A 111265-nucleotide genomic window follows, 5' to 3' on the forward strand; every position below is an offset into this window, starting at 1 on the left:
GCAAGCACTATAGTTGAATTCTAAGTCTCTAAGAAAGAGGCTGAATAGGTAAACACACAATCAAGTGTTCAGAGAGATTCCCTGGGGGAAACTACTCCATGGAGAGGAAGCCCAGACCCCGACAGGAGACCTGCCCAGAACCTCCCTCTGCACCTGCTCCTGGGCCTTCAAGACAGAAGTGGTGAGGAGTGTGCACCCCCTGGTGGTCCTGATCCCCTTCCACACGGATGTTTGTGTCTGGGCTCACACTGAGGTCCCTTCATTGTGTATGCACAGTAATACACGGCCGTGTGCTCAGCTCTCAGGCTGTTCATCTGAAGATACAGCGTGTTCTTGGCATTGTCTCTGGAGATGGTGAATCGGCCTTTACAGCGTCTGTGCAACCTGTGCTACTTCCATCATAGCTAATATATGCGACACACTGCAGCCCTTTCCTGGAGCCTAATGGACCCAGCTCATGTCATAGCTACTGAAGGTGAATCCAGGGGCCACACAGGAGACTCTCAGGGACCCCCAAGGCTTCACCAGCTCTTCCTCAGACTCCATCAGCTGCTCCTCACCCTGGACACCTGCCGACACAAGACATCCTGGTCAATAAACTCCCACATCCCCTGTTTCTCTCACTCACCTCCACTCACAGACTCAAGGTCTCTTTTTCTCTATGAATTACTTTTTAAAATAGCGACAAGGAAATCCCAGCTGAGCACAGACTCCATGGTGAGTTGTCTCTGTTCTGTCCTGATCCCTGAAGGGGATCACCTGGGGATCCTGGTTCTGGAGCTCCTCTCCCAGCTGCAGGGTAGGGGCTGGGCTGGTTTAATCACTAGGGGGAGGGCTCTTTTTGTATGTCCTCTGATAATATAGTCACCTCCAGACCTCATTTCAATTCTATATAAGTTATATACTTATAAGTTATACTTAATCAGTTATATACAATTATTTATAAGTTATATTACTTCACAACTGTAGATCACTTTCTTTCTTTTTTTTTAATTTATTTTTTATTGGTGTTCAATTTACTAACATTTTTTTTTGTTGATACAGTCGACTTATGATGTTCTAATCCATCAACGTATTTATATTTGCCTTTGTGCCTTTTTAAAACTCTGTCATTAATATAGGTCATTTTCTAAAAAGTATTTCCTTCCGTAATGAAGTTTAATAATAAATATGAATTTTTGATACCAGTGTAAAAGAGATTGTTTTTTATATTTAATACAGATAATTTGTTGTTAGTGTGTAGAAATCAGCTTTATTGTATATGATTGTTTATTTAATAATAAATTTATTTTTTATTGGTGTTCAATTTGCCAACATACAGAATAACACCCAGTGTTCATCCCGTCAAGTGCCCCCCTCAGTGCCCGTCACCCATTCACCCTCAACCCCCACCCTGCTCCCCTTCCACCACCCCTACTTTGTTTCCCAGAGTTAGGAGTCTTCATGTTCTGTCTCCCTTTCTGATATTTCCAACCCATTTCTTCTCCGTTCCCTTTATTCCCTTTCACTATTATTTATATTCCCCCCAATGAATGAGAACATATAATGTTTGTCCTTCTCCGACTGACTCATTTCATTCAGCATAATACTCTCCAGTTCCTTGCACGTTTAAGCAAATGGTGAGTATTTGTAATTTCTAATTGCTGAGTGATATTCCATTGTACACATAAACCACATCTTCTTTATCCATTCATCTTTCAACAGACACCGAGGCTGCTTCCACAGTTTGGCTATTGTAGAAATTGCTGCTACAAACATCAGGGTTCAGGTGTCCGGTAATTTCACTGCATCTGCATCTTTGAGGTAAATACCCAGCAGTGCAATTGTTCGGTCATAGGGCAAATCTATTGTTAACACTTTGAGGAAACTCAACACAGTTTTCCAGAGTGGTTGCACCATTTTACATTCCCACCAACAGTGCAAGAGGGTTTCCTTTTCTCCGCATCCTCTCCAAAATTTGTGGCTTCCTGCCTTTTTGATTTTCCCCATTCTCACTGGTGTGATGTGATATCTCATTGTGGTTTTGATTTATATTTTCCTGATGGCAAGGGATGCGGAGCATTTTCTCATATGCATGTTGGCCATGTCTATGTCTTCCTCTGTGAGATTTCTCTTCATGTCTTTTGCCCATTTCATGATTGGATTGTTTGTGTCTTTGGTGTTGAGTTAATAAGTTCTTTACAGATCTTGGAAACTAGTCCTTAATGTGATACGTCATTTGCAAATATCTTCTCCCATTCTGAAGGTTGTATTTAGTTTTGTTGACTGTATCTCTTGTTGTGCAAAAGCTTCTTATCTTGATGAAGTCCCAATAGTTCATTTTTGCTTTTGTTTCTTTTGCCTTTGTGGATGTATCTTATGAGAAGTTACTGTGGCCGAGTTCAAAAAGGGTGTTGCCCGTGTTCTCCTCTAAGATTTTGATGGAATCTTGTCTCACATTTAGATCTTTCATCTATTTTGAGTTTTTCTTTCTGTATGGTGCAAGAGAGTGGTCTAGTTTCATTCTTATGCATGTGGATGTCCAATTTTCCCAGCACCATTTATTGAAGAGACTGTCTTTCTTCCAGTGGATACTCTTTCCTCCTTTGTCAAATATTAGTTGACCATAAAGTTGAGGGTCCACTTCTGGATTCTCTATTCTGTTGTATTGATCTATGTGTCTCTTTTTGGGCCAGTACGACACTGTCTTGATGACCACAGCTTTGTAGTAAAACCTGAAATATGGCATTGTGATGCCCCCAGCTATGGTTTTCTTTTTTAAAATTCTCTGGCTATTCACGGTCTTTTCTGATTCCACACATATCTTAAAATAATTTGTTCTAAGACTCTGAAGAAAGTCCATGGTATTTTGATAGGGATTGCATTAAACTTGTAAATTGCCCTGGGTAACATTGACATTTTCACAATATTAATTCTGCCAATCTATGAGCATGGACTATTTTTCCATCTCTTTGTGTCTTCCTCAATATCTTTCAGAAGTGTTCTTTAGTTTTTAGGGTATACAACCTTTACCTCTTTGGTTAGGTTTATTCCTGGGTATCTTATGATTTTGGGTGCAATTATGAATGGGATTGACTGCTTAATTTCTCTTTCTTCAGTCTCATTGTTAGTGTATAGAAATGCCACTGACTTCTGGGCATTGATTTTGTATCCTGCCCCAATGCAAAAAAATCATTTTTGCCTTTGTTGGCCTTGCTTTTTAGATATGCCTTGGAAAAAATTGCTGTTGCTAAGTTCCAAAAAGTTGTTCCCTCTCCTCTCCTGACAGAGATTTAGACGGATTGTTGTCTCACATTTTTTTCCTGTTGTCTCACATTTTAATTACTTTGATTTTATATTTTTGTTTGGTATAAGAGAATGGTCCAGTTTAATTATTCTACAGAGGTTGTTCAATTTTATTCATGTCAATTATTTTTGAGACTGCTTTATTTTCCCAGGGAATATTCCTTCCTACTTTCTCGAAGATTTTTACCATATATTTGGAGGTCCATTTCCTGGTTCTCTATGCTGTTGTATTCATCTATGTGTCTGTTTTTGTGCCAGGACCACACCGTATTAATGATCATAGCTATGGTGTATAGCTTGAAATCATGCATTCTGATGCCCCAGGTTTGGTTTTCTTTTGATGTTCTTTATAGATCTTGGAAACTAGCCCTTTATCTGATATGTCATTTGCAAATATCTTCCAGCCAGCACTGGCCTTGATGCTCCCAGCCTAGCCTTTTACTCCCATTAATGTAGGTAATTTTTATTGTACAATATTTTATACTTCCTGAAGTTGAATCCTAAATACTTTATTTTTAATGCTGGTGTCAACAGAATTATTATGTTAATTGTCTTTTAGGTAATTTGTTGTTAGTGTGTTGAAACATAAATTTATTTTCTATGTTGATTCTGTATCCTATAGATTCTCTGAACACACTCATTAGTTCTAAGGGTTTGTGAGTGGATTTGTAGGATTTGACCCTGTAGCAGTTCATGTCATATGGACTCAAATAAGAGGAAGTGTGGCAAGATGGGTGAGAACCTCTGGGACAGGAAAGCCCACCCCAGAGAAGTGGGAACTTTAAAAAATCTACACTGTATTCTTCCTTAACTGAAAAGTGCTTAGCAGGGAAATTGGACAGAATTGCAGGAGGGGCAGTGAAGCCTCCAGTTTCCCAGAGTCACTAAGAGAGGAAGTGCACCATGGGGGAAAGCGCACCAAAACTTGTGGATAGGTCCCAGTAAAGAGCTGGAGTGCAGCCTGCAGGGCATTTGGGAGAAGCCAGGGAGGCAGGGGCTCCGGACAGTGGGGTCTGTATATTGCGGCCGTTGGGAGGTTCGGGCCATGGGAACGCAATTCCAGAAACGCATGGCCCTGGATCCCAGGGCACCCATCAGACAAAACCCAGGATCCTGCATTGCCCCAGGGACAGCCAGGACTCTCCTGCTGCCTGAGTCACCAAGCTTGCAGGTCAGTGCCCCCCACTACCCCGGGAGCATCTAAGCCAGTGGGGGGGGGACTGGGAAACTGGGTTAGCTACTGCAGGGAGCTGACTCCAGGGCTGGAGACCTTGCTGTTGCCATTGTTGTCGTTCCTCCATCAGAAAGAATCAATACCCACCAATTGCTTTGTCATGGATGCAACTGGAGGACGTTATGCTGAGTGAAATAAGTCAGTGAGAGAAAGAAAGCAAACATATGTTCTCACTCATATGTGGAATATAAGAAATATTGCAAGGGATGATAAGGGAAAGCAGAGGAACAGAGTTGGGAAAATTAGAGAGGAAGACAAACCATGAGAGACACTTAATTCTGGAAACAAAGTAATGGTCTCTGGAAGGGAGGTGGGCAGGTGGATGGAGCGACTCATTGATTGTGGAGGTCAAGAAAAATTAAGGCCATTCCACCAGAAGTTTGGCATTAGCACAAGTACAGCTATCTTAGGCCCCTGTGAATAAGAAATGAACTTTAGAGAAAAAAACTGCAGAATGTCCTTGGCAGGGAATCCCATATCAGAAAGACAACAGAGCTCAGAATTGCCCAGGGAGAGAATCCTATACCAGAAAGACTACAGCCCAAGCCAGTGACAGAAAGCCCCATATTAGAATGAGAAGAAAGCTCCATGCCCCTGAAAGCCACATCTCAGAATGTAAACAAAACTTGAGAAATTGCCCCACCCCTTCTGAAAATCCCCAAGACCAGCCCATATAAAATCCAGCTGTAACCCACTTTGGGTTCCAAGTCCCTGCTCAGCTGTGTTTGGGTATACTTGGACCCAAGCTCGGGCTTGCTAATAAACACTCAGGTGCTTGCAATGGTGTTGGCTCCATGATGGTTTCTCGGATTTGCAATCTTGGGCACAATATTTGGGGGTTTGTCCAGGATCCAGAAATCCCCAGGACCCCATTGGGATGGTTTCATGCCTGGTGAGGGCTCTCAACTTTTTCCACCTATTGTGCAAATATTCTCTGAGAGCTCTAAACTGTACTTTTACCTGTAGGAATTCCAATCTGTATTGGGTCAACATCAGCTTAGGCAGATGCACTGGCAGGCTGTTGACTGGTGGTCTTGAGGAGACGTCCCTTTCCCCTGCCTGGAGGACAAGGTCTTCATCTGTAAGGAGGATGGGGTCCTCGTGTAAGGAGGACAGAGGTCCTCATCTTTAAGGAGGACAGAGGTCCCCATCTGTAAGCATGACAGAGGTCCTTATCTGTAAGGAGGATGGAGGTCCCCATCTGTAAAGATGACAGGGTCCTCATCTCTAAGGAGGATGTTAGTTCTCATCTGTAAGGAGGACAGTGTCCTCATGTAAGGAGGATGGGGTTCTCATCTGTAAGGAGGATGAAGGTCCTTAACTGTAAGGAGGACGGAGGTCCCCATCTGTAAGGAGAAGGGGGTCCTCATCTGTAAGGATGACAGAGGTCCTCATCTGCAAGGAGGACGGGGTCCTCATCTGTAAGGAGGATGGAAGTCCTCAGCTGTAAGGAGGATGGGAATCCTCATTTATAAGGAGGATGGATGTCCTCATCTGTAAGGAGGGCCGGATGCCAAGCCTTCGGATTACTTTCTGTTTTGTCTCTGTAGCCACACTGGAAAGTTTGTCTGTGTTACTATGTCCTTATTAACTGTTTGTGCATTTGTCTGTGTCACTGTGTCTTTGTTAACTGTCATAACTGTTTACATAAGGAGAGGGGGATTTCAAACTTACTGCATTTCAGAATGGCCAAACTTTGACGTGGGATGGCCCCCCAAGAAGGAACTTTTCACCTACCTATTATCATTCAGGTTAAGGCCGTGATCTTCAGGGACAAACTGGATGGCCACGCTGACCAGGTGCCCTCCATCCTGGCCTGGCAGGACATGATCGAGAATCCCCCTCCTTGGCTAAAACCATTTTTACCCCCCAAAGCAGAACCTACCGAGATTCTAGCCCTGTGGAAAGCTGAGAAGGAGACCGACTGTACGGCCCAAGCGCCCCTTAATCTGGTCTTTCAGGATTCCTCCCCGGAGGACCTGATTCTCCCGCTGCCCTTTTGGCACCCACTCCCCATTCCCCCCCTCCTTTGGAGGCGCTGGGGGATGCAGAAGGGTCACCACCCCTCCCTGACGAGGGAGTCCCTGTGTGCGGGTCAGCAGCAGAGACACACGGAAGGACCACCTGCAAATGCGGGGCTGGCCAACTCCATAGCCCTTCCTCTCTGCGCCATGGGGCCCCTAATGAGACTGGCAATATATTTAATGCTATATTGGCCGTTCTCCACCGGTGATTTATATAATTGGAAAATCCAAATTGCATAGTTCTCTGATAATTCGAGAGATCTTTTTATTTCAATTTTTAAATTAAAAAAATATTTTGTTAATTTGAGAGATCCAATCAGGCTTCTATTTTTTTATTTTTTTAATAAAATAATTTTTATTGGTGTTCAATTTATCAACATACAGAATAACACCCAGTGTTCATCCCATCAAGTGTCCCTGTCAGTGCCCGTCACTCACTCACCCCCACCCCCCGCCCTCCTCCTCTTCCACCACCCCTAGTTGGTTTCCCAGAGTTTCAAGTCTTTATGTTCTGTCTCCCTTTCTGATATTTCCTATGTATGTTCTCATTCATTTGGGGAATATAAATAATAGTGAAAGGGAATACAAGGGAAGGGAGAAGAAACGTGTGGGAAATAATAGGGCTTTTAGATACTGATCTCTTTATCCACCAGCCTAATTGGGATGACTGCCAACAGCTCCTGCAGGTTCTCTTCACCACCGAAGAGAGAGAAAGAATTCAGGTGGAAGCCTGGAAGTCTGTCCTGGGAGAGGACAGACAGCCGACTCAAAACCCAGACCTCATAAATGCTGCCTTCTGTTTATCCCGCCCCACCTGGGACTACAACTTGGCTGAATGGTAAGGAGAGACCCCGGGTCTGCCGCCAAACTCTAATGGCACATATCCAGGCTTCCGCTTGCAAGCCTACCAATCTGGCCATGGTATGTGATGTGGGAGAGGGTAAGGATGAGAGTCCAGCAGCCTTATTAGATAGAATCATGGAGGCTTTTAGGCAGTACACCCCTATGAACCCAGAAGCCCCAGAAACAAAGGCTGCAATTATCATGGCTTTTGTTAACCAGGCCACTCTGGATATTAAAAAGAAATTGCAAAGAGTGGAGAGACTAGGAGAGAAGAACTTGCAGGACTTAGTAATAGTAGCAGAAAGAGTGTATAATAATAGAGAAAGTCTGGAAGAGCGACAAGCAGACCCGAAACCTGGCCAAGATCCGCTGGCCACAACCACGGAGGACCCACGGGAAAGACTGAGGCACTTCAAGAAGCTGGCTTCAGGGACATGTAAGGAGGATGGCCCTGGTCCCCGTCAGGAGTGCCCTAAGCTGAACAAAAACCAATGTGATTATTGTAAAGAAGAGGGCCACTGGGTAAAAAACTGTCTTAACAAAAGATCTAAGGCCCCTGCCAAGATCTTGGAGATGGAGGACCTGGACGACTAGGGGAGTTGGGGTTTGGCACCTCTCCCCAAGCCCAGGATTACTCTCAGATTGGAGGGGAAACCCATTGAATTCTTAGTGGACACTGGTGCACAGCATTCGGTTTTATTACAACCCCAAGGGAAATTGGCAAACAAGACTTCATGGGTGCAAGAGGTCACGGGCACCAGACAGTAGTCATGGGCTACCCGAAGAACTGTGAATCTCGGCATGGGCTGGGTATCCCATTCCTTCATGGTCATCCCTGAGTGCCCCTACCCATTGTTAGGTCAGGATTTGCTCACCAAGATGGGGGCACAAATTCACTTCCATCCTGAAAGGGCAAAAATTCTAAAAAAAAGAAGGGTGCCTGATTCAGGGGCTTGTCCTGAGTTTAGAAGTCGAATATCTTCTCCACCAAACACCATCAGCCCCAATGACTGACATTGACCATTGGCTGCAGGAGGAAGTAGGATGGCGATTCCTATCAAAAATGCACTGGAGTACTCACATGGGAATAAGGAAGATGGAAGACCTCATACGACATGCAAAGATCACTAGTAAAAACTCGAGCAAAGATGGAACAGATTGTGGCAAGCTGCCACACATGCCAGTTCACTAATGCCACCACCCATGGATCTAACCTGGGCACTCGGCTCTGAGGGGACCGCCCAGGAGCCTACTGAGAAGTGGACTTCACTGAGGTAAAACCTGAAAAATATGGATACAGGTATTTACTAGTGTTTGTAGATAATTTTTCTGGATGAACAGAGGCATTTCCTACTAAACATGAAACAATACAGACCGTGACCAAGAAACTGTTAGAAGACATTTTACTGAGGTATGGTATTCCTCTTAAGATTGGATCAGACAGGATCCCTGGGTGGCGCAGCGGTTTGGCGCCTGCCTTTACCCAGGGTGCGATCCTGGACACCCAGGATCGAATCCCACATCGGGCTCCCGGTGCATGGAGCCTGCTTCTCCCTCTGCCTGTGTCTCGGCCTCTCTCTCTCTCTCTCTCTCTCTGTGACTATCATAAATAAATAAAAATTAAAAAAAAGATTGGATTAGACAACAGCCCAGGAATCCTCTCAGGAAACACAGGGAGTGGCACTAGCACTTGGGGCAGACTGGAAATTACATTGTGCATATAGGCCCCAAAGCTCAGGACAGCTAGAGAGGATAAACAGAATATTAAAGGATACTTTAACTAAATTAGCCCTGGAGACTGGCAGGGACTGGGTGACTCTCCTCCCCTTTGTCCTATATAGGGTGAGGAACTTCCCATATAGGATTGGACTGACTCCCTACGAGATCATGTTCAGTATTCCTCCACCTATTATCTCCAATTTAAAACCTGAAGTGCTTGCTGAATTTGATAAACACCAACTCCTTTTCTCCCTCCAAATGTTACAACGAATCCATGGGCAGTTGTGACCATAGCTGAGGGCCCTCTAAGAGACTGGGCGAGTTCTGGGTCCCCATGGATACCAGCCAGGTGACTGGGTGTAGGTAAGGAGATACCAACACCAGACACTTCAACCTCATTAGAAGGGACACTACATTGTGATGTGACCACACCAAATGCTCTCAAGGTCGATGGGATTACTCCCTGGTTCCACTACACCCACATCTGGCCAGCTGACCCACACGCCATTCTCATGGACTTTGTTCCAGAATGGAAAGGCCACAATCCCTTAAAGCAAAGACTGCTCCATTCTCACTTACCCCACTAATGTTGCTTATGCTCTGTCCTCTTCGTGCCACAACCAATCTCCATTAGCCATTTAACAATGTGCACCCAATTCAGCCTTGTTTTTAAAGTCTTTTAAGTTTTAAAAAGATGGGAGCATCTTAAGTGTAGAGAGGCTGTTGCAAGCAAGGAGGGGTGTTATGTGCTGCCCCAAAAGAGGAGTGTTGCTTCTTTACTGGCCACTCAGGAAATGTCCGGGAATCTGTGGCAAAAGTCAGAAAAGGTTTGGCTAGATGTAAATGGGAGCGAGAACAGCGACAAGGTTGGTTTGAATCATGGTTTACCCATTCCCACTGGCTCACTCAGAGACCAACGGGGACCCACGACTGGATCCTTCCTTAGGTTTCTCTGAGAGGGGGAAATGTGGAGGCTGAGAAAAATTAAGGCCATTCCACCTCAAGTTTAGCATTATCACAAGTACAGCCATCTTAGGCCCCTGTAAAGAAGAGCTGAACTTTACAGAAAAAACTGCAGAATGTCCTCAGCAGGGAATCCAATATCAGAAGACAACAGCTCAAGCCAGGGGCAGAAAACCCTATATTAGAATTAGAACAGAGCTCCATGCCCTTGAAAGCCCCATATCAGAATGTAAACAGAACTTGAGAAATTCCTCCACCCCTTCTGAAAATCCCCTAGACCAGCCCATAAAAAACCCAGCTGTAACCCACTTCGGGGTCAGAGTGCCTGCTCCACTGTGTTGGGTATACTGGGATCCAAGCTCAAACTTGCTAATAAACCCTATTGAATGTGCATCGGAGTCGGCTCCTTGGGGGTTTCTCAGATTTGCAATGTTGGGCACAACAGATCAGCATTAAGGAGGGCATGTGATGTGAAGAGGACTGTGTGTTATACAATATGCTGGCAATTTGCATTTAAATAAAGACAATATAAATGACCTTATCCTTGTTCCCCTGCTGGAACATCCTACATGGACTTGATGAATCAAACAACAGACACTCATTCCCATAGACTTGGAGCCTGGAAACCCTGAGGTCCAAGAGTAGGCATATGTGGTGTCTGGCGACCACCCACATCTTAGCCTGTCCATTCCCTGTCACCTCACATTGGTCCAGCGTGCAGGGAGCTTTCCCAGTCCTGGTGTATAAGGGACCTGATCCCATCATGAAGCTGCACACCTTCTGACCTAAGTGCTCCGCTAAGGCTCCATCTCTGCCTCACATCACATAAGCGATAGGTTTCAGCATGCAGATGGTAGAGGTCACACCCAGGGAACTGATATCATCATCTGAAGGATCAAGGAGTTGTTCCATGCAGGTGGGAGGTCCTCCAATCCAGATCCTAACCATGAGGATCCTCATGGGTCCAGTACAAGCTTGTGGTCTCTGCATGTGCACAGTGTACACCTGATCTTCAGAACCAGCTGGTGACCTTGGGGAGAGGACAGCTTCCACCTGAGGCTCCACATAGGACCTTGGTGTATTTGTACTATAATTTTGTATTATGTGCTTCTTCCATATATCATTCATCTCCTTTCCCAGAGAATCAGATATTTGTCTACTTAGAATGACCATTTCTCTCTTTTGTCTTCCCAAATTCCATACTTGTTTAATGTAATTAATCTTCACACCATTGTTTTGTTCTTAAATTTTCTCTTTAATGTTTATATTATATGTATATTGTATACTTATTTTTTCTAATTTCATTTTATTTATTTTAAGAAAATTTTATGATATGTATTCCTACAAGAGGTATACATATATGATATGTATTCCTACAAGAGGTAAACCCACCATTTGCTTCGACATGGATGGAACTGAAGGGTATTATGCTGAGTGAAATAAGTCAATCGGAGAAGGACAAACATTATATGGTCTCATTCATTTGGGGAATATAAATAATAGTGAAAGGGAATAGAGGGGAAGGGGGAAGAAATAGTAGGAAATATCAGAAAGGGAGACAGAACATGGAAGACTCCTAACTCTGGGAAATGATCTAGGAGTGGTGGAAGGGGAGGAGGGCGGTGGGTGGGGGTGACTGGGTGGCAGACACTGAGGGGGGCACTTGACGGCATGAGCACTGGGTGTTATTCTGTATGTTGGCAAATTGAACACCAATAAAAATAATTTATTATTAAAAAAAAGCAAAATGATCCACATGAATTTTTATCAGGGTAATACAAATGAAAATCACAAGGAGATAACACTTCTACAACTCAGAATGGATACACTAACACGGCTGGAAATAACAAATATTGCAGAGCATGTGGAGAAAGGGAGAACACTTCCACTGTTGGTAGGAATGAAAGCTGGTGCAGGCTCCTCAGAAAATGGAATCAAATTTATTCAAAAACTGAGAATAGAGCCACCCTATGAACAAGCCATTGTTATACTGGGTATTAGTTTCAGAGACACAGATATAGTAAATGAAGTGTCACCTGCACCCCAATGTTCACAGCAGCGATGTTCACAATAATTAAACTGGGAGGAACTACGGTGTTCCTTGACAGGAAAAAGGATAAAGAAGATGTGGTTTATATATAAATTGAAGTATAATTAAGTCGCTAGAAATTATGTATAACATGAAGGAACATTCATGTCAACATGGTTGGAACTTGAGGTATTATATTGAAGAAAATAAACCAATCACTGATAGGCAATGATATGGTCTCAGTCATATGTGGAGTATAAGAAATATTGAAAGAGACCAAAAGGGAAGGAGTGGAACTGACCGGGGTAATACTAGAGAGGAATGTAAACCATGAGAGTCACTTAACTCTGGTAATTAAACTGAGGGTCACTGGAAGGGAGGTTATTGTGGGGATGGGGTAACTGGGTGATGGGCATTAAGGAGGGTACGTGATGTAATTAGCACTGGGTGTATAGTAAATTTTGGAAAATTGTATTTAATTAAATAATAATAATAATTGAAGAAGAAGAAGAAGAAGAAGAAGAAGAAGAAGAAGAAGAAGAAGAAGAAAGAAGAAGAAGAAGAAGAAGAAGAAGAAGAAGAAGAAGAAGAAGAAGAAGAAGAAAGAAGAAGAAGAAGAAGAAAGAAGAAGAAGAAGAAGAAGAAGAAGAAGAAGAAGAAGAAGAAGAAGAAGAAGGAGAAAACTTTAGCCTGTGCTGGCTGCTGTAACATCTAAATGGATTTGGCAAATCAAAAGAACGACCTTCATTTCCCATAGTTCTGGAGTCTGCGACATCTGACGTCCAGGTGCATGCAGATGTGGTGTCTGGAGAGCACCCACGTCCTATTATGTCCTTTCACTGTCATCTCACATGGAGCAGGAGGCATGTAGATTTCCAAGTCCTGGTGAATAAGGTTCCTGATCCCATCATGGGGATCCATCTGCTGACTTAAGTGCTCCCGAAGGCCCCACCTCCTCCTCCCATTACATGGGCCTTAGGTTTCAACAAGGGGATGGTAGAGGTCACACACAATGAGCTGATATCTACACCTGAAGGATCAATGAAAGGACCTCCTCCAACTTTCTTCCCTTATTTTTATAATTGTTTAGTGGCATTTTTCACTACACCATGTTTTTGGATGTTACCTGATAACTTCTGGATCTCGAATCCTACCTGTTCTTCTCTTGCCCTACCTTTCAAACTGTTGTGATTGCCTTAGTGTGCTCATAATGACTGCTTTGAGAAACTATGTTTTTATTAAGTAATATTCCAGACTTCAGACTTTGTGTCCACGTGGTTCTTTGTAATGCTTTTAGCATGTCAATCTTGGCTTTTAGGTGTCAAGTGTCCCCATAGAGTGATTTTATCCTACCCCTTAAATTTTAGAGGTCTTGTTCATATGTCCTTGTGCACTTTTCAGTGAGTCAGAATCTTGGCCTGTGCTCCTCTCCACAGGACTTACTGGCCTTCTTGAAACACCTGATGGACAGACTGATAGGGTTCCTGAGATATGTGGACCCCTGCTGATTCAAGGATCACATGATTCTGCTAAATTTAGAATATAGCTGAATTTCAGTGTTTCAGGTAATGTATTTGGATTTGTAACTCTCTATCAACTCAGTCACTGTGTGTCACTTTAGTCAAATCTGTGATTTTCTGCAATGGCTTTGATAAGCTTACCTGATGCCGAATGAGCTGCATTCATGCAGAGTTTGGGATATAATAAACTGATGTCAGGATGAGCATTTTCCATTGTATAGCTTATATGTCTATTTTTCTTATCCCTCCTAAATGAACAGTGTAATGCTTCCTTCCCACTCTAAGTTTTTGATGAATTCCTTTTACATTGAAACAGTCTATTCCATCTAAGAGAAGAAAAATATCTACCCTTGAACCCTTCGACAGATTTATTGGGTATTTTTGATAATAAATGTGGCAGAAAACTGTTGAAGGAGCCTCGGTGTCCATTGAAAGATGAATGGATAAAGAAGATGTGATTTATATATATAATGGAATATTACTCAGCCCTTAGAAATGACAAATACCCACCATTTGATTCAATGTGGATAGAACTGGAGGGTATTATGCTGAGTGAAATAAGTCAATCAGAGATGGACAAACATTATATGGTCTCATTCATTTGGGGAATATAAATAATAGTGAAAGGGAATAGAGGGGAAGGGAGAATAAATGGGTAGGAAATATCAGAGAGACAGAACATGGAAGACTCCTATCTCTGAGAAAAAGAAGTAAGGGTGGTGGAACGGGAGGAGGGTGGTGGTGGTGGTGACTGGGTGGTGGGCACTGAAGGGGCACTTGACAGGATGAGCACTGGGTGTTTTTCTGTATGTTGCCAAATTGAACACCAATAAAAAATAAATTTATTAAAAAATAATAAAATAAAAGGAAAAAAACCAAATGTGTCAGGAAAATTCAGTTTCAACTCAATTTCAATCTGTGCCTCTAATCAACCTTAAATTTGGTTTTCTCAGATCAGTCCCCCTGACCCTGTGGCTGTGCACACGACTTCTGTTCTGTCTCCAAATCTAACACATTCCAACTTTGAATGGATCATATGCATCAGGAAAACTGCCAGAAGAGCCCACCAACCAAAAGGTGCCTGTGTCCACTTCACAAAGACATGGAGTCTTGCCTATAATATGCCTGAAATTCTAGTCTGTGGGAAAACTACCTGCCCTCCTAGAAGCCCCATCTCACTGCTAGGAGGTGCATTGCTCTTTATGTCACTTGATGGATGACCTTAGGTGTATGAACCCCATAGGTCAGCATGTAAGTCTTGCAACATAATATAATGATTGTACAATATTGAATAGGCTTGTACAAACAAAAATAATTCCATAGGATCCAGAATGAGAGTCAGGGGTGAAAGAAGTTTAGGACAGTCTGAAACAAAATACCAGAGTTCAAGGTGGACCACCAACATATAAATCAGAAAGAATTCACCACACCATCTTTAGTATAAAAAAAAATGGGAAGAAGGAGTTAAGATGTCAGAGGATTAGGGGGACTCAGGGCTTGTCACATCCCTGGAATAGCTGAATGCTTATTGAATCATTTCGAACATCGAAGAAATTGATCAGAGATGAAAGAATATAAACTGCAATACTCATAAAAAATACTGAGTATCTGTGTGTGTGTGTGTGTGTGTTTGTGTGTGTTTCTTGTGAATAAGCAAATAGAATCTTAAAAAATAATACTGAGCAGGTTTTGGAGTGTTGGAGCTGTGGAGTGTTGACTTAGGGGAGAGTCAACTATTGGAACGACAGTAAGAATGAGGTTGCTTGCAGAAGCTACTGTCAAGGATTTTAAGGACAAGAGAGGAACATGTGAACCTTTAGAATTCTGATCCTGCACTGAACCCCGAATTTATAGCAGCAATGTCCACAATACCCAAACTGTGGAAGGTGTCTCAGTGTCCATCGAAAGATGAATGGATAAAGAAGATGTCTATGTATACAATGGAATATTACTCAGCCATTAGAAACGACAAATACCCACCAATTGCTTCGATGTGAATGGAACTGGAGGGTACTATGCTGAGTGAAATAAGTCAATCGGAGAAGGACAAACATTATATGGTCTCATTCATTTGGGGAATATAAAAATAGTGAAAGGGAATAAAGGGGAAGGGAGAAAAAATGAGTGGGAAATATCAGAAAGGGAGAGAGAGCATGAGAGACTCCTAACTCTGGGAAACGAACAAGTGGTGGTAGAAAAGGAGGTGGGTGGGGTGGGGATGACTGGGTGATGGGCACGGATGTGGGCGTTGGTGGGATGAGCACTGGGTGTTATTCTGTATGTTGGCAGATTGAACACCAATTAAAAAAAAAAGAATTCTGGTCCTGCATGGAGCGAACCTGGCATGATGGTGCTCAAGTGGCAAAGTGGGGAAATTTCCAGGATCTGTGGTCCCCCTGAGTCCTGCAAAGAAAAAGTGGCACCATCTGATGGATGATTAAGAAGAACAGGATTCTGGAGATGGGTAAACATTATGTCTGAGTGCAGGCGTTGTGATTTGTGTTTCCATAAACTGAACCCTGTTTGGTCCTGTGACTTCTACCTGACACCAGCAAGCAGAAAGTAAGAGACCATGAGACCCTTGCTCGGAGGACCATCCCAGGTCCACACGACAGGAATCCCTCTTATTGACGTTTAGAGACTCATTCATGTGCCAGAGATAAACCAGCTTAGACACAAGCAGGGTCAACATGGGTTCAGGTGTAAACTGAGGACAGAAAGGGCTTGATGGCTCTCCTGTGAGGGCTCCCTGAAGACTGGAAGTGCAAACATTCAATTCCAGGATAGAGGTAGGAGGCCATGTTCAGAACAGCTCTCTGATGCAGCCAGGAAGAGAGTCATAAAATCCCCAAAACAGGCCTCAACAAGATAGGGTGTGAGCATCTAAAGAGGAAACTAAACCAATAGCAAATGATAACAATCCATTGCCAACTGCACTGTGAATTTACAGATTCATCCAAGCCCATCTCAGGTCCAGGTCTGCATACTGTCAGAGGAAATGTGTGCTCCATCCCTTGCTCCATCCTCTCACATTATGTTCTGAGTGTGCGTGTTTGGAGACAGCTGGTATCTGTATAAATATTAGTGAAATTGGCAAAACCAACTACTGCCTTGCTTCTGGGCATTTGGAGCTGCTCCACTGCCTTGCTGACCATGAGTGGACTAACCTTCCCTGAAACAGCTTCACCGTCATGTAAGTTCACATGTAGACTACGGATTAGGATGGTAGGGCTGTTAGATATTGACATGACCAGGCCATGTTACCTGGTTTTTGCATATCCCATGACAAAAATGATTGCATTTAAATACAGTGATAAAGAGTAAATAAGTCATGTAGGTCCCTTGAGGGGTTTCATTGAGGAAATCCTAAAGGGAATCTGAACTCATGCCCAGATGAAGAGTCACTGATGCAGGTGGTTTTGAAATGAGGACACAGGGCACCACATGTTCGCAAGTGACAAGGTACATATGTCACAACCATCACTACAACACAACCCTGTAAGGTGATGGAGAGACACAAATCCCACTGGGTCATCACATTCTCATCTTCTGGAAACGTTCTAAAAGAACATCCTTATACTGAAGATCCAAAGTGTCTGAGTATCTCTGACTCTCTTGTATCATTATTCTCCTTCTGTGTGGCAAAAACAACACATGGATCAATGGAAAAGAGCAGAGAACGCAGAAATGGACCCTCAACTCTATGGGCAACTACTCTTCAAGAAGCAAGAAAAAATATTTAATGAAAAAATGCCTCATCAATAAATGGATCTGAAAAAAATTGGACAGCCACCTGCATAAGAATGAATGTGGACCATTCAGCTACACCAAACACAAACATAATCTCAAAATGGATGAAGTACCAAAATCTGAGACACAAAAGCTTCAAAATCATAGAGGAGAATTCAGGTAGCAACTTTTTGTCCTCAGCTGCAGTGACTGCTACCACGGCACCTTTCAAAAGGCATAGGAAACAACAGGGAAACATAGGGAAAGCCAACTATTAGGACTTCATCATGGTAGAATCTGTACAACAGTGCAACAAGCGACGAAATGAAAGGCAACATACAGAATAGGAAAAGATATTTCCTTAACAACATCAGCACCCAACAAAACAAACAATCCAGTGAAGAAATGGAGAGAAGGCACAAACAGCCATTTCTCCAAAGAAGACCTACACATAGCCAACAGGTAGATGAGAAAAATGATCCACATGACTTGTCATCAGGGAAATACAAATGAAAACCACACTAAGATCCCACTTATACAACTCAGAATGGATAAAGTAACAAGGCTAGGAAACAATAAATATAAGCGAGGATATTGAGGAAGTGGAACTGTCTCTTTCACCTTTGGTGGGAATGCAGGCTTGTTCAGCCACTCCAGAAAATAGAAAGGAATGTCCTGAAACAGTGAGAATAGAGCCGCCCTATGATGCAGCCACTAAACTACAGGGTATTTACCACAAATATGAAAATTTAATGAAATGAAGGGACCCCTGCACCCCAATGTTCACAGCAGCAACGTCCACAATAGTCAAACCATGGGAGGAATCATGAAGCCCCTCTACAGAAAAGTGGATAAAGAAACGGTGGAAGGAGCTTCAATGTCCATCGACAGATGAATGGATAATGGAGATACGGTCTATATATACACTGGGACATTACTCAGCCATTAGAAACAACGAATACCCATCATTTGCTTCAACGTGAATGGACGTGAAGGATATTACGCTGAGTGAAGTAAGTGATTCAGAGAAGGACAAACATTTTATGATTTCACTCATAAAAAGAACATAAGAAATAGTGCAAGGGAATAAAGGGGAAAGGAGATAGAATGAGTTGGAATGATCAGAGACAGTGACGGTACATGAGAAACTCCTAAGTATGGGGGAAAAAACAATGAGAGTGGAAGGGGAGATGGTCGGGGGGTTGGGGATCCTGGATGACAGGATCTGAGGGGAGTAATTGTCAGAATGAGTACTGTCTATATGTTGGCAAACGGACTCCAATAAAAAAATATACTCAAAATGTGGTTTATATATACAATGGGATATTACACAGCTGTCAGAAATGATGAATAACATGAAATAACATTTCCTTCAACATAGGTGGCCCTGGAGGTATTATGTTGAGAGAAATTAATCACAGAAAGGCAATGATATGGTGTCATTCATATGTGTAATATAGGAAATATTGAAAGAGACCATAAAGGAAGGAATGAAAATTAGTGGGGTAATATTACAGAGGAAGACAAATCATGAGAGACCCTTAACTCTGGGGAAAAAACACTGAGGGTCGCTGGAAGGGAGGGGGTGGGCAATGGGAAACTGGGTGATTGGAGTTAAGGAGGGCACGTGAGGTGATGAGCACTGAATGTGTAGTAAATATTAGTAAATTCAATTTAAACAAAGAAAAAATTACTTTAGGCTGTTCCAAGTCCTGGAATATTGTACATGGACTGGATTGAGCAAACCACAGACACTCATTCTCACAGATCTGGAATCTGAGACATCTGATGTCCAGGTGCAGACACATCTGGTGTCTGGAGAGCACCCAGGTCCTAGACCGTCCTTTCCCCATCACCTCACATGGGGCCCGAATACAGGGAGATTTCCCAGTCCTGGTGTATAAGGGCCCTGGACCTATCATGAGGCTGCACTTCCTGACCTCAGTGCACCCCTAGGGCCCCACCTCCTCTCCAAATCCCATGGAACAGGATCCTGTCCCCACCACTGACCTACAACACACACCCAAAGCTAGTGGCCTCCCTGGCACCATCCAGGCATTTATGACGTGATGAGAGGCTTGCCTGGCTCTCATCAGATATGAAGGTGAAGGTATTTAAAGCTTGTTCTCTCATGATTGTGTGTGTGTGTGAGTGACCTCAGAGTCCACCTACCTACCATGTCATGCTGGGAATTTTTCTCGCTCCCAGGCCATTTTTAACATTTTTGTAGAATGTGTCTTTTCACTTATGTTGAATGGAGATTACTGAATACCATGATGTGCAAGAGAACAGTTATCTTGGGGTCCTGTGATCCAAAGGGAGTGCCAGTACGACTCATCAAAATGTTCAGATGACATGAATGGAGTAATTTGTAATTGATTAATATTTCAGGTCAGGAAAAGTTAAGTACAAGTAAGTGCAAGTGCTATAGTTAAATTCGAAGTCTCCAGGAGAGAGATTGAAGAGGTAAACACACAATCAAATGTTCAGAGAGACTCCCTGGGGGAAACTGTTTCTGAGAGGAAGCCCAGACCCAGACAGGAAACCTACCCAGAACCTCCATCTCCACCTGCTCATGGGCATTCAAGACAAAAGTGGTGAGGAGTGTGCACCCCCTGGTGGTCCTGATCCCCTTCTACAGGGAGGTTTGTGTCTGGACTCACACTGAGGTCCCCTCACTTTGTCACCTGCACAGTAATACACCGCTGTGTCCTCACTCTCAGGCTGTTCATCTGCAGATACAGCGTGTTCTTGGCATTGTCTCTGGAGGTGGTGAATCAGCCCTTCACAGCGTCTGTGTACCTAGTGCTACTTCCACCACTGTTACTGTATGCGACTCACTGCAGACCCTTCCCTGGAGCCTGGCAGACCCATCACATGCAGTAGATACTGAAGGTCAATCCAGAGGACACAGAGGAGAGTCTCAGGACACTCCAGGCTTCACCAGGTATCCCCCAGACTCCACCAGCTGCACCTCACCCTGGACACCTGTAGACACAAGACATCCTCGTCAGGAAACTGTCCCACATCCCCTATTTCTCTCACTCAGCTCCACTCACAGACTCAAGTTCCCTTGTTCTCCATGAATTACCTTATAAAAGGTAATTTACTTTCTACAAGGAAAACCCAGCTGAGCACAGACTCCATGGTGGTTTGTCTGTGTTGTGTCATGAGCACTGAATGGTGTCAACTCTTGATCCAGGGCCTGGGGCTCCTCTCCAGCTTTAGGGTCAGGGCTGGGCTGGTTTAATCAGTGTAGTGACATCCTTATATGTGTGTCCTCTGACTAGGTAGTCAGCTCCAGTCTTAGATTCATTTCTTTACAAGCTATATACAAGCATGACTTCACAATGGTAGATCACATTCTTTTGGTGGCACAGTGGATTTATGATATACTTCAATCAACGTATTTATCTTTGCATTTCTGTGCCTTTTGAATGTCTCTCATTAATATAGTCCATTTTTAAGAGAATTTTTTTCTTCTTAAGTAAGTGTGATCATAAATATTTTTTAATACCAGTGTAAAGGGGAATGTTTTGTATATTTTATACAAAAAATTTGTTGTTAGTGTGTAGAAATTAACTTTATAGTCTATTTTGATTTGATATCCTGAATTTTCTCTGAGTTCATTACTTACATTTAAGGTTTTTTTTTTTTGTTTTGGAATGATTTTCCTCGTTGACTATGTATATGTAAACAAATTATTTTATTCCTGTTGAATGAATTTAAAATCTTTTATTTTATTATTGCCTCCTTTCTACGGTAATGTTTGAATTGGGGGCATTGATGTTTTCCTTCTCTTCTGTCAGACATTTTCTTCTAATATTTTGTTTAATATATGGCAAATCTACGAGAGCAAGTGAATTTGTTTTGCATGAGGATGAGTTCCCTAATATATGGTGTGATGTGGGATTTCAGGACAGGACAGGAAGTCTGCTCACAACTTCTGCCCAATTCTCATTGGAGATACTGGTGGCTGTTGAGCTTGATACATTCATTTTATTTGATATATTCATTTGAGATATGAATTCGAGCCTTTAATCTGATAAGACACTTCCAAATATCTTCTCCCATTCTGTAGGCTGCCTTTTAATTACACTGATTCCTTTGCTGTGAAAATGCTCTTTCTTGATGAAGTCCCCATACTTCATTTTTCATTTCTTTCCCTTGCCTCATGGAGACACGTCTAGAAGTGGTTGCAGCTGAGGTAGAAAAGGTGCTGCCTATGTTCTCCTGAGGATTCTGATGGTTTTCCGACTCATTGAGATACTTCATCAGCTTTCAGTCCATTGTTGTGAATGATGTAAGAAAAGCGTCCCCTTTCATTCTTCTGCATGTGGGTCTCCAATATTCTCAGTGCCATTTGTTGAAGAGACTTTCTTTTTATCCATTGGATATGCTTTCCTGTTTTGTCAGGATTTATGACCACAGACTTCAGGTTCCATTTCTGGGATCTCAAACTTTTCTATTTATCTATACTTCTGTATTTGTGCCAGTGCCATAGTGTCCTGATGATCACAACGTTGTAATTTACCTCAACAACCAGAATCGGGATATCTACAGCCTTGCTTTACTTTTTCAGGATTGCTTTGGCTATTTGAGGTCTTTGTGGTTCCCTAAAAATTATGTGATTGTTTTCTCTAGCTCTTTGAAAAATTTTGTCAATATTTTAATATGGATGGTTTTCAATGTGTCACTTGCTTTTGGTAGCATAGATATTTTATCAATATTCATTCTACTAATATATGAGAATAAATATGTTCTATCTACTTGTATATTCCTTACTGTCTTTCATACGTTTTCTGGAATGTTTAGACCATACACCCATTGCTCTTTGGTTACGGTTTTTCCTCATCACTTGATGATTTCTAGTGCACTTATAAATTGCATCCAGTCCTTGATTTTCTTTTTGCTGCAGAGCAGATTTCTTTCATAGAAATCATAGGTTTATTTTTCTTTTTTTTCTACAGTTTCACTGACCCTTCTGAGCCTACTCGGATTATGTTGTTCTTTGCTGTTGAGTTTAATAAGTTCTTTATAGATCTTGGATACTAGCCTTTTATCTGATAGATCATTTGCAATTATCTGCTACCATCCCGTAGGTTGTCTTTTCATTTTGTTGACTGTTTCTTTTGATGTGCAGAAGCTTTTTATCTTGATGGAGTCCCAATAATTCAATTTTGCTTTTGTTTCTCTTGCCTTCATAGATGAATCATGCAAGAAGTTGCTGCAGCCAAGTTCAAAAAGGGTGTGAAAAATAAAAATATATGCTATTTTTTAATTTATAAGATAATTTAATTAATTAATTGACTAATGTATACTTTTTATTGGAGTTCGATTTGCTATCAATCCTCATCAGTGTCCTGCCTCATGCGATAGGACATAACGTCCAGCAGCATGGGTATTGAATCTGTGTAGGAGGAACAGTGAGCCTTTTTGTGGGACGTCATGTCCATGTTCTAGAGGTATGTGCACGATGTTTACACTCTGTTAACACTCGTCCATGGATATCTTGATGTGCACAGATTTGAGACACAGGTGTCCACATGTCTACCCATCCATCTTCACCAGCCCATGACTGAGCAGGGAGCCCATGCAGGTGGAGTGGGGGGAAACATGGGGAGCAGTAGCCTGGCAATATGTTTTACCCTAATCTTCACTCTGCTAATGCACTGGATATGCTCCCATTTTAATCAGGTCCTGGAGAAGACCTGTGTTGCTCTGTTGTTCCCTTTTGGATGGCTTTTGATGTGTCCCAGAGCTTTACCAGGAAACAAGGGTTTTGAGAGACATACTGGATTGTATGATTGTGATTTAATGTTCATTGATTGAAATTTTGCTTAAATTCTTTAATTTCTTCATTGATTCATTTCTTCTTCAATAAGATGTCCTTTTATGTACGTTTATTTATTTGTTATATATTTTTTAATTGAAGGTTGATTTCCAACATATAGCATAGCACCCCAGACTCATCTGGTCAAGTGTTCCCCTCAATGCCCTTCACCCAGTCACCCCATGCCCCCATCCACTTCTCTTCCCACTACCTCTTATTCGTTTCCCAGATTTAGAATTCCCTCATATTTTGTCACCCTCTCTAATTTTTTCCACTTATTTTCCCTCATTTCCTCTATAATTCTTTACACCATTTTTTATATTACCTGAATGAATGAGACCATATAATGTTTGTCCTCCAATTGACCTACATCACTCAGCATAATACCCTCCAGTTCCACTCACGGTGAACCAATTGGTCGGTATTCCTCCGCTGTGGTGGCTGAGTAATATGCCATTGTAAATATAGAATACATGTTCCTTATCCATTTATCTTTCGATGAACACCAGGGCTCCTTCCACAGTTTGGTTATTCTGGACATTGCTGCTATAGGTATGGGAGACCAGGTGTCCTGGCATTTCACGGCATCTATATCTTTCAGGTAAATCCCCAGCAGTGCAATTTCTGGGTCGTAAGACAGTTCTGTTTTTAACTATTTGAGGAACCTCCACACAGTTTTCCAGAGTGATTGCAACAGTTCACATTCCCACCAACAATGCAAGAGGGTTCCCCTTCTCCACATCCACTTCAGCATTTGTTCTTTCATATCTTCTTAATTTTCCCTATTCTCACTGGTGTGAGGTAGTATCACATTGTCATTTAGGGGCCTTCCATGTTTTTATTGGTTTTGACTTGTTTCATAGCATATTGGTCTGAACCTATTCATGGAGTGAATTCAACCATTCTGTACCACTTGACACATGAGTTGTGACCATGTGTATGATCAATTCTGGAGTATTTTCCATGTACAATAAAGAAGAACGTGTACTCTCCTTTGGGAAAAATGCCCTGATATATTTGTGAAGTATGTCTGATCCAGTATGTCTCTCAAATCCCTTGTTTCTTGTTGAGCCTCTGCTTAGATGATTCTCACTGATATCAGGGGACATTGAAGTCCCCACTGTAAAGGTAATAGTAGCCATGAGTGTCATTAAGTTTAGGGTTAATTGGTTTGTGCACTTGTCTTCTCCGAAGTTAGCAGTGTGAATATTTTGAAAAGGTAGATCTTCTGTTGGATAAACAATTTTTATGATATAGTATCCTTATTCATCCTTTATTATAGGCTTTGTTTTAAATTCTAGATCAGCTCCTATAAGCATTGCTCCTCTTCCTTCCTCTTGATGTTCATTGACATGATTAGTGGGAGTTTTCTCCCTCACTTTCAACCTGGATGTGTCTTTTTATTGAAAAAGAGAGAGTCTGCTGGAACTCCTGGGTGGCTCAGCTGTTCAGCACCTGCCTTTGACCCAGGGTATGATCCTGTAGACACAGTATCAAGTCCCTCATCAGGCTCCCTGCATGGAGCCTGCTCCTTTCTCTGCCTTTGTCTTTGCCTCTCTATGTCTCTCATGAATACATAAATTAAATCTTTAAAAAGGAAAGAAAAAGAGTCTTTGCTATGATTTTCTCAAATATACATTCTGTCCTCTCTCTTCCTTCCCTTCATGGGCCCTAAATATTTTAATTTAGTTTGAACTAATGGCACTAGTGATTTTTCAAGCCTTTCATGGTCCATTATTTGTGTGTCTCTACTTTCCACACCTTCATTCCTTTCTATCACCTTGTCTTCGATGTCACCTATGCTCCATTCGACCTCATTTACCATGGCTGTTACAGCATCTAGTTTAGACTCTATCTCACATTGATCGCTTTTAATTTACAACTGAATTGGTTCATTTCTACATTAAGTTATAATGTAGTGTGTTTTAGCTTTCCTGAAATGCAACTAGTAACTTTAAAATTAATATCCTGTATTTGAGCTCTTATTTTTTACTTTATCCTTCTTAATTAGATCTATGGCAGAGAGTATTACCTCTGGTTCTTTCCTTTGTCGTGAATGGCATATGCTCCAGGAATTGTATTACTGGGTATTTACCCCAAGCACACAGATGTAGTGATGCAAAGGGCACTGGAACCCCAGTGTTCATAGCAGCAAAGTACACAATAGCCAAACTGTGGAGGGAGACATGATGTCCACCACAGAAGAATGGATAAATATAATGTGTAGTATACACAATGGGATATTACTCTGCCATCAGAAATATCAAATACCTACCATTTACATTGACATTGATGGAACTGGATGGTATTTTGCTGAATAAAATAAGTCAATCAGAGGACAATTATCATATCATTTCTGTCTAACGTGGAATATACATAACCTTTCAAAGTAACATTGGCTAATGCTGGCAAGCCTGGTAATCATTAGAGAGGGGGACAGAACATGAGAAACCATTAACTATAGGAAACAGAATGAGGTATAATACTGGGGAGGTTAGTGGGTCTATTGGGTCATTGTATGATGTGCATTAAAGAGGGTAAATGATGTCATCAGTACTGTTATAAGCACCTGATGGATTATTGAACATCAGAAAAGAAGTATGTAGTATAAGTTGGCTAATTCAATGTAACAAAAAACAAAACTATTTTATTTAAAAATATTATTGTAGCAAATGGTAGGTATTTGTCATTTCTAATGGCTGAGTAATATTCCATTGTATACATAAACCGCATCTTCTTTATCCATTTATCTTTCGATGGACATCGAGGCTCCTTCCAGAGTTGGCTATCGTGGACATTGCTGCTAGAAATCAACGTGGATGGAACTGGAGGGTATTATGCTGAGTGAAGTAAGTCAATCGGAGGACAAACATTATATGTTCTCATTCATTTGGGGAATATAAATAATAGTGAAAGGGAATATAAGGGAAGGGAGAAGAAATGTGTGGGAAATATCAGAAAGGGAGACAGAACATAAAGACTCCTGACTCTGGGAAATGAACTAGAGGTGGTGGAAGGGGAGGGGGGCAGGGGCTGGTGGTGAATGGGTGACGGGCAGTGAGGGGGGCACTCGATGGGATGAGCACTGGGTGTTATTCTGTATGTTGGCAAATTGAACACCAATAAAAATAAATGTATTATAAAAAATAAATAAAATAAATAAAAACATTATTGTATCAAAGAAGATGTGGTCTATGTATACAATGGAATATTACTCAGCCATTAGAAATGACAAATACCCACATTTTGCTTTGATGTGGATGGACCTGGAGGGTACTATGCTGATTAAAAACGTCAATTGGAAATGGATAAACATTATATGGTCTCATTCATTTGAGGAATATAAAAATTAGTGAAAGGGAATAAAGGGAAAGGAGAGAAGATGAGTGAAAATTTCTGTGAGGGTGACACAACATGAGAGAAACCTAACTCTGGGAAATGAACAAGGGGTAGTGGAAGGGGAGGTGGGCGGAGTGCTGGGGTGACTGGGTAATGGGCACGGAGGGGAGCACTTGGTGGGATGAGCACTGTGTGTTATTCTGTATGTTGGCAAATTGAGCATCAATAAAAAATAAATTTATTATTAAAAAATGATGTACTTTTATAAAAGGTATTTTTGATAACAAATGTGGCAGAAAAATTCAGTTTCAATTCTTTTCAATCTATGCCTTTAATCAAACTTAATTTTGAATTTCTCAGATCATTCCCCCTGACCCTAAGGGCTATGTGCAGGACTTGTCTTCTGCCTCCAAATCTAACACATTGCAACTTTGAATGGATCACATGCATCAGGAAGACTGCCAGCAGAGCCAACCGACAAAAAGACGCCTGTGTCCACTTCACAAAGACACGGAGTCTTGCCTATAATATTCCTGCAATTCTAAATTTAGAATTTAGCTGAATTTCAGAGGGTTTCAGGTAATTCAGTTCTATTTGTAAGTCTCTAACAACTCAGTCACTGTGTTCCACTGCAGTTAACTCTGTGATCTTCTAAATCACTTTGATGAGCTTACCTGATGCAGAATGAGCTCATTCAAGCAGAGATTGGGATATAATAAACTTGTGTCAGAACGAACATTTTCCATTGTATACCCTATATTTCTATTTTTCTTATCCCTCCTAAACTAACAGTATGGTGCTGCTTTGCAACTGTAAGTTTTTCATGAATTCTTTTTACATTCAAATACTATATTCCATCTAAGAGAAGAAAACTATCTACCATGAACCTCTTCTATGGATTTATCAGGTATTTTTGATAACAAATGCAGCAGGAATTTTCCGTTTCAAACCAATTTCAATTTGTGCCTCTGATCAACCATAATTTTGGTTTTCTTAGATCAGTCCCCCTGACCCTGTGGGGTGCATACAGGACTTTTGTTCTGTTTCCAAATCTAGCCCATTCCATCTTTGTTTTTTTAATGTTTTATTTATTCATGAGAGACACACACAGAGAGAGATGCAGAGACACAGGCAGTGTGAGAAGTAGGCTCCATGCACGGAGCCTGATGTGGGACTCGATCCCTGATCTCCAGGATCAGGCCCTGGGCTGAAGGCAGCACAAAACTGCTGTGCACCCAGGTACCCCCATTTCCATCTTTGAATGGATCATATGCATCAAGAAGACTGCAAGCAGAGCCCAGCATCCAAATGGCACCTGTGTCACCTGCACAGGGACCTGGAGTCCTGCCAATAATATTCCTGCAATTCTGGTCCTTTGGGAACATCTTTGCCCTCCTTGAATCCCCAGTCTCACTGCTAGGTTGTGCATTGCTCTTTATGTCACCTGTTGGATGACCTTATGTTCATGGACCACATATGTCTATAATTACTTCCTGAAACATAATATAATATTAGTACAATACTCAGTAGGCTTGTACAAACAAAAATGTGTCCTTAGGATCCAGAATCAGAGTAGGGGTGAAAATAAGATTACGATACTCTGAAACAAAACACCAGGGTCCAAAGTTCACCTCCAACATATAAATCAGAAAAAATTAACCACACCATCTTTAGTATAAGATAATATAGGAGAGAGAAGTTAACATGTCAGAAGGTTTAGGGGACTCAGGGTTTGTCATATATCTGAAACAGCTGGATGGTTATTGAATCATTTCAAACATCCATGAAATCGATCAGAGTTGAAAAAGCAACAACAGAAGGACTCCTAATAGAATACTGAGCAGGTTTTGGAGTGCTGGAGCTGTGCGGTGTTGACATTGGGGAGATACAATTGTAGGGATGACAGCAGGAGGGAGGTTGCTTGCAGAAGCTACTGTCAAGAATTTTAAGGACTAGAGAGGATTGTATGAACTTGTACAATTCTACTCCTGTGGGGGACGGACCTGGCATAATGGTGCTCAAATTGAAAAATAGGGAAATTTCTGGATCTAAGGACCCCCTGAGTGCCAAGAAGAAAAAGTGGCACAATGTGATGCATGGTTAAGAAGGACTGGAACCTATAGACGTGTGAACATTGGGTCTGAGTGCAGGCGTTGTGCTTTGTTTCCATAAACTGAACGCTGTGTGGTCCTGTGACATCTATTCTGAAACCAGCAGGCAGAAACTAGACCCTCATTCGTGACAAGCCCTCAGAGGACGAGCCCAGGTCCACACTGCAGAGCCTTTATATTGTCGTTTAGAGATCCATTCATGTGTCTGAGATACACCAGCCCAGACACAGGTATGGTGAACACATGATTCAGATGTCAACTGAGGACAGAAAGGGCTTTATGGCTCTCCTATGAGGGCTCCCTGAAGACTTCGGGGTGCAAACATTCAATCCCAGGCTAGAGGTAGGTGGCCCTGTTCATAACGGCTCTCCAATGCAACCAGGAAGAGTCACAATACCCCAAGACAGGCTTCAACAAGGTGGGATGTGAGCATCTATAGAGGAAACAACACCAACAGCAAATGATAACAATCCATTGCCAATTGCACTGTGCATTTAGACATCCATGTAAGCCCAGTAGGTCCAGGGCTGCACACTGCAAGAGGAACTGTGTGCTCCATCCCTTGCTCTATCATCTCACATCTATTTTCTGAGTGTTCATGTCTGGGGACAGCTGCTATTTGTATAAATGTTGATGAAATCATCAGAACCAACCAGTGCCCTGCTTTTGAGCATTCAGAGCTGCTCCCCTGCCTTGCTGATTATGAGTGGACTTACCCTCCCTGAAATAGATTCACTATCATATAAGTTCACACGAAGACTATGGAATAGGATGGTAGAGCTGTTAGATATTGACATAACCAGGTCATGTTACCTGGTTGTTGCAAATTCCATGACAAAAATGATTGCATTTAAATAAAATGATAAAGGCCAAATAAGTCGTGTAGGAACCTTGAGGGGTTCCATTGAGGAAATCCTAAAAGGAAACTGATCTCATGGCCAAAGGGAGAGTCACAGATGCAGGTGGGTTGAAACGAGGACACGGGACACCAAATGTTCATCCAGTGACAAGGGACACACCTAAAGGCCATCAGTACAACACAACCCTGTAAGGTGATGGTGAGACACAAATCCCACTGTGTCATCACATCCTCATCTGGAAACGTTATAACAGAACATCCTAAACTGAAGTTCCAAAGTGTCTGAGTATCTCTGACTCTCTTGTATCATTGTTCTCCTGTTTAGTGTGTCCACAGTGACTTTTTGACAGATACCTATGGTTTGCAAAAGACTAGTCCTAGTTCCAGTTGAGAAATGCACCCTTCACTGGATGAGGGTGGTTACATGATACTTCTCACAACAAATACAGCAGAGTCATGACAATGCATCCATGTGTCCCGAATGTCTCTATGTGTGCCATAAAAATCTTAGGATTATATGTTCATACTCTGAAAACTGTCCAGAATGCTTTCACAAGGATTGCTTTGAATATATAGAAGGTTCTGGGCAACCAGAGATTTTCACAGGATTTATTTTTGTTTTTTTTAAAGATTTTATTTATTCATTAATGATAGAGAGAGAGAGAGAGAGAGGCAGAGACACAGTCTGAGTGAGAAGGAGGACCATGCCCGGAGCCCGACGTGGGACACAATCCTGGGATGCCAAGATGGCACCCTGGGTCAAAGGGAGGCGCCAAACCGCTGAGCCACCCAGGGATCCAAAATAATTTTGTTTTTATTTTAAAGATTTATTTATTTATTCAGGAGAGTTACAGAGGCAGAGGGAGAAACAGGCTCCCTTCCAAAAGCCTGATGCAGGACACCATCTCAGGACCCCAGGATCACAACCACAGCCAATTGCAGACACTCAACCTCTGAGCAACACAGGTGCCCTGACAATATTCGTTGTTCTAATCTGTAAGCACAGAATGTTTTCCATCTCTTTGTGTCTTCTTCAATTTCTATCCTAAGTTGCCAAACAGGTAGAATCATTTTGGAAAAAAAAAAAACAACAACAGACAAAACAACAACAACAACAACAGAAACAAAACTACAGCTGGAGGGCATAACAAGGTTTTCAGACAAGCTCTATTATAAAGCTTTTATCATCAAGATAGCGTGGAACTGGCAAAAACAACACATATATCAATTCAATTGAACAGAGCAGAGAGCGCAGAAAGGGACCCTCAGCTCTATGGACAACTACTCCTCAAAAAGCAAGAAAAAAAATATCTAATCAAAGAAAGACACATCAACAAATGGATCTGAAAAAAATTGGACAGCCACCTGCATAAGAATGAAAGTGGACCATTCTGCTACACAAAGCACAAAGATAATCTCAAAATAATGAAATACTGAAATCTGAGACAGGAATTCATCCAAATCCTAGAGGTGAATTCAGGTAGCATCTTTTTGTCCTCAGTTTCAGTGACTCCTAACAAGGCTCCTCTCAAAAGGCATAGGAAACAAAGGGAAAAATAAACTGTTATGACTTTATCAAGATAGAATCTGTACAACAATACAACAGGTGACAAAACAAAAGGCAGCCTACAGAATAGGACAAGATATTTCATTAACAAATTCAGCACCCAACATAACAATCAATCCAGTCAAGAAATGGGGAGAATACATGAAAAGGCTTTTCTCCAAAGAAGACCGACAAATGGCCAACAGGCAGAGGACAAAAAATGATCCACATGACTTGTCATCAGGGAAATACAAATGAAAACCACACTAAGATACCACTTATACAACTCAGAATGGATAAAGTAAAAAGTCCAGAAACAACAAATATAAGGGAGGATATTGAGAAAGTGGAACCCTCTTTCATTCCTGGTGGGAATTAGGCTTGTTGAGCCGGTACAGAAAACAGAATGGAATGTCCTGAAAACGTGAGAATAGAGCCACCCCAGGAGCCAGCCACTGCACTACAGGCTATTTACCACAAAGACACAGATTTATTGAAATGAAGGGACACTTGCATATCAATGTTCAAAGCAGCAAAGTCCACAACAGCCAAACAGTGGAAGGAGCCTCAGTGTCTATTGACAGATGAATGGATAAAGAAGCTGTGGTCTATGTATACAATGGGATGTTTCTCAGCCATTAGAAATGACGAATACCCACCAATTGCTTTGACGTGGATGGAACTGGAGGATATTATGCTGAGTGAAATAAGTCAATTGGAGAAGGAAAAACATTATATGGTCTCATTCTTGGGGAATATAAAAACAGTGAAAGGGATCATAGGAGAATGGAAAGAAAATGAGTGGAAATATCAGAGATGGTGACAGAAGTTGAGAGACTCCTAATTCTGGGAAAAAAACAAGGGGTAGTGGATGGGGAAGTGGGCGTGTGATGGGGCTGACTGGGTGACAGGCACTGAGGGGGGCACTTGATGGGATGAGCACTGGGTATTATGCTATATGTTGGCAAATCGCACTCCAATAAACAATATACAAAAAAAGATGTGCTTTATATATACAATGGGATATTACATAGCCGTCAGACATAATGAATAACATGAAATAATATTTCTGTCAACATGCATGGAACTGGAGTCATTATTGTGAGAAAAATAAATCAATCACAGAAAGGCAATGATATGGTCTCATTGATTTTGAAAGAGACCATAAGGGAAGGAGTGAAACTTAGTGGGGTAAGACTAGAGAGGAAGACAAATCATGAAAGACACTTAACACTGGGGAAAAAATGAGGGTCACTGGAAGGGAGGAGGAGGGGAATGGTGTAACTGGGTGATGGGGGTTGAGTTTACGTGATGTGATGAACACTGAGGGTATAGTGCATGTTGGTAAATTCAAATTAATTAAAGAAAAAAATTACTTAAGCCCATGTCCCCTGTTGGAACATCATACATGAGCTGGACAGATCAAACAACAGACACTCATTCTCACAGATCTGGTGTCTGGGTTGTCTAAGGTCTAGGTGCAGGAAGCTGTGGTGTCTGGAGAGCACCCATATCCTACCCCATCCTTTCCCAGGCACTTCAAAACGGGCCAGGGTGCAAAGAGCTTTCCCAGTCCTGGTGTATAAGTGCCCTGATCCCATCATAAGGCTGCATCTCCTAAACTAATTGGACCTTAAGGCTCCACCTCCTCCTCCCATCACATGGACATTAGGTTTCACCACAGGGATGGTAAAGGTCACAACCAGTTAGCTGACATAAGCACCTGAAGGATCCATGAGTTTTACCCTGAAGGTCGAAGGTCCTTCAATCCAGCTCCTCACCCTGAGTATCCTCATGGTCCAGTAGAAGCTTCTGGTCGCTGAGCACACCAAGTACAGATGACCTTCAGAACCAGATGGTTCCTTGGGAAGAGGACAGCTTCCATCTGAGACCTGGGTAGGATCTTGGCCTATTTGTATTATTATTTAAAGTTTCGTGCTGCTTCCATATATTATTCATCTCCTTTCCATATGATTCAGACACTTGTCTACTGAGAATGACCATGTTTCTCTTTTGTCCTTCCAGGTTTACCCTGGTTTAGTGAAATTCCTCACACCATATCCAGTCTTTATTAACTGAGAGCTCCCTGAAATTCCCTCCTCATTCTTCTCCTCCACACAAAGGAAAGAAATCAAACAATAACCCAGGAGTTCCCTCTTTTGATGAAGTTGGGACACTGACTCCACACAAGCTCTTCTTGGAGCAGAACGCCATCCCCACCACTGGCCCACAACACACACCCAGAGCCAGTGTCATTCCCTGGCACCATACAGGCATTGTGACATGATGAGAGGCTGGCCTGGCTCTCGTCAGACATGCAGGTGAAGGTGATGAAAGGTTATACTCTCATTATTGTGTGTGTGTGTGAATGACCTCTGAGTCCACTTCCCTACCATGTCATGCTGGGAATCTCTCTCCCTCCCAGGCTTTTATTCACATTATTGTATTATGTTTCTTTTCTCTTGTGTTGATTGGGGATTCCTCTATACCGAGATGTGCAAGACAGCATGTTACCTTGGGGTCCTGTGATCCACAGTGAGTGCCACTACGACTCATGAAAAGGTTCAGATGATGTGAATGGAGTTATTTGTAATTGATTAATATTTCGGGTCAGGAAAAGTTAAGTACAAGTAAGTGCAGGTGCTATGGTTGAATTCTAAGTCTCTTAGAAAGAGACTGAATAGGTAAACACATGATCAAGTGTTCAGAGGGGCTCCCTGGGGGAAACTTCTCCTTGGAGAGGAAGCCCAGACCCTGACAAGAAACCTGCCCAGAACCAGCCTCTGCACCTGCTCCTGGGACTTCAAGATAGAAGTGGTGAGGAGTGCGCACCCCTTGGTGGTCCTGATCTCCTTCTGCAGGGAGGTTTGTGTCTGGGCTCACAATGAGGTCCCCTCACTGTGTCTGCACAGTAATACACAGCCGTGTCCTCGGCTCTCAGGCTGTTCATCTGTAGATACAGCGTGTTCTTGGCGTTGTCTCTGGAGATGGTGAATCGGCCCTTCACAGCGTCTGCGTAGTATGTGCTACTTCCACTACTGCTAATAGCTGCGACCCACTGCAGCCCCTTCCCTGGAGCCTGGCGGACCCAGTTCATTTCATTGATACTGAAAGTGAAACCAGAGGTCACACAGGAGAGTCTCAGGGACCCCCCATGCTTCACCAGGTCTCCCCCAGACTCCACCAGCTGCACTTCACCCTGGACACCTGCAGAAACAAGACATCCTGGTCAGGAAACTGTCCCACATCCCCAGTTTCTCTCACATATCTCCACTCACAGACTCAATGTCTTTGGTTCTCTATGAATTATCTTTTAAAATAGCGACAAGGAAAACCCAACCAAGCACAGACTCCATGGTGGTTTGTCTGCGTTGTGTCCTGATCACTGAATAGGGTCACCTGGGGATCCTGAGGCTGGGACTGCTCTCCCGGCCACAGGGTCAGGACTGGGCTGGTTTAATCAGTGGAGGGAGGTCCTTATTTGCATATCCTCCAACTATATAACCAGCTCCAGACTTACATTCATGTATTTAAAAGCCAGCACAAGTGTGGCACCACAATTCTATAGCAATTTGTGTAGATAGCCTTCTGACTATATGAAGTTCTAAGCACAGTTCTTTTTGAGTTTCTGCATGTATTTCCAAAGACACGCATCAATATAGGTCATTTTCTGGAGAAATTTCAATTTATTAGTAAAATTTAATCCTAAATATTTATTTTTCGTGCCAGTGTAAATCGGATTATTTTGTTATTTTGTATATGTAATTTGTTGTTATTTTGTAGGAATATATCTTTATTTTATTTGCTGATTTTATATACTGATTTTTTTCTGAGCTCATGAGTTATTTCTTCCAGTTTTTATGTAAGGTTTTTACTCGTTGACTCTATTAAGATATTGTCATAGAAAAACTCTTTATTTTCTTTCCAGGTTACCAAGTTTTCTTTTTTTTTTTTTAAGTAGTTTTCTTGCTACGTTTTCTGGCAGGTCCTCCAGTCTGGGGCAGAAAGTATTTTCCTCTTGTCTTCAGGATGCATTGCCTGTTCTAATCATGCAGTTGATATAAGGCAGACCTAGAGGAGACAATAAATTTCATTTTACATGTGGATGACCTACCTAATATAAAGTGAGAGTCGACAACTCAATCAGGACAGGGTGTCTCTTCATGTCTTCCGCCCATTTCACTTTGTGGTTGTTTAGTTTGGCAATTTATTTTTCGATTTTGGAAACCTGCCATAATCTGGAGATAGATTTGCAAATCTCTTCTCCCATTGTTTTCATTCTTTTGGAAGATGTTATTTGTTCATTCATGAGAGACAGAGAGAGAGATGCAGAGATGGGCAGAGGGAGAAGTGGGCTCCCCACAAGGAGCCTGATGCTGGTCTCAATCCTAGAGCTCTAGGACTCCCTGTGCCAAAGACAGATGCTGAAGCTACACAGGCATCCCTATCTTTCCAATTTGTTAGGTTGCCTTTTAATTATGTTGAGTGTTTCCACAGCTGTAAGACAGCTCCTTCCTTGGTGTAGTCCATAGAGTTCATTTTTACTTTTGTTTCCCTTCCCTTTGGAGATTCGAGTACCAAGAACCTGTTTGTGGCTGAGGTCACAAATCTCCTTGATTTTGATGGTTTCTTGCCTCACATTTAGGTCTTTCATCTACTCTGAGTTTATGTTTGTGTGGAGTGTAAGAATGGCCCAGGTTCATTCTTCTACTTGCAGCTGTCCAATGTTTCCAACACCACTTGTTGAAGAGATTGTCTCTTTTCCAGTTGATAGTCTTTTGTACTTTGTAGAGGATAAGTTGTCCATAGAGCTTTGTGTCCATTTATGGGTTCTTTATTCTATTCCATTGACCATGTGCGTGTTTTACTGCCACTATTTTACTGTTTTGATTATCACATCTTTGAAATCCGGAATTGTATGGCTTTTGCTTTTTTTTAGTTTTTATTTATTAACTCATAAGAGACACAGAGAAACAGAATGGCAGAGACACAGGTAGAGGGAGCAGCAGGGACCATGTAGGGAGCCTGATATGGGACTCGTCCCCTGTCTGCAGGATCATGCTCTGGACAAAAGGCAGTGCTAAAACGCTGAGCCACCCGGGCTGCCTTGATTTGTTTTTTGTTTGAACATTCTTTTGCTTACTCAGAATCTTTTCTGTTTATTTACAAATTTTAGGCTTGTTCCATTCCCTAGAAAAATGGTGGTGGTGTTTTGATAGGGTTCATATTGAATGCATAGATTGCTGTTGGTGGCATAAACATCATATGAATATTTATTTTTCCAATCCATGAGAATAGACTTTTTTCCATACATTTCTTCTTTCTTTAATGTCTTTCATACATACTTTAGAATTTTTTTTTTAGAGTATAGGTACTTTCCTCTTTGGTTAGGATTATTCTTAATTATCTGAAGGTTCATTTGTTTTTTAAATTTTATTTTATTTCTTAATTATTTTTTATTGGAGTTTGCTTTGCCAACATATAGTATAACACCCAGTGCTCATCCCGTCAAGTGACCCCTCATTGCCCGTCACCCAGTCACCTCAACACCTGCCGACCTCCCCATCCACTACCCCTTGTTCTTTTCCCAGAGTTCTTGATTTTTAATGGCTGAGTAATATTCCATTGTATATATAGACCACATCTTCCTTATCCATCTTTCGATGGACACCGAGGCTTCTTCTACAGTTTGGCTACTCTGGACTTTGTTGCTATAAACATCGGGGTGCAGGTGTTGTGGTCTTTCACTGTATTTGTATCTTTGTAGTAAATCCCAGTAGTTCAATTGCTGGATTGTAGGAAAGCTCCAGGGGAAGTTGAGAGATTCATAGTATATAGAACTAGACATTAAATTAAAAATATTTAATTAGAAAAAGGAATCCATTTTTTGTGTCAGGTGGTGAAATCAGGGGAACAGCACAGAGTTAACATAAATCGTTGAGCTCTGACCTATTCCCTGTAGAGGAATAGTAGCTTCAGATGAATATCAGTAGACACTTGTTCATGCTTTCTGAGTATCCAGCAGCACCCTGTAATAACAGGCCTTTTCCATTAGTGCAGGAAGTCCTCAAACAGGGATGTCATGGGATGATGGGTGTCTGGACAGAATGAAAGTGAGGTGTGGGCATGGGTGAATTAGGAAAGGCTGGTGTGGTTTCAATTTCAACCCACATGTTACCACAGTGGGTCATGATGATTTTGGTTAATTAATATCTGCTCCCAGTTGGGGATAAAATGTGTAAATCAAACATATTCAATCCTATTACCCTATATCCAAATGTTTTTGACCTTTTGAGGTATAATTTCTCTCTTTCTAACAAAATTAGATAAAAATATCAAAATCATAGAGACATTTTAAAAAAGATTTAACATATATTTTATGATAGCTTTTCTGTCAGTTCTTAAAAATGCCCATTCTTCTGTTCATGTGATGAATACTGGGTTATATGCTTTATGTTGGCAAATTGACTCAAAGAGAAAATAAATAAATATATATTTAAAAATAGTGTCAAGGAAAACCCAGCTGAGCACAGACTCCATGGTGAGTTGTTTTGTCCTGATCAATGAATTGGTCACCTATTGTTCCTGGGGCTAGGGCTTCACTCCTGGATGCAGGATCAGGTCTAGGATGTTTTATTCAATAGAGAGAGACCCCTATATACATGTCATCTCAGTATATACTCAGCTGGGGATCATTCTGTGAAACTGTTGTGATCAGACATGTGACTGCCTTTGTATGTTCATATTTACTTATTTGAAAAACTATGGATCTTATTATGTAATATTCCAGACTTCAGACTTTGTGTCCACGTGGTACTTTGTAATTGTATTTGCATATATCTCTTGGTTTGTAGGTGTCATGTTTCCCCCCACAGTGATGTGAACCTACCCCTTAAATTGTAGAGGGTTTCTAATGTGTCCTTGTGCACATTCTCAGGTGAGTCTAACCCCAGATTCTTGGACTGTGCTCCTCTTCACAGGATTTACTGCCCCTCTGAAACCCCTGAATGACAAAGTGGCAGGGTTATGTAGAATAATGTATCCCGCATGTATTGGGGACTGCATGATTTTGCTAAATTTAGAATTAGCTGAATTTCAGAGGGTTTCAAGTAATGCATTTCTATTTGTAGGTCTCTAACAACTCAGTTAAGGTGTTCCACTGCAGTTAAATCTGTGATCTTCTGTAATCGCTTTGATGAGCTTACCTGATGCAGAATGAGCTCCTTCAGGTAGAGTTTGGGATATAATAAACTGGCATCAGAATGAACATTTTCCATTGTATAGCCTATATTTCTATTTTTCTTATCCCTCCTAAACTAACAGTATAATCCTGCCTGAGATAAAGCAGCTCAGAGACAGGTACGGTGAACACAGGATTCAGATGTCGATTGAGGACAGAAAGGGCTTGATGGCTCCTGGGAGGGCTCCCTGAAGACTCAAGGGTGCGAACATTCAATCCCTGGCTAGATGCAGGAGGCCATGTTCAGAAAGGCTCTCCAATGCAGCCAGGAAGAGAGTCACAAAACCCAAAAACAGGCCTCAACAAGGTGGGGTGAGAGCATCTACAGAGGAAATAAAACCAATAGCAAATGATAACAATCTATTGCCAACTACACTGTGCATTTAGACATCCATGTTATCCGGCTCAGGTCCAGGGGCTGCATACTACAAAATGAACTGTGTGCTCCATCCCTTGCTCCATCCTGTCACACTTATTTTCTGAGTGTTCATGTCTGGGGAAGCTGCTATTTGTACAAATGTTGATGAAATCGTCAAAGCCAGCCAATGCCCTGCTTCTGGGCTTTCAGTGCTGCTCCCCTGCCTTGCTGACTATGAGTGGACTTACCTTGCATGAAATAGCTTCACTGTCATGTAAGTTCACATGTAGACTATGAAATAGGATGGTAGAGTTTTGTTGACTGTATCCTTTGCTGTGCAAAAGCTTCTTATCTTGATGAAGTCCCAATAGTTCATTTTTGCTTTTGTTTCTTTTGCCTTCGTGGATGTATCTTGCAAGAAGTTACTGTGGCCGAGTTCAAAAAGGGTGTTGCCTGTGTTCTTCTCTAGGATTTTGATGGAATCTTGTCTCACATTTAGATCTTTCATCCATTTTGAGTTTATCTCTGTGTATGGTGAAAGAGAGTGGTCTAGTTTCATTCTTCTGCATGTGGATGTCCAATTTTCCCAGCACCATTTATTGAAGAGACTGTCTTTCTTCCAATGGATAGTCTTTCCTCCTTTATCGAATATTAGTTGACCATAAAGTTCAGGGTCCACTTCTGGATTCTCTATTCTGTTCCACTGATCTATGTGTCTGTATTTGTGCCAGTTCCACACTGTCTTGATGACCACAGCTTTGTAGTACAACCTGAAATCTGGCATTGTGATGCCCCCAGATATGGTTTTCCTTTTTAAAATTCTCCTGGCTATTCGGGGTCTTTTCTGATTCCACACAAATCTTAAAATAATTTGTTCTAACTCTCTGAAGAAAGTCCATGGTATTTTGATAGGGATTGCATTAAACGTGTATATTGCCCTGGGTAACATTGATATTTTCACAATATTAATTCTCTCAATGAATGAGCATGGAATATTTTTCCATGTCTTTGTGTCCTCCTCAATTTCTTTCAGAAGTGTTCTATAGTTTTGAGGGTATAGATCCTTTACCTCTTTGGTTAGGTTTATTCCTAGGTATCTTATGCTTTTGGGTGCAATTGTAAATGGGATTGACTCCTTAATTTCTCTTTCTTCAGTCTCATTGTTAGTGTATAGAAATGCCACTGATTTCTGGGCATTGATTTTGTATCCTGCCACGCTACCGAATTGCTGTATGAGTTCTAGCAATCTTGGGGTGGAGGCTTTTGGGTTTTCTATGTAGAGTATCATGTCATCAGCGAAGAGGGAGAGTTTGACTTCTTCTTTGCCAATTTGAATGTGTTTAATATCTTTTTGTTGTCTGATTGCTGAGGCTAGGACTTCCAGTATTATGTTGAATAGCAGTGGTGAGAGTGGACATCCCTGTCTTGTTCCTGATGTTAGGGGAAAGGCTCCCAGTGCTTGCCCATTGAGAATGATATTTTCTGTGGGCTTTTCGTAGATGGATTTTAAGATGTTGAGGAATGTTCCCTCTATCCCTACAATCTGAAGAGTTTTGATCAGAAATGGATGCTGTATTTTGTCAAATGCTTTCTCTGCATCTAATGAGAGGATCATATGGTTCTTGGTTTTTCTATTGCTGATATGATGAATCACATTGATTGTTTTACGGGTGTTGAACAAGCCGTGTGTCCCAGGGATAAATCCTACTTGGTCATGGTGAATAATTTTCTTAATGTACTGTTGGATCCTATTGGCCAGTATCTTGTTGAGAATTTTTGCATTCATGTTCATCAGGGATATCGGTCTGTAATTCTCCTTTTTGATGGGGTCTTTGTCTGGTTTTGGAATTAAGGTGATGCTGGCCTCATAGAACGAATTTGGAAGTACTCCATCTCTTTCTATCTTTCCAAACAGCTTTAGGAGAATAGGTATGGTTTCTTCTTTAAACATTTGATAAAATTCCCCTGGGAAGCCATCTGGCCCTGGACTCTTGTGTCTTGGGAGGTTTTTGATGACTACTTCAATTTCCTCCCTGGTTATTGGCATGTTAAGGTTTTCTATTTCTTCCTGTTCCAGTTTTGGTAGTTTGTGGCTTTCCAGGAATGTGTCCATTTCTTCTAGATTGCCTAATTTATTGGCGTATAGCTGTTCAAAATATGTTTTTAAAATCGTTTGTATTTCCTTGGTGTTGGTAGTTATCTCTCCTTTCTCATCATGATTTTATTAATTTGAGTCTTCTCTCTCTTCTTTTTAATAAGGCTGGCTAATGGTTTATCTATCTTATTAATTCTTTCAAAGAACCAACTCCTGGTTCTGTTGATCTGTTTCACAGTTCTTCTGGTCTCGATTTCGTTGAGTTCTGCTCGAATCTTTATTAACTCCCTTCTTCTCTTGGGTGTAGGATCTATTTGCTGTTTTTTCTCTAGCTCCTTTATGTGTAAGGTTAGCTTTTGTATTTGATGTCTTTCCAGTTTTTGAATGGATGCTTGTATTGAGATGTATTTCCCCCTTAGGACTGCTTTTGCTGCATCCCAAAGATTTTGAAAGGTTGTATCTTCATTCTCATTAGTTTCCATGAATCTTTTTAATTCTTCCTTAATTTCCTGGTTGACCCTTTCATCTTTTAGCAGGATGGTCCTTAACCTCCACGTGTTTGAGGTCCTTCCAAACTTCTTGTTGTGATTTAGTTCTAATTTCAAGGCATTATGGTCTGAGAATATGCAGCGGATGGTCCCAATCTTTTGGTATCGGTTCAGATCCGATTTGTGACCCAATATGTGGTCTATTCTGGAGAAAGTTCCATGTGCACTTGAGAAGAATGTGTATTCAGTTGAGTTTGGATGTAAAGTTCTGTAGATATCTGTGAAATCCATCTGGTCCAGTGTATCATTTAAAGCTCTCGTTTCTTTGGAGATGTTGTGCTTAGAAGACCTATCGAGTATAGAAGGAGCTAGATTGAAGTCACCAAGTATAAGTGTATTATTATCTAAGTATTTCTTCACTTTGGTTAATAATTGAATGATATATTTGGCAGCTCCCACATTCGGGGCATATATTTAGAGGATTGTTAAGTCGTCTTGTGGAATAGATCCTTTAAGTATGATATAGTGTCGCTCTTCATCTCTCACTACAGTCTTCAGGGTAAATTTTAGTTTATCTGATATAAGGATGGCTACCCCTGCTTTCTTTTGAGGATCATTTAATGGTAAATGGATCTCCAACCTTTTATTTTCAGGCTGTAGGTGTCCTTCTGTCTAAAATGAGTTTCTTGTAGACAGCAAATAGATGGGTCCTGCTTTTTTATCCAGTGTGAAACCCTGCACCTTTTGATGGAGTCATTAAGCCCATTCACATTCAGAGTTACTATTGAGAGATATGAGTTTAGTGTCATCATGATATCTATTCAGTCTTTGTTTTTGTGGATTGTTCCACTGAACTTCTTCTTAAAGGGGAATTTTAAGAGTCCCCCTTAAAATTTCTTGCAGAGCTGGTTTGTAGGTCACATATTCTTTTAGGTGCTACCTGTCTTGGAAGCTCTTTATCTCTCCTTCCATTTTGAATGAGAGCCTTGCTGGATATAGTATTCTTGGTTGCAAGTTCTTCTCATTTAGGATCCTTAATATATCCTGCCAGCCCTTTCTGGCCTGCCAGGTCTCTGTGGAGATGTCTGCTGTTACCCTAATACTCCTCCACATAAAAGTCAGGGATTTCTTGTCTCTTGCTGCTTTAAGGATTTTCTCTTTATCTTTGGAATTTGCAAGCTTCACTATTAAATATCGAGGTGTTGAACGGTTTTTATTGATTTTAGGGGGGGGGGATCTCTCTATTTCCTGGATCTGAATGCCTGTTTCCCTTCCCAGATTAGGAAAGTTTTCTGCTAGAATTTGTTCAAATTCATATTCTGGCCCTCTGGTCCTTTCGGCACCCTTGGGAACACCAGTTAAACGTAAGCTTTTCTTCCTCAGGCTGTCGTTTATTTACCTTAATCTATCTTCATTGTCTTTTAATTGTCTCTTTTTTCCTCAGTTTCCCTCTTTGCTATCAACTTGTCTTCCATGTCACTCACTCGTTCTTCCACCTGGTTAACCCTCGTCGTTAGGACTTCTAGTTTGGATTGTATCTCATTCATTTGATTTTTAATTTCTGCCTCATTAGCTCTAAATTTCAGTCATGAAGTCTCTTGAGTCCTTTATGCTTTTTTCTAGAGCCACCAGTAGCTGTATAATAGTGCTTCTGAATTGGCTTTCTGACATTGAATTGTAATCCAGATTTTGTAACTCTGTGGGAGAGAGGACTGTTTCTGATTCTTTCTTTTGAGGTGAGGTTTTCCTTGTAGTCATTTTGCTCAGTGCTGAGTGGCCAAAAGCAAGTTGTATTGGGAAAAGGAGAAAAAGAGAGGAGAGAAAGAAGGAAAGAAAAGAGAAAGAGAAAAAAAAGGAAGAAAAAAAAGAAAAAAGAAGAAAAAGAGAAAGAGAAAGAAAAAGAAAAAGAAAGAAAGGAGAAAAAAAGGGGGTGGGGGAAGGAAACAAATCAAAAAGCAAAAAATAAAAAAAAAGAACCACGGGGGAGTATCTTCTGATTCTGTATACTTTAAGTCCCTTGGCTTCTCCTGGAAGTTGTCCGTCTAGCTGTTCTTCTGGGGGAGGGGCCTGTTGTGCAGATTTTCAGGTGTTAGCAGTTGGGGGAACTGCTGTGCCCCTGCCTGGTGCAGGGCTCAGTGAGGGTTGTTTACCCCGTGAGGCCCCAGGAGCAACAGCCCTAGTGGCAGGGCCAGCTCTGCAGCCCTGGAATCAGCTCCAGCAGGAACTCCGGAGGTCTCTGTCTGCAGGGCCTGGAGGCTCCGGGGCGGGCAGCTGATCTGCTCAGCTCGGGGCAGGAGCATCTTCGCTGTCCTGGGCCCTCCTGGCCTCTGCCTGTCCCGGGGGGGGCCGGATCCTGGGCTGTGTCCCGGCGCCCTGTGCTCCGGGGCCTGTGCTGTTGGATTCAGGCTCCAGGGCAGTGCAGCCCCCGCAGCGGAGCCGCCGCCGGAGCCCCCCCGAGCTGCTCCTGGAACCGCGCATCTCCCTCCGCATGGAGCCTCTTCCTCTGCCCGAGGCCCTCTGAGCTGCTCCCGGGGCCACGCAGCCCCCTCCGCGGAGCCGCCGCCTGAGCCCCTCAGAGCTGCTCTGGGTCCCGCTGGGTCCCGCTGTGCATGCTGCAGCCCTTCGGGAGCTCGGCGCATTCTCCTGGGTGCACAGTTGCTCTGTTACTGTCCCAGGGAACCCAAGGGCATCCTCGCCCTTCTGGGTCCTGCTCCAACTCCTTGCGAGCCCCTTTCCGCCAGGGAAGGTTGGTGCAGCTCCTGCTCCTCCGGGACGGGGCTCTCCTGTCCTGTGGACACTCGCCCCAGCCTTAGCCCAGCTCCTCGCGGGGCCCCTCTCCCTTGGAGGCCTTTTGTTTATTTCTTTTTTTCCCCCGTCTTCCTACCTTGATAAAAGCGCGAAGTCTTCTCACTGTAGTATTCCAGGTGTTCTCTCTTTAATTCTCAGGCTGAATTCATAGATTTTCAGTATAACTTGAAGGTTTTCTAGGTAATTTGGTGGAGACAGGTGATTTGGAGACCCTACTCTTCGGCCATCTTGCCCCTCCTCCGCATTAATCATTTTTAAATGCTTGTGCATTCCCATGGGCAGCCATCTGTCCCAACTTTTGATTGTTAGAAGAATATAAATACGTTTGATTTTCATTTCTTGGTTTTGGGTCTGTACTTTTCTATTCATTCCTGTTTCAGATTTGGTTGTTTCTTCTTTTATAGGAAGGCATCCATTTCTTTCAGATTGCTGAATTGGTTGGCATGTTATTGCTCATAATGTTCTCTCTTTAATAATTTATTTTTCATTTATTTATTCAATATTTCAATTAAGTTCAATCTGCCAGCATTTAGTAACACCAAGTGCACATCTCATCACGTGCATTCCTTAGTGTCTGTCACCCAGGAACCACGTCCCACCACACAGCTCTCCTTCTTCAACCCTTTGTCTCAGTCCCAGAGGTAGGAGTCTCTCATGGTTTGTCTTCCTCTCTGATTTATCCCCACACAGTTTCCTTCCTTCCATTATGATCCCATTCAATATTTCTTATATTCCACATAGGAGTGAAACTATGATGATTGTCCTTTGATTGACTTACTTCTTTGGCATAATACCCTGTAGTTCCATACACGTTGATGGAAATGGTAGACAGATGGCCTCACATGGAGCCAAAGGGCAGGAGGCATTCCCAGTCCTGGTGTATAAGGGCCCTGATCTCATAATGAGGCTGCACCTTCTGACCTAAGTGGTCCCCTGAGGCCCCACCTCCTCCTCCCATCACATGGATGTTAGGTTCCAACATGTGGCTGTTAGAGGACTCACACAGTGAGCTGATATGAGTACCTGAAGGATCCATGAGTTATTCCCTGCAGGTGGAAGGTCCTCCTCCACTTTTGTTCTCTCAGTTTTCAAAATTGTTTAGTGGAATTTGTCATCACACCCTATTTTTGAGTATTGCCTGCTGTCTCCTTGATCTCCAATCCTCCCTCTTCCCCTCCTTCCCCACCATGGGAAATCCAGCAAGGGCCCTTGAGTTCTGTCCCCAGATACTGGTGGGAAACTGACTCCATATAATCCCCTCCTGGATCAGGACCTCATCATCACTACTTTCCCTCAACACACACCCTGAGCCACTGTCTATCCCTGGCTCCATCCAAAAATATCTGACTTGCTGAGAGGCCTGCCTGCTTTTAACAGAAACAATGATGAAGCTGAAAACGTTTTCATACTCTTGTGTGTGTGTGCATGTGCGTGTGCGTGTGTGTGTGTGTGTGTGTTTTGATGCTCAGACTCCACATTCACAGAACATCCTGGTGTGAATCCTGCTTCCTTCCCAGGCTGTCACTGACATGGATGCTGTGTGCATGGATCAAGATATTGACCCCATTAGGGGTATGTCTTCTTTTGCTTTAGATATTTGATGCATTTGCAACCTCATGTCCAACATGGAGTTTATGCTGCTTCTACCAAATTTCTCTTTGAGCTGGGTGGTCGTGTGATGCACAATGATTGCAGGTGCGGATCGGGGAAATGCTTAGTTAATGTACATGGAAATATTTGCAATTACCTGGTATTTAGGGAAAATAGTAAGCAACTGTAAGAATCTCTGTCTTGGCAATATCACAGAAGTGACGTTGTGTTCTTGACAATGTATCATATCAGGGGATACACGGTATATTTTTTCTCTCAGGATATTCTTGATCAAGGTAATGTGTGTTGGGTATTTCCACTGTAGATTTACTATTATTCCCTTTGTAAATAATAACTATATTTGGAGAGATGCTCTGAGATTACATAAATATTCTGGTTCACCCAATTATTTTATTATTTTATTTTATTTTACTTTATGTTATTTTATTTATATATATATTGTTAGTTATGATTCTTTTTTGAAAATAATAAATTAAAAAAAAAGAAAATAATAAATTTATTTTTTATGGTGTTCAATTTGCCAACATACAGAATAACACCCAGTGCTCATCCCATCAAGTGCCCCCTCAGTGCCCGTCACCCATTCACCCCCATCCCCCACACTCCTCCCCTTCCACCATGCCTTGTTCGTTTCCTGGAGCTAGGAGTCTCTCATGTTCTGTCTCCATCTCTGATATTTCCCACTCATTTTCTCTCCTTTCCCCTTTATTCCATTTCAGTATTTTTTATATCCCCCAAATGAATGAGACCATATAATGTTTGTCCTTCTCCAAATTGACTTATTTTACTCAGCATAATACCCTCCAGTTCCATCCACGTTGAAGCAAATGGTGGGTATTTGTCGCTTTTTAAAAATTTTCTTTAAAAACTTATTTATTTATTTATGATAGAGAGGCAGAACACAGGAGGAGAGAGAAGCAGGCTCCATGCGAGGAGCCCGACGTGGGACTCATCCCAGGAATCCAGGGTGGTGCCCTGGGCCAAAGATAGGCACCAAACTGCTGAGCCACCCAGGGATCCCCATATTTGTCATTTCTAATGGCTGAGTAATATTCCCTTGTATACATATACCATATCTTCCTTATCCATTCATCTTTTGATGGACACCGAAGCTCCTTCCACATTTTGGCTGTGATATCGCCAAGAAATGCAAAACCTTAATCTAATCATCCAAAAGGGTCAAATAAACCCAAAGTGAGAAGCGTTCTTCAGAACAGCTGAACAGTACTCATCAAATGTTTCAAGGCCATGAAGGACAAAGAAAGACTTAAATAGCTGCCATAGGTTAGCATAAACAAAGAAAACAGCAACCAAATGCAATTTAGGATCATAGTTTGGATTCTGGGGCAGTAAAAAAAAACTATTTGGAAAACTGGTGAAATTTCAATAAGGGCTATAGATTACTCAATATTATAGTACCAGTGCAAATCATACAACTGTATACTAAATTTTATTATAGCTGGCAAATTAATACAATGTCACCATTCTGCTAAATTATACAGTTATTCCCTATCCTAGCTTTTTTATTCTAAATAAATAGAGCATGTATTACTCCTTCTTATGAAACCAGTTGCATAAGACTATATTTTCTAGAATCATTACGTTTACCTATCGCCCAAATTATCTTTTCTATTATACTATCTCATCAAATTCACATGTTTATTGATTGCCACAGTGTGCAATGTACTCAAGATATAAATTAATATGTCTTATATATGTCTTATATACAATGTATAAGTATAACGTATATATCTTATACACATACTTTATATATATATAAAGTATACAATGTATATGTGTAACGTATATATCTTATATATGTATCTTATATTACAACGTTTCTACCTGCATTAACAAATCTAGAAAAATAGTTTTTGTAATTTATGTTTTACATGCCTACTATAACCTATTATCATGTAAATTAAAATTACTGTGAAATCTAATGTGAAATGGTGCAGCCACTCTGGAAAACTGTGTGCAGGTTCCTCAAGAGTTTTAGGTATCCTAGGAAAGAATCGTGTACATCCAATCCTTGAGTCTGTTAATACGGGGGCCCATTGATGATCTGGGTGTGTTGAAGCATCCTTGCATCCCAGGGATGATTCCCTCTAGGTCATCCTGTGCCATCTGTCCATGGGCTGTTGGATTCAAGATGCCAGGATTTTTGCATTTATGTGCATCTGAGATATTGTCCATGAGACCCTTCCTGTGGGGTCCTTGGCATGGGTTCGCTGTCAGACTCATCCTGGCCTCCTTAAATCAATTTGGTCACATTCCATTCTAAATACGTTTTGGAAGAGATTGAAACATTTTGGCCTTATTTCTTAAAATATTTGAATATTTGTAGATAAAGCTATCTGATTTTGCCCTTTTCATTACATTATTCTTTTTAAATTTTCATTGTCTTTTTTGAGGCAGAATTTTTAAAAAAGATTTTATTTATTCATGGGAGAGACACACACACACACACACACACAGAGGCAGAGACACAGGCAGAGGGAGAAGCAGGTTCCATGCCACAGCCCGATGTGGGACTGGATCCTGAGTCTCCAGGATCAGGTTCTGGGCCATAGGTGGTGCTTAACTCCTGAGCGACCTGTCCTGCCTTAGGCAGGATTTTTAGATAATGGTTTCAGGCTTCCTATTTGTTCTGTTTTGCTCATTTTTCTAAATTTCTTCATGAAACAGTTTTATTTTCTTGATAATACTAGTAATTTTGTAATTTGCCTTGGTTATCCATTATTTGCATTGTTAAAATATTAGAATTTTTTTCATGGTCCTTTCTATTTTTTTGTGTCAGTTATTTCTTCTATTTGAAATCTGATTATATTTATTAAGGCTTAACTCTTTTCAAAGAGTGTCTATGAGTTAAATTTCATTTTTCTTTTCCATATACTTATTAAATCTCCCTGAGAATTTTTAGTTGTCTATACAAATAGACAAATAATTTCTGTTCTAATGATTTTAATGTTGATTAAATTAATCAAAATATCAATTGTTTTCTTACATAATAGGAAAACTCCACATTCATATGGAAAACAAAATCACATGAGAGTGACCATACAAGTTTAAGAAATTAGAACAATAGCCAGACATCACACATCCCTCTACAGAAATGTATTTTAGTCGCACATTAAGCATTTCAGAGTGTGACTGCCTAACGTCAGCAATGTAGATGGTGGACCATATTACAGAGCCCAGAAGTTAACGTGTGCATATACAGTCAGAAATCCTTCAACCATAGGATATGTAAGAATATACAGTGGGGAAATGATAGTCTCTATAGCAAATGGTGTTGAACAGTCTCATACAAATAATGACACTTGGTCCTTATCAAACATCACACAGATTCAAGGACACAGAAAATCTCAAAAGTGATTAAGAGTTAAGTGGAAGTCTCAACCCTAGAACTTAAACATGTAAACTAAGGGGAAAACATCATGATCTTTGCTTGGCTGTGATTTATTTATTTTTTAAAGATTTATTTATTCATGAGAGACACAGAGAGAGAGAGGCAGAGACACAGGCAGGAGAGAAGCAGGCTCCATGCAGGGAGGCCCACTGGAGACTTGATCCCAGAATCCAGGATCATGTCCTGAGCCAAAGGCAGTTGCTCAACTGCTGAGCCACCCAGGCGTTTCATGATTTATTTGATATAACATTAAAATCACAGTAAAAAAAATGACTGATAAGTGAGGCTACCTCATGCACAAAGTGTGCAGGACAAATATTATTGGAGCAAAAAGATAGCCTATGAAATGGGAGACAGTGTGTTCAACTATATACTGAGACGGACTTAGTCTCCAAAATACAGAAAGGAATCTTAACCTCAATAGAAAGTCTGACAAAACACAATAATAACAAACACAAATCTCTCTTTAAACAGTTGCTCAAAGATGGGTCGCCTGGTCGACTCACATGGGTAAGCATCTAACTCTTGATCTAACTCTTGGTTGTGAGTCACGGCGTGATCTCAGGATCCTGGAATTGAGCCCGAAGTCAGGCTCTGGTCATGGGGAATCCGCTTGAGATTTTCTTTCTCTCTCTGACTCCTATCCTTCTCTTTCTCTCTAAATAAATATATAATATATGATTTTTTAATCTGGACAAGTTCTTCTATATTTATTCCTCTATAGAAAACAAACAGTAGTGGGATCCTCTGCGGACAGCTGATTAAAACTGTGACCTCACTCTGTTCTCAAACACTTGACCTCATTTCCACCTGAGTGAGAGGAAGGACTAGACCTCAGGTTGTGGGGAGAAACAGTAGCAGGAGACAGATGGACTCAGTGGAGGTGTCTTAACCTAGTCCTGCTCAGCTGTAGGAGAGAGCCAGAGCCAGAGATGCTGGAGGGGACAGTTCTTATCACAGCACACGTCAGACTCTCAGGAACTCCCCATCAGAGGACAAGAGGTGGTTTGTTTCAGTGTGTGGACATTCCATACCTGAGGACATTGTGCACAGGAGGGGAGCATGCAGCCTGATGCAGAGGAGCTCATCATTTGGGTTTGGGGAAGAGAGAGGGACAGAAAGCCCAACCAAACAATTGTGACCCTGGCCTGGCTGTACAAATGCCCCAGGCTGCACGGCCTGTCATCTGCGAGACTGCTGAGCTTCATGGAACAGCATGTCCTTGAGGTTCCCCTGGGGTCCTGTGTGTGCATCAATAGTGTGGCTTCTTATCGCAGAATCCCGTCCCATTGGTGGATGTTTTCTACTGGCATTATTCTTTAAATCATGCAGGCTTTTGGGGGGGTTTCTGGCTTCTAACAGAAAGGAAAACACTATAATTCATCACATGCCATTTTTACAAGAACATTGGGTTTCCTTATTCTGGAGCAAGCACTTAGGAGTGGGATTTCCAGGTCCCCTGGTAGGTTATCCATCTTTAATTTCAGGAGGAACAGAAAAATGATTTTCCAGGGCTTCTGTTTCATTTTTCATTTCTACTTGCAGGGTTGAGGCCCAGGTGTCCTGCATGCTTCCCAGGATGTTCTGGTCAGTGCTTCTTTCATAACTGAGCCCTCATGATTAGTGTGTAGGGCAACTCATTGTGGTTGATGTGAATTACCCTGAAAGTTCCTGGTGGGATGTGTCCTCTCCTGTGCTTACTTCATGTATCTGTACCCTCCTGTATAACATGTCCACACAAAGATCTGCCTGTTTTACACATGAATTCTGTTGTTTTTTTCCACTGAGTTTTGAGGGTGATTATGATATGCAGGTGAAAGTTCTTTGGTGGTTATGAAATTTGTGCAAGTTTTCTCTTGGTCCATATCTTGTATTTTATTACCTTGAAAAATACATGGGTAGAAAAATGTAGCTGATTTTCACTAAGTGTATTCTTAATATTTGGTGTTATGCATAATGATTTTTACCTATAACATTCTGATTTCATGATTAATGATTGCTTATGAATAGTTTCTCCATTGACAATATATTGAAAAGTCTTGTTTTCTTTTTCCTGGTCTCCTCAGTGTTGACTTGCCCCCTAACTGGTCTCTACTATATCAGTGTTATTTTTTTATATGAATATAGAATTTGGCAATTGATTTTCATGTTGCTCTTTTTGTAAGCTGTACGAATTTTTTCTCATATTCAAACGTGAACTTGTGATTTAATGTAAGATGCTCTGTTGTATCTGATCAGTCTGGTTGTTCAACAGGTTCATCTAGTTGATTTTTCACAAAGTGTATTCTTAATATTTGGTATTATGCATATTGATATTTTATCTATAACATTCCTATTTCATGATTAGTGATTGCCTATGAATAGTTTCTCCGTTGACAATATATTGCAAAGTCTTGTTTTTTTTTTCCTGGTCTCCTCAGTGTTGACCTGTTCCGTACTTGGTCTCTAGTAACTCAGTGTTTACATATTATATAAATATAGATTATTGGAATTGATTTTCAGGGTGTTGTTTTCATAAACTATAGCAATTCTGTTCCCATGCTCAAACATGAACTTGTGATTTCATGGCAGATGCTCTGCTGTATCTCATCAGCTGGTTGTTCGTCACGTTGAATAGATGTGCTTCTGGTGTGAAACATTATCATTTATCTTTCCAGGTGTTGGACTTTCTATGCCTCTTGCTGCTGTTCATAGACAGGTTGTGGTACTCAGCCTTTTCCTCCAGACTTTGGCATTCACTCCAGGGCGTTCCCCTGGAGGCTGATGGACCCATGTGACACCCTCACTGACATGCACAGTGAGAACTCAGAGAAGGGGCAGGTGAGTGTAAGGGTCTGCCTGGGTTTCCCCAGCCCAGATCCAGACTCCTGCAGGGGAACCTGGCCAGATCTCCTGTGGAGAAGGACAACACAGGATGGGGGCAGGACTTGCCTTCCAATAAAAAATAATTTAAAAACAGATTTCTGGTCCTGCATGGAATGAACCTGGTATGATGGTGCTCAAGTGGCAAAGTGGGGAAATTTCCAGGATCCGTGGTTCCCCTGAGTCCTACAAACAAAAAGCGGCATGATGTGATGGATGGTTAAGAAGGACAGCATTCTGGAGATAGGTAAACATTATGTCTGTGCAGGCATTGTGATTTGTGTTTCCATAAACTGAACCCTGTTTGGTCCTGTGCCTCTATCCTGAGACCAGCAGGAAGAAAGTAAGAGACCATGAGACCCTTGCTCGGAGGACCATCCCAGGTCCACACCACTGGAATACCTCATATTGACATTTAGAGACTCATTCATGTGTCTGAGATAAACCAGCTTAGACACAGGCACGGTAAAGACTGGGTTCAGTTGTAAACTGAGGACAGGATGGCTTGATGGCTCTCCTGTGAGGGCTCCCTGAAGAGTGGGGGTGCAAGCATTCAACTCCAGGCCAGAGGTAGGAGGCCATGTTCAGAACAGCTCTCTGATGCAGCCAGGAAGAGAGTCACAAAACCACCAAAACAGGCCTCAATAGGGTAGGGTGTGAGAATCTCCAGAGGAAACAAAACCAATAGCAAATGATAACAATCCATTATCAACTGCACTGTGATTTACAGATTCATCCAAGCCCATCTAAGGTCCAGGGGCTGCACATTGCCAGAGGAACTGTGTGCTCCATCCCATGATCCATCCTCTCACGTTATGTTCTGAGTGTGTGTGTTTCGGGACAGCTGCTATGTGTATAAATATTAATGAAATCAGCAAAGCCAACTACTGCCATGCTTCCGGGCATTTGGAGCTGCTCCCCTGCCTTGCTGACCATGAGTGGACTAACCTTCTCTGAAACAGCTTCAGCGCCAAAATACGCAATGTAATGAAATATAGAGACCCCTTCACCCCACTGTTCACTGCAGCGATGTCCACAATAATCAAATGTGGGAGGAATCATGATGCCCTTCTACAGAAGAGTCAATAAAGAAACTGCGGAAGGAGCTTCAATGTCCATCAACAGATGAATAGATAAAGGACATATGGTCTATATATACACTGGGACATTACTCGGCCATTAGAAAAAGACGAATACCCACCATTTGCTTCGACGTGGATGGACGTGGAGTGTATTATGCTGACTGAAGTAAGTGATTCAGAGAAGGACAAACATTGTATGGTTTCACTCATACAAAGAATATAAGAAATAGTGGAAGGGAATAAAGGGGAAAGGGGATAGAATGAGTGGGAATTATCAGAGACAGTGACAGTACATGAGAAACTCCTAACTATGGGGAAAATAAAAAGAAAACAAGGAGAGTGGTAGGGGAGATGGTCTGGGAGTTGGGGTCCCTGGATGACAGGAGCTAAGGGGGGCAATTTAAAGAATGAGTACTGGCTGTTATAATATATGTTGGCAAATCAAACTCTAATAAAAGTATACCCAAAATGTGGTTTATATATATAATGGGATATTACACAGCTGTCAGAAATGATGAATAAGGGGATCCCTGGGTGGCGCAGCGGTTTGGCGCCTGCCTTTGGCCCAGGGCACGATCCTGGAGACCCGGGATCGAATCCCACGTCGGGCTCCCGGTGCATGGTGTCCGCTTCTCCCTCTGCCTGTGTCTCTGCATCTCTCTCTCTCTCTCTCTGTGACTATCATAAAAAAAAAAGAAATGATGAATAATAATTGGGATCCCTGGGTGGCGCAGCGGTTTGGCGCCTGCCTTTGGCCCAGGGCGCGATCCTGGAGACCCGGGATCAAATCCCACGTCGGGCTCTCGGTGCATGGAGCCTGCTTCTCCCTCTGCCTGTGTCTCTGCCTCTCTCTCTCTCTGTGTGTGTGACTATCATAAATAATAAATAAAAATTTAAAAAAAAGTTAAAAAAAAGAAATGATGAATAACATGAAATAACATTTCCTTCAACATGGGTGGAACTGGAGGTATTATGTTGAGAGAAATTAATCACAGAAAGGCAATGATATGGTTTCATTCATATGTGGAATATAGGAAATATTGAAAGAGACCATAAAGGAAGGAGTGAAACTTAGTTGGGTAATACTACAGAAGAAGAAAAATCATGAGAGACCCTTAACTCTGAGGAAAGACACTGAGGGCCGCTGGAAGGGAGGGGGTGGGGGATGGGGGAACTTGGTGATTGTAGTTAAGGAGGGCACTTGATGTGATGAGCACTGAGTGTGTAGTAAATTTTGGTAAATTCAATTTAAACAAAGAAAAAAATGACTTTAGCCTGTCCCAACTCCTGGAACATCGTACATGGACTGGATGGATCAAACAACAGACACTCATTCTCACAGATCTGGAATCTGGGACGTCTGAGGTCCAGGTGCAGACCGATGTGGTGTCTGGAGAGCACCCACGTCCTAGCCCGTCCTTTCCCCATCACCTCACATGCGGCCAGGTTGCAAGGAGTTTTCCCAGGCCTGGTGTATTAGGGCCCTGATCGAATCATGAGGCTACACCTTCTGACCTTAGTGCTCCCCTGGGGCACTTCCGCCTCTCCAAATCCCATGGAGCAAGATCCTGTCCCCAACACTGACCCACAACACACACCTAAGCTAGTGACCTCCCTGGCATCATCCAGGCATTTATGACGTGATGAGAGGCCTGCCTTGCTCTCATCGGATATAAAGGTGAAGGTATTTAATTAAAGCTTACACTCTCGTGATTGTGTGTCTGTGGGTGACCTCAGAGTCCACCTCCCTACCATGTCATGCTGGGAATTTTTCTCACTCCCAGGCCATTATTAACATTTTTGTAGAATGTTTCTTTTCTCTTGTGTTGAATGGAGATTACTGAATACCGTGATGTGCAAGACAACAGTTATCATGAAGTCCTGTGATCCAAAGAGAGTGCCAAAATGACTCATGAAAAGGTTCAGATGACATGAATGGAGTTATTTGTAATTGATTAATACTTTGGGTCAGGAATAGTTAAGTACAAGGAAGTGCAAGTGCTATATTTGAATTCTAAGCCTCTAAGAAAGAGACTAAATCGGTAAACACACAATCAAGTGTTCAGAGAGACTCCTTGGGGGAAAAAGTGGTGAGGAGTGCGCACCCCCTGGTGGTACTGATCCCCTTCTACAGGGAAGTGTGTGTCTGGACACATACTGAGGTCCCCTCACTGTGTACCTTGCACAGTAATATACGGCCATGTCCTCGGCTCTAAGGCTGTTCATCTGCAGATACAGCGTGTTCTTGGCATTGTGTCTGGAGATGGTGAATTGGCCCTTCACAGTGTCTGCGTAGCTTGTGCTACTTCCACTACTGCTAATTTCTGAGAGCCATTGTAGCCCCTTCCCTGGAGCCTGGCAGAACCAGCTCATGCAGAAGCTACTGAAGGTGAATCCAGAGGCCACACAGGAGAGTCTCAGGGACCCCTCAGGCTTCACAAGGTCTCCCCCAGACTCCACCAGCTGCACCTCACCCTGGACACCTGCAGACATAAGACATCCTGGTCAGGAAATGGTCCCACATCCCCTGTTTCTTTCACTCACCTGCACTCACATACTCAAGGTCCCTTGTTCTCCATGAATTACCTTTTAAAATAGTGACAAGGAAAACCCAGCTGAGCACAGACTCCATGGTGGTATGTCTGTGTTGTGCCCTGAGCACGGAATGGTGTCACCTGGGGATCCTGGGGCTGGGGCTCCTCTGCAGATTGAGGGTCAGGGCTGGGCTGGTTTAATCAGTATATGGAGCGCCCGATTTGCATGTCCTCTGACTATATAGTCAGCTCTAGTCTTAGATTCAATTCTTTACAAGTTATATGCAAGCATTACTTCACAACCGTACATCACTTTCTTTTGTTGGCACAGTGGATTTATGATGTTCTAAACCATCAACGTATTTATCTTCACATTTCTGTGCTTTTTTTAAATTTATTTTTTATTGGTGTTCAATTTACTAACATACAGAATAACCCCCAGTGCCCGTCACCCATTCACTCCCACCCCCCGCCCTCCTCCCCTTCTACCACCCCAAGTTCGTTTCCCAGAGTTAGCAGTCTTTATGTTCTGTCCCCTTTCTGATATTTCCCACACATTTCTTCTCCCTTCCCTTATATTCCCTTTTACTATTATTTATATTCCCCAAATGAATGAGAACATATAATGTTTGTCCTTCTCCGACTGAGTTACTTCACTCAGCATAATACCCTCCAGTTCCATCCACGTTGAAGCAAATGGTGGGCATTTGTCATTTCTAATAGCTGAGTAATATTCCATGGTATACATAAACCACATCTTCTTTATCCATTCATCTTTCTTTGGACACTGAGGCTCCTTCCACAGTTAGGCTATCGTGGCCATTGCTGCTATAAACATCGGGCTGCAGATGTCCCGGTGTTTCATTGCATTTGTATCTTTGGGGTAAATCCCCAACAGTGCAATTGCTGGGTCGTAGGGCAGGTATATTTTTAACTGTTTGAGGAACCTCCACACAGTTTTCCAGAGTGACTGCACCAGTTCACATTCCCACCAACAGTGTAAGAGGGTTCCCTTTTCTCCGCATCCTCTCCAACATTTGTTGTTTCCTGCCTTGTTAATTTGCCCCTTTCCCACTGGTGTGAGGTGGTATTTCATTGTGGTTTTGATTTGTATTTCCCTGATGGCAAGTGATGCAGAGCATTTTCTCATATGCATGTTGGCCATGTCTATGTCTTCCTCTGTGAGATTTCTGTTCATGTCTTTTGCCCATTTCATGATTGGATTGTTTGTTTCTTTGGTGTTCAGTTTAAGAAGTTCTTTATAGATCTTGGAAACTAGCCCTTTATCTGATATGTCATTTGCAAATATCTTCTCCCATTCTGTAGGTTGTCTTTTAGTTTTTTGACTGTGGCCTTTGCTGTGCAAAAGCTTCTTATCTTGATGAAGTCCCAATAGTTCATTTTTGCTTTTGTTTCTTTTGCCTTCGTGGATGTATCTTGCAAGAAGTTACTGTGGCCGAGTTCAAAAAGGGTGTTGCCTGTGTTCTTCTCTAGGATTTTGATGGAATCTTGTCTCACATTTAGATCTCTCATCCATTTTGAGTTTGTCTTTGTGTACGGTGAAAGAGAGTGGTCTAGTTTCATTCTTCTGCATGTGGATGTCCAATTTTCCCAGCACCATTTATTGAAGACACTGTCTTTCTTCCAATGGATAGTCTTTCCTCCTTTATCGAATATTAGTTGCCCATAAAGTTCAGGGTCCACTTCTGGATTCTCTATTCTGTTCCACTGATCTATGTGTCTGTTTTTGTGCCAGTACCACACAGTCTTGATGACCACAGCTTTGTAGTACAATCTGAAATCTGGCATTGTGATGCCCCCAGATATGGTTTTCTTTTTTAAAATTCCCCTGGCTATTCGGGGTCTTTTCTGATTCCACACAAATCTTAAAATAATTTGTTCTAACTCTCTGAAGAAAGTCCATGGTATTTTGATAGCGATTGCATTAAACGTGTATATTGCCCTGGGTAACATTGACATTTTCACAATATTAATTCTGCCAATCCATGAGCATGGAAAATACAGCATCCATTCCTGATCAAAACTCTTCAGAGTGTAGGGATAGAGGGAACATTCCTCGACATCTTAAAAGCCATCTATGAAAAGCCCACAGCAAATATCATTCTCAATGGGGAAGCACTGGGAGCCTTTCCCCTAACGTCAGGAACAAGACAGGGATGTCCACTCTCACCTCAGCTGTTCAACATAGTGCTGGAAATCCTAGCCTCAACAATCAGACAACAAAAAGACATTAAAGGCATTCAAATTGGCAAAGAAGAAGTCAAACTCTCCCTCTTCGCCGATGACATGATACTCTACCTAGAAAACCCAAAAGTCTCCACCCCAAGATTGCTAGAACTCATACAGCAATTCGGTAGCGTGGCAGGATACAAAATCAATGCCCAGAAATCAGTGGCATTTCTATACACTAACAATGAGACTGAAGAAAGAGAAATTAAGGAGTCAATCCCATTTACAATTGCACCGAAAAGCATAAGATACCTAGAAATAAACCTAACCAAAGATGTAAGGGATCTATACCCTCAAAATTATAGAACACTTCTGAAAGAAATTGAGGAAGACACAAAGAGATGGAAAAATATTCCAATCCACATTTCTATCTGTTGTCATGCCATCCAATCCCCACCCTTTATATAGATGTAAGTCCTTTCTACTTTGCTCACATTTCTGTGTCTTTATATTTTACAAGCTGCTATACATGCAAGATTAATACTATTTTTCTCCTGTTTGTCTTATGTCCAAGTAATTTTTAACCTATCGTAAAAACCTAAAAGGGAATGAGGGAAATCTTTCTGCCCCCAAAATGCTGTGTTGTGCCTTCAGAGAGTTCCTCCCATGATACCATGTGCTCAGATAACATGTCCTGCAATAGTGATCTGGGTTCCTTGCTATGCACACTCTGCAGGGAGACCCCAAGCAAGGCACCTCTGAAATTCTGGTGGAGACACTTCCCTGTAGCCCCAGATGCACTCACAGTCGACACTCACCATGAGGCCAGGAACTGTCAGGGCTTTTGGAGAACCCCTTATATCCTTTAGGTTACTAAAGGTCACATCTATCTTCTCATGAAGACATATGCATCTCACAGGGCACTGCAACTCCATTGTCCAATAAGATACACACACACACACACACACACACACACACTGTAGCTGATATTTGGAGTCAGGATCCCATTGTGCCCTTTTCCCTGCATCCAGCTCATGGGCATTGTCCTCCACCTGGACCCTGGGCCTGGGTGTGTGGCTTGTTTCAAGTCAACACAACTAAAGAAAATATGATTCAAGCAGAGATAGGAAAGTGTGTGCATGTTGGGTTTGTCTGTCCTCCCAATGCCTGGGGTCCTGCAAGTCTGTGGATATGAGGGCCCAGCCCTGCCCCTCAGATGATAATTCCCAGGCTGACACACCATGTCATTGCTTCCAGAACTGTGCCTCATACCCACAGGGAGGTCTCAGTAAACATCAATGCTGTGGACATCCCCTTTGCCAGAAGGAACAGCCAGGGCTGCGATTTGAGGTCATGGACATCACTGGACAGGGAAGGCTCCTCAGATGCAAATAAATGGTATCATGCAGAAATAGGGTTCCTGAACTGCTGAATGTTGGATCAGTGTCCCCTACCTGAGTGACAGGGGAGGATCTCTGAAGTGGGGGTTTCCCTCTTGGAGATCAGTTCCTGTCTCACCTGTGCAGAGGGGCTCATGTGTATGTCAGGTTTCAAGAAGAGAAGAGCTGCACATAAAAACCAGAGTGGAGGAGATGAATCTGCTTCTGGTTTGGATGCAATACCTCCACACTAGAGCTTGATATTGTGTGTTTATGGTCCCCTTGTGCCTTCTTCATGGTGAGCAGTGCTTTGGGACCTGGGAGAACTCTGGTCACTGCTACAGTGTATGATTGTCCAGGTTGTTCTCACAGTTCTGTTCAATTGGGCTGTGCAAATAGCATATTAATGTGTTCAGGTGTGTGTCCCCTCCGACCTGGGTCAGACACTGGTTTCATTCCCATCATACAGGAGACACGGTCAGTGCAAGGACTCTGGGCTTTGCTGACTGCTGTGCTTTAGGGTGGACACCACCGAGTGTAAACATAGTCCTGGAGGAGAGGAGGGGCAGGAGCCATCATGCATTGACCATCCCTGGCCTACAGCTGAGGGCGTGGTGACCACATGATTGTGGAAGTGGTGACTCTGATAATTGGAGGAGCATAACTAGCTGCACCGTGTCAGGTGACTCAGGAGATGCTCCAGGTTGCCTGGTGGGTGGGACAGAAGAAGGGCAGGTGAATTGGGTCAGCTCTCTGAGAGTCGCCACAGCTTCTTAATGACAACTCTTTGCCCAAAAGCTCTGGTTCTGTACATTCATGGGACTCCTTCCTGCTGATTGCCCCTCTTCCTGACACCTGCTCCTTGCACCTCAGGCAGCAGGTCCTCCTGGATTCTGTGCTTCTGCCAGAACCCTCATAGACATTCCTGTTAAGCCAGCAGACCACGACCAGATAGAAGTATTGGCCAAGACCCCTATGAAAAGGAAGGAATGTCCAAGGTCCATGACATAGGGACCTGGGGTTGGTATGAATCTTGAGAGACCTGTCCTCAGGGGGTGTCACTTTTTCCCTGAACCCTTTCATTCTCCTCCTCAGACAGATGGGCATTCTGTAGCCCCTCAACTCTAATCCCTTTTGAGACACTGGTGTGTTGGTCCTGTGTACAGAGGGGCATCAAATATTCTCATGAGTAAATGCCTGTGATTTAGAGGGACTGGGTCTCAGCTGGAACCTACACAGGGGACTCCAGAGGGCCGGTATCATTCCTTGAACACAAGACATACAGTGAGAAAGCTGTGTTCTGTAACTGGTGCAGAGCTGGGTGCAGGATCGAGGGCTTTCTTGCCTTCCAAGTGGAGCTGGAACATGAGAGAAATGGTCACCACTGAGGGACTGTGGTCCATACATGAGGACAAGAGGAAATGATCAGCTCTGCCAGCAGAAATCTGTGGGTGTTCAGAGAAACAGGAATGTAACCTGTTTCCTTAGGCTGAGTCCCTCACCTCAGTGCAAAGTTTAAATGGGTAGCCCATCATTGCTAATTATGTGTGGACCTGCTAATATTAGAGTACAAAAAATGTCCAGATAAGGATCAATGAATACAGAATTGATACATCAACAATAAAACTCTAAATCATATCAGGATTTCTCTGAGACATAGAAAGTCAAACAACATGAGCTTGCTAGTTTTAATGCTTTGAGACTCTTTCCTCTACTAACGTATGTGCTCAAGTCTTGGAGGTGAGGGGCATAAGCAGAGGAGGGAGAGAGAATGATAAAATATACAACAGGGATGAATGACTTCCTTGTAAAAGATTTATAATTCATGAAATCATCAGAGCACATGCCGGGACCTGTCCATGAGGAGCACAGAGGATGGAGAACAAAAAGTGAAGAACCAGGATGGTTAGATGGAGCACATAAGCACATGTCCAGATACCCCCTTATCCTCGTACTTCCCATGTGGAATTAGGGACTGCAAGGTGATGGGGGCTCATCTTGGAGCTAGTAACCATGGAAATGCCTGCGTTGTTGGGGCTCCGTGTCTCCTGTCATGTGGGAAGGGGCCAATGGCCCTACCCTTTCCACCTAAGTTGAGAGTGTTCCTTCCAAGAACCATATGTGCCCCGGGTGAGTAAATGATCCTTTCAGCTTGACCGTAGGTGTTATTATGATTGTAAATGTTGCTCTAGTTTCCATGGTACCTGGCTCTCAGGACAGCTGGGACCTCAGTGCAGAATGTTGAGTCCATGACGTCATGTATCCATGGAAGTGATGTAAGAAAATGTAAGAAATGAAGAAAATTGGTAAGTCCTAGGTGAGGAGGACCAAAAGGCATATACATGAGGGCTGGGCACCATCTATTTCCAAGCTGAGGTCGTGCACATATGACGCGACTTTTTATGAAATTGGGAAAGGGGAAGCTGAATCCTAGTTCCTGGGGATTTCCTGAGAGCAGGGTCTGAAGTGACCTTTCAGATGTCTATGTTCTCTCTGGGATCTCATTCAAAAATCCCTGGCTCCTCTTGCTCCCATGAGGAAAATGTCTTCAAAGGGCTGACCAGGGTCCTGGACACAGTCAGGAGGGAGGGTTGTGTTGCAGGTAGAACAACCTTCTGCCCCAAAGTCTGCTTACACATTCATCAAACCTCCACCTAGGTCCTGGGCCTCCACTGTGTTATGGAACCTCTGTGCTCCTCCCTCTCCTTCATCGTCTCATGATTAAAGTCCTGGATGTGCAAGTATGGGAAAAGGAGATAAATGCACAAATCATGCTGATTTTGGACAAAGCTGGGCCACTCCTCATGTTAAGTTCATTTGGGGCTGGCACACTGGCTGAGTTATAATGGGTGGACTTAACTTTCTGACACAACTGCACTCTCAGCTGCATTAATGTGTAAACTATGGGATAGGATGGCAGAGCTGTTAGATATTGTCGTCACCAGGTCCTGTTACCTGGATGGTGCAAGGACCCTTTACAAAAGGGATTGTATATAAAGTTAAAAGTCAAATGCTAAAAGTAGCTGAGGCACACAACTCACAGTAGTCAGTATGATACAACTCCATAAGGAGATGATGGCACTCAAATCCCTCAGGGTCATCACAGTCATCACTCCTGGAAACACCAAAGCATCAGTGTTTGGGTTCATGTGCCACTAATATCTTAGCCTGTGCCCCCGGCTGGAAGAACTTCATAGACAGAGTGGATTAAACAATAGACACTCATCCCCACAGTTCTTGAGTCTAGGGATCTGAGGTCCAGCTGCAGGAAGATATGATGCCTGGAGAATGCCCATGTCCTAAGCCTCAATTCCCTGTCACTTCACATGGGCCCTGGGTGAGGGAGCTTTCCCAGTACTGGTGTATAAAGGACTAGGTCTCACAATGGGACTAAACCTCCTGACCTAAGTGCTCCTCGAAGGCCCCACCTCCTCCTCCCATCACCTGGACATTAGGTTTCACCACAGGGATGGTAGAAGACACACCCATTGAGATGACGCCAGCAGCTGAAGGATCCATGAGTTATACCCTGCAGGTGGAATGTCCACCAATCCAGCTTCTCGCCCTGAGGAACCTCATGGATCCAGTAGAAGCTTCTGGTCTCTGAGTACACAGTGTACACTTGACCTTCTGAACCAGCTGGTGACCTTGGTAAAAGGACAGCTTGCACTTGAGAGTCTGGGCAATTCCTTCATCCAAGTTTATTATCACTTCATAAATTTTTCTGCTTCTCTTTAATCATTGTTCTCATTTATCCAGAAGTCAGATTTATTTTTTAGTGCTTGGGTTGTTTTTTTATGTATATTTTTTATTGGAGTTAGATTTGCCAAAATATAGTATAACACCCAGTGCTCCACACTTCAGGTGCCCCCCTTAGTTCCTGTCACCATGTCACCCATCCCACTGTCCACCTCTCTTGCATTGCTGATCTGACAAGAAAATGAGGTACATGGAGTTATTTGTATATTATTCATATTTAGGCAAAATATTAAATAGATATAAGCAACTCTGTCTCTTGTGCATATAAAGTAGTTGTTTTCCTATATAAACTAAGTTTCTGAATAAGTCCTTGCATAGTTAAGCACAAATTCCTTTGTTCAGAGAGGCTACCAGGGGGAAACTGCTCCTTGGAGAGGAAGCCCAAGACCCTGACAGGAAGCCTGCCCAGAACCTCCATCTGCACCTGCTCCTGGGCCTTCAAGACATAAGTGGTGAGGAGTGTGCACCCCCTGGTGGTCCTGATCCTCTTCTACAGGGATGTTTGTATCTGGGCTCACACTGAGGTCCCCTCACTGTGTCCTTCACACAGTAATACACGGCCGTGTCCTCGGATCTCAGGCTGTTCATCTGCAGATACAGCGTGTTCTTGACGTTGTCTCTGGAGATGGTGAATTCACCCTTCACAGCATCTGTGTAGCTTGTGCTACTTCCACCGCTGTTAAAACCTGCGACCCACTGCATCCCCTTCCCTGGAGCCTGGTGAGCCCAGCCCATGTTGTAGCTACTGAAGGTGAATCCAGGGACCACACAGGAGAGTCTCAGGGACGCCCCAGGCTTCACCAGTTCTCCCCCAGGCTCCACCAGCTGCACCTCATGTGGACACCTGCAGACACAAGACATCCTGGTCAGAATACTGTCCCACATCCCCTGTTTCTCTCACTCGCCTGCACTCACATACTCAAGGTCTCTTGTTCTCCATGAATTACCTTTTAAAATTGCCAGAAGTTAAACCCACGTGAGCAAAGACTCCATGGTGAGTTGTCTGTGTTCTGCCCTGATCCCCGAATGGGGTCACCTGGGGATCCTGGGGCTGGGGCTTCTCTCCCAGCTGCAGGGTTGGGAATGAATTGGTTTAATCAGTGGAGAGAGGGCCCTGTTTGCATATCATCTGAGTATACAATGAGAACTAGAATTAGATATGATCCTTTAAGTGTTATTAACAAGGATTGCTTTATATCTGCAGGCAACAGTATGTAATGTTTTGTGACTATATGAAGTGTGCTAATCTGTGAACAGATTTTCCTTTTCATCTCTTTATGTCTTTTGAAAAGCCTCTCATTAAGAAAATAATAAATAAAAAATAAAAATCTCCCATCAATGTAGGTAATTTTTGTATTCAGTGTTTTGCCTTCATCCTTTTTTTTTAATAAATTAATTTTTTATTGGTGTTCAATTTACCAACATACAGAATAACCTGTTTGTCTTCATCCTGATGTTTAATCCTAAATACTTTATTTTTAATGCCAGTGTCAGTGGGATTATTTTTAATTTCCTTTTATATGATAGCACATTAGTGTGTGGAAACATGGCTTTATTTTCCATGTTTCTTGTATTTCTTGATTCCCTAAAATAATTCATTTGTCTAAGAATTTCTTTGTAGAGTTTGACCTTATAGAAATAATGTCATATGGAAAAAAATAATTTTTCCTCTATTTTGATGTAAGTACCCTTCTATCATTCCCTAAATTTCCTGTCTAGATCTTCCCATTGTTGTGGCAGAAAGATTTTCATTCTCTTCTCCTGGGTTTTTTGTCTGGTCTACCAACTCAGTAGAAATAAGACAGATCTAGGGGGAAATGTACTTCATTTTGCAAGTGTATGGGATACCTAGGATACTACATCCAGAAAACGACCAAAGTAGGCAGTTGTTGTGGCTCTTAGACAAGAAGACATTGGTTTTGGTGATATTTAAAGAGATGATTTGGGTTTAGGTCAGTAAGTTAGTGAGGGAAATGACAAGGGATGTTGGTCCAGCCTTCTGGGCCCTAAGTTCCCTATTCTGGTGCTGAGGATGATTCTCACCTCCTGGTACAGAGACAAGAACATCCAATGTGTGATTTATTTCCTGCCATCACGGAGATATAGGAGGCTCAGTGTGCCTCCTCTGGGTGTTACCAGGTGACTCTTATTCAAAATAACCTAGGGGACCAGCTGACATGTTTGTGGTGTCCAGTTTATTGTCCTTCATGATACCATGTTGAATACTCATGATGGGAATCAGCATCCTTGCCTGGCTATTGATTTGACTGGCAGGCTTCAGTTTTTCACTGTCAGATATTATGTTGGTGTGGCTTTTTTGGAAATCACCACTATTTTGTTGACAAAAATCTTCTTCTGCCTTGAGTGTTAAGATGTTTTGAAGATAAAAGTCTATTGGATTTTGTTAAATGGTTGTAGGCATCAAAGGAAAGGATGATGTACATCCAATTGTTCACTCTGTTACTATAGTGGGCCCCATTTATGATCTGGGCATATTGAAGGATCCTTGCATGCCAGGGCTGGTTTTCTCTAGGTCATCTTGTATGATCCATTCCATGTGCTGTTGCATTCAGGATGCCAGGATTTTTGTGTTTATGTGTATCTGAGATATTGTGCATGAGTCCCTTCCTGTAGGGTCCTTGACTTGCTTTGGCGTCAGAGTCATCCTGGCCTCCTTAAATGAATTTGATCATGAACCATTTTAATTGATTGGAAGGTTTGGAGATGTTTTGGCCTTAATTCTTCTTAAGATATTTGGTAGAATTCATAGATAAAGTAATCTGATCTTGGATTTTTTATGCTTGTTATTTTTGTATATTTTTATTGGAGTTTGATTTGCTAACATATAGTAAAACACCAAGTGCTCATCCCATCAATTGCCCCTCTCAATGCCTGTCTTCCAGTCACATCATCCTCCCACCCACTTCCCCTTCCACTACCCATTGTTCATATCCCAGAGTTAGGACACTCTCGTGTTCTGTCTCTCTCTCTGATATTTCCCACTCATTTTCCCTCCATTCCCTTATAATCCCTTTCACTATTTCTTATATTCCCCATATTAGTGAAACCATATGATGATTGTCCATCTCTGATTGACTTACTTCACTCAGCATAATGCCCTCCAATTCCAACTACATTGAAGCAAATGGTGTATTCGACATTTCTAATGGCTGAGTAATATTCCATTACATACATAGACCACATATCCTTTATCCATCATCTTTCAATGGACACCAAGCCTCCTTCCACAGTTTGGCTATTGTGGACATAGTTGCTATGAACATTGGGGTGCAGCTGTTCTGCCATTTCACAAAAATCCATATATTTGGGGTAAATCCCCAGCAGTGCAATTTCTGGGTCATAGGGCAGATCTATTTTTAACCTTTTGAGGAACCTCCACAGTTTTCCAGAGTGGCTGCACCAATTCACATCCCCAACAGTGCAAGATGGTTCCCCTTTCTCCACATCCTCTCCAACATGTGTTGTTTCCTGTCTTGTTAATGTTCACCATTCTCACTGGTGTGAGGTGGGATCTCATTGTGGTTTTGTAATTCCCTGATGGCAAGGGATGTGGAGCATTTTCTCATGTGCTGGTTGGCCATGTGTATGTATTCCTCTGTTAAATTTCTGTTCATGTCCTTTTTAAAAATGATTATTTATTTACTTATTCATTAGAAACACAGAGAGGTGAGAGAGAGAGGCAGAGACACAGGCAGAGGGAGAAGCAGGTTCCATGCAGGGTGTCTGATGTGGGACTTTTTCCTGGGTCTCCAGGATCACGCCCTGTGGTGAAAGTGTCACTAAACCACTGAGCCACCTGGACTGCCCTGTTCATGTCTTTTGCTCATTTCATGATTGGATTGTTTGTTTCTTTTCTGTTGGGTTTAATTAGTTTTTATAGATCTTGGATACTAGTCATTTATCTGAAATGTCATTTGCAAATATAGTATCCCATTCCGTAGGTTGTCTTTGAGTTTTGTTGACTGTTTCTCTTGCTTCAGAAGCATTTTATCCTGGTTAAGTCCCAATAGTTCATTTATGCTTTTATTTTCCTTGCCTTCATAGATGTATCTTGCAAGAAGTTGCTGTGGCCAAATTCAAAAAGGGTGTTGCCTGCGTTCTCCTCTAGGATTTTGTTTGTACATGGAAGTAAAAATTCTCAACAAATTATTAGCCAATAGCCTTCAACAGTATATTAAGTGGATTTTTCTCCATGACGAAATGGGATTTATCCCCGTGATGCAACATTGGTTCAATATTTGTAAAACAATCAACATGATCGATAACATAAACAAGAGAAAAAAACAAGAACCGTATGATCTTCTTCATAGATGCAGAGAAATCATTTGACACAATACATCATCCATTCCTGAGAAAACAACAAATGTTTGAGTGGATATGAAGACAGGGGAACGCTCTTGCACTGTTGGTGGGAATGTGAACTGGAGCAGCCACTCTGGAAAACTGTGTGGAGGTTCCTCAAAGAGTTAAAAATAGAGCTACCCTACCCTCCAGCATTTGCATTACTGGGGACTTATCCCAAAGATACAGATGAAGTGGGAGATAGAGACACCTGCACCCCAATGTTTATAGCAGCAATGTCCACAATAGCCAAACTGTGGAAGGAGCTTCGGTGTCCATCAAAAGATGAATGGATAAAGAAGATGTGGTATCTGTATACAATGGGATATTACTCAGCCATTATAAACGAAGAATACCCACTATTTGCTTCAACGTAGATGGACCTGAGGGTATTATGCTGAGTGAAGTATGTCAATCAGAAAAGGAGAAATATTATTTGGTTTCATTCATTTGGGGAATATAAAAAATAGTGAAAGGGATTAGAGGGGAAAGGAGAGAAAATGAGTGGGAAATAACAGTGAGGGTGACAGACCATGAGAGACTCCTAATTCTGGGAAACTTACAAGGGATGGTGGAAAGGGAGGTGGTCAGGGGGGGTGGAGATGACTGAGCGACAGGCACTGAGGGGCTCTTGACGGGATGAGTACCAAGTGTTATGCTATATGTTGGCAAATTGAACTGCAATAAAATATACAAAAATAAGAAAAATATCTTCAGAGTGTAGGGATAGAGGGAATATTCCTCAGCATCTTAAAAGTCATCTACCCAAAGCACACAGCAAATATCATTCTCAATGGGGAAACACTAGGAGACTTTTCTCTAAGATCAGGAACACGACAGTGATGTCCACTCTCACCACACTGCTATTCAACATAGTACTAGAAGTCCTAGGCACAGCCATCAGGCAACAAAAAGTTATTAAAGGAATTCAAACTGGCAAAGAAGAAGTCAAACTGTCTCTCCTTGCATACTCCACCCCAAGATTTCTAGAACTCCTACAACAATTCGGCAGTGTGGCAGGATACAAACTCAATGCCCAGAAATCAGTGACATTTCTATACACTATCAATGAGACTGAAGAAAGAGAAATAATGAATCAATCCCATTTACAATTGCACCCAAAAGCATAAGGTACCTAGGAATAAACCTAACAAAAAAGGTAATGGATCTATACCCTAAAAACAATAGAACACTTCTGAAGAAAGTTGAGGAAGACACACAGAGATGGAAAATTATTCCATGCTCAAGGATTGGAAGAATTAATATTGTGAAAATCTCAATGCTACCTAGGGCAATATACACGTTCAATGCAATCACTATCAAAATACCGTGGACTTTCTTCAGAAGTTGGAACCAATAATATTAAGATTTGTATGGACTCAAAAAGACCCTTGACAGCACTTGACAGGATGAGCACTGGGTGTTATCGTATATGTTGGCAAATTGAAGTCCAATAAAAATACACAAAAAATAAACATAAAAACACAAATCATTGTGTTATTTGAATAATTAAGCCATAATATTTGTCATGCACAGTGATACTCTTTCATCGAAGGAGAGAAGAGATGGGGTCTGAGGAGATCCTGAAGACACAGCATGTCACATGATGTAGTTTCCAAATGCCCATGGTCCCCAGTCGTGCTCCCCTATATTTTCTCTCTCAACCTGCACCTGTGGTCTCATGAGGATAGTCCTACAGTTAGTTCTCTGAGCAAGAATGAAGGTGAGCCTGGTTCATAGAGGGTTATGCATGATATTCATTCAATACTTAAATGTGGTACTTACGAATCTCACCACATTCTCCACCACCCAGAAACACCTGGATATATGGAACAGAATTTCATCTACCCATATATGAGTAAGTTAAGATGATTGGGGATTAAGCGTTTAGTAATCCTGTCAGGAAATGTATGGGACAAACTCTAGGGCAAACTGACAGAAGAGAATATATATTTGGCAGTTGAACAAGGTAGGTGCACACAGCAGCTTTTATTCTCATGATGTTACAGAATGAGGACTGTAGTTATGCATATTTCCTTATTTTTTCTGTGAATATGTTTTTTTTGTTTTCTTCCCTCTATTTTTTCTTTGTCATTTAACATATGATATATAGACTTTATTTTATTTTATTTTTATAATAAATTCATTTTTATTGGTGTTCAATTTACAAACATACAGAATAACACCAAGTGCTCATCCCGTCAAGCGCCCCCCTCAGTGCCCGTCACCCATTCACCCCAAACTCCCGCCCTCCTCCCCTTTCACTACCCCTAGTTCGTTTCGCAGAGTTAGAAGTCTTTATATTCTGTCTCCCTTTCTGATATTTCCCACACATTTCTTCTCCCTTCCCTTATATTCCCTTTTACTATTATATTCCCCAAATGAATGAGAACATATAATGTTTGTCCTTCTCTGATTGACTTACTTCACTCAGCAAAATACCCTCCAGTTTCATCCACGTTGAAGCAAATGGTGGGTATTTGTCATTTCTAATGGCTGAGTAATATTCCATTGTATACATAAACCACATCTTCTTTATCCATTCATCTTTCGATGGTCACTGAGGCTCCTTCCACATTTGGGATATTGTGGACATTGCTGCTAGAAACATCGGGGTGCAGGTGTCCCGGTGTTTCATTGCATCTGAATCTTTAGGGTAAATCCCCAAAAGTGCAATTGCTGGGTCATAAGACATGTCTATTTTTAACTATTTGAGGAACTTCCACACAGTTTTCCAGAGTGGCTGCACCAGTTCACATTCCCACCAACAGTGTAAGAGGGTTCCCTTTTCTCTGCATCCTCTCCAACATTTGTGGCTTCCTACCTTGTTAATTTTCCCCATTCTCACTGGTGTGAGGTGGTTCTCATTGTGGTTTTGATTTGTATTTCCCTGATGGCAAGTGATGCAGAGCATTTTCTCATGTGCATGTTGGCCATGTCTATGTCTTCCTCTGTGAGATTTCTCTTCATGTCTTTTGCCCATTTCATGATTCGATTGTTTGTTTCTTTGGTGTTGAGTTTAATAAGTTCTTTATAAATCTTGATCCAGATAAGAAGCTTTTGCACAGCAAAGGATACAGTCAACAAAACTAAAAGACAACCTACAGAATGGGAGAAGATATTTGCAAATGACATATCAGATAGACTTTATTTCATTTAACAATTCTAATTCTTACACCATAATATTTCATCTAGGGAACTTCAAGGAGGCAAATAAAAATCAATCAGGAGCCTCACCTCCTCAACTGGAGAAGGGGTTGGTGTAGTTGGATTTTGTACAGAACGCTCTCACATATAAGGTGACATTATGACCATGTTATTTTCTTCCTTTACACATGAGTATGATTTATGGAGGTACACGTGGACATACATATTTAGAGGAGCTTGACCTGTGATGGTTAACTTTACGTGTTTGAGGCTAGACCATGGGTGCCCAGAGTAGTGGTTGTTTCTGTGGACATCTGGGATGAACAGATCAGTATGTACATTCCTTGTCTCCATGTGACTTGACATCATCCAACCCATTAGGATTCTGAATAGAATACAAGGCAGAGGGAGGAACAATTCCATCATTGTTCCTTCCTGCATTCACATTTGTGTTGTATTATTTGTCTCGTCCTGCCCCAGGACTGAGAGTTACACCATCAGGTCCCCAGGTTCACAGACTAGACAGCCATGTAGAATCAGATGAGAATTAGTCTACTGGCTTTCCAGGGCCTCTACCTTGTGATCATAGATCCTGGGCCTTGTCTGTTTATTCAGTCACGTAAGCCAATGGGTTATGGGCTCTGTTTCTCTGGAGAAACATGACTTGTACATGGAGAAACTGGGTTCCCCTATAGTTTAAAGTAATTGAAACAAGACGTAACACATGAAAAGGCCTGAGACACAAGTTAGGCTCTGAATTATAATATTTTATGTTTGGGACAAGAGACAGGTGACAATAATGAGGAACTATGGGATCCTGAAGACATCACCAGATTCATGAAGAAATAGATCTCTAGTCCTTGAACAGGTATGAGGGAAGCCTGGTTCTACTGACCTTGGAAAAATTACTATAGTCAAGCAGAAGCAGGAGGGCAGATGAGAATCTCAGGATACTACAATCATGAAGCACGTATAGAAATGATTTGACTTAGGAATGGTCTAATAAAATGAGTACATATTTCATGAAAAATTAAAAGTTTATCTAATGTTGAAATATTCAAGTCAACAATGATTATTCAAAAGATTGATATACTGTCTATTGTTAAATTAGAGTATTTAGGAATTATTTAAAGAACAATTTATTAAAATATTTAATACACGGGCTATATATTTACCCATGGATATATTGCCAAAATATATATTTATGCTTCTATATTTAAATTAAATATATATTTTCCAAATTTTAAAATTGTTAAATACCAACATTTTGGATTATGATTTCTCAAAATATATGTATTTAATTCTTTATTTCCAGACATCTAAAAATATTTACTATAAGGGGCAGGAGGCAAGATTGTGGAAATGTAGGGGAGCTCATTTCAACTGATCCATTGAATTCAGCTATTCTGCTATTAAATCATCTAACTTCCTTGAATTCACCCTGATATGTAAGAAAAGAGTTGCCAAAATTCTACAAGTAGAAAAGTTTCCACTTTCCTCAAGGTAGGAGGTGCACAGCAGTGAATCCCAAACAATTATTGAAAGTTAAGAGGAAGGGCAAGATGGTGGAAGAGTAGGGTCCCCAAATCACCTGTCCCCACCAAATTACCTAGATAACCTTCAAATTATCCTGAAAATCTATGAATTTGGCCTGAGATTTAAAGAGAGAACAGCTGGAACGCTACAGTGAGAAGAGTTCACGCTTCTATCAAGGTAGGAAGACGGGGAAAAAGAAATAAAGAAACAAACGGTGTCCAGGGGGGAGGAGCCCCACGAGGAGCAAGGCTAAGGCCGAGGCGAGTGTGCACAGGACAGGAGAGCCCCCTCCCGGAGAAGCAGGAGCTGCACCAATCTTCCTGGGCAGAAAGGCGCCCGCAGGTAGTTAGAGCAGGATGCAGGAGGGAGGGGTGCTCTCAGGCTCCCTGGGACACTAACAGACACATTCATGCCCAGGAGAGTGCGCCGAGCTCCCTAAATGGCTGCAGCGTGCACGGCGGGACCCGGAGCAGCACGGAGGGGCTTGGGCGGCGGCTCTGCGGAAGGGGGTGCACAGCCCGGGGAGCAGCTCGGAGATGGCTCTGGCAGAAGAAGAGGCTCCCCGTGGAGAGGGCTGCGTGGCTCTGGCAGAGGAAGAGGCTCCACACGGAGGGGGCTGTGTGGCTCCAGGAACAGCTCCAAGGGTCTCAGGCGCCGGATCCATAGAGGGAGCTACACGCCTGGGAGCGCTAATCCAACAGCACAGGCCTGGGAGCACTGGGCGCCGGGACAAAGCCCAGGATCCGACCTCCCCCCAGGACAGTCAGAGGCCTGGATGGCATAGGACCACAAGGATGCTCCTGCCCCGAGATGAGCAGAACAGTGGCCCCGCCCCTGGAGCATCCAGGCCCTACAGACGGAGAGTTCCATAGTTACTGCAGGGGCTGAATCCAGAGCTCCAGAGCTGGATGCCACCAATGAGGCTGTTCCTCCTGGGACCTCACGGGGTAAACAACCCCCAATGAGCACTGCACCAGGCAAGGGGCAGAGCAGCTCCCCCAAGTGCTAACACCTGAAAATCAGCACAACAGGCCCCTCCCCCAGAAGACCAGCTAGACGGACAAGTTCCTGGGGAAGTCAAGGGACTTAAAGTATTCAGAATCAGAAGATACTCCTCCGTGTTTGTTTGTTTGTTTGTTTTTTTGCTTTTTGATTTGTTTGCTTCCCCCACCCTTTTTTCCTTTCTTTCTTTTTCTTTCTCTTTCTCTTCTCTTTTATTCTTCCTTTTTTCTTTTTTCTTTTTCACTTTTCTCTTCTTCTTTCTCTCCTGTCTTTTTCTCCTTTTCCCAATACAACTTGTTTTTGGCCACTCTGCACTGAGCAAAATGACTACAAGGAAAACCTGACCTCAAAAGAAAGAATCAGAAACAGTCCTCTCTCCCACAGAGTTACAAAATCTGGATTACAATTCAATGTCAGAAAGCCTATTAAGAAAAAAAAATAAAGCCTATTAAGAAGCACTATTATACTGCTACTGGTGGCTCTAGAAAAAAGCATAAAGGACACAAGAGACTTCATGATGGCAGAATTTAGATCTAATCAGGCAGAAATTAATTAAAATCAATTGAATGAGATGCAATGCAAACTAGAAGTCCTGACGACAAGGGTTAACGACGTGGAAGAAAGAGTGAGTGACATAGAAGACAAGTTGATGGCAAAGAGGGAAACTGAGGACAAAAGAGACACACAATTAAAAGACCATGAAGATAGATTAAGGGAAATAAACGACAGCCTGAGGAAGAAAAACCTACGTATAACTGGGGTTTCTGAGAGCGCCGAAAGGGAAAGAAGGCCAGAATATGTATTTGAACAAATCATAGCTGAAAACTTTCCTAATCTGGGAAGGGAAACAGGCATTCAGATCCAGGAAAGAGAGAGATCCCCCCTAAAATCAATAAAAACCATTCAACACCTCGACATTTAATAGTGAAGCTTGCAAATTCCAAAGATAAAGAGAAGATCCTTAAAGCAACAATAGACAAGAAATCCCTGACTTTTATGGAGAGGAATATTATGGTAACAGCAGACCTCTCCACAGAGACCTGGCAGGCCAGAAAGGGCTGGCAGGATATATTCAGGGTCCTAAATGAGAAGAACATGCAACCAAGAATACTTTATCCAGCAAGGCTCTCATTCAAAATGGAAGAAGAGATAAAGAGCTTCCAAGACACGCAAGAACTGAAAGAATATGAACTGACCTCCAAACCAGCTCTGCAAGAAATTTTAAGGGGGACTATTAAAATTCCCCTTTGAGAAGGAGTTCAGTGCAACAATCCACAAAAAGAAGGACTGAATACATATCATGATGACACTAAACTCATATCTTTCAATAGTAACTCTGAACGTGAACAGGCTTAATGACACCATCAAAAGGCGCAGGGTTTCAGACTGGATAAAAAAGCAGGACCCATCTATTTTCTGTCTATAAGAGACTCATTTTAGACAGAAGGACACCTACAGCCTGAAAATAAAAGGTTGGAGAACTATTTACAATTCAAATGGTGCTCAAAGAAAGCAGGGGTAGCCATCCTTATATCAGATAAACTAAAATTTACCCCGAAGACTGTAGTGAGAGATGAAGAGGGACATTATATCATACTTAATGGATCTATCCAACAAGAGGACTTAACAATCCTCAATATATATGCCCCGAATGTGGGAGCTGCCAAATATATCAATCAATTAATAACCAAAGTTAAGGCAAACTTAGATAATAATACACTTATACTTGGTGACTTCAATCTAGCTCTTTCTACTCTCGATAGGTCTTCTAAGCACAACATCTCCAAAGAAACGAGAACATTAAATGATACACTGGACCAGATGGATTTCACAGATATCTACAGAACTTTACATCCAAACTCAACTGAATACACATTCTTCTCAAGTGCACATGGAACTTTCTCCAGAATAGACCACATACTGGGTTATATATCGGGTCTGAACAGATACCAAAAGATTGGGATCGCCCCCTGCATATTCTCAGACCATAATGCCTTGAAATTAGAACTAAATCACAACAAGAAGTTTGGAAGGACCTAAAACACGTGGCGGTTAAGGACCATCGTGCTAAAAGATGAAAGGGTCAACCAGGAAATTAAGGAAGAATTAAAAAGTTTCATGGAAAAAAAAAATAAATGAAAACAAAAAAAATAAAAAGTTTCATGGAAACTAATGAAAATGAATATACAACCGATCAAAAACTTTGGGATGCAGCAAAAGCAGTCCTAGGGTGAAATACATCGCAATAGAAGCATCCATTCAAAAACTGGAAAGAACTCAAATACAAAAGCTAATCTTACACATAAAGGAGTTAGAGAAAAAACAGCAAATAGATCCTACACCTAGCAGAACAAGAGAGTTAATTAAGATTCGAGAAGAACTCAACGAAATCGAGACCAGAAGAACTGTGGAACAGATCAACAGAACCAGGAGTTGGTTCTTTGAACGAATTAATAAGATAGATAAACCATTAGCCAGCCTTTTTAAAAAGAAGAGAGAGAAGACTTAAATAAGTAAAATCATGAATAAGAAAGGAGAGATCACTACCAACACAAAGGAAATAAACTATTTAAAAAACATATTATGAACAGCTATATGCCAATAAATTAGGCAATATAGAAGAAATGGACGCATTCCTGGAAAGCCACAAACTACCAAAACTGGAACAGGAAGAAATAGAAAACCTGAGCAGGCCAATAACCAGGGAGGAAATTGAAGCAGTCATCAAAAACCTCCCAAGACACAAGAGTCCAGGGCCAGATGGCTTCCTAGGAGAATTCTATCAAACGTTTAAAGATGAAACCATACCTATTCTACTAAAGCTGTTCGGAACGATAGAAAGAGATGGAGTATTTCCAAATTCGTTCTATGAAGCCAGCATCACCTTAATTCCAAAACCAGACAAAGACCCCACCAAAAAGGAGAATTACAGACCAATATCCCTGATGAACATGGATGCAAAAATTCTCAACAAGATACTAGCCAATAGGATCCAATTGTACATTAAGAAAATTATTCACCATGGCCATGTAGGATTTATCCCAGGGACACAGGGCTGGTTCAACACTGGTAAAACAATCAATGTGATTCATCATATCAGCAAGAGAAAAACCAAGAACAATATGATCCTGTCATTAGATGCAGAGAAAGCATTTGACAAAATACAGCATCCATTCCTGATCAAAACTCTCCAGATTGTAGGGATAGAGTGAACATTCCTCAGCATCTTAAAAGCCATGTATGAAAAGCCCACAGCAAATATCATTCTCAAAGGGGAAGCACTCGGAGCCTTTCCCCTAAGATCAGGAAGAAGACAGGGATGTCCACTCTCACCACTGCTATTCAACATAGTACTGGATGTCCTAGTCTCAGCAATGACAACAAAAAAGACATTAAAGTCATTCAAATTGGCAAAGAAGAAGTCAAACTCACCCTCTTCGCCAATGACATGATACTCTACATAGAAATCCCAAAAGCCTCCACCCCAAGATTGCTAGAACTGATACAGCAATTTGTTAGTGTGGCAAGATACAAAATCAATGCCCAGAAATCAGTGGCATTTCTATACACTAACAATGAGACTGAAGAAAGAGAAATTGAGGAGTCAATCCCAATTACAATTGCACCCAAATGCATAAGATACCTAGGAATAAACCAAACCAAAGAGGTAAAGGATCTTTACCCTAAAAGCTATAGAACACTTCTGAAAGAAATTGAGGAAGACACAAAGAGATGGAAAAATATTCCATGCTCATGGATTGGCAGAATTAATATTGTGAAAATGTCAATGTTACCCAGGGAAATTTACATGTTTAATGCAATCCCTATCAAAATACCATGGACTTTCTTCAGAGAGTTGGAAAAAATTATTTTGAGATTTGTGTGGAATAAGAAAAGAGCCCGAATAGCCAGGGAAAGTTTACAAAAGGAAACCATCGATGGGGGCATCACAATGCCAGATTTCAGGTTGTACTACAAATCTGTGGTCATCAAGACAGTGTGGTACTGGCACAAAAACAGACACATAGATCAATGGAACAGAATAGAGAACCCAGAAGTGGATCTTGAACTTTATGGTCAACTAATATTCGATAAAGGAGGAAGGAATATCCATTGGAAGAAAGGCAGCCTCTTCAATAAATGGTGCTGGGAAAATTGGACAATCACATGCATAAGATTGAAACTAGACAACTCTCTTGCACCATACACAAAGATAAACTCAAAATGGATGAGAGATCTAAATGTGAGACAAGATTCCATCAAATTCCTAGAGGAGAACACAGGCAACACCCTTTTTGAACTTGACCACAGTAACTTCTTGCAAGATACATCCACGAAGGCAAAAGAAACAAAAGCAAAAATAAACTACTGGGACTTCATCAAGATAAGAAGCTTTTGCACAGCAAAGGATACAGTCAACAAAACTCAAAGACAACCTACAGAATGGGAGAAGATATTTTCAAATGACGTATCAGATAAAGGGCTAGTTTCCAAGATCTATAAAGAACTTATTAAACTCAACACCAAAGAAACAAACAATCGAATCATGAAATGGGCAAAAGACATGAAGAGAAATCTCACAGAGGAAGACATAGACATGGCCAACATGCACATGAGAATGTCCTCTGCATCACTTGCCATCAGAGAAATACCAATCAAAGCACAATGAGATACCACCTCACACCAGGGAGAATGGGGAAAATTAACAAGGTAGGAAGCCACAAATGTTGGAGAGGATGCGTAGAAAAGGGAACCCTCTTGCGCTGTTGGTGGGAATGTGAACTGGTGAAGCCACTCTGGAAAACTGTGTGGATGTTCCTCATAGAGTTAAAAATAGACCTGCCCAACAACCCAGGAATTGCATTGTTTGGGATTTACCCCAAAGTTTCCGATGCAATGAAATGCCTGGACACCTGCCTCCGATGTTTCTAGCAGCAATGTCCACAATACCCCAACTGTGGAAGGAGCCTCGGTGTCCATCAAAAGATGAATGGATAAAGAAGATATGGTTTATGTATACAATGGAGTATTACTCAGCCATTAGAAATGACAAATACCCACCATTTGCTTCAACATGAATGGAACTGGAGCATATTATGCTGAGTGAAGTAAGTCAATCAGAGAAGGACAAACAGTGTATGTTCTCATTCATTTGGGGAATATAAATGATAGTGAAAGGGAATATAAGGGAAGGGAGAAGAAATGTGTGGGAAATATCAGAAAGGGAGACAGAGCATAGAGACTTCTCACCCTCGGAGGCGAACTAGGGGTGGTGGAAGGGAAGTAGGTCGTGGGGTGGGGGTGAATGTGTGACAGGCACTGGGAGGGCACTTGACAGGATGAGTACTGGGTGTTATTCTGTATGTTAGTAAATTGAACACCAAGAAAAAATAAATTTATTTAAAATTTTTTTTAAAAAGTTAAATGGGGGACTTCATCAGCTGGCTCCATAATCTGGAAAGTGATAGAGCCTCTGAGTGTAAAATGGGAACCCTTTTAAATCTTCCCAGTGAGAGATGTCCCGGCCTGAAAGGTGCTCAAGGGGTGAAAGAGATCAGTATCCGAGTTGGTACAGTGTGGTCTCAAGAAAGCAGAAGTCACAGAGGGTACAGGGCTGCCTGACACAGTGGCGTTCCCAGGATTAGAGCTGGGAAACAAGGTTGGCAAGCCCAGGACGGTGTTCTCCTCTCCGGTGGCCTTATACCTGGAGCTGCCCATGGATGGGGTGACCAGGCTGTGTTGGAGTCCTGCAAGGGACAGGATTGGGGGACCCTCCACCTTTCCCTGGGAGGGGCAGATGGGTGCGCCCATGACCCAGAGACAGCTTTCAGTGTGGGGACCTGTAATGGAGAGTACGGAGATGACCCTCTACATTTCCCCAGAGAGGTAGATCAGGTGCATGCTGGATTAGGTGACCAATCTCCATGTTGGGGCCCTGCAGAGTGCACACATGGGGACCCTCTGCCTTCCCACAGACCATAGGTGTGGGCTCATCCACAGTAGTCTGCAGAGTTAGGCCACACAACAGTGAAGACCACTCATCCTTAAGTGTTTACTAAGGAGAGGGGACAGCAATCTCTCAACTCTGCAGCTGGAGATCCAGGTGCCACCGTTTTGTTTTCCTCCTCAAAAGAGGTGCTGGAATCCCCCAGGGAACAAAGGTCACAGAGAGCGACAGAGCTTGCACGGAGGCCGGCCCCCAGACAAGAGTTGTGCAGCTCCATGCAGGGAAAGACACGTGAGAATCGGCACAACAGACCCCTTCCCAGAAGGCCACCTGGAAGACAGGTGACAAGCACGCTGATGGAAATGATAGGATCACAAAACTCCAGTGGTGGGGGAAATACTTATAGAACTTGAGAATTTTTCCCAAGGTTCACCTATCCTTCAGTTTAAAATTTTCCATTACTTTTGTTCCCTCTCTTTTCATCTAATTTCTTATTTTACTTACTCTTTGGTTTTGAGGCTTTTTTTCCATTTCATGTTTCCATTTACATTTTATAAGTACCTGTTCATTTCTGTCTTCCTTTCTCTATTCAACTTTGTATTTGTATAAATATAAGTTTTCAAATCTTTATGGTTTTGGAATTTAATGTCTTATAACACACAGACCAAAATACACTTAGGACCAAGTAGATCAACCTGTTTGTCCACCCTATGAGATTGTATTCTCTCTTCACCTTCATTTCTATCTTTTATTCTTCTTTTCTCTTTACCTTTTTTATGTCCTCATTCTTTTTCTTTTCTTTTCTTTTCTTTTTTTTAAATTTTTATTTATTTATGATAGTCACAGAGAGAGAAAGAGAGAGAGGCAGAGACATAGGTAGAGGGAGAAGCAGGCTCCATACACCGGAAGCCTGATGTGGGATTCGATCCCGGGTCTCCAGGATCGCGCCCTGGGCCAAAGGCAGGCGCCAAACGGCTGCGCCACCCAGGGATTCCTTTTTTTTCTTTTCTTTTCGATTTCTGACCCCTTCTGATTTCTCTAGTGTGCATTTTGCTTAGGTCGTTGTTGATATTTTTGATTGTGCCCACTTGTGCAACCATTTTCTTTGGATAGGAAGAATTCACAACAAAAAAAAGAACCTGAGATAGTGGTCTCTGCTGCAGAATTAGTTGATATGGATAAAGTAAAAATATCAGAGATGGAATTTAAGAGAACAGGTATAAAGATGCTACCTATATTTGGAAGAGGCATAAAGGACAGTAGAAAATCTCAGTGCAGCAATAAGACATAATCAGGCCACAAGGAAAAATATTCTGAGATGCAGTCTAAACTGGATGTTCTAACAGCTAGGGTAACTGAGGCAGAAGAGAGACAATGTGACATAGAAATCAAAGTGAGGGATCCCTGGGTGGCGCAGCGGTTTGGCGCCTGCCTTTGGCCCAGGGCGCGATCCTGGAGACCCGGGATCGAATCCCACATCGGGCTCCCGGTGCATGGAGCCTGCTTCTCCCTCTGACTGTGTCTCTGCCTCTCTCTCTCTCTCTGTGACTATCATAAATAAATAAAAATTAAAAAAAAATAAAAGTGATAGAAGGTATGGAAGCTAAGGAAAAGAGAGAAACACAACTAATGGACCATGAGAGGAGGCTTTGAGAAATCAGTGATGTCATAAAATCAGCAAAATATTAGAATTTTGAGATCCCTGATGGAGAAGAAAATAAAGGGCCAGAAGGTATATTTAAGTCAATCTGATGAACAATTCTCTAATCAGGGGAAGGGAACAGGCATTTGAGTCCAAGAAGTAGAGTGGACTCTTCTCAAAATTAATAAAAATAGATCAACATATCATCATTTAATTGAGAAAATTGCAAATTTCAGGCATAAAGAGAAAATAATGAGAGCGCTTGAGGCAGGAGGTTCTTAACCTTCAGGGGTAGGAGTGTCTGCCTGGCATCAGACCTCTTCACAGAAACGTGGCAGGTCAGACAGAGCAGGATGATATATTCAGGGGAGTAAATGAAAAGACCATGCATCCAAGAATTCTTTATCCAGTAAGGCTGTCATTCAGAATAGAAGAGAGATAAAGAACTTCCAGGACACACGGAAACTGAGAGAGAATGTGCCCACCATTTGCTTTGATGTGGTTGGAACTGGAGGGTATTATGCTGAGTGAAGTAACTCAGTCGAAGAAGGACAAACAATATATGAATTGAAATTCTTTCATCACATTTAAATCCATGGTCTGGTAACTCTGTGTCAGAGAGTACTGCTTCCGGTTGTTTCCTTGTCGTGGATTCTTCCTTCTAGTCATTTTGTCCAGTTCAGAGAGGCTGTATGAGTGGCCCAAGTCAAAAATATCAACCATGTCCTAAGTAAGTTACACCATAGATGATTCTGAGGAAGTCACATACCAGAAAATATAAGAAAAAGAAGAAAAGAAGACAATAAAACAAAAGGTCCACTAAAGGGGAAAACCAATTTTAAAAAAGAATAGTAATGAAAAAACCCCAAAACCTAAAACAAAGAAGACAGAAAGTTAAGGGGGGGGGGTGTGAATGGCGGAGGTGAAGAAGTGGTGGTGGAGATAGATTATAATCTACCTGGGGGGACCTAATGTTTGATCCTCTTGGTTTTGAGTATATTTTGTTCTTAGAAGATGCTCAATCCCAAAGTTATATAAACCAACAATACTTATATGAAAACCCATCTTTGAGCATAGAAACACAAACAAGGTAAAAGGGGGGACAGAATGGAAAGGAAGATAGAACATAGTCTCACAGAATGAACCAACATGGTGTTTCACTTGATTCTGTGTGAGTTTTTTCATGTGTAAGAAGACACTGACTTCCACCATGTAAAACAAAATGAAAGAGAAAAAAATATCCAAAAGAACCTCAAAATCCAGAAATTCATATCTTGCATATCTATCAAAATTAAACTGAATATGTTTAGGAGATTCAAAAAGTGAAAAATATATTTAAGACATGTAATTTTAGAAATATGAATATATAAGAGGAAAGAAGCTTAAAAATGATGAATTGGTATAATATTTTAGTTAAGACAGGAAAAGAGAAAAATATTGGAGAATTTAAACCTGATTACAAAACAAGTCATATTCTCTCCCCTATACTCCCTTTCACTATATTTTATATTCCCCAAATGAATGAGACCATATAATATTTGTCCTTCTCTGGCTGATTTACTTCACTCAGCATAATACCCTCCAGTTCCATCCATGTCGAAGCAAATGGTGGGTGTTTGTCATTTCTAATGGCTGAGGAATATTCCATTGTATACATAGACCACATCTTCTTTATCCATTCCTCTTTTGATGGACACCGAGTCTCCTTCCACAGTTTGGCTATTGTGGACATTGCTGCTATAAACATTGGAGTGCAGATGAAAATATATTTGAAGTGTGTTTCCATCCTTTGTTGTACCACCTTTTACACCCAGTAGGAGGTGAACACAGCTGATAGAAGTCATGGTGGGACAGCTGTGCACGGTGTGACTCAGAATCAATTACCGCATGGTCATACCTCCACAGTCTTCTAGAAAGGGAGTCAAAGCAGTATCCTTATGGTAACATTATAAAAACTCTCAGAAATGTATGAGTTCCATTTTTTCATAGATATACCTTCTGGTAACAACTGGCTTATGGAAAAGGGACTCATGAAGCATCTCTGTCTCCCTGAGATGTGGTACTTATGGAATCCTTAAATGTAGAAATATTGCCTTCAATAATAGACTCTGCCCTATTGCATTCTCTCCTTTCAAATGTATTCCTGTATCATATCCCGTTAAATCTAACAGTGTAAGACAGCTTTCCACGGTGATTTGGGGACAAGGTCTATATCTTTCAACTATTAAATTCAATCCAATAGAAGAAAATAAAAATAAACATAAAAACATATACTACCCTTGAACCTCTTTGCAGGGTTTATCAGGTACTTTTTACAACAAAAGCAGTGGGAAAATACAGTTTCAATTCAATCAGAGTTTGTGGCTCTTCAACCTCAATTTTTCTTTATCAGAATAGTCCCCATAACCCTGCAAAAAGAGTACATTTCTGTAATGTCTCCAGATCCTTCATTTTCCATCCCCAAATGGATCATATGTATCAAGAAGACTGTCAACAGGGCACACTACCCAAATGGCACCTGTCTCCACTGCACAGAGACATGGAGTACCACTAATAGTGTTCCTGCAATTCTAGTCCTTGGGGAGCATCCCTGCCCTCCTTGAAGCCCCAGTCTCGTTGCCAGGAGATGAGGTTTTCCCTATGTCACACATTGGATGCGCTTATGTGTATGGACAACATATGTCTACAATTACTTCTGGCAAAATATTATAATAATATTGCAATTCTCGAAAGGAATAAGCAGCCAAACGGCAATGAATCAATTTCTAGCTTCTGCTCCACTTTTATTCTCCATTGGTTATTTTATTATTTAATTTCACTTATTTCTTTTTCCTTTATTACCATTATTTTGTTCTTGGTTTATGTATTTATTTTAATAAATGTACTATATATACTTACTATCTCTATTTTCTTTTTTCTCATTGATTTATTGATATATTTTTGTATAATTTTTATTGGACTTTGATTTGCCAGCATATATTGTAATACCCAGGGCTCATCCCTTCAGATGCCCTCCTCAGTGCCCGTCACCCATTCATCCCTTCCCCCTGCCCACCTCCCCTTCCACTACCCCTTGTTAATTTCCCAGAGTTGCTATTTATATTTTCAAGCTAATGTATTTTATTTTTATTTTAACTTATTTTCTGATATATATTCCTTCAAGAGGCAGAACAAAACAAACCCAGGATCTTCGTTTTTTTGATTTTTGTCTTTCTTCTCTTTATACTTTATGGGACAAAAATGAAATAAGGAATGAATTTACTGAGATTGAACAAGATGTGAATATCAAGGGAAGGAATATACTAAATGCAGATATCAGTAAGATGTGTAATTTGGAATTTAAAACCATGATTGAAAGAACACTAGCAGGATTTGGGAAAAGGAAATAAGACTACAGAGAAGACAAGAGAGGCTTCTTTTCTACTGAGACCGTCAAGTAAAATCAAATCAGGCCAAATTAAAAATACTATAACCAAAATGCCAACCCAATGGAGGTGATCAATATGACGGGTGATGAAGGAGAGAACTCAGTCAGAGATAGATAAGATATAACTATAGAAAATAGGGCAGCTGGGGGGTTCAGCAGTTTAGCACCGCCCTCAGCCCAGGGCCTGATCCTGGAGACACAGGACCAAGTCCCACGTTGGGCTCCCTGCATGGAGCCTGCTTCTCCCTCTGCCTGTGTCTCTGCCTCTCTCTCTCCTCTCTGTGTTTCTCATGAATAAATAAATAAACTCTTAAAAAAGCAATTATATAAAATAAGGACTGAAAAGAAAAGGGAAATAAGGACAAAGACAACAAATGCAGGAATATAGATTGTAATTATTGCTCACATCACATCCATTGTCCGTTATCTTCTAGATCCTTGATCTCCAATCCTCCCTCTTCTCCTCCTACCTCAAACATGGGAAATCAAAAATAACCCACAGATTCTCTCTTATTTGATGCAGGGGAATACTGACCCTTCACAAGCCAATACTGAACCAGGACCCCATCCCCACCATTGACCTACAACACACACCCTGAGCCTCTATCCTCCCTTGGCTCCATTCAAGCACTTATTACTTTCTGAGTGGCCTAAACTTTTCTCAACAGACATGATGTCAGCATAAAGGTTTTAAACGTTCTTGTGCGTGTGTGTGTGTGTGTGTGTGTACATTTGTGTTTTCTTCAGATGCCACAACCACAATATGTCCTGGTTGGGGTTCTTCAGCTTGCCCAGGTTGTCACAAATATTGATACTGAGTGAGTGGTTCAAGACAGGGACCCCTTCAGAAATTTTTCTTCTCTACTGTTGATTGTTGAAGCCTCTGTAGCCTCATGTCTAGCAAGGAATTTATGCTGCTGCTAAAAATATTTTCCATGGACCTGGATGGTTGTGTCATGCTCAGCATCTGTAGCTGTGACTCTTACAGAGAATTGAGTTTTCTTGGAGGAATTTCTAATTAATCGATGTTTAGGAAAAATAGTAAGCAAATCTAAGCAAATTTCTCTTCTGTGCATGTAAGGATAATTTTTACCAAAAACAAAGAGAAAAAAAAAGAAAAGAGGAAAGGAAAGGAAAGGAAAGGAAAGAAGAAAAAAAGAAAAGAAGAAAAGAAAAGAAAAGAAAGAAAAGAAAAGAAAGAAAGAAAAGGAAAAGAAAAGAAAAGAAAGAAAAGGAAAAGAAAAGAAAAGAACTGTATCTAAATCACAGACTGAATAGGTAAGAACAGAATCCTGTGCCCAGAGAGGCTCCCAGGGGGAAACTGCTCCATGGAGAGAAAGCCCAGGCATTGACAGGAAACCTGCCCAGAACATCCCTCTGCACCTGCTCCTGGGCCTTGAGACAAAAGTGAGGAGTTTGCACTCCCTGGTGGTCCTGATCCCCTTCTGCAGCTTCTGCAGGGAGGTTTGTGTCTGGGCTCACACTGAGGTCGCCTCACTGTGTCCCTTGCACAGTAATACATGGCCGTGTCCTCGGCTCTCAGGCTGTTCATCTGCAGATACAGCGTGTTCTTGGCATTGTCTCTGGAGATGATGAATCGGCCCTTCACAGCGTCTGCATAGTTTGTGCTACTTCCACTACCGCTAATTTCTGCAACCCACTGTAGCCCCTTCCCTGGAGCCTGGCGGACCCAGCTCATCCAGTAGCTACTGAAGGTGAATCCAGAGCCCACACAGGAGAGTCTCAGGGACCCCCCAGGCTTCACCAGGTCTCCCCCAGACTCCACCAGCTACACCTCACCCTGGACACCTGCAGACACAAGACATCCTGGTCAGGAAACTGTCCCACATCCCCTATTTCTCTCACTCACCTCCACTCACAGACTCAAGGTTTCTGGTTCTCCATGAATTACCTTTTAAAATAGTGGCAAGGAAAATCCATCCGAGCACAGATTCCATGGTGGTTTGTCTGTGTTGTGTCATGAGCACTGAATGGGATCACCTGGGGATCCTCAGGCTGGGGCTCCTCTCCCAGCTGCAGGGTTGGGCCTGGGCTGATTTAATCAGTGGAGGGAGGGTCCTATTTGCATGTCCTTTGAATAAATAATCAGCACCATACCTATATTTGGTTCTTTACAAGTTATTAACAAGGATTGCTTTCATCTGTAGGCCACTGTCTAATGTCTTGTGACATTATGAAGTGTTAAAATCTATGAAAAAATACCTTTTCATTTCCTTATGACTTTTTAAAAATCTTTCATCAATGTAGGTACTGTTATTGGACAGTATTTTGCCTCCTTCAGAATATTTAATCCTACATAGTATATTCTTAACATCGGTGTCAATGTAATAAGGTTTTGCTAATTGCCTTTTAAATTCTCTATTGTTATGGATGCCTGGGGGGCTCAGCGGTTGAGATATGCCCTCTGCTCTGGGAGTGATCCTGGAGTCCAGAGATCAAGTCCCATGTGGGGCTCCCAGACTTCTCTCTCTGCCTGTGTCTCTGTCTCTGTCTGTCTCATGAGTAACTAAATGAAATCTTTAAATTATAAATTATAAATAATGAGTTGTTACTGTGTGGATACTTGGATTTATTTTGTATGTTGATTTTTATCTTATAGATTCCCTGAAGTTCTTCATTAATTAAGGGTTTGGTTTTGGATCTTGTCAGGTTTGTTCCTGCAACAGATCATGTCATATGGATACAAGTATTGTTTTCTGTATCTATGGATTTAAATATCTTTTATTCTTTGTTTCCTAAAGGTCCTGGATTGGAATTCCAGTCGTTGCCCCAGTAAGTGTTTCCTTCTCTTCTACCTGGTTATTTTTCTGGACTAATTACTCTGTAGACATATGACAGACCTAAGTGGAGATGTATTTCATGTTGCATGTGCATGAGCTCCCTGGAACACAACACGCAATGATCAAAGTAGGCAGCCCTTGTGCTTCTTACACAACAGGACGTGGGTTTTGGAGATATAAGGCCAGGATAATGGGTTTGAGTCAGTGAATTAGTGAGGAACTGACATGGGATGTTTGCACAGCCTTCTGGGCCCTACAGACGGTTCTGCTGCTGAGGATGGTTCACCTCTCCTGGTTCAGAGAAGAGAATCTTCTCATGGGTTATCTCTATGATTGACAACAGCTTAGTCCTAACTCCAGGAAGGAATATGTGAGCAATACACCTTTGACTGGCTGAGGGAGCTTAAAAGGTTCTTGACACAACAAATGCAGTCTGAAGTTGCAAGAGTATCAGCGTTGGGTTCATGTGTCACTAGAATCTTTGGTAGCCATACATCTCTAAGACTGTGTGTCTCAACTCTGTATAGAAAGTCTACGATGTTTTGATAAAGATTGCATTGACTGTATAGAATATTTCGGGTAGCATATATTGTCAAAATAGTTCTGTTTTTAAAAAGTATTTCATAACTTTCTTATTCATGAGAGACACCTAGAGGGATGCAGAGACATAGTCAGGGGGAGAAGTGGGATCCCTGCAGGGAGCCCGCTGTGAGATCCATCCACAGACCCTGAGTTTGACCTGAGCCAAAGGCAGACACTCAATCACTGAGGAACACAGGTGTCCCAACAATAGTTATTCTTCTAATCCATAGCATGCAATCACTTTCCATCTCATTGTGTCTTCCTCAGTTTATTTCTTAAAATGCTGATTAGGTAGAAAAATGTGGGAAAAAATCAAAGTGCCACAGCAGTGGCATCACAATGTTTGTGGTCAAGCTGTTTTACTGAGTCTTTATCATCAAGACAAGCTGGTACTGGCACAAAACAGCACATAGATGAATGGAACCGAGTAGAGAAGCCAGAAGTGGACAATCAAATCTATGATCAACTAATCCTCCAGAATCAAGAAAGAATGCACAATGTAAAACACACAGACTCATCAATAAATAGTGCTAAAAACTTGGACTGCACTTGCAGATGCATGAATGTAGACTATTCTCCTACTGCAGACACAAAGATAAACTCAATATGAATGAAAGACTAAAATCTGAGGCAGTAACTCGTCAAAATCATAAAGGAAAATACAGGCAGCAACTTTTGACCTGAAATACAGCGGTTAATGGCAATACATCTAAGGCATAGAAAACAGAGGAGAAAATGAACTACTGGGACTTCTTCAAGATAAAATCTGCACAGCAATGGAGTAGTCAATATAATGAGAGGCAACCTACAGAATAGAAGAAGATATTTGCATAACAAATTCATGGTAAAAAATCAAGCAATCCAGCCAAGAAATTGGTAAAATACATTTACAGACATTGCCCCAAAGAAGACCTACACACGGACAACAGGCAGCTGAGAAAAATGATCCACATGAATTGTCATCAGGGAAATACAAAGGAAAATCTCAAGGAGATACCCCTTCTACAACTCAGAATGGATACACTAACATGGCTGGAAATAACAAATATTGCAGAGGATGTGGAGAAAGGGAGAACTCTTGCACTGTTGGTAGGAATGAAAGCTGGTGCAGGCTTTTCAGATAACGGAATCAAATTTCCTCTAAAACTGAGAAAAGAGCCACCCTATGAACCAGTCATTGCTATCCTGGGTATTTGCTTCAGACACACAGATATAGTTAAGTGAAGGGTCACCTGCACCACAATGTTCACAGCAGCAATGTCCACAATAATTAAACTGGGAGGAATCATGGTGTGCCTCGACAGGAAAAACGATAAAGAAGATATGGTTTATATATAAATTGAAGTATAATTAAGCCGCTAGAAATTATGTATAATATGAAGGAAAATTCAAGTCCATATGGTTGGAACTTGAGGTATTACACTGAGGAAAATAAACCAATCACTGATAGGCAATGATATGGCCTCAGTCATATGTGGAATATAAGAAATATTGAAAGAGACCAAAAGGGAAGGAGTGGAACTGACCAGGATAATACTAGAGAGGAAGGTAAACCATGAGAGTCCCTTAACTCTGGTAATTAAACTGAGGGTCACTGGAATGGAGGTTGTGGTGGGGATGGGGTAACTGGGTGATGGGTATTAAGGAGGGTACGTGATGTGATGAGCACTGGGTATATAGTAAATTTTGGAAAATTTAATTAAATTTAATAATAATAACAAAAATAATTAATAATAATAATAATAATAATAATAAACTTTAGCCTGTGCTGGCTGCTGTAACATCTAAATGGATTTGGCAAATCAAAAGAAAGACCTTCATTTACCATATTTCTGGAGTCTGTAACATCTGAGGTCCAGGTGCACGCACATGCAGTGTCTGGAGACCACCCACGTCCTAGCCTGTCCTTTCCCTGTCACCTCACATGGGGCAGGAGGCAGGGAGATTTCCTAGTCCTGGTGGGTAAGGTTGCTGATCCCATCCTGGGGATTGATCTGCTGACTTAAGTGCTCCCCAAGGCCCCACCTCCTCCTCCCATCTCATGGGCCTTAGGTTTCAACATGGGGATGGTAGAGGTCACACACAATGATCTGATATCTACACCTGAAGGATCAATGAAAGGACCTCCTCCACCTTTTTTCCCTTAGTTTTCATAACTGTTTAGTGACATTTTTCACCACACCATGTTTTAAATGTTACCTGATAACTCCTTGATCTCAAGTCCTAACTGTTCTCCTCTTGCCTTACTTGTCAAACTGTTGTGACTGCCTTTGTGTGTTCATATTGACTGCTTTGAGAAACTATGTTTTTATGAAGTAATATTCCAGACTTCAGACTTTGTGTCTACATAGTACTTTGTAATGTTTTTTGCACATAAATCTTGGATTTTACGTGTCATGTGTCCCCATAGAGTGATTTTATCCTACCCCTTAAATGGTAGAGGGTTTCTCATATGTCCTTTTACACATTTCAGTGAGTCAGAATATTGGCCTGTGCTCCTCTCCACAGGACTTACTGGCCCTCTTGAAATACCTGAATGACAGACTGGCACGGTTCCTTAGAAATATGGACTCCTCCTGTATTGAGGATCATGATTTTGCTAAATTTAGAATGTAGCTGAATTTGAGAGCGTTTCAGGTAATGCAGTTGGATTTGTAACTCTCTATCAACTCAGTCACTGTGTTCCACTCCAGTCAAATCGGTGATTTTCTGTAATGGCTTTAATAAGCTTATCTGATGCAGAATGAGCTGCATTCATGCAGAGTTTGGGATATAAAAACTGGTGTCAGGAAGAACATTTTCCATTGTATAGCCTATATTCCTAATTTTCTTATCCCTCCTAAAAGAACAGTATAATGCTGCCTTTCCACTATAAGTTTTTGATGAATTCCTTTACATTCAAATAGTATAATCCATCTAAGAGAAGAAAAATATCTACCCTTGAACACTTCTACAGATTTATCAGGTATTTTTGATAACAAATGTGGCAGGATGTTGGAAGGGGAGGAGGGCGGGGGGTGGGAGTGAATGTGTGACGGGCACTGGGGGTTATTCTGTATGTTAGTAAATTGAACACCAATAAAAAAAAAAATTCTATTGAGCAGAAAAAAAATGAAAAAAAAAAAACAAATGTGGCAGGAAATTCAGTTTGAATTCAATTTAAATCTGTGGCTCTAATTAACCTTAATTTTGGTTTTCTCAGATCAGTCCCCCTGACCCTGTGGCTGTGCACATGACTTCTGTTCTATCTCCAAATCTAATACTTTCCAACTTTGAATGGATCATATGCAGCAGGAAGACTGCCAGCAGAGCCCACCAACCAAAAGGCACCTGTGTCCACTTCAGAAAGACATGGAGTCTTGCCTATAATATTCCTGCAATTCTAGTCCCTGGGGACACTACCTGCCCTCTTAGAAGCCTCATCTCACTGCTAGGAGGTGCATTGCTCTTTATGTCACTTGTTGGATGACGATATATGTCTGGACCACATATGTCTACATGTACTTCCTGCAACATAATATAATAATTGTACAATATTCAATGGGCTTGTACAAACAAAAATAAGTCCATAGGATCCAGAATCAGAGTTGGGGGGAAATAAGTTTAGGAAGTTCTGAAGCAAATTAACAGAGTTCAAGGTGGACCTCTAACATATAAATCAGAAAGAATTAGTATAAGAACATATGGGAGGAAAGAGTTAAGATGTCAGAAGATTGGGGGACTCAGGGCTTGTCACATCCCTGGAACAGATGGATGGTTATTGAATCATTTCAAACATCGAAGAAATTGATCAGAGATGAAAGAATAAAAACAGCAAGACTCGTAAAAGAATACCGAGCATCTCTCTCTCTCGGTCTGTGTGTGTGTTTCTCATGAATAAGCAAATAGAATCTTATAAAAGGATACTGAGCATGTTTTGGAGTGTTGGAACTGTGAGGTGTTGACTTAGGGGAGAGTCGACCATGGGGATGACAGTAGGAGGGAGGTTGCTTGCAAAAGCTACTGTCAAGGATTTTAAGGACAAGAGAGGAATGTGTGAATCTTTAGAATTCTGGTCCTGCACGTGCACCCCGATATTTATAGCAGCAATATCCACAATAACCAAACTGTGGAAGGAGTCTCAGTGTCCATCAAAAGATGAATGGATAAAGAAGATGCGGTCTATGTATACAATGGGATATTACTCAGCCATTAGAAACGACAAATAGCCACCAATTTCTTCAACATGGATGGAACTATAGGGTATTATGCTGCGTGAAATAAGTCAATCAGAGAAGGACAAACATTATATGGTCTCATTCATTTTGAAAATATAAAAAATAGTGAAAGGGAATAAATGGGAAAGGAGAAAAAATGAGTGGGAAATATCAGAAAGGGAGACAGAATATGAAGACTCCTAACCCTGGGAAACGAACAAGGGGTTGTAGAAAAGGAAGTGGGTGGGAGTGGGGGTGACTGGGTGATGGGCACTGAGGTAGGCACTTGATGGGATGAGTACTGGGTGTTATTCTGTATGTTGGCAAATTGAACACCAATAAAAAATAAATAAATAAAAGAATTCTGGTCCTGTGTGGAACGAACCTGGTATGATGGTGCTCAAGTGGCAAAGTGGGGAAATTTCCAGGATGTGCGGTCCTCCTGAGTCCTACAAAGAAAAAGTGGCACCATGTGATAGATGGTTAAGAAGAACAGGATTCTGGAGACGGGTAAACCTTATGTCTGAGTGGAGGCATTGTGATTTGTGTTTCCATAATCTGAACCCTGTTTGGTCCTGTGACCTCTATCCTGAGACCAGCAGGCAGAAAATAAGAGACCCTGAGACCCTTGCTCTGAGCAACATCCCAGGTCCACACCACAGAAATCCCTCATATACCTCATATTGACATTTAGAGACTCATTCATGTGCCTAAGATAAGCCAGCTTAAACACAGGCAGGGTGAACTTGGGGTTCAGGTGTAAACTGAGGACAGAAAGGGCTTGATGGCTCTCCTGTGAGGGCTCCCTGAAGAGAGGGGGTGCAAATATTCAACCTCAGGCTAGAGGTAGGAGGCCATGTTCAGAACAGCTCTCTGATACAGCCAGGAAGAGAGTCACAAAACCCCCAAAACAGGCCTCAATAAGGTAGGGTGTGAGCATCTACAGAGGAAAAAAAAACAATAGCAAACTATAGCAATCCATTGCAAACTGCACTCTTAATTTACAGATTCATCCAAGCGCATTTCAGGACCAGGGGCTGCACACTGCCAGAGGAACTGTGTGCTCCATCCCTTGCTCCATTCTCTCATGTTATGTTCTGAGTGTGCATGTTTCAGTACAGCTGCTGTGTGTTTATATTAGTGAAATTGGCAAAGCCAACTATTGCATTGCATCTGGGCATTCGGAGCTGCTCCCCTGCTTGCTGACCATGAGTGGACTTACTTTCCCTGAAACACCTTCACTGCTATGTAAGTTCACAGGTAGACTATGGAATAGGATGGTAGGGCTCTTAGATATTGACATGACCTGTTTGTTGCGTATCCCATGACAAAAATGATTGCATTTAAATACAATGATAAAGAGTAAATAAGTCACGTAGGTCCCTTGGGGGGTTTCATTGAGGAAATCCTAAAGGGAATCTGATCTCATGTCCAGAGGGAGATGCACAGATGCAGGTGGGTTTGAAACGAGGACACAGGGCACCAAACGTTCATAAGTGACAAGGCACATATGTCACAGCCATCAGTACAACACAACCCTGTAAGGTTATGGTGAGACAAAAATCCCACAAGGTCATCACATCCTCATCTTCTGGAAATGTTATAAAAGAACATCCTTAAAATGAAGTTCCAAAGTGTCTGAGAATCTCTGACTCTCTTGTATCATTATTCTCCTGTGTGTCCACTGTGACTTTTTGACAGATACCTATGGTTTGCAACAGGTTAGTTCTAGTCCTGCTGAGAAATGCACCCTTCACTGGATGAGGGAGGCTAACGGATACTTTTCAAAACAAATACAGTAGGGCAATGCCAGAGCATCAATGTGTCCCTAATATCTCTCTGTGTGCCATAAAAATCTTAGGATTATATGTTCATACACTGCAAAAAAAATGTCCAGGATGTTTTGATAAAGATTGTTTGAATATGTAGAAGGTTCTGGGAAGCATAGAGATTTTCACAATAATTATTTTTCTTTTTTGAAAAATATTTATTTTTTCAGGAGAGTCACATAGATGGAGGTAGAGACATAGGCAGAGGGAGAAACAGGCTCCCTTCCAAAAGCCTGATACAAGACACCATCCCAGGAACCCAGGATCATAACCTGAGCCAATTGAAGACACTCAACCTCTGAGCAACACAGGTGCCCTGACAATATTCATTGTTCAAATCCGTATGCACGGAAGGGTTTCCATCACTTTGTGTCTTCTTCAATTCCTTTCCTAAGTTGCCAAATAGGTAGAAACATTTGGGCCAAGAAACATCCTACAGCTGCTGGGCAAATCAATATTTGCAGACAAGCTCTATTATAAAGTCTTTATCATCAAAATAGCCTGGTATTGGGAAAAACAAAACATAGATCAATGGAACAGAGCAGAGAATGCAGAAATGGACCCTCAACTCTATGGTCAACTACTCCTCAAGAAGCAAGAAAAAATATCCAATTAAAAAAAAATCCCATTAATATATGGATTTGAAAAAAATTGGACAGCCACCTGCATAAGAATGAATGTGAACCATTCAGCTACACCAAAAACAAACACAATCTCAAAATGGATGAAGTACCAAAATCTGAGACACTAATCCATCAAAATCCAAGAGGAGAATTCAGGTAGCAACTTTTTGTCCTCAGCTGCAGTGACTGCTATCAAGACACCTCTCAAAAGGCTTAGGAAACAACAGGGAAACATAGGGAAAGTAAACTATTAAGACTTCATCAAAGTAGAATCTGTACAACAATGCAACAGGCGACAAAATGAAAGGCAACGTACAGAATAGGACAAGATATTTCCTTAACAAAGTCAGCACCCAAAAAACAAACAATCCACTCAAGAAATGGAGAGAATGCAAAAACAGCCATTTCTCCAAAGAAGACCTACACATGGCCAACAAGCAGATGAGAAAAGTGATCCACGTGACTTGTCATCGGGGAAATACAAATAAAAACCACACTAAGTTCTCACTTATACAACTCAGAATGGATAAAGTAACAAGGCCGGAAACAATAAATATAAGTGAGGATATCCAGAAAGTGGAACTTTCTCTTTCACTTTTTGTGGGAATGCAGGCTTGTTCAGCCACTCCAGAAAACAGAATGGAATGTCCTGAAAATGTGAGAATAGAGCCACTCTATGATGGAGCCACTACACTACAGGGTAGTTACCCCAAATATGCAAATTGAATGAAATTAAGCGATCTCTTCAACCCAATATTCACAGCAGCAATGTCCACAATAGTCAAACTGTGGGAGGAATCAGGAAGCCCTTCTACAGAAGAGTGGATAAAGAAACTGCGGAAGGAGTTTCAATGTCCATTGCCAGATGAATGCATAGAGAAGATGTGGTTTATATATACAATGGGACATTACTCAGCCATTAGAAACCATGAATACCCACCATTTACTTCAATGTGGATGGACATGGAAGGTATTATGTTAATAAAGTAAGTGGTTCAGAGAAGGACAAACATTATATAGTTTCACTCATAAAAAGAACATAAGAAATAGTGCAAGGGAATAAAGGGGAAAGGAGATAGAATGAGTGGGAATTATCAGAGACAGTGACGGTACATGAGAAACTCTTAACTATGCGAGAAGAAAAAAAAAACAAGGAGAGTGGAATGGGAGATGGTCCGGGACTTGCAGTCCCTGGATGACAGGAACTGAGGTGGGCAATTGGTGGAATGAGTACTGGCTGTTATTGTATATGTTGGCAAATTGAGCTCCAATAAAAATATACAAAATATGTGGTTTATATATACAATAGGATATTGCACAGCTGTCAGAAATGATGAAAAACATGAAATAACATTTCCTTCAACATGGGTGGAACTGGAGGTATTATGTTGAGAGAAATTAATCACAGAAAGGCAATGATATGGTCTCACTCATATGTGGAATATAGGAAATATTGAAAGAGCCCATAAAGGAAGGAGTGAAACTTAGTTGGGTAATACTACAGAAGAAGACAAATCATGAGAGACCCTTAACTCTGGGGATAAAACACTGAGGGTCGCTGGAAGGGAGGGGGTGGGGGATGGGGGATCTGGGTGATTGGAGTTAAGGAGGGCACTTGATGTGATGAGCACTGAGTATGTAGTAAACATTGGTAAATTCAATTTAAACAAAGAAAATGACTTTAGCCTGTCCCAACTCCTGAAACATCGTACATGGACTGGGTGGATCAAACCACAGACACTCATTCTCACAGATCTGGAAACTGGGACGTCTGATGTCCAGGTGCAGACACATGTGGTGGCTGGAGAGCACCCATGTCCTAGCCCGTCCATTCCCCATCAACTCACATGGGGCCAGGATGCAGAGGGCTTTCCCAGTCCTCGTGTATTAGGGCCCTGATTGAATAATAAGGCTACACCTCAAAAAAAAAAAGAAAAGAAAAAAAGGCTACACCTCCTGACCTAAGTGCTCCTCTGGGGCCCCACCTCCTCCCCAAATGCCATGGAGCAGGATCCTGTCCCCACCACTGACTCACAACACACACCCTAAGCTAGTGACCTCCCAGGCACCGTCCAGGCATTTATGACTTGATGAGAGGCCTGCATGGCTCTCATCAGATATGAAGGCTAAGGTATTTAAACCTTATACTCTCATGATTGTGTGTGTGTGTGTGTGTGTGTGTGTGTGACCTCAGAGTTCACCTCCCTACCATGTCATGCTGAGAATTTTTCTCACTTCCAGGCCATTATTAACATTTTTTTAGAATGTCTCTTTTCTCTTGTGTTGAATGGAGATTACTGAATACCGTGATGTGCAAGATAACAGTTATTGTGGGATCCTGTGATCCAAAGAGAGTGCCAATACGACTCATTAAAATGTTCAGATGATATGAATGGAGTTATTTGTAATTGATCAATGCTTCGGTTCAGGGAAAGTTAAGTACAAGTAAGTGCAAGTGCTATAGTGGAATTCTAAGTCTCTAAGAAAGGCTAAATAGGTAAACACACAATCAAGTGTTCAGAGGGGCTCCCTGGGTGAAACTCTCCTTGGAGAGGAAGCCCAGATCTGACAGGAAACCTGCCCAGAACCTCCCTCTGCACCTGCTCCTGGGCCTTGAAGACAAAAGTGGTGAGGAGTGTGCACTCCCTGGTGGTCCGGATCCCCTTCGACCGGGAGGTTTGTGTCTGGGTTCGCACTGAGGTCCCCTCACTGTGTCCCTCGCACAGTAATACACGGCCGTGTCCTCCCTCGGCTCTCAGGCTGTTCTTCTACAGATACAGTGTGTTTTTGGCATTGTCTCTGGAGATGGTGAATCGGCCCTTCAGAGCGTCTGTGTAGCTTGTGCTACTTCCATCATATCTAATACCTGCGACCCCCTGTAGCCCCATCCCGGGAGCCTCACGGGCCCACCACATGCTGTAGCTACTGAAGGTGAATCCAGAGCCCACACAGGAGAGTCTCAGGGACCTCCTAGGCTTCACCACATCTCCCGCAGACTCCACCAGATGCACCTTACTCTGGACGCCTACAGACACAAGACATCCTTGTCAGGAAACTGTCCCACATCCCGTTTCTCTCACTCACCTCCACTCACAGACTCAAGGTCCCTTGTTCTCCATGAATTACATTTTAAAATAGCGACAAGGAAAACCCAACTGAGCACAGACTCCATGGTAGTTTGTCTGTGTTGTGTCATGAGCACTGAATGTGTCCACCTGGGGATCCTGGGGCTGGGGCTCCTCTCCAGCTTTAGGGTCAGGGCTGGGCTGATTTAATCAGTGTTGGGAGGGCCTTATTTGCATGTCCTCTGAGTATATAGTCAGCTCCAGTCTTAGATTCAATTCTTTACAAGTTATATACAAGCATTACTTCACAACAGTAGATGACATTCTTTTGATGGCACAGTGAATTTATGATGTTCTAATCCATCAGCGTATTTATCTTTGCATTTCTGTGTCATTTTGAAAGTCTCTCATTAATATAGTTCACTTTTAAATGGATTTTCGCTCCTTAAAGAAGTGTAATCATAAATATTTATTTTTGTTACCAGTGTAAAGGGGAATGTTTTGTATATTTTATACAGAAATTTGGTTGTTAGTGTGTAGAAATTAATTTTATGGTCTAATTTGATTTGATATCCTGAATTTTCCCTGAGTTCATTACCTACCTTTAACTGTTTTTTTTTTTGGAATGATTTTCCTCGTTGACTATGTATATGTAAACAAATTATTTTATTCCTGTTGAATGATTTTAAAATCTTTTATTTTATTATTGCAACATTTATATGGTAATCTTCGACTTAGGGGCATTGATGTTTTCCTTCTTTTCTGTCAGATACTTTCTTCTAATATTTTGTTTGATATATGGCAAATCTGTGAGAGCAAATGAATTTCATTTTGCATGAGGATGAGCTCCCTAATATACGGTGTGATGTGGGATCTCAGGACAGGATAGGAAGTCTTTTCTTTATAAATTTATTTTTTATTGGTGTTCAATATGCCAACATACAGAATAACACCCGGTGCTCGTCCCGTCAAGTGCCCCCCTCAGTGCCCATCACACATTCACCCCACCCCCCACCCTCCTCCCCTTCCACCACCCCTAGTTCATTTCCCAGAGTTAGGAATCTTTAATGCGTAGGAAATATCAGAAAGGGAGATAGGAAGTCTTTTCACAACTTCTGCTCTATTCTCATTGGAGATACTGGTGGCTGTTGAGCTTGATACATTCATTTTAGATAGGAATTCGAACCTTTAATCTGAAAAGACATTTCCAAATATCTTCTCCCATTCTGTAGGTTGCCTTTCAATTAGACTGAGTGATTCCTTTGCTGTGAAAATGCTCTTTCCTTGATGAAGTCCCCATGCTTCATTTTCCTTTTCTTTCCTTTGCCTCTGGAGACACGTCTAGAAGTGGTTATAGATGAGGTAGAAAAGGTGCTGCCTGTGTTTTCCTGAGGATTCTGATGGTTTCCCAACTCATTTAGGTCTTTCATCAACTTTGAGTCCATTGCTGTGAATGATGTAAGAAAAGTGACCCCTTTCATTCTTCTGCATGTGGGTCTCCAATATTCCCAATGCCATTTGTTCAAGAGACTTTCTTTTTATTCCATTGGATATGCTTTCCTTCTTTGTCAGGATTTATGACCACAGACTTCAGGTTCCATTTCTGGGATCTCAAACTTTTCTATTTATCTATACTTCTGTATTTGTGCCAGTGCCATAGAGTACTGATTATCACAACGTTGTAATTTACCTTGACAACCAGAATCAGGATGTCTACAGCCTTGCTTTACTTTTTCAGGATTGCTTTGGCTATTTGAGCTCTTTTGGTTCCCTAAAATTTTTCTGATTCTTTTCTTTAGCTCTCTGAAAAATTCTGGTGATATTTAAATACAGATAGCTTTGAATATGTCACTGGCTTTTGGTAGCACAGATATTTTATCAATATTCATTCTTCTAATTCTGGAATGTTCAGACCATACAACCATGGCTCTTTGGTTAGGATTTTCCTCATTACCTGATGATTTCTGGTGTAATTATAAATTGCATCCAGTCCTTGATTTTCTTTTTTCTACAGAATTCTTTTATAGAAATAATAGGTTTATTTTTTTTTTATAGTTCACTGACCCTTCTGAGCCTACTCAGATTCTTTTGTTCTTTGCTATTGAGTTTAATAAGTTCTTTATAGATCTTGGATACTAGCCCTTTATCTGATAGATAATTTGAAAATATCTGCTCCCATTCTGTAGGTTGTATTTTAGTTTTGTTGACTGTTTTATTGATGTGCAAAAGCTTTTTATCTAGATGGAGATGCAATAATTCAATTTTGCTCTTGTTTGTCTTGCCTTCATAGATGAATCTCTTTCTTTCTTTCTTTCTTTCTTCCTTTCTTTCTTTCTTTCTTTCTTTCTTTCTTTCTTTCTTCTTTCTTTCTTTCTTTCTTTCTTTCTTTCTTTCTTTCTTTCTTCCTTTCTTTCTTTCTTTCTTTCATCTTCTTTCTTTCTTCTCTTTCTTTTTCTTTCTTTCTTTTTACTAAATTTATTTTTAATTGGTGTTCAATTTACCAACATACAGAATAAAACCCAGTGCTCATCCTGTCAAGTGCCCCCCTCACATTCCCATTCACACATTCACCCCACCCTTGCCATCCTCCCCTTCCACCACCCCTAGTTTGTTTCCCAGAGTTAGGAGTCTTTATGTTCTGTCACCCTTTCTGATATTTCCCACACGTTTCTTCTCCCTTCCCTTATATTCCCTTTCACTATTATTTATATTCACCAAATGAATGAGAACATACACTGTTTGTCCTTCTCCGATTGACTTACTTCACTCAGCATAATACCCTCGAGTTCCATCCAAGTTGAAGCAAATGGTGGGTATTTGTCGTTTCTAATGGCTGAGTAATATTCCACTGTATACATAAACCACATCTTCTTTATCCATTCATCTTTCGATGGACACTGAGGCTCCTTCCACAGTTTGGCTATTGTGGACATTGCTAGAAACATCGGGGTGCAGGTGTCCTGGCGTTTCATTGCATCTGTATCTTTGGCGTAAATCCCAAACAGGGCAATTGCAGGGTCATAGAACAGGTCTATTTTTAACTCTTTGAGGAAATCCACACAGTTTTCCAGAGTGGCTGCACCAGTTCACATTCCCACCAAGAGTGTAAGGGGGTTCCCTTTTCTCCGCATCCTCTCCAACATTTGTGGTTTCCTGCTTGTTAATGTTCCCCATTCTCACTGGTGTGAGGTGTTATCTCATTGTGGTTTTGATTTGTATTTCTCTGATGGCAATTGATGCAGAGCATTTTCTCATGTGCATGTTGGCCATGTCTATGTCTTCCTCTGTGAGTTTTCTCTTAATGTCATTTGCCCATTTCAGGATTGGATTGTTTTTTCTTTGGTGTTGAGTTTAATCAGTTCTTTTATTTTTTTAATTTATTTTCTATTGGTGTTCAATTTACTAACATACAGAATAACCCCCAGTGCCCGTCACCCATTCACTCCCACCCCCCGCCCTCCTCCCCTTCTACCACCCTTAGTTCTTTTCCCAGAGTTAGCAGTCTTTACGTTCTGTCTCCCTTTCTGATATTTCCCACACATTTCTTCCCCCTTCCCTTATATTCCCTTTCACTATTATTTATATTCCCCAAGTGAATGAGAACATATAATGTTTGTCCTTCTCCGATTGACTTACTTCACTCAGCATAATACCCTCCAGTTCCATCCACGTTGAAGCAAATGGTGGGTATTTGTCGTCTCTAATGGCTGAGTAATATTCCATTATATACATAAACCACATGTTCTTTATGCATTCATCTTTCGTTGGACACCGAGGCTCCTTCCACAGTTTGGCTATCGTGGCCATTGCTGCTAGAAACATCGGGGTGCAGGTGTCCCGGAGTTTCATTGCATTTGTATCTTTGGGGTAAATCCCCAACAATGCAATTGCTGGGTCATAGAACAGGTCTATTTTTAACTCTTTGAGGAACCTCCACACAGTTTTCCAGAGTGGCTGCACCAGTTCACATTCCCACCAACAGTGTAAGAGGGTTCCCTTTTCTCCGCATCCCCTCCAACATCTGTGGTTTCCTGCCTTGTTAATTTTCCCCATTCTCACTAGTGTGAGGTGGTATCTCATTGTGGTTTTGATTTGTATTTCCCTGATGGCAAGTGATGCAGAGCATTTTCTCAGGTGCATGTTGGCCATGTCTATGTCTTCCTCTGTGAGATTTCTGTTCATGTCTTTTGCCCATTTCATGATTGGATTGTTTGCTTCTTTGGTGTTGAGTTTAATAAGTTCTTTATAGGGATCCCTGGGTGGCGCAGCGGTTTGGCGCCTGCCTTTGGCCCAGGGCGCGATCCTGGAGACCCGGGATCGAATCCCACGTCAGGCTCCCGGTGCATGGAGCCTGCTTCTCCCTCTGCCTGTGTGTCTCTGCCTCTCTCTCTCTCTCTCTCTATCATAAATAAATAAAAATTTAAAAAAAAATAATAAGTTCTTTGTAGATCTTGGAAACTAGCCCTTTATCTGATATGTCATTTGCAAATATCATATCCCATTCTGTGGGATGCTTGTTAGTTTTGTTGACTGAATCCTTTGCTGTGTAAAAGCTTCTTATCTTGATGAAGTCCCAATAGTTCATTTTTGCTTTCATTTCTTTTGTCTTCGTGGGTGTATCTTGCAGGAAGTTACTGTGGCCGAGTTCAAAAAGGTTGTTGACTGTGTTCTCCCCTAGGGTTTTGATGGAATCTTGTCTCACATTTATATCTTTCATTCATTTTGAGTTTATCCTTGTGTAGGGTGCAAGAGAGTGTTCTATCTTCATTCTTCTGCATGTGCATGTCCAATATTCCCAGCACCATTTATTGAAGAGACTGTCTTTCTTCCAATGGATAGTCTTTCCTCCTTTATCGAATATTAGTTGACCATAAAGTTCAGAGTCCACTTCTGGGTTCTTTATTCTGTTCCATTGATCTATGTGTCTGTTTTTGTGCCAGTACCGCATTGTCTTGATGACCACAGCTTTGTAGTACAACCTGAAATCTGGCATTGTGATGCCCCCAGCTATGGTTTTCTTTTTTAAATTTCCCCTGGCTATTCAGGGTCTTTTCTGATTCCACACAAATTTTAAAATAATTTGTTCTAACTCTCTGAAGAAAGTCAATGGTATTTTTTTTTTAGTCCATGGTATTTTGATAGGGATTGCATTAAACGTGTAAATTGCCCTGGGTACCATTGACATTTTCACATTATTAATTCTGCCAATCCATGAGCATGGAATATTTTTCAATCTCTTTGTGTCTTCTTCAATTTGTTTCAGAAGCGTTCTATAGTTTTTAGGGTATAGATCCTTTACCTCTTTGGTTAGGCTTATTCCTAGGTATCTTATGCATTTGGGTGCAGTTGTAAATGGGATTGACTCCTCAATTTCTCTTTCTTCAGTCTCATTGTTAGTGTATAGAAATGCCACTGATTTCTGGGCATTGATTTTGTATCCTGCCACACTACCAAATGCTGTATGGGTTCTAGCAATCTTGGGGAGGAGACTTTTGGGTTTTCTACATAGTGTATCATGTCATCAGTGAAGAGGGAGAGTTTGACTTCTTCTTTGCCAATTTGAGTGACTTTAATGTCTTTTTGTTGACTGATTGTTGAGGCTAGGACTTCCAGTCCTATATTGAATAGCATTGTTGAGAATGGACATCCCTGTCTTGTTCCTGATCTTAGGGGAAAGGCTCCCAGTGCTTCTCCATTCAGAAAGATATTTGCTGTGGGCTTTTTGTAGATGGCTTTTAAGATGTTGAGGAATGTTCCCTCTATCCCTACACTCTGAAGAGTTTTCATCAGGAGTGGAGTCTGTCTTTTGTCAAATAATTTCTCTGCATCTAATGAGAGGATCATATGGTTCTTGGTTTTTCTCTTGCTCATAGGATGAATCACATTGATTGTTTTACGAGGGTTGAACCAGCCTTGTGTCCCAGGAATAAATCCTACTTGGTCATGGTGAATAATTTTCTTAATGTCCCCTTGGATCCTAATTGGTAGTATATTGTTGAGAATTTTTGCATCCATGTTCATCAGGGATATTGGTCTGTAATTCTCCTTTTTGGTGGGGTCTTTGTCTGGTTTGGGAAATAAGGTGATGCTGGCCTCATAGAACGAATTTGGAAGTGCTCCAACTCTTTATATCTTTCCAAACAGCTTTAATAGAATAGGTATGGTTTCTTCTTTAAAAGTTTGATACAATTTCCCAGGGAAGCCATCTGGGCTTATACATTTGTGTCTTGGGAGGTTTTTGATGGCTGCTTCAATATTCTCTCTGGTTATTGGCCTGTTCAGATTTTCTATTTCTTCCAGTTTCAGTTTTGGTAGTTTGTGGCTTTCCAGGAATGCGTCCATTTCTTCTAGATTGCTTAATTTATTGGCGTATAGCTGTTCATAATATGTTTTTAAAATCGTTTTTATTTCCCTGGTGTAATAGTGATGACTCCTTTCTCATTCATGATTTTATTAATTTGAGTCTTCTCTCTCTTCTTTTTAATTAGACAGGTTAGTGGTTTATCTATCTCACTAATTCTTTCAAAGAACCGTCTCCTGGTTTTGCTAATCTGTTCCACAGTTCTTCTGGTCTAGATTTCATTGAGTTCTGCTCGAGTCTTAATTAACTCTCTTCTTCTGCTGGGTGTAGGATCTATTTGTCGTTTTTTCTGTAGCTCCTTTATGTGTAAGGTTAGCTTTTGTACTTGAGTTCTCTCCAGTTTTGGATGGATGCATGTATTAATATGTATTTCCCCCTCAGGACTGCTTTTGCTGTATCCCAATGATTTTAAATGGTTGTATCTACATTCTCATTAGTTTCCATGAAACTTTTTAATTCTTCCTTAGTTTCCTTGTTGACCATTTCATCTTTTAACAAGATGGTCCTTAACCTCCACGTGTTGAAGTTCTTCCAAACTTCTTGTTGTGATTAGGTTCTAATTTCAAGGCATTATGGTCTGAGAATATGCAGGGGCCAATCCCAATCTTTTGGTATTGGTTCAGACCTGATTTGTGACCCAGTATGTGGTCTATTCTGGATAATGTTCCAAGTGCCTTTGAGAAGAATGTGTATTCAGTTGTGTTTGGATGTAAAGTTCTGTAGATATCTGTGAAATCCATCTGGTCCAGTGTATCATTTAAAGCTCTTGTTTCATTGGAGATGTTGTGCTTAGAAGACCTATCAAGTGTAGAAAACGCTAGAGTGAATTCACCTAGTATAAGTGTATTATAATCTAAGTATGTCTTAATTTTGGTTATTAATTGATTGATATATTTGGCAGCTCTCACATTCCGGTCATATATATTGATGATTGTGACGTCCTCTTCTTGTTGTATAGATCCTTTCGGTATGATATAGTGTCGCTCTTCATCTCTCACTACAGTCTTCAGGGTAAATTTTAGTTTATCTTATATGAGGATGGCTACTACTGCTTTCTTTTGAGGACCATTTGAATGGTAAATGGATCTCCAACCTTTTATTTTCAGGCTGTAGGTGTCCTTCTGTGTAAAATGAGTCTCTTGTATACAGCAAATAGATGGGTCCTGCTTTTTTATCCAGTCTGAAACCCTGCGCCTTTTGATGGGGTCATTAAGCCCATTCACGTTCAGAGTTACTATTGAAAGATATGAGTTTAGTTTCGTCATGATATCTATTCAGTCCTTGTTTTTGTGGATTTTTCCATTGGACTTCTTCTTAATGGGGAATTTTAAGGATCCCCCTTAAAATTTCTTGCAGAGCTGGTTTGGAGGTCACAGATTCTTTCAGTTCCTGCCTGTCTTGGAAGCTCTTTATCTCTCCTATTCTGAATGGGAGCCTTGCTGGATAAAGTATTTTTGGTTGCATGTTCTTCTCATTTAGGACCCTGAATATATCCTGCCAGCCCTTTCTGGCCTGCCATGTCTCTGTGGAGAGGTCTGTTGTTACCCTAATATTCCTCTCCATAAAGGTCAGGGATTTCTTGTCTCTTGCTGCTTTAAGGATCTTCTCTTTATCTTTGGAATTTTCAAGCTTCACTATTAAATGTCAAGGTGTTGAATAGTTTTTATTGATTTTAGGGGGGATCTCTCTATTTCCTGGATCTGAATGCCTTTTTCCCTTCCCAGATTAGGAAAGTTTTCAGCTATGATTTGTTCAAATACATATTCTGGCCCTCTTTCCCTTTCAGCGCCCTCCGGAACCGCAATTAAACGTAGGATTTTCTTCCTCAGGCTGTCACTTATTTCCCTTAATCTATCCTCATGATCTTTTAATTGTCTCTTTTTTCCTCAGTTTCGCTCTTTGCCATCAACTTGTCTTCTTTTTTTTTTTTTTTTTTGGTTTCAACTTGTCTTCTATGTCACTCACTCGTTCTTCCACCTTCAAAACCCTCATCATTAGGACTTCTAGTTTGGATTGCATGTCATTCAATTGATTTTTTATTCTGCCTGATTAGATTCAAATTCTGCATTCATGAAGTCTCTTGAGTCCATTATGCTTTTTTGTAGAGCCACCAGGAGCTTTATAATAGTTCTTCTGAATTGGCTTTCTGACATTGAATTGTAATCCAAATTTTGTAACTCTGTGGGATAGAGGACTGTTCTGATTTTTTCTTTTCAGGTGAGGTTTTCCTTCTAGTCATTTTTCTCAGTGTAAAGTGGCCAAAAACAAGTTGTATTGGGAAAAGGGGAAAGATAGAGAAGAGAAAGAAATAAGAAAAAGAAAAGAAAAAAGCAAAAAGGAAGAAAAAAAGAGAAAAAGAGAAGAAAAATAGAAAAAAGAAAAAGAGGGGAGGAAGCAAACAGAAAGCCAAAAAAAAAAAAAAAAAAACCCAAGGGGGCGTATCCTCTGATTCTGTATACTGTAAGTCCCTTGACTTCCCCTGGAACAGTCCAGTGCTACTTGTCAATAATTTGTTTTGCCCCTGTCCGTCTAGCTTGTCTTCTGGCAGAGGGGCCTGTTGTGCTGATATTCAGATGTTAGCACTTGGTTTGCTGCTCAGCCCCCTGCCTGGTGCAGGGCTCAGTGAGTGATGTATAGATGCTTATCCAGTGAGGCCACCGTGAGGCTCAGTGGGTGTTGTTTACCCTTTGAGGCCCCAGGAGGAACAACCACAGTGACGGCGGCCAGCTCTGGAGCCCTGGATTCAGCTCCCACAGTAACTACAGAACTCTCTGTCTGCAGAGCCCTGGATGCTCTGGGGGCGGATCCTCTGATTTGCTCAGCTTGGGGTAGGAGCATCTAACTGCACCATCATTCAAAGGAATGGACAAACCCACACACGACAAAATTCAAATTCTCATGTAATTGCTACAAGTGAATGTAGATTAAGTAATCATTTTATCATAACCTTTCTTTAATCCTACAACAAAGAAAGGAATGCTTTCTATTATTTTTTTAAGGATTTTATTTATTTATTCATGAGAGACAAAGGATTAGCAAGAGCAAGAGCATTAGAGACACAGGCAGACAGCGAACAGGCTCCATGCAGGGAGCCTGACGTGGGAGTCGATCCTGGGACTTCAAGATCACGCCCTTGGCCGAAGGCACACACTAAACCTCTGAGCTACCAAGGCATCCCTCCTTGTCTTTTCTATTCTTTTTGACTATTTTCTACAAATATTTATTGTAACACTTGAATAGAACAACAGGAAGCCCTTGGGACTGATTGAAAATATTGATTCACTGTTAGGTTACAAAAATTTATACATAGCAAAATTTAATGCTCTTTACATAAAAAATATTAGACTACTTAGACAAAACTTTCAGAAATTCCAGGTAATAGCTACCATAATTAGAAAAGTAAAATTGACCTTGAGACACTGCCCCTTCTAGAACACTGAACTCTAACATACCTCCACTGCTGGAAAAAAATATTTAAGTCTGTCTTGCAACAGGAAAACAAAACAAGATATTCAGGAACATCTGTTGTACACAGAAGAGAGCGTCTCCCAAATGAGAAAAAGGTGATGATCAAAATAGGCATTTTTAGGCATTAACAAGAACAAAAAGAATCCAAATGAAATATTACAGTTGATATTAAATTTAAATCACATCTTGATGAAGGTATGTTTCCTTTCACTTTAATACATTTCTGCACATGTATATGTTTTAAAATCCAGGAAATAGTACCACACAGTGTGGTACTGGCTCAAAAACAGACACGTAGATCAATGGAACAGAATAGAGAATCCAGAAGTGGACCCTCAACTTTATGGGCAACTAATATTCGATAAAGGAGGAAAGACTATCCATTGGAAGAAAGACAGTCTCTTCAATAAATGGTGCTGGGAAAATTGGACATCCACATGCAGAAGAATGAAACTAGACCACTCTCTTTCACCATACACAAAGATAAACTCAAAATGGATGAAAGATCTAAATGTGAGACAAGATTCCATCAAAATCCTAGAGAAGAACACAGGCAACACCCTTTTTGAACTCGGCCATAGTAACTTCTTGCAAGATACATCCACGAAGGCAAAAGAAACAAGAGCAAAAATGAACTATTGGGACTTCATCAAGATAAGAAGCTTTTGCACAGCAAAGGATACAGTCAACAAAACTCAAAGACAACCTACAGAATGGGAGAAGATATTTGCAAATGACATATCAGAAAAAGGGCTAGTTTCCAAGATCTGTAAAGAACTTATTAAACTCAACACCAAAGAAACAAACAATCCAATCATGAAATGGGCAAAAGACATGAACAGAAATCTCACAGAGGAAGACATAGACATGGCCAACATGCACATGAGAAAATGTTCTGCATCACTTGCCATCAGGGAAAGACAAATCAGAACCACAATGAGGTATCACCTCGCGCCAGTGAGAATGGGGAATATTAACAAGGCAAGAAAACAAATGTTGGAGAGGATGCGGAGAAAAGGGAACCCTCTTACACTGTTGGTGGGAATGTGAACTGGTGCAGCCACTCTGGAAAACTGTGTGGAGGTTCCTCAAAGAGTTAAAAATAGACCTGTTCTATGACCCTGCAATTGCCCTGTTTGGGATTTACCCCAAAGGTACAGATGCAATGAAATGCCAGGACACCTGCACTCCGATGTTTCTACCAGCAATGTCCACAATAGCCAAATTGTGGAAGGAGCCTCGGTGTCCATCGAAAGATGAATGGTTAAAGAAGATGTGGTTTATGTATACAATGGAATATTCCTCAGCCATTAGAAACGATAAACATCCACCTTTGCTTCAACGTGGATGAACTGGAGGGTATTATGCTGAGTGAAATAAGTCAATCGGAGAAGGACAAATATTATATGGCCTCATTTATTTGGGGAATATAAATAATAGTGAAAGGTAGAAGAAGGAAAGGGAGAAGAAATGGGTAGGAAATATCAGAAAGGGAGACAGAACATAAAGACTCCTAACTCTGGGAAATGAACTAAGGATGGTGGAAGGGGAGGAGGGCGCAGGAGTGTGGGTGAATGGGTGATGGGCACTGAGGAGGGCACTTGACAGGATGAGCACTGGGTGTTATTCTGTATGTTGGTAAATTGAACACCAATAAAAATAAATTTATTATTAAAAAATAAATTTCAAGAGGGATTAGTAGGTTTTGAGGATGATTTAAAAGTTACCTAGGTAAGTTGATGGGGACAGGTGACTTGAGATCCCTACTCCTCTGCCCTCCTGCCCCGCTCTGGTAAATTCAACTTAACAAAGAAAAATAAGTGGAGATTAGCCTGTGCCCCTGCTGGAACATCATACATGGACTGGGCAGATCAAACAATAGACACTCATTCTCACAGGTTTGGAATCTGGGACGTTTGAGACCCAGGTGCAGGTGTGGTGTCTAGAGAACACCCACGTCCTAGCCTGTCCTTTCCCCTTCACCTCACATGGGACCAGGGCACAGGGAGCTTTCCCAGTCCTGGTTTATAAGGGCTCTGATCTTATCATGAGGCTGCACCTCCTGACCTAAGTGCTCCCCTAAGGCCCCACCTCCTCCCCCCATCTCATGGGCATTATGTCCCAACATGGAGATGGTAGATGTCACACACAGTGAGCTGACAGTCAGCACCTGAAGGATCCACGAGTTATTCCCTGCAGGGGGAAGACCCTTCAATCAACCTCTTCACCTTGAGGATGCTCATGGATCCAATAGAAGCTTCTGGTCTCTAGCACATGGAGGACACATGACACATGATCAGCTGGTGACACTGGGGAGAGGACAGCCTCCATCTGAGATCTGGTAGGATCTAGACCTATTTGTATTGTCATTTTGTGTTTCATGCTGCTTCCATATATTATTCATCTCCTTTCCATGGGATTCAGAAATTTGTCTACTGAGAATGACCACGTCTCTCTTTTGTCCTTCCAGTTTGATACTTATTTAGTGAAATTATTCCTCACACCATGTGCATTCTTTACTGCCTGCTAGCTCCCTGACATTCCATCCACATGCCTTTCCTCCATCCAAGATAAGAAATCAAACAATTACCCAGGAGTTACCTCTTTAGAAGCAGTTGGGACACTGACTCCACACAAGCCCATCCTGGAGCAGGACCCCATCCCCAACACTGACCCACAACACACACCATAAGCCAGTGTACCTCCCGTCACGACCCAGGCATTTATGACTTGATGAGAGGCCAGCCTGGCTCTCATCTGACATGAATATGAAGATAATTAAAGTTTATACTCTCCTGATTGTGTGTGTGTGTGTGTGTGTGTTTGTGTGTGTGAATCACCTCTGCATCCACATCCCTCCAATTTCATGCTGGGAATCCCCCTCCCTCTCAGGCCGTTATTAACATTTTTGTAGAATGTCTCTTTTCTCTTGTGTTGATTGCAGATTTCTCTATACCCTGATGTGCAAGACAGCATATTATCTTTGTGTCTTTTGATACACAGTGAGCCTCAGGAGGACTCATGAAAATGTTCAGATAATGTGAATGGGGTTATTTTTCATAGATGAATATTTCGGGTCAGGAAATGTTAAGTATAAGTAAGTGCAGGTGCTATAGTTGAATTTCTAAGTCTCTAAGAAAGAGACTGAAGAGGTAAACACATAACCAAGTGTTCAGAGAGACTCCCTGGGGGAAACTGCTGCATGGAGAGGAAACCCAGAAGCCGAGTGGAAACCTGCACAGAACCTCCATCTGCACCTGCTCCTGGTCCTTCAAGACTGAAGTGGTGAGGAGTGTGCATCCCCTGGTGGTCCCGATCCCCTTCTACAGGGAGGTTTGTGTCTGGGCTCACACTGAGGTCCCCTCAGTGTGTCCCTCACACAGTAATACACGGCCGTGTCCTCGGCTCTCAGGCTGTTCATCTGCAGATACAGCGTGTTCTTGGCGTTGTCTCTAGAAACAGTGAATCGGCCTTTCACAGCTTCTGCGTAGCTTGTGCTACTTCCATCATACCTAATCCATGCGACCCATGGAGCCCCTTCCCTGGAGCCTGGTGGACCCAGTACATCCAGTAGCTACTGAAGGTGAATCCAGAGCCCACACAGGAGACTCTCAGGGACCCCCCCAGACTTCACCAGGTCTCCCCCAGACTCCACTAGCTGCACCTCACCCTGGACACCTGCAGACACAAGACATCCTGGTCAGGAAACTGTCCCACATCCCCTGTTTCTCTCACTCACCTCCACTCACACACTCAAAGTCCCTGGTTCTCCATGAATTACCTTTTAAAATAGCGACAAGGACAACCCAGCTGAGCACAGACTCCATGGTAGTTTGTCTGTGTTGTGTAGTGAGCACTGAATGGGGTCACCTGGGGATCCTGGGACTCTGGCTGCTCTCCCAGCTGCAGCGTCGAGGCTGGGCTGGTTTAATCAGTGGAGGGAGGGCCCAATTTGCATGTCCTCTGACTATATAGTCAGCTCCAGACTCGATTCAATACTTTAGAAGTTATATACAAGTATTACTTCACAACTGTAGATCACTTTCTTTTGGTGATACAGTGGATTTATGATGTTCTAATCCATCTACGTATTTATCTTTGCCTTTGTGCTTTTTAAAAACTCTATCATTAACATAGGTCATTTTTAAAAAGTATTTTCTCTCCTTAATGAACTTTAATCATAAATATTTATTTTTGTTACCTTTGTAAAGCAGATTGTTTTTTAAATTGTATAGTGATAATTTGTTGTTAGTGTGTAGAAATTAGCTTTAGTGTGTATGTTGGTTTTATATCCTGTATTTTCCCTGAGCTCATTACTAACTTCAAGTCTTTTTTGTAAGGTTTGTCCTCATTCACCATTTATATGACAATGTCATATAAAAGCAAATTATTTTTCTTCCTGTTGAATGATATTAATACCTTTAT

At 41.6% G+C, this 111265-nt stretch overlaps 1 long non-coding RNA gene and 1 pseudogene across 2 annotated transcripts; both read right to left on the reverse strand.

The window, feature by feature from the left end:
- Positions 1–441: 441 nt before the first annotated feature.
- Positions 442–110732, reverse strand: LOC144319972 (immunoglobulin heavy variable 3-23 pseudogene; annotated as a pseudogene). The gene is made up of 3 exons (XR_013385588.1): positions 110622–110732; positions 33918–34241; positions 442–569 (listed from the first exon to the last, which is right to left on the reverse strand). The product of XR_013385588.1 is annotated as an immunoglobulin heavy variable 3-23 pseudogene (transcript).
- LOC144321281 (uncharacterized) lies at positions 85562–85959 on the reverse strand. The gene is made up of 2 exons (XR_013387012.1): positions 85828–85959; positions 85562–85724 (listed from the first exon to the last, which is right to left on the reverse strand). It is a non-coding gene; the product is annotated as an uncharacterized LOC144321281 (long non-coding RNA).
- Positions 110733–111265: the final 533 nt, after the last annotated feature.

The sequence above is a fragment of the Canis aureus genome, chromosome 9 (genome assembly GCF_053574225.1).
Source record: "Canis aureus isolate CA01 chromosome 9, VMU_Caureus_v.1.0, whole genome shotgun sequence".
NCBI classification, from domain to species: Eukaryota; Metazoa; Chordata; class Mammalia; order Carnivora; family Canidae; genus Canis; species Canis aureus.